This window comes from Mesoplodon bidens (genome assembly GCF_964165515.1).
Source record: "Mesoplodon bidens genome assembly, chromosome: 3".
Taxonomy (NCBI): Eukaryota; Metazoa; Chordata; class Mammalia; order Artiodactyla; family Ziphiidae; genus Mesoplodon; species Mesoplodon bidens.
Window position 1 is genome coordinate 77,520,446 of NC_138178.1, and position 144,179 is coordinate 77,664,624.

A 144,179-nucleotide genomic window follows, 5' to 3' on the forward strand; every position below is an offset into this window, starting at 1 on the left:
TGGACTTGACTTGGCAGGCTACACCACAAGTTGACACCTTTTCCACCTAATCCTATACAATCCAAGTCTGTGGTGGTAGGTAGACTACTTTCAAGTGTCCAGAAGAGGTAAAGCAGGCGAGGTGGGAAATTTAAGATTCTGTACAAGTGTACAGAAGACAAGCGTAGACCTCCTGGAGAATACGCTCAAGACCAACTTGCCATCCAGAGTTGCCTGAGGATTAAAACCAAGGATTAAGGACCAAGTTTTTTGTTCTGGTTTTTTCTTTTGAACGTTTCAAAAATAAACTTAGTTTCTATTTACGCTTCCTCCGCCCACTCCCAAAATTTTCCAGATATGCCTTTCTCCTAAAAACTTTTTAATCCTTCATGTGATTATCAACCCTTCTGTGAAAAGAGTCAGGTTTGCCCAGGAACTTTACTGAATAAAGATGAGTGTATATTTTAAAAAGGAAACAGCTGGATGGCAAAAGCCAGGGCGGGAGGCAGCTCTTGTTTCATTAGTGAAGGGAAGTTTGAGGGCTCAGAGGGAACTGGCCGGCAGCCATGGCGGGGAGAAGAAAAGGAAACACACGATCATAAAGAACTAATCATGAAAAATGGAAAGTGAGGACGGCCAAGAACAACAAGCAATGAATAGATTTGGAATGGGGAAAAAGACGAAGGCGAGTGCAAAGCCATCTCAGGAAAGAGGCAGTGAGAGCATGTGCGTTTCATTGGAAAAAAATTAATAATTCTGAAAATCATTAAAGTGTCCTATGGAAAATGTTTGAAGATAACTTTTCCGACTCAGGTTTTATTTCTTTTGTGCCATTTCAGAGTCTATTTCAGTGCATGGGAAAACAAAATAGCACTAGAGGGGGAAATAATGTATACTGTACCAGAGTGTTTGGTTTCTTTCTTTCTTTTTTTTGTTTTGTTTTGTTTAATTTTTAATTTCTGCCATATGGTAGGGAAAGAAAGCAATTAGTTTGGCTATATAAGGTCAAAGACTACATCCAAACAGATAAATCAAGGCTTTCTAAGAGTAACTCATACAAATTCTAGCTTTAATTAGAACTATCATAAATATCTTTATCTGTGCAGTAATCACCTAATGCCTATTTGTATGTAATAGGGGAGTGATGGTTTAGGACTCACAGGTATATCTCTAAATATTTTCAGATGCAATTAGCATGGATTGAAGGAGGACCTAAGAGGAAAACCAGATCCTACTCTGTCCTTCATCTTGAAATCTGTTCAACAAGATAAAATATACAAACTTGGCCAACAGTCCAGACAATTTTAGAGAGAAGACATTTTTTTAAAAAACTTTGTGAAGGCTTTACATCAGTTGCAGACAAGACCATACCAACGAACTGGTGCTGGTCTTTCACCGGGATGGGGTGGTGGTGGTGCATATCAGTTTTTTTTTTTTCTTTTTAAATTAGTTTTTAATAGCAGCATTTGTTTAAGGAGGAAAAAAAAAGAAAAACGCAGGGTGGTGAGTTCTGGAATGTACATTAATCTTGTTAATGACACCACACTGCATGGTTGGCAAAACAGGACTTTTGAATCAACCTGTTTTTTTGTGGTAGCAATACTTGAGAATTAAGGCCAGGGAACTAGAGACACATGAAAAGTGTATGAAGACAGGATACAGGATTTCCTATGATTTTATGTTGTTCTTAATTAGGAAGCATATTGGCAGCAAATGCTAACATGTGTTAGGATGTTAAGTTGGAGCCAAATAAATGTTTTCTATTACAACTCCGAATCCCATGCCTAGTCAGAATCCATTCAGTTCTGCTCATGACTTACAAAATTCCTTTACGAGTCACCTTGGGGGGCAATTTTCTGTTGGCTCACAGGGCAAAACCACTTTTCACCACATGTTTTCCTGAAGGGTCATCTTCAACTCAGGATGGAAGTCAAAGATTGAAGGGCGGTGACCCCTGTTCTTGGAACTGCTTTGCTTGGTGGTAACGGGTGGTCCTTAATACTCGCACTCAGTTTGACCCGAGGGTTGGAACTGGGTGTCAGGGAGCCCAAGCAACATCCTCGCAGTGGTGTTTATTTTTGTCTTGGTGGAGGAGGAGGGAAGGGATGAAGATGGAATGTCTACCAGAAAAAGATTATGAGTTAAGGTAGCTACATTAGAGAAAGATTTGCTTGTATACACAAGGAACCATGTATAAGGAACGTTCGTTAAACTCATTGTTTGCAGCAGTAAAAACTTAGAAACAATCTAAACGTCCATCAAAAGGGAATGGATAAATATACCATGGCATGGAGTACTCCAGAGCAGTTAAAGGAATGAGTCAAAACTTGTAGTGAGGCCAGCTCTCAACAACATGTTAGGGAATTATATAGGGGATATAATCTTAACATATACACACTACTATATATAAAATAGATAACCAACAAGGACCTATTGTTTAGCACAGGGAACTATACTCATTATTTTGTAATAACCTATAAGGGAAAAGAATCTGAACAAATATATATATGTATATCTGAATCACTGTGCTGTACACCAGAAACTAACACGCACTGTAAATCAACTATACTTCAATTCAAAAAAAAAGGATGTTAGGGGAAATAAGCATGTTTCAGAATATTCTATGCAGTATCATGGCACTTGCATTAAAAACCCAATACAACAATGGCATATTTTTCATGGGCTCATATAAATGTATGTAAGAATATCCCATAAATTCTGGAAGGATATGTATCCAGAGTAATTCTACCTCAGAGAAGATGGAGAAGGTACCAAGACTGCTAATAAAGTCAAAGGAAGTCTCGTCTCATTCCTAGTATATGCTTTTTAAAAATATTCATGTTCTATTTCTAAAGTTAAAAATTAATTGAAAAGGAAAAGAGTGAATGATTATGAAGCTGTTTCCCAAAATTGAATACCAAAGCATTTTCGCTGCATTTGGATCTTCCATTGCAAGCTGGCTGTACAAACTCTGTGAAGCCTTTAGGGGTAATTGGTACACAGATAATTCTATCTGGGTCTTAGAAATCTTAAAAAAAAAGATTTTCTCTAAGTGGCTTGTTCACTGCTGGGTTTGAGTAATTTTATACACTTTCATACACATAGCTGAAATGACACAGGAACTCCGTTGTACCTGCCTTTAGGTTGCAAATCTCCCTCATTTTTTAATGTCAATGAATTTTATGTCAATGAAATTCAGGTTCTAAGGAAATCCTAAGGTCTTCACCCTCTATGCTATCAATGTATTGCCTGGAACTCTTCAGCATTTTCTCACGTGGCTTTACACACACTAGTCCCTGTTTCAGAACATTCTTCCCCCAGTTTTTTTTTTTTTCTCTAGAAAATCAATTTTATTAACTAAAAAAGAAAAAAAGATTTCCTTGTATTTAATTAAAATAGAAATGCCCCTGGCTGCAACTGTGTTATTTTCTTCAAAAATGAAACAAACAAACAAAAAATTCTGATTATTCACAAACAGCGTTATTTGCCATTTTAACTATTCTTCCCCTAATTTTTGCACAGCCTATTTCCTCACCTCACCCAGTCTCTTCTTATTTGTCCCTACTCTGTCTTCTCTGATGTCTCTGTCATTCCTTCTCCCCTGTTTGTAATTATTTCGTTATCTTTGCTCATTCATTTGTCTTCTCTCTCCTCCTCTAGCATGTACATTTCAAGAGAGAAGGGAATTCATTTTGCTTTCACTGCTGTGCCTCAGTGCCTAGAACAGTGTCAGGAACATGTGTCAAGTGTGTCAACAAGTGTCAAGGTTCTCAATCAATATTTTTCCACTGAATGAACCGGCTTGTGGTGGGGTTTTTGTTACTTGTTATTCATCCATGTGTAACACTTTCAAAGCTTTGGAAATTATTAAATCACTTTTCTGCACTTTATATTTAAAACTCCTGTTATTCTTAATAAGATTCTGTTTAAGCTGCTTTTTCTTTTTCCTTATAAACAATCCCACACAAGATATTGGTTTAAAAAAAAGGAACCAAAAAAGTGAGGATGTACAAAATAACATTCATTTAGTGAAAAGAGATTTTTTCCTGTAGTCTTAAATGAAAATCTTTTAACCAATATATCAGATCTTACATAAACCATGAAATGAAATGACTATCAGAAATAATTTTGAGAAGAAAAACTGTCATCTCCAAAGCAGTAGAATCTCCATAAAATTGTGTAAACTAATTACTAGGTTAAGTAAAATTGCTGAAATATATCAGGACCTTCAAATGTCTCCAGGGCAGACATAATACAGTAATTCTCAAATAGTCAATCAGGGAAGATACTGTAATGGGCAGGATGAAGTCAGTGTAATAATCTTACTTAGTTTTGGTCCTAAGACTTATAAAGAGACTATTGGTGGCAGATTACACATACAGAAGAGATGTCTGTTAGTGCAGTATGATACGAGCTGGACTTTTGAGGCTCATGGGTCTTGAGCTCAGTGGAAGTGAAATGGAGATGATGTACCCATTTATTCTGCTCAGATGCTAAAGAATACATGCCTTTAAATCTATCCAAATGTTTCTTTTCAGCCACCCTCATCAAAAGAAGTAGAAAGATTTTTCTATGTGGTACTTTTTATTTTAGGTTATTAGATGCCTTTACGTATATTACATTTTTTAAAAAAGTTTATTTATTTATTTAGCTGCACTGGGTCTTTGTTGTGGGCTTCTCTCTAGCTGCAGCATGTGGGCTTCTCTAGTTGTGATGCAGGGGCTCTAGAGCGCGTGAGCTAAGTAGTTGTGATGGGGTTTAGTTGCCCCGTGGCTTGTGGGATCTTAGTTCCCCAACCAGGGATCAAACATGCATCCCCTGCATTGGAAGGCAGATTCTTAACCACTGGACCACCAGGGAAGTCCCTGTATATTACATTTTGGCATGTGGATAACAATTAAAATAAGAGCAAAATCCACCAGAAGCCTCAAAATAACAGATGCACAGTGGAAGACCTCATGTTCCTTTGTTTTAGTAAAAATTCTGTTTTAAGAAGGTATGTTGATAATCCAGAGTAAATCACTAGGATTTGATAAACCCATTGGAATATTGAATATTTATTTTATCAGGTAATTTTATATAAATTTGTATTTATATATGCTGTATAAATATATATTTAAATATGTAATATAAATCACATACAATACATTTATATTTAATTTATTAAATATTAAATTTAATTTATTATATATTAAATATATTATATTAATATAATTTGTATATATATATACTTTATATTAATTTAAATATATATATTTACATTGGTAATATTGTTTGGAAAAACCCAAAAACTAATCTTATATTCAGTCCAGAAGATAATCATTCTGGATCACAATTGACTGTTTACATATATGTCTTTCTCATACTCCTCGAAGATAAGGACTTCTACCTTTTTTGCTTTATTCCCCAGTGTTCAGTTTTTGGAATGAATGAATAACCTTCAACAGAAGCTTATCTCTGAAGCCCTTCACATAATCATTTCCTAGAGGTATGATTCAAAGATAGAAATTTGTCCAGAATATTGTTGGTCCTCAGAAATACAATTTCACTAGACACAAATGTTGATTTCCTCATACTCTGTCACAGTGATTTCTACCCTGGCTCAAGGCAGTGATTCGTGAAAGAAGAGTGGTAAGAAGCAGACCTCTTGAAAGTGGTAAGTATCAGACCACAAGTTCAGAGGATGGCAAATGAGGAATAAAACTGGAAACACACATTACCATGTACCCAAATGGCTTGCACATTAGAACGTCTACACCCTCCCCTGCCCCAATTAAAGTGGAGGGAAATCTCCATGCTGGTTGGGTTCTTTCCTTAGTGTCTGAACCTGCCATTGCCTGGCTGGCCTCTCTGTCTCTCTGGAATTGATAATGAGTTTCAAGAGAGAGGTATAGCCCTCACTAAGCATGTCACCTCTATTTAGCACCTTTTCCAGGATGGCAGCCACTATTGTTTATTATGTCCCTGATCAGCTGTCACTATTCATAAAGTAATCACTGCCATTAACACGTCACGCCTCAAGCCATCTGCTGCTGCATGGCATACACTAAGCTGTGGGCTGCAAGCTAAGCAGGTGTCACCTAAGAATGACAGTACCACAGCAAAGGTGGGAGGTCATCATGGTGAAAGAGGATATGTCACGTCAAATAATTCTACTTTTTGATATACTATAGTGCAATGGGCAAAGATATTTCTTGCTCACCTGGCATAAGTTTAGAAGAAAAAAATTCCTATTTGAGATGTTTAATTTTTTTAAACATCTTTATTGGTGTATAATTGCTTTACAATGTTGTGTTAATTTCTCCTGTATAACAAAGTGAATCAGCTATATGTATACATATATCACCATATCCCCTCCCTCTTGTGTGTCCCTCCCACCCTCCCTATCCCATCCCTCTAGGTGGTCACAAAGAACTGAGCGGATCCCTCTGTGCTATGCAGCTGCTTTCCACTAGCTATTTTACATTTGGTAGTGTATATATGTCAATGCTACTCTCTCACTTCGTCCCAGCTTCCTGTTCCCCCACCTGGTGTCCTTAAGTCCATTCTCTACGTCTGCATCTTTCTTGCTGTCCTGCCCTTAGGTTCATTAGAACCATTTTTAGATTCCATATATATGTGTTAGCATATGGTATTCATTTTACTCTTTCTGACTTACTTCAATCTGTATGACAGACTCTAGGTTGATCCACCTCACTACAAATAACTCAATTTTGTTTCTTTTTATGGCTGAGTAATATTCCATTGTATGTATGTGACACATCTTCTTTATCCATTCATCTGCTTATAGACACTTAGGTTGCTTCCATGTCCTGGCTATTGTAAATAGAGCTGCAGTGACTATTGTGGTACATGTCTCTTTTTGAATTATGGTTTTCTCAGGGTATATGCCCAGTAGTGGGATTGTTGGGTCATATGGTAGTTCTATTTTCAGTTTTTTAAGGAACCTCCATACTGTTCTCCATAGTGGCTGTATCAATTTACATTCCCACCAACAGTGCAAGAGGGTTCCCTTTTCTCCACACCCTCTCCAGCATTTATTGTTTGTAGATTTTTTGATGATGGCCATTCTGACTGGTGTGAGGTGATACCTCATTGTGGTTTTGATTTGCATTTCTCTAATGATTAGTGATGTTGAGCATCCTTTCATGTGTTTGTTGGCAATTTGTATATCTTCTTGAGAGAAATGTCTGTTTAGGTCTTCCATCCATTTTTTTATTGTGTTCTTTGTTTTTTTGATATTGAGCTGCATGAGCTCCTTGTATATTTTGGAGATTAATCCTTGGTCAGCTGCTTCATTTGCAAATATTTTCTCCCATTCTGAGGGTTGTCTTTTCGTCTTGTTTATGGTTTTCTTTGCTGTGCAAAAGCTTTTAAGTTTCGTTAGGTCCCATTTTTTTTTTTTTTACAACTTTATTGGAGTATAACTGCTTCACAATGGTGTATTAGTTTCTGCTTTATAACAAAGTGAATCAGTTATAAATATAAATCTGTTCCCATATCCCCTCCCTCTTGCATCTCCCTCCCTCCCACTCTCCCTATGCCACTCCCCCAGGTGGTCACAAAGCACCGAGCTGATCTCCCTGTGCTCTGCGGCTGCTTCCCCCTAGCCATCTACCTTACGTTTAGTAGTGTATATATGTCCATGCCTCTCTCTCGCTTTGTCACAACTTACCCTTCCCCTCCCCATATCCTCAAGTCCATTCTCAAGTAGGTCTGTGTCTTTATTCCTGTTTTACCCCTAGGTTCTTCATGACATTTTTTTTCTTAAATTCCATATATATGTGTTAGCATACGGTATTTGTCTTTCTCTTTCTGACTTACTTCACTCTGTTTGACAGACTCTAGGTCTATCCACCTCATTACAAATAGCTCATTTTCTTTTCTTTTTATGGCTGAGTAATATTCCATTGTATATATGTGCCACATCTTCTTTATCCATTCATCCGATGATGGACACTTAGGTTGTTTCCATCTCTGGGCTATTGTAAATAGAGCTGCAATGAATATTTTGGTACATGACTCTTTTTGAATTATGGTTTTCTCAGGGTATATGCCCAGTAGTGGTATTGCTGGGTCATATGGTAGTTCTGTTTTCAGTTTTTTAAGGAACCTCCATACTGTTCTCCATAGTGGCTGTACCAATTCACATTCCCACCAGCAGTGCAAGAATGTTCCCTTTTCTCCACACCCTCTCCAGCATTTATTGTTTGTAGATTTTTTGATGATGGCCATTCGGACTGGTGTGAGATGATATCTCATTTTAGTTTTGATTTGCATTTCTCTAATGATTAATGATGTTGAACATTCTTTCATGTATTTGTTGGCAGTCTGTATATCTTCTTTGGAGAAATGTCTAAGTCTTCTGCCCATTTTTGGATTGGGTTGTTTGTTTTTTTCCTATTGAGCTGCATGAGCTGCTTATAAATTTTGGGGATTAATCCTTTGTCAGTTGCTTCATTTGCAAATATTTTCTCCCATTCTGAGGGTTGTCTTTTGGTCTTGTTTATGGTTTCCTTTGCTGTGCAAAAGCTTTTAAGTTTCATTAGGTCCCATTTGTTTATTTTTGTTTTTATTTCCATTTCTCTAGGAAGTGGGTCCAAAAGGATCTTGCTGTGATTTATGTCATAGAGTGTTCTGCCTATGTTTTCCTCTAAGAGTTGAATAGTGTCTGGCCTTACATTAGGTCCTTAATCCATTTTGAGTTTATTTTTGTGTATGCTGTTAAGAAGTGTTCTAATTTCATTCTTTTACAAGTAGTTGTGTAGTTTTCCCAGCACCAATAATTGAAGAGACTGTCTTTTCTCCACTCTATATTCTTGCCTCCTTTAACAAAGATAAGGTGACCATATGTGCATGGATTTATCTCTGGGTTTTCTATCCTGTTCCATTGATCTATATTTCTGTTTTTATGCCAATACCATACTGTCTTGATTACTGTAGCTTTGTAGTACCGTCTGTAGTCCGGGAGCCTGATTCTGCCAGCTCCGTTTTTCTTTCTCAAGATTGCTTTGGCTATTTGGGGTCTTTTGTGTTTCCATATAAATTGTAAAAGTTTTTGTTGTAGTTTTGTGAAAAATGCCATTGGTAGTTTGGTAGGGATTGCATTGAATCTGTAGATTGCTTTTGGTAGTATAGTAATTTTCATAATGTTGGTGCTTCCAATCCAAGAACATGATATATCTCTCCATCTGTTTGTATTGTCTTTAATTTCTTTCATCAGTGTCTTATAGTTGTCTGCCTACAGATCTTTTGTCTCCTTAGGTAGGTTTATTCCTAGGTATTTTATTCTTTTTGTTGCAGTGGTAAATGGGAGGGTTTCCTTAATTTCTCTTTCAGATTTTTCATCGTTAGTGTATAAGAATGCAAGAGATTTCTGTGTATTAATTTTGTATCCTGCTACTTTGCCAAATTCATTGGTTAGTTCTAGTAGTTCTCTGGTAGCATCTTTAGTATCCTCTGTATATAGTATCACGTCAGCTGCAAACAGTGACAATTTTACATCATCTTTTCCTATTTGCTTTCCTTTTATTTGTTTTCCCTCTCTGATTTCCAGGGCTAAAACTTCCAAAACTCTGTTGAATAATAGTGGTGAGAGTGGGCAACCTTTTCTTTTTCCTGATCTTAGAGGAAATGTTTCAGTTTTTCACCATTGAACATGATGTTGGCTGTGGGTTTTTCACATATGGCCTTTATTATGTTGAGGTAACTTCCCTCTATACACACTTCCTGGAGAGTTATATCATAAATGGGTGTTGAATTATGTCAAAAGCTTTTTCTGCATCTATTGCGATTATCATATGGTTTTTATTATTCAATTTGTTAATATGTTGTATCTCATTGATGGATTTGTGTATATTGAAGAATCCTTGCATTCCTGGGTTAAACCCTACTTGATCATGGTGTATGATCCTTTTAATGTGCTGTTGGATTCTGTTTGCTAGTATTTTGTTCAGGATTTTTGTATCTATGTCCATCGGTGATAATGGCTGGTAGTTTTCTTTTTTTGTGACATCTTTGTCTGGTTTTCTTATCAGGGTGATGGTGGCCTCGTAGAATGAGTTTGGGAGTATTCCTCCTTCTGCTATATTTTGGAAGAGTTTGAGAAGGATAAGTATTAGCTCTTCTCTAAATGTTTGATAGTATTCGCCTGTGAAGCCATCTGGTCCTGGGCTTTTGTTTGTTGGAAGATTTTTGATCACAGTTTCAATTTCAGTGCTTGTGATTGGTCTGTTCATATTTTCTATTCCTTCCTGGTTCAGTCTTGGCAGGTTGTACCTTTCTAAGAATTTGTCCATTTCTTCCAGGTTGTCCATTTTATTGGCATATAGTTGCTTGTAGTAGTCTCTCATTATCCTTTGTATTTCTGCAGTGTCAGTTGGTACTTCTTTTTCATTTCTATTTCTGTTGATTTGAGTCTTCTCTCTTCTTTTCTTGATGAGTCTGGCTAATGGTTTATCAATTTTGTTTATCTTCTTAAAGAATCAGCTTTTAGTTTTATTGATCTTTGGTATTGTTTACTTCATTTCTTTTTCATTTATTTCTGATCTGACTTTAATGATTTCTTTCCTTCTGCTAACTGGGTTTTTTTTGTTGTTGTTCTTCTTCTTTCTCTAATTGCTTTAGGTGTAAGGTTGGGTTGTTTATTTGAGATTTTTCTTGTTTCTTAAGTAGGATTGTGTTGCCATAAACTTCCCTCTTAGAACTGTTTTTGCTGCATCCCATAGGTTTGGGTCATCATGTTTTCATTGTCATTTGTTTCTAGGTATTTTTTGATTTCCTCTTTGATTTCTTCAGTTATCCCCTGGTTATTTAGTAGCATATTGTGTAGCCTCCATGTGTTTGTATTTTTTACATTTTTTTTTTTGTAGTTGATATCTAGTCTCATAACGTTGTGGTCAGAAAAGGTACTTAATATAATTTCAATTTTCTTAAATTTACCAAGACTTGATTTTTGACCCAAGACATAACCTATCCTGGAGAATGTTCCATGTGCACTTGAGAAGAAAGTATATTCTGTTGTTTTTGGATAGAATGTCCTATAAATATCAGTTGAGTCCATTTAGTCTAATGTGTCATTTAAAGCTTGTGTTTCCTTATTTATTTTCATTTTGGATGATCTGTCCATTGGTGAAAGTGGGCTGTTAAAGTCCCCTACTGTTATTGTGTTACTGTTGATTTCCACTTTTATGGCTGTTAGCATTTGCTTTATATATTGAGGTGCTCCTATGTTGGGTGCATAAATATTTATAATTTTTATATCTTCTTCTTGGATTGATCCCTTGATCATTATGTAGTGTCCTTCTTTTTCTTTGGTAATAGTCTTTATTTTAAAGTCTATTTTGTCTGATATGAGTATTGCTATTCCAGCTTTCTTTTGATTTCTATTTGCATGGATTATATTTTGCCATCCCCCCACTTTCAGTCTGTATGTGTCCCTAGGTCTGAAGTGGGTCTCCTGTAGACAACATACATATGGGTCTTGCTTTTGTATCCATTCAGCCAGTCTGTTTCTTTTGGTTGGAGCATTTAATCCAAATACATTTAAGGTAATTGTCCATATGTATGTTCCTATTCCCATTTTCTTAATTGTTTTGGGTTGTTTTTGTAGGTCTTTTCCTTTGCTTGTGTTTCCTGCCTAGAGAAGTCCCTTTAGCATTTGTTGTAAAGCTGGTTTGCTGGTGCTGAATTCTCTTAACTTTTGCTTGTCTCTAAAAGTTTTCATTTCTCCCTGCATCTGAATGAGAACCTTGTGGGGTACAGTAATTTTGGTTGTAGGTTTTTCCCTTTCATCACTTTAAATGTGTCCTGTCACTCCCTTCTGGCTTGCAGAGTTTCTGGTGAAAGATCAGCTGTTAACCTTATGGGGATTCCCTTGTATGTTATTTGTTGCTTTTCCCTTACTGCTTTTAATACTTTTTCTTCGTATTTATTTTTTTGATAATTTGAATAATATGTGTCTTGGCGTTTTTCTCCTTGGGTTTATCCTATATGGGACTCTCTGTGCTTCCTGGACTTGATTGACTGTTTTCTTTCCCATGTTAGGGAAGTTTTTGACTATAATCTCTTCAAATATTTTCTCAGACCCTTTCTTTTTGTCTTCTTCTTCTGGGACCCCTATAATTTGAATGTTGGTGTGTTTAATGTTGTCCCAGAGGTCACTGAGACTGTCCTTAATTCTTTTCATTGTTTTTTCTTTATTCTGCTCTATGGCAGTTATTTCCACTATTCTATCTTCCAGGTCACTTACTTGTTCTTCTGCCTCAGGTATTCTGCTATTGATTCTTTCTAGAGTATTTTCAATTTCACTTATGTGTTGTTAATCATTTTTTGTTTGCTCTTTAGTTTTTCTACTTCCTTGTTAAATGTTTGTTGTGTTTTCTCCATTCTATTTCTGAGATTTTGGATCATCTTTACTATCATTACTCTGAATTCTTTTTCAGGTAGACTGCATATTTCCTCTTCATTTGTTTGGTCTGGTGGTTTTTACCTTGTTCCTTCATCTGCTGCATATTTCTCTGTCTTCTCATTTTGTTTAACTTACTGTGTTTGGGGTGTCCTTTTCACAGCCTGCAGGTTCGTAGTTCCCATTGCTTTTGGTGTCTGCCCCTGTGGGTGAGGTTGGTTCAGTGGCTTGAGTGGACTTCCTGGTGGGGGGGAACTAGTGCCTGTATTGTTGTGGGTGGGGCTGGATCTTGTCCTTCTGGTGGACAGGGCCATGTCCATTGGTGGGTTTTGGGGGTCTGTGAACTCAGTATGACTTTAGGCAGCCTCTCTGCTAATGGGTTGGATTATGTTCCTGCTTGCTAGTTGTTTGGCGTGGCTGTCTAGCACTGGAGCTTGATGATTGTTGGGTGGAGCTGGGTCTTATTGTTGAGATGGAGATCTCTGAGAGAGCTCTTGCCGATTAATAATATGTGGGGTGGGTAAGTCTCTGGTGGTCCAATGTGAGATACTTAACTTTTAATATTTGTAAGTTACCAATATTTTAATATTGGACAAAGTATCATGGAAATTCTTGACAATAGAAGCTCGATTGTGAATGGACTATTGCATCAGACTTGCAGTCAACTCAAAAATCTTCTTGAACAAATCTCTGATCCATCAAATCTTCATCTGACAAGCATTTATTGAGCACATACTATGTGATACTGATATATGGCTGGCACAAGCAAAGTGTAAAATCCCTAGTGAAAAAAACATCACCAAGTATTATACACCGTGGACATCCCTGACCTCCGCTAATTGCCTGACCCTTGGTCTGTGCTTAATGCTTATCTTGATTTTGGACAGTTTTCGGTTTCTTATTACTTTCCATATTGATTGCATTTCAAGTGTATGTATTTGAAAATGAGTTTACATTGGAAGAATATAATGATTTAATAAAGTCTATTAAGAAGGACAATATCTCTATAGAGTAATTAGTTATCTCCTCCACCAGCTTCATTACTAGTGGGATTTATATTCATACAGCTGAAAAATGATTTAGGAATTTAATTGAGGATTTAAGTGTCATAAGAAAGTGTGAGATAAGTGATTGTAATTGGGCCAAATATCCTTTCTGCTATTGGTGGTTTAAGAGATTTTCAAGGGTAAATTCGGTTTTACCTTTAGAATCTAACCTCTGTGTGGGTATGTTACTTGCATACAAACTAAATTAAGGAAGGCTACGTAATTATGAAGTCTACAGAAAACAAAGATGTCCATCGTCTATATCAAGATTTCTCCACTAGTTTTGAAACCAACTTCCTTTTGAGAAACATAAAGATCTCAAGCTCTCTCCTCTACATAATCAAAAGGATACAATCAAGATTTATTTTTGTAGTTTGTATTAGTAACAAATGTTTTCTATTTTGTAACATCTCTAATTATGATATATATGACATATACTTTTCAAGGATCCTCCTTTCTCATTGGAGATTATGATATGCCCTAATTTTCATCCCTTTCCAATACCTGGTCATGCATGCCCTGAGTATCATGGGTATAGGTTTCAAATGGAAAACAGAATAAGTTTCATTACAAATCAGTCACTTTACTGCTTAATTGAAAATAAGCAATGGGGCCATTTTAACTTTAGGGATAAAACCAGGAATCTGAGATGATTGTCTTTCACAATATTAGCAAAGTATCAGAATAAAAAAACAAATTTCTTCTAAAGATTGATGGACCTTTCTAAGGAGACTAAGTATAAATCTGTGATTACTGGTTATATTATTATTTGCCAGGAGCAGGCATCCTGATGGAGTTGAACTCCACTGAGTCACACTGAGTTAATCATTTTAATAAAAAGTTAAACAATTAATTGTTTGATTTTTAGGTTCCATCAAAATGTTGTAGCTCAATTGTTTTACCAGATTGGCTCCTCAAAATATCGCATGTCTCTGTACTGGGCTCATAAAGAAAACAGACTGTGATTCTTGAGTCCTGCCCCTAAGGCACTTACTGTCCACTTATGGTTTTTCCACACAGAATATGGCAAATGACTGGTAGATATTTTGCTGAATATTTTGCCACTTCTGTTAAAGTAATATTTTTGCTGAAAACTTGGTAATATACTGTAGACTCAGAATAAGATCAAAGAATATTTCATCATATCTTCCTTCCAAAAGGAAAAGGAACTTTGAGATTTCAAGACATCCCAGAAGAAGGGTAGGGCTGGCCACAAGTTTGGGAGTTATGGAAGTAAAATCAATCCCTGGGAAAATGTTCTTCTGAAGCAGGTGTCTATATTCATCTTTTCTACATCAGGATTGTCCTCCACTTACGGATAAGCAGGAGGGGAATGGAGTCAAAACACACCAATAGGTTGTGAACAGCTGAGGTCAAAGACCCTCCTTGATAAATGAATATATATATATATCTTCAAAAAGAAGATACATGTGTTTGCATATATTCATATATGTATATTTATATATTCATATGTGCATTTTCATATGTATTCATATACATGTATTTGTGTATATTCATATATATATGTATATATACACAAATATTCATATATATGAATATATGCACATACGTATATATGAACACATATGCAAATATATATAACTACTTTTTGAAGTCCTCAGAAAAACTGAAAAGTTTCTGGTCACTTTGCTGTTTGATAACTATCAAGATGAGTCATTATCTTTAAGGATAAACCTTAAGCTTGCCTGTTATAGTCCTTCTGTTTTCTTCCCCACCCCAACCAACACCATCATTGAGTAAGTCTACTTTTTTCTCCACTCATAGACCCTCAGAGTCTCTGCTGACTCCTTGAAGCTCCAAGCAATGCAGCAAATATTTATTTGAGCCCTGAGGTCCAATCTCTGGTCTATTAAATACAGACAACCAGAAAACCTACCCCAAATGATTCTGGGGGTGATAAAATAATATAATACTTATAATACTGTAAAATAATATAATACTTCTGATATTTACAAATACAATTTATAAAAACATAATATTTATACTTATAACAATTCTTGGAAGTACTATAAAATACATGTGTCTGGAACATGGTAAATAATAAATATAAGCAGTTACTATTATAGATTAGGATAAAAAGTTAATGAAAAATGCATAATATTTGCATGTACAAAGTACTATATATATAGGAGAAGTCAGAAGACTTGGCTAGCTGAATTCAAGACTATCTTAAGTGGAGTATTTTAAAAGTAGATAATATTTGAGCTGGCTGTTGAAAGAGAAAACAAGAACTTGTTAGAGGAATTAGTATGAGCAAAATTTTGGACCATGAAAGAGAACCAGATGCTTTCTTCCTGTATCCCACACAGTGTAGTGTTTCCCTCAGTTTGCCCTAAATCTTGTTTTATGGACTCTTCAAACAACTTGACCATTTTAATGTTTACCTTAATATAAGATTTGTCCCTTAGCTTCACTGTATGGAGACCAACACATTTCAAAAAATGTTCTAATAAACAATATTAATTGTCAATTAGTGTTAGTATGATTGGATACTTTATATCTTATATTTGTGGTATAATGATTTTAAAGTTTTGCTCATCCAAATCAACTTCTTTAGCCTCCATTGTAACTGACTCATTCTTTATATTTAATTTATTATTCAGTTCTCTATTACTTTTGACTGAGTAGACATGGGAAATGGGCAGAAGAATGGGAGAGGAAGCATACAATCAGAAAAACTTGTACAGACCTGCCTGCTATTTTATACAAAAAATAAAATATGGATCTAAAAGTTAACAGGCAAGAACTTCTTCACCTTATTAGAAGATAAAATCGGAGTGCCTCCGCTGTGCTGTCAGTGACTTGGTAGATACGTTTCCATTTTGTGTGTCATCTGTGTCTGCATTCAGGAGGAACACCTGAATTTTCCTTTGGGGAGCTACCCCTGCTTCTTCTCAGTCCATGGTGTAGGGACCTTTCTAAGTCTACTTCCAATCTCCCTTCCACTCCCAGGCATGGGGAACAGCCCCAGCTGGGCCACCTGGGCTATCTCTGCTGTGAGGCTGAATTTTGAGTGGCAAGACACAAAAATGGGAATCTGCTTAGAACAGATTCTTCCTGTGGACAGCACCTTGAATTAATTACTGCTACCCAGTGCCCTGCAGTAATCTGGGTCCCATCTTTTGTCCTTTTATGTCCTAAATGACCAACTTTTGGCTCCTATGAGCCCTTTAATCCTTCCAATATTTTTCCTCCTTTCTTCTGTTTAATTTATTTAGAGTCTAACTGATAGGCTGATAGAATAAATATGCAAACACAAGAGAAATAGCCACAGATGATGGAGCTCAGACTCCTAGAAAGCATTTTTTCATTGAACACACACACACACACACACACACACACACACACACACACATATATATATTTTTTGCAGTACACAGGCCTCTCACTATTGTGGCCTCTCCCACTGCAGAGCACAGGCTCCGGACACACAGGCTTAGCGGCCATAGCTCACGGGCCCAGCCGCTCCGTGGCATGTGGGATCTTCCTGGACTGGGGCACGAACCCGTGTCCCCTGCATCGGCAGGCGGACTCTCAACCACTGCGCCGCCAGGGAAGCCCCTGAACACATATTTTTAAAGCTCATGTGTGATACCAGCCCTGTTCTAGACACTAGATTCAGTGCCAAATGAAAGAAATTGTTGAGAAAAATATGTGTTCTAACAGATACTGATTGTTGGACTTTCAGAAACTAAATTAATGGACTAATGATATTCATTCAAACTTTAAGGTAATTTTATATATGCTCCTTTATGAGAGCTTCCAATGGATTTTTTAAATAAAAAGGATAAGAATATTAACAACAAACCAGGTATATTTTTTAGGAAAGAGTTGTTTCTTTAGAAAAAAAATCATGTTAAATTTAAATTCCTCAATGATCAAAGTGTTAAAAGTAATTTGTTTTGAATGGAGCCATCTGTAAAACATATCTATATAAACAACAAAACCTGTGAATGTGTAATGGACAAAAAAATAATAAAACTATTGAAATAATGTATTTTCTTTATACCAACACTATCCATTATCTTTTTACAGTTTTCTAACATATAATATTACCTTTCATAAAAAATGATATATTAAAATGAGATGGGGTTGGCAAAAGAAACAATGGGTAGTTAATGGAAGAAAGATTGCAAAGCTGTGTTCTGCTGGGTGAGGGAGAAAGGGAAACTGAATTCATCTGGGTCTTTCTCTGAGCCAGAAGTCATTGTCCATAGCCTTTAGAGGGTGAGCAATGCTCAGAGCCAAGGATTTTTATATCTTCATTTTGACTATTTGTTTCTTTTCTCTAAAGAAATCAAGCACAAGCTATTTGAAATAATGAAACTCCCTTCAATATAATACTCTATAAGCAGAATTGTGAATCTTACACATAGTAAATATTTTTAAATTTCACCATGGATTGTTGGATGGTTGTAGAATCTCTAAATTCAATATGATGATGTTCTTGCTTGAGGCAGCCTGATGCAGTGGGAGACGTGGCTTCACATTTAGATGGATCTGAGCTCTGCTACACACTTGCAGGTGTGCAAATTATTTGACCTCCACATGACTAGTTTTCTTCACCTGCAAAGCTGAGATTACTCTCCTAGCAAGTAGGATATGATGGTTGCTGTCCACCACCTCCATCCTTGATTCTGATCATCTTTCCAATTAGAAGAGGATGGCTTACTTATAACTAGAGGTCATAACAGTATTATGAAAAGAACCTCCCCCTTAAGATGTTTAATACCCTTTGGTATTATTTGTCAATTAAGTAAAAATTTATATGTTTGTAACTCCTAAGAAAATCGAAATTGAAAATTTGTATTCTTTTACTTATGTTAGGATGAGAATCCACACTGTAGTCCAATTTTTGGAAAGGGAATCATCTGGGGTAAAAATGCTTTATTTCTCCATTTATTCAACAAACACTGAACACCGGTTAGATGTCTGGTCCCAGTGCTAGGCATTTAGAAGATAAATATAAATGAGACATGATTCCTAATTTCAAAGAGCTAGAGTCCAGGGTGAAGATCACACACAGAGAATTGTATGTAGTAAATACAGGGGTGAAACAGTGCTTCTCTAGGAGCACTGACGGGGGGACCTAACTGGTGAATGTGGGTGGAAGGTGACAGGGTAGGACTATTAGGGAAGGTGGAGGTATGTCCCTGAAGCATCAGAGCATGATCTGGAGTTACCTAGGTGGACCAGGTGGGCGAGATTGTAGTGAGTGAAGGACATTCCAAGCAGAGGGTCAGGAAAATCAAAAGCATAGAGAGAATAATGCACATGAAATGAGGAGGATGTGGAAGGAAATAACCAGCTAAGGTACCCAAAGCTAGAAGCTGGAGGTAAGGAGAATGACGCTATCACAGAGACAAACAGAGATCAGACTGTGAAAGTTTTATTTTTCAGGTCATGTAGCTTCAGCTTTATGCAGTAGACCATACAAAGGCTTGGGCAGAACTGAAGTATGTCTGCCCAAACATGTGTGGAGGGTAGAAATTAGGGTGTGAAAGCCCATCAGGAAATGTGCTGGGGTCTGTGGTCCAGGGACAGGCTGAAAGGGCTTGAGCCAGGTCACGGCAGTGGGAGGTGCTGGGGTTTGGCCACGAGGATGGCATGAGGAGGAGGGCAGAGTCCAGGATGACTCCCAGCTCTGAAGCTTTGGTACCTGAGATGGTGCTATCATCCCAACACAGAGATATAGATGCCATTTAGTGTTCAGTCTTAGGCATTCAATGAAATAGGATACAAAAAATATGATTACTAGATTGTGGGTTCCTTAAGAAATGGGTCATGACTGTGGGTTTTTGAATACATCAGTAATATTTTATTGATGTGAGCTGCATGTACAGCTTCTTCTGGTGTGTGGAGGGGGCTTGTCATGGAGGAATCATGGAGATGGTTAAGACATGGATCAGCTTTAGCTCTCTTCCTTTGTAGCTTTGGGACTGTGGGCGTGTCATACTAGATGTCTGGACTCCTTGTTCCTCATTGATAGAATGAGTAGATTTGACAAATAATTTTTAAGTTAAAAAAAGTTATTCTAATTTGATTATTTAGAAACCACTTAAAGTGGTACCTCCAGTTTTTGGCAGCCCCACTTGTACAAAGTGTCCCCCCAATTTATAAGGCATTTAATATGCAATGCCATAAAGGGTTTTTTTCTTAACTCTCAATGGTATCCTTAGTGCCGTCTTGTCAAGAATTGCTTGCAGGGGCTTCCCTGGTGGCACAGTGGTTGAGAGTCTACCTGCCGATGCAGGGGACACGGGTTCATGCCCCAGTCCAGGAGGATCCCACATGCCGCGGAGTAACTGGGCCCGTGAACCACAACTACTGAGCCTGCGCATCTGGAGCCTGTGCTCCGCAACAAGAGAGGCCGCGTCAGTGAGAGGCCTGTGCACTGCGATGAAGAGTGGCCCCCACTTGCTTCAACTGGAGAAAGCCCTTGCACAGAAACGAAGACCCAACACAGCCAAAAATAAATAAATTAATTTAAAAAAATAGAATTGCTTGCAACTCTTATATGATATGAATAACTCCCAAAGCATTTATTTTCCCAATGTCCAAATGCTCTTAACCAGAACTTGTCTCAACATAGCATAAACTATCATTCACAAAGCTTCATTTCCCTTCCCTAGACAAACTGCTCAATCCAAATAACAGTAGGTTCTGATATGAAGAGTGCATTATAAATAAAACAATGTATTTTTGAAATTAGCACACATACCAAATAAAGGTATTTACTTAGCACAGCTTAATGGCTTTCAAAGAGCCATTAGGCTAAGCAGAGTGAATATTATGGATTACTAAAATATGCACAATGTATCCTAAAATAGGCATTTGACCTGTAAATACAATGGGACAAGGCAATTTCTCTTTGAATTCTCCCATTTTTTTTGCTCAGCAATTTTCTTAGCTCATTTTAGAGTAAAGGAATACATTTTCCCAAGGTTTGTGAGTGCTTGTTCTGTTCCAAAACTCAAGGAATAACTGAGAAGTGCATTGATCTGTTGAGTAGTCTAAGTGAGGGGGCATTCCACCTGGTTAAGACCTGCTACACTTTCCTTATTAACAGAGGCACAAACAAAGCATAAAGGGCCCAAGAAGATTAATGGAGAATGAAAAATGTCTACAGGATACAGCAACTACTTTAGAGAAAAAACAATATAAAAACACTCTTCCCAGCTCACATCAATTAGAGTTTGAGGCACTTTAATTTGACAAATTGGGTATTTAAATTGGGAATCTGTCCAATCGTTATCTGTCACCAGAAGAAGCAACATCAAACAGGTTAATAATTGCTGACAACTTTTTTTAACAAGTAGTTTTATTGCAGAAATGGGAGTTGAACCAGAACATTCACAATCAGAATGAAAGAGCAGGCAAGCAGATTTGGAAACCTCACTATTGTAGGTGAAAAGGGAGAGTTCTCATGGATTTTAGAGAGGCCAAAGAAAAAGGCTTATTTTATGTTTGAGAAGATAGTTTAATTTAGATTTTTAAGGACAAGCCACCAAACATTCAAAATCCATATACAATTCTCAAGATAAATGGGACAATACCTCCATTTGAAAATGGAAAGGCAAGCATTCATATTTGACAATACCTTATACAGTGTTTATAAGATATGTCTCTAGGTGGTTTCACAAGAAGTCAGTGTGTAGTTTAATGTATTGACTTCTAATTCTAAAGAATCATGTTGTTTACCTGGCTATCTTAGAGGTTACTGTTCTACCTTGAACCATGACGGGGAAAGGGCACCAATCAGCTAGTGTGTACCTTCTGACAATTTCCAGATTTTTACCTGGTGACACCCAGAAGCAGAGGATCATTCATGGGTGGCATGTTGTAGGAGAAAGAGCACTGGACTTGGGAGTCAGAAGATAGAATTCATGTGGCCATAGGGAAATGGCTGATTCCAGTGGTTCTCAACCATAGCTGTACAACAAAACTATTTGTCCAGCTTTACATACACACATCCATGGGGACCACACTGCTGAAATTCTGGTTCGACAGGTCATAGACTGGTCCCTGTACTGTTTGAAAGCAGTTATTATTTATCAATAATAACTGGTAAATCCATTGAACTATTGAACTTTACCATTCTGATTTGTAAAAAACAATAGGATTCCCTATCCATTGTATAGGGTTGTTGTGAAGATGAAATACAATGATATATTTAAGACCCCACCAACACCATGCTTAGAAGAGGTTCACTTTTTTGTTTTCCAGTGGGCCTTGGTGGTTCTGGTTCAGAGCTCCCCAAAATGGATTCTAAGGAACAGTAGTCCCATGGGAAGTGCTATGGAAAAACTGCACCTATCAGTTACATTTAGCAGTGTCCATTATGCTCCCTTCCAGACTCTTAGTGGGACCGTTAACAAATGAAAGATTCTGAGAGGACCCGAAGTAAATGATCTGGCTGAGTGTGTTGAATGCAGTGTTTCTCAAAGTTATTTAACCACCAAATTCCCTTTCAAGTGGTATTCATCGATGTTCAACCGAATATGATTTGGGGATCACTACTAAGATCTCTAACTTATGTTCTAAAGTTCTATAACCTCCCTCAGGGAATTTACTGAGTGCTTTGGTCTAAGACCCAGTCTTTCTGATTATCCTAAAGGGTATCTGCTCTTTTTCTGAACTACAAGTTTAAATAAACTTTTGTATTAGAAATGATTCTATTTAACTACTGTACTTTTTACTTGAACTACCTGAGTTTATGAGCTCAAATGATTTAGAAAGAATTAAGCCATCAATTTAGAAATAAAATTAATAACTAAACCAAAGTAAAAGTTAAACTAAGTAGAAATTCACAAGGCCATGATTGTTAAATAAAGGAAATACAGTTATATTTTCAGAGATTATATCTTACCCTTGAAACAAGTGGGATGAGATAAAATTAGAAGTTCAAGTTATGATTAGAGCTAAATTAATCTAATAGTCAAAAAATAAACTTGGTAGAAATTTTATATAGGTGCACTAAAAAATAAATAAAATTACTGTTGAAGGAGAGCACTTTTCCCCTTAAGCCAACAATTTAAGAGCATTTGGGAAACCTAATATAATTATGTAGGTTTTTTGGCAACATCATTTGCCTGGTACGTACTCTTAACCTAAGTGGAATATTTGGCTTCTAATATGTCCACTTGGGAATAGAAAGCAAAAGTGGCAAAGTGTATCTCTGGTTGAGGTGTATTTATGAAAGAATCAAGTACTCATTCAAGCATAATACTTCTACTTGAGTATACATTTACATGGATACATGTTCTTGGGATGGATGAGTGTGTCAAGTTCACAGTCAGGTTGGGCAGAGTTCGCATTAAGAGTTTGCTCCAGAAAACTACTTAAAAATTTTTTTTACAAGCATCTTGATTTTGCAGGTTTGGTACGAAAATCTCAGAAGAGCAGCTTTGCTTGTGAGCTTTCCGATATTTCTACACTGGCCCTGGCCAGAAATACTGTGAGAACACCCTTTCATTTGGTATTTGAGCCCTTATGCCTCTGTTCCTGGCTGCAGACCAAAGGGAACAAACACAACTGAACATTTCAGAACCTCGAAATAGTAAACTAAAAATGGTTTGCTCTGCTTTTGGTTCTAAAAATGATTGACCCCAGAGCCTTATTCCAAACGATCCAGTTGATCCATCTCTAATGGGGATTACTGGATTTTAGAAACCATAGAAGAACTTTCTTTTTTGATTGATTAACTAAAAGCAAAAAAAAAAAAAAAATCAAAATGGTTGTAAAACAGGTATTCTGTCACTATAGGAGAGACTACATTTTATGAACATGCTTTATGTTCCAGTGTAAAGTAATTCAAAGAACAAGGACATTGGAGTTTAGAGTAGGATATCTGGGTTTGAATGTTGATGTGATCTATTTTTACTAGCTGAGTAAGAAGAGTCCATTTCTGAGGCTCAGTTTCCTATCGGTAAAATTAATAAGAATAATTAAATATCATCAACCCATTTTAACTGGGTCATTATGAGGAGTAAAGTATTTTAAAAGTACTTCTTCAAATTGTAGTGTCCATGATATTAGGAAAGGTAGTGTATCACAGTTCCTGGAAGTTTGAACTTTATGATCAAACACGTCTGAGTTCAAATCCCTACCTTTCTGCTCTCTAGCTCTTGATCTGTGCAAGTCACTAAGAATCTTGATTTTTATCATCTGTGAAATGGGGATAGTGTTGGGGGGAGAAGTAAATTAAATAATGTACGTAAAATATTTGGCACATATTTTATGCTATGAAAATTGGTGACTATTAATAAATGTGTGAAGTGATGATGATGGTGATTTAAATGCTCATAATTCTAGGAGCCAGTCCAAATACAGGCATGTGAAAATCTGGATAGACCCTTGAGATCACTCTGAATGCTTCTCCTATACATTTACATAACCTATGGAATTTTTCTGGATGAGTGGGCACAGGAGGGGATGCCAGTTTGAGTCTGGGGCAGACCCAAAATATAGGTTGGGCTGAATGTAACCACCTAGGGAAGGAAGTGGAAAACTTGCTGGACTAATGCCAAGTAGGAGGCAATGCTGATCTTGGCAAATTTAGCATCTAATTTTCACCAGTAAAGAGAGGTAGGTGAAAAAGTGTAAATATATGCAAAGGTCAAAAAAACACAATCATTGTGGAATTAAAGCTTTAAACCCACAATCTCTAAATTCCAAAATAGTCCTTATTGTTTCTAAAGTTTTTTTTTTTTTTTTTTTTTTTTCTGTACGTGGGCCTCTCACTGTTGTGGCCTCTCCCGTTGCAGAGCACAGGCTCCGGATGCACAGGCTCAGCGGCCATGGCTCACGGGCCCAGCCACTTCGCGGAATGTGGGATCCTCCTGGACCGGGGCACGAACCCGTGTCCCCTGTATCAGCAGGCGGACTCTCAACCACTGTGCCACCAGGGAAGCCCTAAAGGTTATTTTTATATTAAGAATTCCATAGTATGATTGTTTTCTTAAAAACCAATATTCACAGCCAAAAGCACAATATATGACTGGTAGCTTCTTTACTTGCAATTCCTTATACATATTAAATGTAGGAAATTAGCAAATTTTAGACTTGATTAAATATTAACTTGTCATATTCTTTATCCAATGAAGAAATTGTGTTTTTAATCTACTCTGGAGAAATGGCTAGCCTATCACATTAAGGTATTGGTCACATAGTATTTTCTCTTTCTCCCTTCATAGTCAAAATTCTTGAAAAAGTATTCTCATGGACAACACTTCCCCTTCATGGATTTTGAATCCCTAGCTCTCTCCACCCCAAAGAACCTAAGATCCATTCTTCATAGACACTCTGCTTTCCAAGGGCCATGTCCAGTGACAATTTGTGAATGATCCTTTTTTGCCACTTTGCATCACTGACTATTTTCTTGGAAATCTCCTCACTTGCCTTCTGATTCACCATTCTTGTTTTCTTCCCAATTCCGATGACTCCTTTTCTGTAGCCTTAAAGCACCTGCTCAGGATCCTGTTCTTTATCATCCTCTCTTTACCCCAGGTACTATCTCTAGGTAAACCCATCCATTCTTGCTACTCCAGTTATCTCTTACCCGCTAAGGGCAGGACCACCATCATTTTTCTGTTATGCTTGCTATCTTCACTGGGGTTTCTTCAAACTCAGTTTATTAAATCAAAATGAATCAATTTTCTCTGTGAACCAGCTATCCTTTCCCTTCCTTATGGTTTCAGTAATTTTGTTTGCACATGAAAATAAACTTCTCCTGATGTTCAAAACTCAAAACTTCAGCATTATCTTTGTCTCTAGACTCTCATTTGACCTCCAGATCCTAGGAAATCCCCAAGTTTAGCTATAAGCTCTGTCAATTTTATCTCACAATGTCTGTCACACTTATAAGGCAGATAGACTGATGCAAGGGTCTTGTAGCATGCTATGATCCTTGCTCTTATGTTCCCAAGATAGGTGCTTGAACTTCAGCCATTATTTCTGCATTCTAGGCAGGAAGAAGGGGGAAGATCACAGAATCAAAGGGCATCTGCCAGCTGAGGGGAACTTTTCTGAAAGCAGCAGCCAACAGTCTTTGCTTATGTCTACTGACCAGAGCAGTGTTGCATGACCACTTGATCTACAAGGCAAGCAGAGAAAGGTAGCTTAAAACACCTGGACCCAGTGCTGCTTCAATAAATTTGAGCTCTGTGGGTAAGGAAGACAGTGCAAAATGATGATCAGCAGGTGATCAACAAAAAGGTATTTGGTAGTCCCTACAAATCTGTTCTCCTTGCTTCCCTCCATTTTCTTAAAATACACCTCCACTGACTTTGGTAAAATGAAAGAGCCTAACACTCCTTATTTCCCACCATTGTCACCTCAGTCCACATCCTCATCATGTTTTTTGCTTAGATCATTGCCAAGACGAATGGGCTCAGAGTGTCAGTACTCCACTGCTGCTGTCTTACCTGATCATCATTTGCTTATTATTCAACAAGAAAGTATTGATGACAGGCACTGTGCTACATGCTAGGGATGAATAAAACCATGAACTTTGGCTTCAGGGGCTCACAGTTCAGTTGGGGAGACCAACATGCCGCCAGTTGATTCCAGTGCAACACAATCAGTGACATAATAGAGGCAGATGCAAAGAATTGTAGAAGAAGAGGGAAATCCGCGAGTAATTTACCCTGGGAGTGGCTGAGAAGACTTCACAGAGAAAGTGCTGTTGGGAGCTGAGCTGTGGATTATTAGGTGTTTCTCAGGACAACCCAGAAAGAAATAATAATACGTTTTCTGTTTTTGTACACTACTAATTACCAATGAAAAACAAAGTGGTTATATATACTTGACCTCACTCTGAATTTAATTTTCAAAGAAAGTCACCATAAGCAAAAGCAATGTTAAGTATAGCATTATAGGGCACAGTATTGATAAATGAGAGGAAAACTGGTTCTTAAAGAGTGTACCACTCACTTACCATGTCCTGAAATTAACGGAGAACTCATTTGTCAAAAGTGCACCTAGCCCACAGAGAATTCTTCCAATTAACATCAAAAGCGATCATTCTTAACCTCTCATGCATTAAGAAAATCCTGTCTGCACCCAATGTTCTGTTCATAATCAATGGAGCCCTTTATGTATGTTATTTCAAATTTATCACCATGTATATTACTAAAATGAATGAATTAATAAATTAATCTGCTGTAGGTCCAGAAGCCAGATTTATTTGTTGTCTCCTGGTTCTCATGGGATATTCTTTTGGTTTCTGAGACACTTCACTCTGCAGTTTCTCATAATTTGGGAGTATTTATTGATAGCTACTGACAGGATGTGTTGGTACTCATAGATGGACAATGGCTGTATCAGAAAAGTGGTCTTTTTGGGGATTAGTTATATTCTGAAAATGTCACGCAAGTCACTATCAGGCCATGTTAAAAAGGCAGTGCAAGTTCTAACAGGATTATATTGTCCAAAAAAAAAGAGTAAAAAGTATTTTACTCTTCACTGAAGAGTAAAATAGTGCAACATTCCTGGAGGCCAATCTCAGGATAGGATCCCTAAAATAATTATATCATTTGACCCTTAGTTTCACTGGCAATAATCTACTGATGGAGATGACTAGGAATTTAGAATTGTGAACAGGACTTGGTATAGAATGATGGCTATCAGAGCACTAAGTAAACTGCAGACTATCCATTAGCTAGAATGTTATGTGGTCATTAAGATATGTATTTTCGAATAATTTTTATACCCATAAAAAAGTGCCCATTATATTCAGTGATATGAAAAAGAAGAAAGACAGTTGTACAGTAAGTCCCCTATATACAAACCTTCAAGTTGTGAACTTTCAAAGATTCGAAACTGTGTTCCATCAGTGTCAGGTGTGAGTGACATTGCAGCTTGCCCTCCATCTCCTATTGCTGATGACCCTTCAGCTCTACCATCTCCCACCTCCTCTCCCTCCTCCAGTCAGTAACTCTTCTTGCCTGCTCACTCGATGCCAGCCCCTGTATGCCAGCTGTTGTACTGTACTACTGTACTTTTCAAGGTATTGTACTGTAAGGTTAAAAATGTTTTCTTTATTTTTTGTGTTTTTTGATGTATTATTTGTGTGAAAAGTATTATAAACCCATTACAGTACAGTACTTATATAACGGATTGTGCTTGTTGGGTACGTAGGCTAACTTAGTTGGACTTAGGAACAAATTGGACTTAATGAATGCACTCTCAGAAACAGAACTCGTTCGTATGTAGGGGACTTAATGTATTTGGATTTTATCTATCATCTATCTATTTACCTATCTGTCTACCTATCTATCTATCATCTATTTATCATCTAGCTCTCTCTCATACATGCATACACATGGCACAAACACAACTTTCAAATGATTTGCCTCAATAACAATTTTCTAAGTTTAAGTAATTTCTATTGTCATCTTTAAATTTCTCTAAATTTTATAGATTTCGATGTTGAGAAGTATGAGTTTCAGATAATCATAAATAAATCACTCTTAAAGTAACATGTTATAGAGGAGGAAGGGATTATTCCTTGGCCTCTTTCATCCCTATGCCTTCTGTGCTGATAATTCTCAGACCTGCACATGGTATAAGGTGTCAATTCAGGCTCTGAGCAAGTCTCCCGGCCATCATCCCCTCTCTTCCCTCCGCATCCCACCCTCCACACTGCATTCAGATTTCTCTTTCCAAGCACAGCTATCGCCATGTTATTTCCTCTCTTGAAACATGGTTCAGACCTCCCTGATGGCCCACAGAATAGACTCCCAAGGCCTCTGCTTGGCTCCTGCCCATGTCTTCAGTCCGCTAACCCTCACATCTCCCAGTCTTCCTGTAACCCAGCAAAACAGAGTGCTAAGTATCTCCGTGACACTCTTGACTTTGCTCCCCATCCCAACTTGAACTTCATTTTGCTTGTTGAAGTCCTACCCAATCTTCAAAGCCCTTCTCAAATTCCTAGGGTGTTCATTCAGAATTCATCTCCTTCCAAACTATTTCCTCTTTGCACTTTGTTGATCTCTTTTATTATACTTATCAAGATTTTACTTGTATTATGGTCACTCGTGCCTTTCTGTTCTTATACTGAGACTTGATTTTTACACTTCCCAATTATGTCTTCTTCTATGGAGTGGTTCATAGAAGCACTATGCACTTTATGGAGTGGTTCTCCAACATTAGCCTGTATCACAATCATCTGACGGTTGTTAAGACAGGTTGCTGGACCTCATCTTGTGTTTCTGATTCAGTCTACCTGGGGTGGGACCTGAGAGTTGCCATTACTAACAAGTTCACAGGTGATGCTGCTGCCTCTGCTTCTATGGGGACCACACTTTGAGAACGACTGCTTTTCAAAAAAGGGGTAAAATGAAATAACATAAATGAACTTCCACCTTGCTGTTGTAGATAGAACAAAGACATTAAGAGCTCAAGGTCTAGGATCAGAGACTTGGGTTTGAATTCCAACTGGATCATTTAATACTTGAACAAGTTCTTAACCCCTCTGAATTTTCATTTTTTTAATATAATGTTATTTTTTATTGAAGTATAGTTGATTTACAATGTTATGTAAGTTCCAGGTGTACAGCAAAGTGATTCAGTTATATATAAATATATATGTATTCTTTTTCAGATTATTTTCCATGTAGGTTATTACAAGATGAATATTCATTTTCTTGCAAGAAAAATGAGGACATTATTACCTCTTACACAGGGTTGTTCTGCGAGTTATATGAGATTATGTCTATAAAGTGCTCAACAAATGGTGGCTATTATTATCCCTAACCCATTCAATCTATGCAATAACTTTATAAAATAGACTTTGCCACCATTTTGCAGATAAGGAGGACTGAGATTGTCTGGGTCAGTCTCAGCCACATAGAGGGTCAATACCTTACCTGAAATCATCTACCTTATAAATGGCAAGAATGGGATTCTAATTCAAATAATTTTGATACTTTTCACTCTCCCCTAACACAGCATATTATACATAATGCACACTCAAAATAGTTCCTAAAGTTGGACTTCACATGTCTTTGTGTGAAACCTTCCATTGGCAATACCACATCTCAAAACATCTTCCTGGACTTAAGAAGATTCCCACTGTGATGGACACAAGTGTAATTTCCATTTCATTTTATGCGGCTGTGAGAAATAACAAATCAGGTAGGTGAAAGTAACTATTAAAGAAAGAACTAGCTTAAAGAAAATTAAACCAAGTTGACTAAGCCAAGTCTTGACTTACAATGCTTTGTTACTTGGTGACATTAATAGTTTTAGGAACATTATAAAATATAGTTTAATTGTATTTATTGTTGATTTTCTTGAGGAGAGTGGAGGTATTTTTATTATAAATTTTATGGTAAATAACTTGATTTCAAAAGCACATTTGAATTTGTAAGACACTGAAACAATAGAGGGAGACCATTTTATAAACTGAAAATTCTCTTGTGTGAACATTGAATGCTAGGATTTGATTTCTTTGTTTCTATAGAAACAAAAAAAATTGAGATTAAAATAAGCCTAAATGGAATCAAGTTTTATGAAACAGATAAAAGAGCTTATTTTACTTGTTCCCAGTGTAATGTGGTAAAATGAAATTTTTATTTAAAACCCAAGCTGTCTCTGGACACTTCTGCTTTTTTTTTTTTTTTTTAATTCTTTCTTTTTAAAAAAAATATTTATTTATTTATTTTGGGCTGCGCCATGTGGCATGCAGGATCTTAGTTCCCCGACTGTGCCCCCTGCAGTGGAAGGATGGAGTCTTAACCACTGGGCTGCCAGGGAAGTCCCCACTTCTGCTTTTTGAGGAAGTTTCAGCTGGGATGGGGGAGAGGGCCAGATGGCATAGTGGTGAGTGGCAAGATTCATATCAATAGAAAATCCAATCTCTGCTGTTTCTTTCCAATTAGAGAAACTGCTGGTGAGGGTTTGGAGGGGATGGCAGGGGTGAAGAGTGAGGAGGGGTGGCAGGGGTGAAGAGTGAAGAGGGTCTTAAGTGTAAAACCAAAGCCAGTGATCTATGTACTGTTCAGGTAGTGAGAGACGGTTTAGCAGAGATTTTTTTTTCCAGTTTTATTGAGATATAATCAATATACACCACTGTATAAATTTCAAGCGTACAGCACAATGACTTGACTTACACATACTGTGAAATTATTACCACAATAAGTTTAGTTAATATCCATCATCTCATATAGATTTAAAAAAGTGTGTTCCCATGTGATGAGCGCTATTTACTCTCAACAATTTTCACACATACCAGAGAGCAGAGTTAACTTAGCAGAGATTTAATGAGTCTTTGGATAGTAAGATAAGCCAGCAGCAGAACAGGTCAAAGAACAAATATTCTCTGTGACAATGTGAAGAAAGACAAAATGTGAGATGGTCAGGAAGGAAAGAGAACACAGAGGCAAACTCTAGCCTGAGGAGAATGGCAGCAGTGTGAGATCCCAGTGGCAGTGTGTCCAAAGAGCTTTTAACAAAGCAGCTGCCTAACCCTCATCTTTAACTTGTTTGTGTTGCTGCAATGTAAGACTGAAATATTTAGTACTGTGACACTTGCCAGTACTTCTGTGATTGGGTTTAGGTAAATGGAGGTAAAGCAGCTGGGTTTAAATACTGGGTCAGCACAGTTCAAATAGAAAAATAATGTCTGTGGAATTTGGAACTAGCAGATGCAAACGATTATGTATAGAATGGATCAATGACAAGGTCCTACTGTATAGCACAGGGAACTATATAATCCTGTGGTAAACCATAATGGAAAAGAATATGAAAAAGAATGTATATATATATGTATAACTATATATGAATCACTTTGCTGTACAGCAGAAATTAACACAACATTGTAAATCAACTATACTTCAATAAAATAAATTAAAAAATATAATGTCCATGGTAGATGAGATATGGGAGGGTTGGGAGATTGTGGGTGTGGGGAGACAAACTCAGAGATAAAATGTCACCACGAGCACCTAAGTCTTTAGGAATTTACAGAAATATTGAGAAGGAAATTGGACAGGGTGACCACAGCCAACTTTTATGTTATACTTGTGACTAGTTAGGTAATATTAAGTATTATGTGGTTCTAATATGAGAGCCCTTTTCCATTTTTGTTCTTTGTGTTCTTTTAGCATCTAAAGCAATAATATTTTCATGTATTACAATACTTCTGATCTAGGCATAAAAGCATACTGCTCAGACTCTACCATGGATTTGCTATCAACATTCAATGAAATTGCACATCAGTTGAAGAAAACTTTGAGGAGGGCGTCAAGTTTAAAAATCATTACCCGAAACAAGAGGTAAGAAGACAGGTATCAGCAGTGATGTAGAGCAAAAACATCCCCTGACCTCAAGTTAAAAGACTTGGGTTTGGAAATGATGGATTTTTAGCATTTGCATATAGACTTGTTTCTCTGAACATGTTTTCTTGTATGTAAAATGGGATCACTCTCTCATAGTATCATGGGCAGTAGGCTCTTGGGAAATGTTTATTGTTTATTGACATGCAAGCTAACTTGATAAAATTTATCACTCAAGATTTTTTTGTTTTGACCTTTTAAAGGGAAGTGTAGAAGACAAGTGTGGTCAGTTTCTTGGGCATTTGACCTGTGCATTCACACAGGGCCCTATACTCAGAAGTGCATCAAACTATTTTTAATAGTTGCTTTCATCTTTAGAGTCTTAATAATTTTTGAACAAGGGGACCCACATTTTCACTGTGTACTGTGTCCTGAAAATTATGCAACCATCTGGATGGAGACAAGCATTGTTTTGTAAGCTTCATCCTTTCTGACCCTCTTTCTTAAGCACTGCCCTTCTTCATTCCCACTACACAGCTACCAAAGGTGGCCATTTTGCTCTGTGACCCTACACTTTGGTGATGGATGATTGGTTTAGAAGTGGACACCTGATTCCAGATGGGCTAATCAGAGCTCCTTCTCAGGGGAAAAACTGATTTGTCCAAAGATGGACACTTGAACCAAACTGAGCCAACCTCTAGGGATCTTGAAGACTGGATAACTGAGCTACTAGACTGTGGATGGCAATATTTTCCACTATTTGGATTAAGAAGGAAGAAAAACCTGGTTTCAAGAGAGAATACAAGAAGCATGTCTGAAGATAGTTGCAGAAGTGAGGATGGGAAAGAGGGTCTTCCTAGCATCCCTGGATCCATTTGTTCTGAGGCTCAATTTTCTTCCTGTAGTTGGATTCTCTTACTTATTTTCAAAAAGCCCCAACTATTACAGGAGCAAAGATAAATTCTTTCTTGTTTACTTCCATTTTGTCAATTCAATTCAAGGTAGGGTTCTTCTTATGTTGAGAGAATAATCCTTCACCACCATGCCACCTGTGATCTTTTTCCTGAAATAACTGTTTTCCTTAAGGTGTTACCGTCTTGATGCCTTGGTGACCCTACAGACAGATGTGTCGCCACTGGTAGTCTGTAAGAAGTGAGCCACATGTGTCCTAATGCTTGCATTTCTATGGGTTCTGCTGTTCTTGTTGTACATATGTGGCATAGCTAACTTGAATTTGATAGGAGAACAAGTGTTTTTGCAACAAAAGAACACTCATCTTTACTTACCAAGAACATATGGGAGCTGGCAGAAAAGAGATGGAAAAACCAAATCTACCTCAGAGCATTAACAGTGGTGTTATGTAAAAAAAAAAATAGTTCTTTCAGTAATAACATCTACACTGGCACATAAAACCACTCTGATGGTTTCTTTCTTTTAGACAATATGACCCAGTGGGAAAAGCTTGGGATATAAAGGATACTATTCTTTAGTTTTTTTTTTTTTTTTTTTTTTTTTTTTTTTTTTTTTTTTTTTTTTTTTTTTGCTGTACGCGGGCCTCTCACTGCTGTGGCCTCTCCCGTTGCGGAGCACAGGCTCCGGACACACAGGCTCCGCGGCCATGGCTCGCGGGCCCAGCCGCTCCGCGGCATGTGGGATCTTCCGGGATAGGGGCACGAACCCGTGTCCCCTGCATCGGCAGGCGGACTCTCAACCACTGCGCCACCAGGGAAGCCCTATTCTTTAGTTTTATGATGTGTTCCTTCCAACCTTTCTGGATCTCAATTGGAGCATTTGCATAATGGAAATCATAATGTCTTCCATCAAACCTATAAGAGAGTATCAGAATCTATAAACAGCATGTTGCAGAAAAAGGCAAGAATATGCATGAAAACGGAATTGGAGCCTAACCATCTCACCTATCTTATTCCCAGAGTTGTCCAATAGAGAACTTGGAATGATTTGTGTTTTGCTTCCTCCATCAGAGAGACATAGAGTTGGTGTACTGTCCTATTACTGTCTCATACTAAAGAATCTAATATATAACTTATAATTTTCCTAGAAATATATTATGAAAAATTCAGAGAAAAACACATTCACGGCATTTATGTAACAGTCACTGTACTGATGGGAGGTGAGACTCCCATAGGAAGATGCAATAAAATCAGGATGATAACCAAGCAGAAGTGAAAGTGCCTTTGACAGAAACACATGTCTAACTGTATGTGAGATGTTGATTGGGATGTACTTCGCTGCCAACAGAAATACTAATTCAAATTCCTTAGGATCAGGATGTTTATTATCTAATATAATGAAAAGTCTAGAGGTAAAGTGATAACTCTGGGTTTGACTTATCCAGCAGTTCAATGACATCCTCAAGAATTGAAGACTTTCGATTTCTCTGCTCACCATGTCCCCCCCATGTCACTACAGAACTGCTGCAGCTACAAGTGTTAGCCCTTCACTGCAGGACAAGGGACAGAGAGCAAAGACTTTTCCTGGAGGGCCTTGACTTTCTTTGCTTTCACGTCACTTTGGTTAGAATTTCATCACTGCCCATTCCACAACAAAGCCCTGCCAAAGAAGTAGAGTTCCCATGGTGGATCCACCCCCATAACTGTGGGATCCAGACTCCCCTGAAGGATATAGGTACCTCATATCTGAAGAAAATTGGGGTTTTGTAGGCAAGAAATAGGGGAGGATGGCTGTAGAGAGGAGACTGCAGGGAACTTGTGACAGCAAGATTTGATAAGAAGATATCTGCATTTTGGAAAATTTTAAAATGTTTTGACACTATTGAATTCATAGATGCCCTGATTTGAGAGCCCAGAATGATTGAAAATTGGCCTTTCTTAGAGTGATATTTTTCCTGTACCTATGCTCTATCAAAGAAATCAAATAAAGTTCTCAGATTTTAACAAAGAGAAAATAGAAATTTAAAATAGTAAAAGCCCTCTTTGAATTGACTTAACCTCCTTGCTGGTGGCAAAACCCAATTATCTTTCACATCTTCTAACCTGTAGCATAAGGCTTTGCACTCATAATATGAACTTAATAAATATTTGCTGAATGAATAAATGAAATTGTAAATGTTAATTATTTTATTATCATCATATCTAGGCATTGAGGTATATTCAATGACAAGTATTTTGAACACAGTTGAGGCTTACCCTACAGCAAAGTAGACTCAATATGGAGCATCAATGTGGTGCTTCCTTTCATTAAAAGGAAGCCTTGGGCTTCCCTGGTGGCGCAGTGGTTGAGAGTCCGCCTGCCGATGCAGGGGACACGGGTTCGTGCCCCTATCCCGGAAGATCCCACATGCCGCGCAGCGGTTGGGCCCGCGAGCCATGGCCGCGGAGCCTGTGTGTCCGGAGCCTGTGCTCCGCAACGGGAGAGGCCACAGCAGTGAGAGGCCCGCGTACAGCAAAAAAAAAAAAAAAAAAAAAAAAAAAGGAAGCCTTCTCAAGGGTATGTTTACAATGGTATTTATATTTGCATGTCCAAGAAGTGGCAAGTTGACAGCATCAAATGTTTTGTCCCTGACCATTTGGCTGAACTTACATGGAATGTCTATACAAAATTCAAGTTCTATTGTTTCACAGTAGAAAAAAACCAAAAAACCCCCCAAAACTCTTCAATATAGAAAAGCCATTTTTCATTATGTCCATTGCTAGGCCAACAACCTCACTTTTCCCCTCTTGCTGACTTTTGGATCATTTTACTGTTCTTGGCATCTTTATCCTGGTACAGGCAGCCCTAGGGCCAGACATCCATTCTGTTCCTTTTCGACAGCATCACTGGTACAATGATTTGTTAATTAAGATATTGGTGTATGGCAAACAAGGAAAATGTGGCTCAAGGAAACCATGTTCTTCAGGATCTGATTGGGCTGAATGTATCCTGGGCTCTGTTCTCAAACATCAGTGTCACATGCCATGAGACACGGAGGAGTGTGCTTGTTCTGTGCAGGGTCCTGGAATCTGCATTCTCTACAAGTGCCAAGGTGCTGCTCATGTGGGTGGTCCCTGGACTCCATAGAAATGCTGGTTGTGTTAGTTCAAAAAGATAATTAAGCAAATGAAGCACATCTATTTGGCTGTGCTGCAGCTGAGTGATTCTGCCTTATACATATATATGTTTGGTGAGATCGTGCAGCTATGTACATTGCAGAGCCGGAATGCTGGGTTTGAACTGTAGCTCCATTCCTTACTTGCATGTCCTCCCAGACACATTACCTAACCTCATTTTTGCCATTAAGTTGGGATAATAACAATTACTACCTCTTAGGATCTTGAGAGGATTTAATGTGTTACTACATGTAAAGTACTTGGAACAATGTTTAACACATGATACATATCATGTAAGCATTAGCTCTGACCCTGTTGATTTCAAGTCTTCAACATCAGCCTCCTTTCCCTCTGTCTCGAAGTCACACTACCTTTTGTCCTACTGTTTCCTACAGAACAAAATGCTCATATATGTTCAGGAGTGCCGGAGTGAGTATTTAAAGACACCAATGACTTCTGCTCTCTCAGGGAAATCCTCTCTATTAAAAGAGCCAGAAGACTGCATTATGAATTTATAAATTCACATAAAGTAAAGACAGAGAGGGAGATCGATCCCAAAGGACATATTATCAGAATCGGGCTCCAGATGGAGAATTTATGTGATTTGGTGTAAGTTTAAATTTAGAGTTGTTTTACTCCAAAGCTTAAAAGAAGAGGAAGGAAAAATGTTGGCCACGGTTTGTTAAATAAATGTAAGGAGTCTTCTCTATTTCCAAAACTTAAGTGTAGGTAACTATTAGATTATTCTCAGAATTTGTCATTCATCTCAAACAGGTTTCTGACTTTCCCCCATAACTTCTCTTTTCATATTTATTTTTAAAAGTCTTTATTATGAGACAACAGTTTTTCAGTAGGATGAGAAGGAAAAGAGTTGGAGTGGGTGGAGATAAAAACTGTCATGGGAACCAGAGCCCTTGCTAAGAAGACACAGGGTGTGTGTGTGGGGTCCACAGAGCACAGGTGTCAGGGGTCCTGTGCATCTCAGGGGTACTCCCTCCCCTTTCTCCCTACCCCGCCTCTCCTCCTCCTTCCTCTCCTTCCTCCTTCTCTTCCCACCCATCCCTTTTCCTTTATTGTTTCTGACCATCATTTTTTTAAAGTTTTTATTGGAGTCTAGTTGATTTACAATGTTATATTAGTTTCAGTTGTACAGCGAAGTGAATCAGTTACACATATACATATATGTACTCTTTTTTAGATTCTTTCCCCATATAGTCCATTACAGAGTATTGACTGAGTTCCTTGTGCTATACAGGAGGTCCTTACTAGTTATTTATTTTATATATAGTAGTGTGTATATGTCAATCCAAATCCCCCAATGTATTTTCCCCCTTTTCCCCCCTGGTAACCATAAATTTGTTTTCTACCTCTGTGAGTCTATTTCTGTTGTGTAAATAAGTTCATTTGTACCATTTTTTAAGATTCCACATATAAGTGATATCATATGATATTTGTCGGACCGTCATCTTAAAGTGGTGCAGCCATTCACTTTTTTTAATCAGATGAGAAAAAGGTGCATAGAAGTTCTGTAATCAATGTCAATGAGGCCAGAGTAGACAAGCGACTCTAATTTTAATGAGACACTTCTACATCGGAGGCTATATTTAATCTTATTTTGTCATTTAATCTTACTGTGGCTTAAGAGTCTCACCCAAGAAACACATGCAAGGTTTAAAAATAACATGCAAAATAAATATACATGATCTTTTCAAAGAAATAGAGGTAATACGATCAGGGCTTGGTGATCTTAAATTAACTCATTTAAAGACAGGATTCCTAATTTGGTTATGAATTTCCTTACTTCCAGTGGTGTGCTGGTAAATGTTTAACAACTGGTTCTTTGGAAATAAAGCCCTTTTTGTGGTGTTGAATGATTTCCATAATAAGCCAACTATAGCCAATTTTGAGCTCCCAATGGGACTCCACAGAATGCAGAGTTAAGAAGAGGGGTGCCAATGGGCTCTTGAAAACCTGTTCAAGCCAGCTCCTGCACAGGTCTGCTTACATCCTAGAAAAGATTAGAGAGAGGCCACTAACAGGACAGTCCAGAGAACTGGCATGTAGAAAAAAGCCCCATGGCTTGTCTATGCAAAGGTGAGGTACAGAATTCAAATAGGCAAGTTGGATCAACCATGCATGTCTGCTTAACGCTCAATACTCCCGCCCATATTCATTGTTACACTAGTTAAAAAAAAATGGATTAATCAAGTGTTTATACAATTCCATAATATCAACATGGATATGTCAGAGAAAACACTTAAAAACTGTGACTATCGGCCTTCCCTGGTGGCGCAGTGGTTGAGAGTCCTCCTGCCGATGCAGCGGACACGGGTTCGTGCCCTGGTCCGGGAAGATCCCACATGCCGCGGAGCGGCTGGGCCCGTGAGCCATGGCCGCTGAGCCTGTGTGTCCAGAGCCTGTGCTCCGCAACGGGAGAGGTCACAACAGTGAGAGGCCCGCGTACCGCAAAAAAAAAAAAAAAAAAAAAAACCAAACTGTGACTATCGAAGGTATATTCTTCTTTTCTCTTTCTTCTCTAAAATTTTAAGATCATTGTCTCACTTGATCTCATTGTATATTAGGAGATTTAGCCTAGAAGTTCAAATTCTTAGGTTTCCTCTACTTTGGAGGAGTTCATTCTATATTTATTTGCCCTGATGTCTTATTATTCCAACTGCAGTAAAAGGATGAGGTGACACAATGCGAGGGATGAAGTCTGGAACACGATATCATCAAGCCACTCTCAGAATCTGTGTACACACAGATGTAGCACACAAAAATATCAGAACATGATATGTGTGAAGCATTAAAGGGAAAAGGGGAGTAACCAAGAGGATAATGGGTGATCCTGCTAGGGGACAGGAGAGGCTGCCCTGAGCAAGTGATGTTTACACTGAGATCTGAAGGGTGACCAGGAGCCACTCACTTAAAGAGTTGGGGATGAGGTGGGGTACCAGGTGGGGCACAGGGTACAGCTCATACTGAGCCTCATAGTTGGAGGAAACATGGTGCATTTAAGCTGTTGAAGGAAGGCCAGGCTGGAGCCCAGGAGCTCAGTGTAGCCTCCTACTGGATGGGATGGGAGTGGGAGTACAAGAGGGCAGCACCCAGGGGATAAGATTGTGGACTTGAGTCCTTGGTTGAGGAATGGGGGTAGCAGTAGGATGAATGGTTGGATGAGGTCTCATCGCCATGGAGAAACAGACATTCACTGAGTATTTTCACAATGGAGTTTATGAAATTTGGGGTGTGAGCAGTACTGGGCTGATGCTTGAGTAACCTGGAGGCAAGCAAAGAAGACTGACCCCATTTGGGGCAGTCTACAGAGCGACTGAGGGTCACATAGTCATGACTAGAGGAGTGTCCCATCTCAAGCATTTGACAGGTTTGGGAACCCCAAGAGGGGGACCCCTGAGAGGGAGGAGCCCCACTTTCTAAAAGCAGGGTGTTGGCTGCAAGGTGGGGTGAGGAGTGACTTTTAGGCAGCAGACTGCCATGCACGGCTGTGAAGTTTGTGTACTTGACAAAGGAGCTCAACACAGGGACAGTGAGAGCTCAGTCCAGCCCCCTCTGTCAATACCCAAGGCTGCACCATGACAAGGGACTGCCCAGAGGTGGTGTCTCTTGGACACATTCTTTTTTGGCCAGCAAGGCCCTGCCCAGGAATAACTTGGGGAAAGGAGTATTTGCTGTGAGGGGCTTGGGGGGAGAAATTCCCGAGGCTCTATATCAACTAGGCAGGGCTTTGAACTTGAAGTTAATATTACTTCATTTGTGTCTACAGGTTGGTGGAGCAGAAATGACTTCATTATGTAAGATATATATTTATCTACACATGTGTATGAGTATGTGCGCATGTGATGATATTTCTTAAATTTACCCACGTCCTTCCTTTGCCCTCTTCCTTAGCGCATTATTTCCTAGTTACCGTCCCACAACCATCACCACCTATCTAGTCCAAAGTACTCAGTTGCCTCAAGGAGAATTAAGATTGTTCTAATGAGACTGAAAGAAGAAAGAGGGATGGACACAAGATTCAGCTTTTAACATCAGACATTGGATTTCGTTGCGTCTGCAACCAGCTGGCTTTTGTTGGAAAAAAACTGCTAAATTCTGGTTAATCTATTTGGAGTCAAGCTTGGAAGATGAGATCACATATTTCTTCCAGAGGAATACCTCCACTTCCATCAAAAAGGCTGAGCCATGAGGCTTAGCATTCCTTAAGAAGGGATGCCTTTGCAAGTCAGACAAGAAGAGGAAATTACCCCTTTAGCTCAGGTAGAGTGTGGGAGTGAGGAAGGAGGAGATGTGTAAGGATTAGGCTCGATTCTGAGTGATAGGAAATCTAAACAGTGGTTGAAATAAGATAGAAATGTATTTTTCTCCTGTATAGTTGCCTGGAGAAGGGCAGTTCAGGGATGGGATGGCACTCCACAATATATGGGGCTCAAGCTCCAGCTTTCTTTTTACTCTACCGTGATCCCCCTTCCAAGGCTGCCTCATTGTCCAAGAAGGATGCTCTAGCTCTATCCACCTCATCTACATCTCAGCCAGTAAAGACAAAAAGGGATAAAGAAGACCTCACTCTGTAACTTTAAGGATGCTTCCCCCTAGTTTGCCCATTTCATTAGCCAGAAGTTGGTCATTTGACAACCTGGATGCAAAGGAAAGTGGAAAATGTAATTTTTATTCAGGAAAGTCATGTGCAGAGCTGAAATTCTGCTCAACCAATAGTGGGGGAAAAGAGTGGCATGAACAGATCTGGAGCTGTGTCAGAAATGACCAGAGATGTTTAGGGGGGCCAAGGGCAGGGGGCCTTGTCCACTTCCCTGGCATGGTCTCACTCCTTTTAGAAAGGCCCTACTGGTGCTGGAGCCACAGTGTGGCATCTGAGTTTGAAAGATGTACCTGAGCCTGCACTACTTGCATGTTCAGCATGAGGTCTGTGAGTCTCAGAATTTCCCACAATCCTCCATGAGGAGATGTGGATGTGTTGGGTTGGGCTGTGAGCTAGCAGAGGTCCAGAGTTAGGATAAAGATGCAATTGTGCATGGACCCTTTGAGACCAGAGGCGTGACAGATGAATAGGTGAAAAAGGACTGCTTGTCTCAGCATGGGGCCAGAGCTACCAATCCTCATCGGACTCCAGATGTATCCAGAGTCCCTGTGTGAATCTGAGTCCCCGCCCCCATTTCCCACTGCCCTGAGGACCCAGAGAGCCTCCTCATACACAGACACCATCTCAGCAGGGAGCAGGCAGAAGGGGCAGAAACCCCAAAACACTGAGCATTTATCTGAGAGAAGCTTAGTTACCAGAAAGTGATGACTTCAGCTGGCAATGACACTCACTCTGAAACTTGGCAAGGTAACTTTTTTCCTCTTCCTATGCCACCAAGTTGTGGGTGTGTGTGGAAGGAGAGTGTGGGCGGGAAAGAAAAGCTCTTGAGGAGGATTAGAGGATTTTACGGCAAATAAAGAAGGCAATTTTTCATTAAGCATCCAAGAAATAGCCTTAGTGATTTTGCTATTGTGTGTATGGGCAAAAAACGAAACTTGTAATACCAAATCATTCACTTTTGTGTTCACTCTCATAAGGCTGCAAAATGAGTGAAAGTTCAAATTCAAGTTATTTGAGATTTTATATTTCAGTCTAAATGTGGAATTTAGCTGTTTATCAGTCTGAAGCCTTGACCTTAGGGAGAGACCATTCATACAAAAGATCTTGTTAGCAAGTGATAGCTCTTTTAAAATTGAAACTAGGGAAGATGAAGTTGAATGGTCAAGAGAATTAGCCTCCCACAGATTCAGGTGCTTTCCAGTTATTCAGGCATGTCAAATTCATGCAGGTGCTCTCAGAACCTCTTCTGAAATACCGAATAAAAACACAGGCACGGGACATTAGACATTTCAGTTACACAAGCACCCGATTTCATCAATCAGAGTATTCAAATGCAGTTCAGTTCTGCTGATTTCTGAAGTGACTAAAAGAACTTGTTTTCTCCTTTCAGTGTTAAACCCAGACTCACTGACTCTGGACAGAGTGCAATTATATGGGGGATATTGAATCGCTATTGCCTGCAAATTAGATTAAACCAGGGTGCACGTGGCATGCACGTATGCTCACACACGCACACGCAAAACCCAGGAAGTACTAACGCTATGTGCACTATACTAATTCATGCACAAATCTATTCAGACAACTTGCTTAGGTTTTTCACTGGAACAAGGTGACAGTCTTCTCACCTAGAACACGGTGGCTAAAAAAAATAGTTTGTTGATTTAGCAAAAAGTTGGGACCACGTTTTCCAGGTACTCGTGGAGTTCAGGCTGACTAGCTGACATCTCTGTAGTATTTAAATATTTGAAGCCATTTCCATCAAACTACCAATTATCATGTAAGGAAAGCTACAAAGAAGACTGCTTTCCTCTGCTTTGTTTGTTCCTTTTGATTAAAAAAAATATTAAAAAAAAGATATGATCTTTAATTAGATAAGGATTTCTGTCCAGTGCTTCTCTTCCTGTGCTTGGCTCCACTAACCCGGCTGGTTGCCCTGCATGGCCTGGTGTTGACACAGATTGGCAGCATGAACCTTAAACTGTTGTAAACACCTATAAAATGTGGCCTCCTCATACGGTTAGTGATGAGGCCTTGACAGCACGACACCCATCGTCTGATAAGCTAGGGTCAGGAGTCACTTGATGGCTTTGCTTTTTCTTTGGATGTCAAAGAGCCAGAAGCTTTTAATGTTTTTAATAAGTAAATTACCCAAACATGCACAGTCCCGCTGCACATATTAACTCATCAGAGGACAAAGTGAACGTGCAGGAAGGCCTTCGAAAGGTCAGGGGTTGTGCATCTGGTGTGTTGTAACAGTGAGACTAAATTTTGGTAGGAATAATCCAGGTATCTGAGATTGATTTGGGAGAGCTGGCATTGGGAATGGGACCTTTTTTTAGTAAGGAGTCACAGAGCACAGTTTTTAGTGAATGGTTATGTTTTTCCAATTCCATTTGACGATGTCTATACTCTAGGGTAGAAAGTTATCAGTAGGACTTCAATTAGGGAAGAACATATTTCCTACAGCAAAGTGAATTTTAGTGTTAGAATTTGCATTTCAGTTTATCCTCTTATTTGTATGTATGTATATATGTATGTCCATATATACATATATACACGTGTGTGTGTGTGTGTGTGTGTCTAATGTCTGCTTTATAATGTCTTGGAGATTGAAGTAACCAGATTTTCTTTGTGACACTATTTGGGATTCAATGAATGTGGGACCAGGTGGCTAGGCAAAAGGACATAAATTATAACAAGAGTTCCTGCCATAGTCACCATGTGGAAGATGGCTTATTCAGTGAGTCATAAACTCATGAACAGAAATGCCTGGGTAACGGAAAATTTTAATTAGTACTGATAAATCTTCATTCTCTTCCAGGTCTCTTTTATGCAACTGAAGATGAGATGGCATGTGAAACAAATATTTCAATACCTTGGATGAAAGAGTATGGGTAAACAAAGGGAGGGGTGCCTCTTGAATGTGGGAAATTTTCCTCTGCTCTCCTCCTCTGGTCTCTCGTTGTGTTTCAGTCAATGTTTGAGAGAAGATGGGGAAGTATCAGCCAGGGCATGTTTAGGCCTTTTGGAAATAGCTGTCTATTTACGACCAAAAATTCTGCATTTATGGAGGACACTTAAGGTGTGTAATCTTACGAGATTTCAGAGCAAATCATTGTACTTTCCATAGTATTTCTGAAATTAATCTAATCATACTATCAATTCCAAATTTAGTGTTGCAAGTTAGCATCCTGCCAGAAAGGACTCAGTCCACGCAACTCCAAAGCCAGGTAATTCTTGCCAATCACAGATTGAAATCCCACAATTTGTAATCCATGGATAATTCTAGGTTGAGCCTTGCAGAGATTTCTCAAGAAAAATGAGTGGTGAGGCAAAAGAAAACATTTACAACCCAAACAAGACCAGGCTCTCTCTATAGGAGGGAGGTAAGTAGTTCCAAATGAATATTTGGCATTTTTTCACCTACACTGTTTGATTTCATTCTGGGCCAAGACAATTTGCAACTAAGAACAGACAAAAACAAAGTTGACTTTTAATCTACCCAGCACTGAGAGGTTGTCTCATTACCTAGAGGAGATGTGAATTTTATCCCTAATCTAATCTTTAACATTCTGCCTTAACACTGGGGGATGGTGATGGCTCAATTTCTAGCACTGATTTCCTCTTGAAACTGTGGTTTCCTGTATTATTTATATAAGCCTCTCCCATCCCTCCCCAACTCCCGTCAATCCAGAGTTTTTCTGACTTCAAAGCCAGTCTCCATTTGACATACACATGAACTTGACAATAAAATCCCTTGGCTAGACCTTGTGGAAGACGGGAGTTTTCAAGTTTAACATCATATTCTTGTTTCTGTGTCACCAAATTATGATTTGACATGGTTCAGAGATTTGCTTATTTTTGCTTATCCTTTAGGAGTTGATTTTACAAGTTTTCCCTAGCTTTATTGAGATATTATTGACATATAACATATGTAAGTTAAAGGTGTACAACGTGATGATTTAATACCTGCGTATATTGCAAAATGATTACCACAATAAGGTTAGTTAAGACCTCCATCCTCTCACATAATTACCTTTTTTTTGTAGTAATAACTTTTAAGATTTACTCTCCTAACAACTTTCAAGTATATAATACAGTATTGTTAATTATAATCACCATGCTCTGCATTAGATCCCCAGAAATTATTTGTTTATAGCTGGAAATTTGTAACTTTTGACCAACATCTCCCCATTTTTCCTGCCCCCAAGTCTCTGGCAACCACCATTCTACAGATTCATTTTGACAAATAACATGGCCAACTAAAAGTATAGACTCAAGGAAATTTGTTATAATCATGAGATAGAGCAACAAATCTGAGGTCTGACCTGTAGTTTCCTATCTCATGTGACCTTCTATAATTGGCCTTGCATAAATCACACTGAAAAGATAAGTTTCTGAACATTTTTACCCCTAGACTTACTCATCAAATATATTTTCCCCACAGGAATATCCAGTATCATCTAAAGTGGATAATTAACATTCAAGGTGCTAAGACCATGTCCACATGATGAAAAGTGTTTTGGAAAGGAATAAATGAGTATATTACTAATGAAATCTTTTCTCCTTTACAAAAATTCATTGTATTATGCTATTCAATAAAGCTAGGGAAAACTTGTAAAATCAACTCCTAAAGGATAAGCAAAAACAACCCATTGTCCAATAATGCATTGAAAAATGGAGGAATAGACAATCACATTAAGAACATTAGAACATCATTTGCAGTTCTCAAAGTTGGTATTCAGAATCAACAAGATATGAAATTTCTCTCCAGATTAGAAGTATTAACCCACCCAACAGAGCGGCCACGATGTGCTCAGTTGGAGACAGAAAAACAAGACATAACTGTTCTCAAGAGCCTTTAGACCAGGGAAATGTTTTTCAAACTATTTTTGCTGAGAACCACAGTTATTTTACATTGCAAATCAAATGCAAAAGTTGCCAATGTAATGTTTACTTTGCTACCTGCAATGTGCACATGTTTTCTATTGTATTCCATTTCACTTTAAAAATAAATGCTAGTTGCAAACCACAATATTTATATCTCTAATAGGAGGCTGTGACCCACAATTTGCATATGAGTGATATAGTAGTTAGTCAGTCTATTTTTTTTTTTTTTTTTTTTTTTTTTTGTGGTACGCGGGCCTCTCACTGTTGTGGCCTCTCCCGTTGCGGAGCACAGGCTCCGGACGCGCAGGCTCAGCGGCCATGGCTCATGGGCCCAGCTGCTCCGTGGCATGTGGGATCTTCCCGGACTGGGGCACGAACCCGTGTCCCCTGCATCGGCAGGCGGACTCTCAACCACTGCGCCACCAGGGAAGCCCCAGTCTATATTTTTGATGAATATAGCAGCTGGATATGGAGTTTTCACGAAAATTTATATTCATAAATTAGGTGGACAAAAGACTACACTCAGGACAGTGTGTGGCATATGATAGGGGCTTGATAAAAATTTTATGAAATAATTAATAGAGCATAGTAGAAAAGAAGATGATGCTATGGATATGCCATAGCAGACTAGCCAAGCAATTAGAAGAGGGATGGCCTACTTTGAGCAAAGATTTTAGGCTGATTGTTAAGGAAAATGGCAACTGGTGTGCCCATAAGTGCTAAATGTTTTCTATAAAAAATATATTGAGGAGAGTTTAAAACCTTTTGTGATGAGCAGATCCGGATTTGAATCCCAGATTCTCCATTCATCAGTTTTGTAAATGTGGTCACATTCTCCAGCTCATCAGAGCCCTCATTTTCTGGTCCTTAATTTTGGGGTGATATATCTGACTAACCAGATTATGATGAGAATTTCTAATAATGAATAGAATGAACATTACAGGGCCTAATATGTAGCAAGTGCTCTATAAACATATCAATACATATTATTTTGGGTGTCAGATGTTGGTTAAGTCATTTGTTTTTAGCCACCATCTGTCTATAGCATTCTATCATGCTAATGGATCTGCCCTTCAAAACGTCTCACTGGGCACTGCTATACCTTCTCTGCCCAAACTGATAACTAACAGGTAATCAGGATGACTCCACCTTTGTAACTGTTGAGGACCCAAGGGAGACTCATGGAAATGATGACTAAGTGACTATGAAGATAGGAGACATTGTCCTGAGCTGTGCTGGCTATGACACAGGAAGCTGTTAAACTCCAGGGTCAGCCTAAAACCCAATGTTATCATGTCATTTTTATTTTTTATTTATTTGTTCTTTTGGGGGGGTAATTTTTTTTAATTGAAGTATAGTTAATTTACAATGTTGTGTTAGTTTCTGGTGTACAGCAAAGTGATTCAGTTTCATATATATATATATGTGTATATATATATATATATATATATATATATATATATATATATATATATATATATATATATACATACATACATATATGTATACAGTAAGTCCCCTACATACAAACCTTCAAGTTGCAGGCTTTCACAGATGCAAACGTGCATCTGGTTCCAGCAAGGAACCAGAACCTGTGCCATCAACGTCAGGCATGAGTGAAATTGCAGCTTGCCCTCCATCTCCTATTGCTGATGATTCTTCAGCTCTACCACCTCTCACCTCCTCTCCCTCCTCCAGTCAGTAACTCTTCTTGCCTGTTCACTCGATGCCAGCCCCTGTATGCCAGCTGTTGTACTGTACTACTGTACTTTTCAGGTACTGTACTGTAAGATTAAAACTGTTATCTTTATTTTTGTTTTTTATGTATTATTTGTGTGAAAAGTATTATAAACCTATTACATTATAGTACTATATAGCCGATTGTGTTAGTTGGGTACAGAGGCTAACTTTGATGGACTTGCGAACAAATTGGACTTAGGAACGTGCTCTTGGAACGGAACTCGTTCATATGTAGAGGACTTAATATATATACATATATATATAATATATATATATATATTATATATATATATATATATTCTTTTTCATATTCTTTTCCATTACAGCTTATTACAAGATACTGAATATAGTTCCCTGTGCCTTACATTAGGTCATGTTGTTTATCTATTTTATACATAATAGTTTGTCTCTGCTAATGTCAAACACCTAATTTATCCCTCCCACCCCTCCTTCCCCTTTCGTAACCATATGTTTGTTTGTTTTCTATGTCCATGAGTCTGTTTCTGTTTTGTAAATAAGTTCATTTGTATTATATTTTAGATTCCACATATAAATGATATCATTTGTTTTTCTCTGTCTGACTTTCTTCACTTCATATGATAGTCTCTAATTCGAAAAGATACATGCACCCCAATGTTCACTGTTTACGATAGCCAACACATGGAAGCAACCTAAGTGTCCATCAACAGATGAATGGATAAAGAAGACATGATATGTATCATAAATAGTCAATGGAATACTACTCGGCCATGAAAAAGAATAAAACAATGTCGTTTGTTTTGGGTGCATGTGTTCAGGAAAACAGGAGAAGACAGTTGGGATGGTATGAGGTGCCAAGTTTGCAAATGCATGGTGGTGACCAGTACCAGGTTTGCAGAGGCCCAACGGGAAATTCAAAGAAAGAAAACTGTGGGTAGTTTGTGCTTTTGGTGCTTTGATTACTACTTAGTCATCAAAAATTCCAAGCTGGACACCCTTCCACTATACTTTTACTTCTTTCTTCTCTTCTTCCCTTCCTTCCCAATTATCTCTTTTTCATTATCCATAAAGTTAGAAAATATATAATACTATCAACTATAAGTGAGTACACTTATACTCAGCTATATTTTCACCTATGTGTCTAACTGGGTGGTCTCTTAAGAAGGAAAGTTAAAATATTCAAAGTAGTCATTAGATAATTCTTAATAAGATGGTTCTGTATTCATGTTATATATTACATGTCATATACACACTTTACATTGACTCTTGTTAAATTTTAAGTCCCACTGCATATTATAGAGGGTGTCAATGCACACAAGGATTTTATTTTTTAATTTCACTTAGTGATGAAATATAATTTAATAGGTAGAAATTTACCTAGGTTGGTATAGAAATGTTTAATATATTCTTATCAATAGATTTCTACATGTTTGCAATGATTTAATATTAAAAATGTAAAGAATAAGGGAGTTATGTTATAGGTTTCCAAGGAACATGTCTTTCCACATTTCAAGAAGAAAAAAAAAAAGCACAGAAGTATCTATTGGAATGCCTGAAATAGTCAGCTAAAACTTCAAGATATAAACAAGAAAAATCTGTAAAATGAATAGTAGTGGGTTGGGTGTCTCTGCTATAAATTCTTGATAATGCTGGTCAGGATCGGTAATTTTCAAATTTTGGTGTACCTTAAATTTACTCAGGGTGTTTGTTAAGAATACAGATTTGGGAAAACACCCTCAGAGATTCTGACTCAGAAAGTTTGAGGTGGAGCCAAGGTATTATTTATAAGCATTGCAGGCAGTTTTTCTGATTATACCTTGTAAAAGTGGTCTGAGATAATTCAGATGAAGTTTGGGTTTTTGCCTTCACATATTTCAGATGTAACTGAAGTGGTACACATCTTTTTAACACTCTATGTTTACTCTAACAAGCACAAAGTAGTAGAAATTTGAGGCAATGCCAATCTCTATATATTTTTGACTTTGTTTTCCATCTTCATTGTACATCGTAAATATCCCAATTGTCTTTACTGGGCTTTCTGAAGGACTTCTGACTTCCACATGCATCCGAATACCAATGTGCACATAGATTTTTGGAGTTTCATTTCTTAAAGCAGATGTTTATCTTTAACTGCTGGGAGAATTATTGTAATAAGGAGTATCACTAAATGGCAAGAGCAAATTTGTGATTGCAGCCAGCATATATCCTACGTGATTAAAAAGAGAATATAACCAATATTTTATAATGCCTATAAATGGAGTATAACCTTTAAAAATTGTGAATCACAATATTGTACACTTGTAACTTACATAATATTGTACAGCAACTATACTTCAATAATAAAAATAATAATTAAATTAAAAAAATAAAAAGAGCCTAGCAACTTGAACACACAACAGAGCCTAGAGTCAGTCATTCAGCAGTGGCAGCATTCTATGAGTTGAGGAAATATTTCTGGCCAACTCCAAGGAGATGTTTGCAAAATGGAGTGCAGGCTGTCCTATAATGACTTAGCACCACAAAGACACTCCATTCTATACAAAAGTTCCATATTCTTTTATATACTAAAAGGCCACCTGGACAGGGTCCATCAGCCAGGTGGTCAAGTGACCTTCTCTTCTACCTTCCTTCTTCCTATGGTCTTTCCATTAGATCTTTGATTTGGGGAAGTGTGTCCCAAGGGGAAGGAGACGATTACTTCTAGGACTTCCCTCTGTCCTCCTTCTCCACCTTTCTTCTCACTTCCAGCCCCAGAGGCATCACTGAGGCCTCCTTGGTGTCTTTATATATATATATATATATATATATATATATATATATATATATATATATATATATATATATTTTTTTTGCGGTACACAGGCCTCTCAGTGTTGTGGCCTCTCCCATTATGGAGCACAGGCTCCAGACGCGCAGGCTTAGCAACCATGGCCCACGGGCCCAGCCACTCCACGGCATGTGGGATCCTCCTGGACCGGGGCACTAACCCGTGTCCCCGGCATCGGGGGGACACCACCAACTCAGTAACAAACATTTAGGACTTAACTCTTTCACGGACTTAACTCTTTCACAAATTTAGATTTACCTTTTACCTGTGTAGTGATGTAATTCCACAGGAGACATTCTGACATCCAACTAAAAATGAGCTAGAAGAAGGAGGAAAACATCCTGGGAACAACAGTAATCTTTTTAATGCTGAGAGAGAAGCGACAAACATTGAGAGGACAATACACAGTGAACTCTGCTTGGTGTATGGGGAGTTTCTCATGTATGAAACTGGCTTCCTGAGAAATATTAGAAACCATTCTTGATGATCTTTTCTTTGGCTTTGTCAAAACTTTAGGTTTTTCTACAATCATGTCCTAAGAAATGTACCTCATTAAAAATATAAAACTAATATGTACTGCTTTATTCGTCACAAAGTGATACATCATCAGTGAAGAAATATTACAAAAGTAAAGTAAATAAAAAGAAAATATGAACTAAAGAAATGTAATTCTAACATCCACAATGACCTCTCCTAACACTTTAGAGAACATATATAAATACACACACGTATTTTGAAGAAATATTGAGTCATATTGAAATATGGTAGTGTAATCTGCTTTTTAAATTTAGATATAGCATGAATATATTTCCATGTCATCTATGTTATAATAATTAAATTAAATATGTTCACTATTTTATTTTCTGGCAGACTATTTTTTTTAACTAATCCTCCATTTGGAATTTAGGTTACTGTTAAATTTTCACACCTTTACCTACTTATAATTCAGTTGCTGTACTAAGGTATATTTATTCCCTTTGGATGAGAAATTTATCAGATATTTAAATTGTTTTGAATACAATATCTAAGAGATATATGTATTCCCATGTTTGCTGCAGCGTTATTCACAACAGTCAAGATATAGAAACAACCTAGGTGTCCCTCAGTGTATGAATGGATAAAGAAATTGTGGTACACACACACACACACACACACACACACACGAATAGTATTCAGCAATGAGGAAGAAGGAAATTCCAACATTTGTGATGACATGGATAGACCTTGAGCATATTATGCTGAGATAAGCCAGACAAAGTCAAATACTGTATAATATCACATATGTGGAATCTAAAAATGTCAAACTCATTAAAAAAAAGAGAATAAAATGGTAGTTACCAAGGGATGGAGGGTGGGGGGTTGGGAACGATGATATTTAAGGGTAAAAACTTCCAATGAATAAGGCCTAGAGATCTAACGCACATTCTGGTGAATATAGACAACTATATAAATGTCAAACTTGCTAAGAGACTAGAAATTATTCTAACCACTAAAAAGAAGTGATAATTATATAATGTGAGGTATATATATAATTGTTATGTATAATTAGAGGTTCTAATTATTGCTACAATGGAAACCATATTACAATATACAAATATGTCAAATTAATGTATTGTGCACCTTAAATTTATCCAATGTTACATGTCAAATATATTTCAATTAAAAAAATCCACATGTATTAATGATGAATAGTAAATTATTTCAAGCAAGTGAGGTTAGTTTTCTAAGTCTTGGTTTGACCAAGTTGCCTGGACAATTCAGATGGTAAGATGCCGAACACCTGATTATTTCAGTCAATGGGAAGAAACAACTGGTCAAACCAGGACATGATGTTATCTTTTTCCCCCCTTAAGTGGGAAGACACATCAAATTCTTAGGATAGTTTACAATCTCATCCTGCCTTATGTGAGACAGAAGGTGCTAACTGCCAGAAGACATAGGTCAGCAGCAGGCTTTCATTTCTCAGATGCCATATGAGAAAAAATTCCTTGTATTAATTTTCTCAATTAAGTCTATAGTTCTCTGATAGTTTCTCAAGTAAGTCCTGTTAGGGACTAAACTTTTTGCCCTTCTAACATCCCTAGTGATGAACTGTTAGATGCAATGTTAGTAAAGACATAAAGCAATATAATATTTCCTATAGTACAAGAGCAATAAGAATTTGGTGGATGGAATTGAAGACAAAATTGTGTTTCATGGTCGTCATGGACTCATTTCTCAGCAAGAGCAAACTAATGGAACTGCAGAGCAGAACTACTGGTCACTGTTAATTCAGTGAAATTAACATCCAAACATACTGAAATTTTCACTCGTTAGCCATCTATGCAATCATTTTTCAAGATAGATTTATTTGATAAAAAATGGTGACTGGGAATTAGGAAAAGTGAAGTGAAAAAGTTTATAACCCAAGATTGTGAGTGAATGTTTACAGATGCTCCAAAGAACAGTTTTACATAGACCTCATCTGATTAGATGTGAATCTATACATAGCACAGATCTGTTTATAGGCACATTAAGAAAAAATAAAAACGTAGGCACAGCACCAGCTGTTTAATTTGTGGTCACCATTATTTTCACATTAGCACCTGTTGAATTAGAGGTATTAACACCAGTTGATTTTGCCTGGGCATCTATTTAGTGAAGTGTTCTTAGATGTGAACATGGTAGGGTAAAGAGCCATATTAATAGATCATGATATATTTTAAAAATCATGGAAAGTTGTCCTCATTAATGGTTTTTAATAAATAAATGAAACAAGCTGGGGGAAGGGGTTCCTCAGAGGACCTCAGGACAACTTTAGGATGGATGCTTTCAGAAGTTCTCATTTACCCAAGCAGCTGTTGCTGCCCACCTTCTGACTCTGTAACCACTGCGGCTGACCCCGAGCATTAGTCCTGGGTGTGACTTCACAGCTACATGGACCAATGTAAAGAGAAGGCATTTCATTCAAAAGGGCTGTTATCATGCTCTTGTTTTTAAAGTACAACAACTCCAGAGAAGTTAGCCTGCTCTTTTTGGCTTTTGATTGGAGTTTGTGTGAGGTTGTTAGTTATTGAAATTTGTATTCAAGAATTTAAGGAAAATTCTATTTATCACTTGTGTTTCCATAGCCAACAAGTTTATGACTTGAGATGATTATTTACAATGTTTACAAAACAATAAAAATGAGAATACTGTTAGATATAGGTAACTATTGAATAAAGAATGTGGAAATAATAAAGCTTATATCTTTGCTAAATCATTTCCCTCAATTTCTGTCTCCTTATTAATAATGTTAATATGACACTTTAGATCAGAATGTTTTGTACCATCTCTGAATTAGGTATTAAGGAGAGATACAGAAAAGAAACTACCTTTTCAGATAATTACTTTCCCCACCCTCATTCAGGCCCTATTAGAGTTTTTGGTACCACATTAAAGACATGTAAAATGTTATAGTTACAATAGTCTTTGATAATTAAAGTGACTTTCTTGAGATGGTGTGTAAAATTCTTCCAAATAATTATGAAAACTTTTCCTGTTACAGGATGAGGAATTAAGCCTTTTTCTTTCTTTCATCCATCCTTGGGTATTTCGCTTCCTACTACGTTTGAGTTTTGCACCCTGATTCAGCTTCTTTGTTTAAAACATCTTAGCAGCATCAGACAGCTTTACAGCAGGTATATCAGAACCACATGGAGGGCTTGTTAAAACACAGGTTGCTGAGCCCACCCCCAGAATTCCCAATTCACTAGCCTTGGGGTGGGCTGAGGATCTACATTTCTGATCATATCTCCAGTGATACTGAAGCTGCCAGTCCAGGGACCACACTTTAAGAACTATTGCTTTGAAAAGATTCAGTTTTGTATTTCCTCTTACATGCTTTATTTCATTCAAATACATATGCATCAACTTCCTAGTTTTAAGAGAAAGCTGATACAGCAGAAGGAAATGATTACTGCCCACTAAGGTACCCACTTTCTTACTGAAGTTACAAATTCCTGATGTGTATCATTCCTGATAAGTGATTTTACTGATAATCCAGGCACTGGCTTGAATTCCTCACTTGGGAGAACATTATATGTGATGAGAAATCATTATCAAACACCAGAGAGAGGTTCTGTTTAAATACTATGAGACAGGGAATTCCCTGGCAGTTCAGTGGTTAGGACTCCACACTTCCATTGCAGGGGGCATGTGTTCAATCCCTGGTTGGGGAACTAAGATCCTGCGTGTCATGCAGTGCAGTCAAAAAAGAAAAAAAGATATTATGGGACAGCCACTTTGGAGAACAGTATGGACCCACAGACATAGAAAACAAGCTTATGGTTACCGAAGGGGAAACTGGGGGGAGGTTTAAATTAGAAGTTTGGGATTACATATACACACTACTATATATAAAACAAATAACCAACAAGGACCTACTGTATAGCACAGAGAACTATACTCAATATTTTGTAATAATCTATAAGGGAAAAGAATCTGAAGAAATAGATGCATATGTATATATAACTGAATCGCTTTGCTGTACACCTGAAACTAACACAACATTGTAAATCAACTATACTTCAATTAAAAAAAGATAGTATAGGACAGGTACATAACAAGTACTTCATAATTTGCTGAATGAATACACAAATTAATTATATCCTTTTGAATTCATATATTTAGCTATTTACCACCATCACTCTCCTTTTCATCACCATCTCCACAGTGAGAAGAAAATTAGGAAGAAAACCATTTTCTTCATTTACTCTTCTCCTTGTGCCATTGTGTTACACTTCACTTTTCTCTAAGATCTATGGGTCTTTTTATCCTCAAGAAACTTAGGTGGCAAAGAAGAGCAGAAATTGTCTAGATGAAGGAATGAGGCTCAGAGAAGAGCTTTTTCTAAGGCCAGCGAACTAATAAATGATGGTATGACATTGAAGCAAGGCTTTGCAGTCTCAGGTCTTCACTGAATGCGGCCTTCACCCTTGTTGCCAAGGCGAACAAAGGGTTACATGCCAGGAGCAGCTGTCTGCTTGACACTGACCTGGGGAGTAATGAGAAGGAATCAGCTGTTAGGGCTATGAGATCTCCCCAAGGGCGCTGCTCTCTGTTGGCCCTGCAATCAAGAACTTTGAACACCTGTGGAGCCCCACCTCACCCGGGAGCCAGAACACCTGTTGGCCACTGTCTTTCCACACTCAGATCCAGGCAGAAAACCAGAGCATCTCAGGTAAAGCCGGTCCTGGGACCACCTACAGGTATGTCCCTTCTTTCCTCCTTCCTTGTCATGTTACTACTTTTCTTGCCTAGGATATAATTACTCCTTCCTCTGCATCTTTGCATTTTAGAATTGAGCTTACTAACTTAAAGCCTGGACCACTTGCTCTTTCTCTGCAGTGAGAGGTTGGAAACAGCCTGACCTGCTTCATTAGAATTCATGTGTCATTTAACCTCATCCCACTGAGGCTGGGTCTGGCATGCAGAGGGCAACTTCATATTTGTTGAATGAATGAATATTATCCAGAAGACAGAACCAGGTCACTGGTTGACATCTGATATTCAAAAATTATCTTGTGTGCCCACCCTTTGGTGGGTACTATACTATGTACTGAGGATGTGTTGATGAAGGGAACTGATCCATTCTCTGCCCTTAAAAGATTTTAGTAGGGAATACAGACAAGCATGTGATTGCTACGTATGTAATGGTATGAGATCCAATAGGAAAAGCTCTTATGACCTCTCCACTCTGTCTTATACAGAATCACAGAGCCCTCAGTTCTAGCTGACATTGCAATCTGAATTTTTCTCTTCAAAGCCCAGTGTTAGCTAAGAATTCACTGCCTTTCCTGCTTCTTGCTCTACCTAGTTCTCTCCCTGACCTTATTTGGCCTTGGGTGTGGGCCTTATTTGCCTCCTGGCATAATTTCAATCCTATGCAGTGACACCAGCATCAGTGGGTAACTATAGCAGCTGTCTAGACCTGTCTGTAAATTAAAGCTGTAACTCTAAACTTGGAAAGCCAAGGAAGCAGCAGCAAGCCTTCCCTTTCAGAAACCCACCAGTCATCCTGCTGAAGTAAATTGGATGGATTTGCAGCCTCCCTTGAATATTCTGGATCGGGAAGTGTGAGAGAGATCTAGGGTCCAATTAAACCTGTCCCTAAATGGAGGTCAGAATTTCAAAGGCCAATAAAAGTTGTTGAGCACAGAAGCACTGTAAGGTGTGGATTTTCATCATTGTTCTTTTCCTCAATTTTGGAAGGAAACTTGTCAGTCTAAAAAGAGCAGTGTAGAAGAAGATGCTAAATAATCTAGGTATGTTTGGCAAAGGGAAAATGTTATAGAGCCTTTTTTTCTAAGTAAAATCCCCCTCTTTGGAAATGGCCGAATTATAGAAACATCTGGGGGTGCCTTTTGGCATTAATAAGAAGTTTGGCCCTTAATGAAAGGTTAATTTACTTGGGATGAAACCATAGCTATTCAACTTCCTATCACTTTCTCCAGAAAACCCTGCAGCCTGGGATCCTCTAGGCAGAGCTCATTTACATTTTTTATCTCCCTGTAGTCAATTCTGAAATTCCAGTGGTCATGTTCAGACATAACTTACCAGAAGAGTTATTTCATTCAAAAATATCTTCATTTTCAGTGACATGTTGAATCTCCAAATCTGTGCTATGGAGAATTCTCTATTTTGACATGTTCATTCTGGTTGAGTAAACTTAATGTTTAAGAAACCAATTCAAAGTTAAAAACTATGTGTTTTTTTCATTGGGTTTTTCTGTCTGAGCAAGGAGGACTCTTTCTTTCATTACTCTTTCTGGCATACAAACTTTTAATTTCTATTTTTAGTGTTTGTAAACTATAATGGAAGAAATGTGTCTTCTGCTGAGTCTAAGCTGGAAATGGAATTTCTGAGAACTCTGGGGACATTGGCAAGGATCATCCCAAGGTACACACCAAAGGAGCCTGAGATCATTGCAAATACTCTGCTGGGGGGTGAGTTGAATTAGGAAGAGCCCCACTTGGAGAGCAGACGGATCTGTGTTTAGAGCCCTACTTGGCTACTTATTCATTGTGTGATTAATGCCTCCACTGAAAAGGGGGAATTATATGCTCTTCTTGCTTGTTGTGTGAAGATTAGAGTCTGTGAATGATCTAACACAGTGCCTGGCCCATTGTAAAAGGTGGATAAAAGGAGGTGATTATTGTTACTGCTCTCTACTGGCAAACTGGTCTAGGATACATTTGCCCTGATTCACCTTGTTTTATTCTAATCTCTATGTTGGGAAATGAGGTGCCCCATATAGATCCAACCTTTAAGTAAGTGCTTGCACAATGCTGACTGGTTCATAGTACTTGGTCACTGTGTGAACTGTACTTTCCACTTGGAAAGTCAAGTGCTACGTAGAATTCTCAACAGTGGAGGGGAAAACAAAACCTACCTAGAAAGTAAGATCTCACACGAAACAAAATAGAGAAAGAAAAGGCTGGATCTAGAAATCAAAGATGTACTTTTTTTGTTCAGTAAATATTTAGTTACATAACATGTGCTGGACCCTGTGGGAGATATATGGATAGTAGATTTAAAAGTTATAGTCACTACTAATACTTTTTATTTCCTTCTCTATAAATGAACTCAATTTAGAAGCCCTCATTTCTTCTCAGTAGCTAGAAGGTAGTATGATGGTTAAATTTTGGAACAAATTCAATGTCCTAAAACTAACTGTGTCACTTCTGCTCTGTTCAGTCACCTCTAATTCACTCAGTCTGTGTACAGAGAAACCCCAGGGGCCATTGTCTACATTCCTGGGAAGGAACTCTAGTTCTCACAGATACAACTGAAGTCTTGCTCCACCTCATCGTTGAGTGAAGACTTCTGCTCTTATCCCACATGTTGTAGATGTGTATCTGGTTGAGACAAAGAAACCTTTTCCAACACAGCTAATGCATAGTCATACTCTGTTCTCACTGGCCCCGAGGACTGAGTGTGTGTCTATTCAATCCCCGCTTGGAAGGTCCAAGCACCATTTTGAGTCTGGTATATAGGAGATGTTTGATGCCACTAATAAAAGTGGAGAGAGACATTAATGGATTTGAGATGTCCATTGGGTATTTAGGTGAAAATTCCTGCCAGCCTTTTGAGATGTGGGCCTGAAGCTCCAGGGAAAAGCTAAAGCTGAGTGATGAGCATTTGGTGGTACTCTGTTCAGTGGTGGTACCCAAAGCCAGGAGACCAGGAAAGATCATCAGTGGAGTGTCAGAATGTGGAGGGTTTGGGGTATGATCTGCCAGGCTCCACAATGGAGGGACTTGTCTCCCACCTGTAGGTTCACCACCACCCCGACCCCAAGTCTGGTATCCCATCCTCAACAAGGGCAGTGGGAGTGATGACCTATGCTAGTGTTTTCTGCATTGTCTTGTTCTTGGTGGGGTGGTATTCTGGGATTCTGGTAATTTATTTCCATTCTGGCCTACTCATGTATGATGTTCTTCCCTATGAGCTCTGTCGAGGTGGTCCTTTATATGCTTTCTCTGGCTGATTGCCTAGAGTCACTTGACTTGGAGATTCTTACTTAAGTCCTGGCCTAACTCTTAATCCAATCCCCTAGTTCCTTGACTCCTCAAGTGTGAGTTTCCTACAGGGAGGAAGACCATGAAACTCTGGTCCTGGTGGTGATTTTTTGACCCTTAATTTTCATGTCTTCCTGGCATTTACTACCCGTCAGTTTAGGCTTTGACCTTGACCTGTTCTACCTTTCCCCCGACCCCCACTGAACCCTGCTTGGTTTCATCTGTTGGATTCCCATTGTTAATGCCTTGCCTAGGTCTAATATCTGTTTCTGGGACTTTCTTTGGGATGTCTTTCCTAGCATTGTGAGTACATCTCGTCTTCTGGTGCTTGTTGTATGAATTTAGACTCAATCTTCTGCTCGATGTTTGGAGGTCCTATTGGTTCAGTGCACCAGTCTTTTCAGGAAACTACTGTGTGTGCCTGTTATCTCTCAAACAGCTTTCAATGTAGGCTTATAATTCTTATTTTGCAGGTCACAAAAATAGGCTCAGAGAGATTCAGATATTTGCCAAAGCTCGCACAACTAGAAAGTGCACAGGCAGGCACTAGGGTTAACTGTCAGATTAGTTTGGTTCCAAAGCTCATTCTCTTTCCATGACAGATGGCTTCCAAGGAGGCATGAGGAAGTTAGAGAGATGAATAAGAGAATGTTTAGGAAGTTGAGGAAGGCCAGGAGTCTCAGATCTTTCCAGGGGTACAGTGTATGAGTGATTAACCTCAAGAGGGGTGGACTTGCTCATGAATGGGGTGGAGAGAAAGGTCACAAGTGTGAAGGAAGTTGAGAGACGTTCCATTCCAGGTTTCAGAGGAGTTGTCAGCATGAAACTCATCAAAATGAACTAATTCTGTTCTTCCAGATTTAAAACCAAGGCAAAATGTCATGTTTCCTTTAGAAATGGGTGTTCTGAAAGAATCCGTATTAGAATGATGATTGCCGAATTCACCTGGACGCTAGGCAGGATCTTGTTATTTCCAGGACGTCAAGACTCACGTGCCGTGTATCTTTGTGGCATATTTGCCCACATGATTGGGCCAGTAATCTTGACCACAACCTCCAGGAAGTATGAACTGAACATTTGTGAGAAAAGCACAAATGTCGCCTCTCTGGTTAGCTATGAATAGAAATGACTTCACTTTGCTATATGTTCCTGATGTAAAGCATCTTTATCTAAACTATAGTTTTCCCTCCCGCCCCAAGTATATGCAGAATAGCTAACATTCTTCCTTTTCCTTTTAGAAGGAGGATTAGTACCACCTGTCTCAGCTAACATTCATGGGATTCAGCAGGAAAAACAGTATTAGGAGAGGAAAGCCCTTTGAATGCAGTATTTTAGGATTATTTCTTTGGTTGCTAAACTGCTACCTTTGCATTCAAAGGTGATGAGACATTTTCTGGCTGAGAGACAGACATCCCAGAAAGGTGTCAAGTTAAAAGAGGGCTGATGAAAAGATTTGAGCCAAAGCCTTTGCAGGAGGTGAGCGATTGATTGCAGGCGTTGCTTACATTTTCTTCTCACTGTTACAGTTGAGGGAAGGACTGTGGTCATCACCTTGCTGCCCCATCCCACCCCTTATTCTATGGAAGGTATTAACCTGGGCTCTCATTCCAGCTAGATCTTTGCCATTGAGGCTCCTCGATGGCTTTCTCTGTACAGGGAAATGGAGGATGTTACAATGCCTGGAGGTTCAAAGGGTTGTCTCCGAGCTGGGAGTCCTGAAATTTGGCATTCAACAGGATGGCATCATGGGCTAGGCATTTAACCTTTCCCCATCTGCAGTTTCCCCTTTTCTAAAATGGAGATAATGGAAATTTCTCACAGGAGCATTGGGAAGATTAATGAGTTAATGTTTTCTGAAGTGCTTTGAGATTCTCAGATGAAAGGTGCTACATAATAATTATAATAACACTTTGTTCTGACATAGTGCCTTTCTTCCAGGGAGCTCAAACTGCTTTACAAAAATTATTTCATTAATCCTCACAGTATCCCTCTATGGCAAGTAGCAATTAACATCCCCCTTTCTCATATCAGGAATCTGGGGCACAGAGAAATAAATGGGTCTGGCCAAGGTCACATAGCAGGTTATTGGTAAAATAATCAGCTGAGTTCAGGTCTGATTCATTAATTCATTCATTCACTCATTTGCTCATTCATCAAATATTTACCCAAAATTATATGCCAGTCATTGAACTATTTGATAGAGGATGGCATGATGCAAAGTTCCATAAAAATATATTCTTTGCCAATTGAAAAGATTGGGTTAGTCCACTTGGATGAGTAGCTAAATAATTATAATAACATATAGGAAACATATCATATGATGCAGTAATATAAACAAACATGCATCCAGAGTAAGCACCACAAAAGAAATAAGTGATTTTGGCTTTACCAAAGGGATGTCATATGAGTAAGTTTTAAGTGATGAGTATACCAGTAGGGAAAATGAAGTTGAGGAAATATGACTTAGATAAGTGAATGAAAGAGCATAATAAACCTGGGGATTGAGACCCACTTGGAAAGATGGGAGCAAAGGGTATTTTGGAAAGAGGAGTGGACTAAGAAAGTTGAACTTTATGCATGAGGCAATTGAGAAGATTTGGAGGTTGTTCAAGAAGAAGGAAAGAGGTCAGGTTTATATTTAGAACATTAACTCTGATGGCTGACTATTAGAAGGTTTGGATGGGAAAGGGGTCTAAGTCCAGAGACCAGGAAAATAGGTCTCTGACTCAAAGTCCAGACCAATTACTAGGTCATTCTCAACGGTTTTATAAGCTAGAGCTCCAAAGTTCTTTTGAAATTCTGCACATGGTAATTCAAGAAAAGAGCTATAACAATGCTCTTTCATGGCTAGGATGTATTCTTGTTTCAAGAAGCAGACAAATGTCTTAAAAAAACCCCCAAATCATCTAGAATGCAGCTTTTCGATGATGGTACTGTGAACAACCATCACTCTTCGGCTCTGAAATCCATCAGGCAAAATGGTTAAATCTACATCAATTACTTATTATAATAGGAAGAAAGGCTTTGTTATACTATTTGTTAAGTACCTCTCTAAATTAGATACAAGAGAATGATCTTCAATGCAAAAGAGTGTTCATTTTTGTTTCACATGATAAACTATTCTGTGATTAGACATATTTATTTTTATTTTTACCCATCATTATAACTACATAGTCAATTTTAAGAACAGTTTCCTGATCACTTGTATTTTTTTCTTGTCAAAATCTCTTTTAAGTGTCTAACAATAAAAATAGTAAAACCACTTTGCTTTTTTTAGAGGATCTTGAATGTTTTTCAGGTATGTATAGATGCAGACCAACAGGCCACCTGTGGGATGGAAGGGGAAGGCCCATTTGATAACACAGCTACTCTCTAACAGATTGTTTTATTTTCCCTACTCATGGATAGTAGCGAGCTGGGAAAAGTCAAAATTCAAATTATTCTATAAAATTAAAATACTGACACATTGCTGGTTAAACTATTCTGTACCTTGTGGACATGCAATGAATGCTTCTTGAGTAGCTTGCAAATAGCTCATTTAAAATTTATATATATATATATATATATATATATATTTTTTTTTTTTGCAGTACGCGGGCCTCTCACTGTTGTGGCCTCTCCCGCCATGGCTCACGGGCCCAGCTGCTCCTCAGCATGTGGGATCCCCCCGGACTGGGCACGAACCCGCGTCCCCTGCATCGGCAGGTGGACTCTCAACCACTGTGTCACCAGGGAAGCCCAAGAATTAATATATTTTTTGAGCAACACTTATTTCATAATGAAGACATCATCCCACTCCTTAAGTTTAATGTGTATATCGTTAGAATAGGCAAATATATGCTGCAATAATAAACACCCCTAAGTGTCAGTGACCTTAACAGCAAAGGTTTAATTCTGGCTCATGCAAAGTTCTTTGCAGATCTAAGTGACTCTCCAGATGCTCTTCCAGGAGATAACTCTGAATTCTACCTTCCTAGCAACATGACCTTCAGTGATTATCAGAGAAAAGCAAGAGAGAATTCCAGGACTGGCAATTAAACACTTCCACTGAGAAGTTCCACTCTTCACCTCGCCTCATATTTCACTGGGCAAAGCAAGTCACAGGGTCATGCCTGATTTCAAGGGGACAGGTAATTACAATCCTTCCATGCTCTCAGAAGAGGAGAACTAAATATCAATGAACAATACAACATTTGCCACAGGCTTTTTTGAGGATTTTTGAAAGTTATATTTTGTTCTTTGAAAAAAAATCCCATACTTCCATTTAATGAACTTGTATCTTAATACTTGAAAACCAAGTAATTTATTATTTGTGTTGTTCCTGGAACCTTACTGGTATTATTAATTCAATTGCTTCAACGTAGTCTCTAATATAAAACTGTTTGTTGGTTAACATCTCTCACCTGATGGTGAAATTTTTAAGTGTAGGGACTAAATCTGATTTTTTTCTGCATCCCCACAATCTAGACGATTAACTGGCACAGATCAGGAACTAAACATCTTCCCATACACCATGACATGAACAATTTGTATTTCATATACACCTGGAAGAAGGCAGAGACAGGTAAGTAGAAGTTATTTTTCTCTAAAGAGAAAAAAATTTCTATTTTATCATAGTAAGAAGTATTAAACAAATTCCTATAATTAAACTTCTGATGTGTTTTCTAATTATACATAAAAAAGCTAAAATATCCAAGAAAATGAAATTACTTTCTGAAAACATTTTTCCATTTCTGTTGAAGCAGAGTGGTGTTCATTGGTGCTTGATATAGTGAGGAGGTTACATGGATATTCTACTTTGTAAATGAACTCAGTTAGTGAATTAAAGGAAATCTTACACTTCTTGTAGAGAAGCTTATTCTAATTCATTATAATTTAGGAATCATTAATGAAACCGTCTCTCAATATATATTTTCCATATTTGTTAAGTTCACTTTTAAGTATCTTAAGTCCATGAAAAGGCTAAACTGTAATAAAATTCTTGAGGTTTAACCTACTTGTTTTCTTCTTGATTTTGTTCCCATTATGCTAGTAATTCATTCCAGTATATTTAAAATAATTCCTCTTCCTCATTGGCAAGAATAAGCTTGAAGGTTTTCAGCCTATCTACCCTACTAGCTGAAATCTTTATTTGGGTTTATTATCTTCCCTCACATGCCCATTACCCCATTCCCATGACTCTGGTCATCCACTGATATCTCTGAATTATTTTGATACAGAAGTAATAAACCCCACAGTAATGTGATGGGAGTTAGGTCTTTTTCAGCACAAATAAAATATTTTTTTTCCACTACACTAGAACCTCAGCATCTTCAATTCTTTGAATCCACCTACACTGGCATTTTAGATGATTTGCTATTGATTACTTGCTGTTTAGAAGGAGCCACTGTTGTGGGTTCAATGCTAGGTCAATTGGTTCCCTTTTGGTATATCTGGGGCACCAGAGAATTTTCCTACTTTACTTCCCTTCCTGGATCCTCAAGGCAGGTAAGGGGTCATGGCAGGAATTTGAAAACAAGTAGAAGCTACCTTTTATTGAACAGGCACCAAAGGTAGAATGGTGAAATCAAATATTCCCGGGACACCATGGTTATGTAAGATCTCCCTTTCCAGCTCCATGCTGTGCACATTCCATTGTGTGTAGTTCAACTCAGGGCTGTCCCACGAGGAATTCTAAGGGATGGGGGAAAGGGCAATAGCCCTAAAATGCAAACCATTGTTTCAGGGTGTTTGTTTAAAATTTCCTGTCAAAATAACTGGATATCGAAGAGTGACTAAAGTTGTTGTCATGGAAGAAGAAGTTGAGGTGGAAAAAGCAGAGAGAGTGATTTCAAGAAGTTATAGGCAGTCAGGAGATGCCTACCTAGAGACTGACAGCTTATCAGATGCTACCCCAAGGGCATCCTATTTTAGTAACAGCTTTGGCAGTGTCATATTTAAAGTGGTTTCAACTGTTTGTGGGAAATGGGAAAGCATAGAGACATAGGGGCTAAAAGGTCAGGGCTTCTAAATTGTTTCACCATTTAAAAAAAAGACACTTTTATCTGTTTTTCCAAATTAGTATGTATTGGAAACATAGTTTCTGGGCACAAGACTTCTGGAGCTTGTTTAATAAGCATACCATATTTTATGATGTGTTATGATATATTTTATCATCATGCATGTATCTTATGTTCTGCCTTTGTTTCTCTCCATGCTATTTCACGTGTTCTGATTGTCTATATTGTTCAGGCATACTAGTCATTTTTAATAGTCATCTATGTTGTAGTTGGTTAAGCTACAACATTTGAGTTGGTTTGTATCTAAATTTTAGAGTTGGTGATCTTTCTGATTTAAGACTGGATAAATTTACATAATGTAAAGTGTTTACATTGGTGTCTTAATTAGATACTGGCTAAAGGTTGCCCTCTTTTTCTTCCTTTTAATTCCCAGACTTTGAGATTTCTGACTCCCAGTGCTCATCTCCAAAACTATCAATCCCAAGAAGGTGATTTTCATGTAATAATTTTCTGCTCATACTTTTAACCTCTTTTGGTGCACTTCTATTATTTCTTTGTCCTTATTGGTGGTTACACCAGCTCCCAGTTTAATATCATTTGCACATTTCATTAATATGTGGCTTACTCCCTCTTCGAGATCCTTAATAAAGATGTTAAATTAGATTGTATCTGACATTGACCCCTGGGGCACTGCAATGCTTTAACGAAATCCCGTTTTCCTGTCTGCAGTCTATAGCGTTCTTGCAGAATGCATGAGGCATAGCTTCAACCTGGGATAAATCTACAATTTTAATTCTAAAGTAGAAGTCAAGTCATGTGGTTTGGGATAACTTGACATTGCCAGAACATACTTGTAGTTGCTAGGAAGTCATATTTTAGCAATTAAGTACAGGTTTGCCAGAATTATATGTCAGATTGCCAATCTGCTGACAATTACAAGAGATAGTCGCTCTATCCTGTTTAATGCATTTCAGTCAAACTGAGAAGGGACTTGTTTTTTAAAATGAAACTCGGCTTTTTTATTTCAAAGCTAGCAATCACCTTTCACCAGCTTTTAAACAGCATGCTTCTTCTGTGTTTAAAAGCAGATTTATGAAAGAAATTGTCATACAAATACACCAACATAGAGAGGCTTCAGGGAAATGTACCAGGTGCCCCACTGAGAATCCGGATGTGAAATCAACTTTCAAATTTCAAGAATTTATAGAGTTCTTCTAAATCGGAAACATTAATTTTTTTAATAGAGAAGGTATAATACCATATGATATTCTTGGCACAAAATTTAACTCTCTCATCGCATTTGATTTAATCAGAGAAATCTATATATTTATATTAGATGCAAAATTTCTTCAAACAAGTTGTGGAATATTATCTTAAAAAGTAGTTTACATTACCAAGTAAACCAAAATTTCTACAAAATGAAATTGACCACATTAAATGGAATATATTCTTTAATTGTATCACCATAAAGTCCTCTAAATCACTCCAAATGATCAAATATTTTAAAAGTCCCATGTTAGACATTCTCAACAACTTTTCTCATTATACCTTAAAGTAAACTTCCTTAGTTTTGCCAAGTTTTCTGATGTCCTCTTGGGCATATACATTGTATTATCCTGCTTGGGCTGCCATAAAAAAAAAATACCATAGACTGGGTGGTTTGAACAACAGAAATTCATTTATCACAGTTCTAGAGGCTGGAAATTCTAAGATCGAGGTGTCAGGCAATTTGGTTTCTTGGTAAGGACTCTCTTTCTGGCTTGCACACAGCTGCCTTCTCATTGTATTCTCACATGGAGGAGAAAGAATGCAAGTTCTCTGGTGTCTCTTCTTATAAGGGCACTAATCCCATCATGGGGGCCTCACCCTCATGACCTCATCTAAACTAATAACTTCCCAAATGTCCTGTTTTCCATATACCACACTTGGGGGTTAGAAATTGAACATATGAATTTTTAGGGGGTAGGAAAACAGTCCATAGCACAAATTAAGACAATTCTTTAGATTCAAACAAAGAGAATGATGGGAAGAACAAACGTAACCAGAACTTGAAACTGACCTTGTAAATACAATTTTTGTTTTTTTGTATACTGAAGCACAACCGAAAGTACCTTTCAGCATCAATCACAGAATACTGCATTGTTCTATGAGGTGTTGGAGAGAAGATACTCCAATCTTGTGGGAATTCACACTTCCAAAGGGTCTTTCAAACATATGATGATTAATGGTGTCTGAGAAAAGACAATGTTCACCCAATTAGCCCATTGCATTTGGGAACCTGAATTCTAGAATGTCCAAGAGAAACTCTCTTGTCACCTGGTATCCCTCCTTCACCTCACACTACCTCATGAGGAATCACTCACCTCACCTACTTTAAGAAGTGGACAATGATTCAGGCAGTTCAGCCAACAAAACAAAACAGAGTAATTGATTTGTGTAATGGAATATTTAAATCACTGCTGCTTTGTTGGTTGGGTTTTGGTGGTAGAATTCAGATAGTTCCCTCAATTCCTCATTTCTATTTTTGGTGAATAACTGGATATAAGAGCATTATGTTATACTCTCCTGACCTCAAGGATCTAACAGTTTAGCCATCAAGATAAGAGTTGTCCATAAGAGGAATTAGAAACATATGAGATGATGTATAGTTTGATGCTAAATTATGCAAAACAGAAGGGCTCAGGAATTAATGTTCCCCAGGGCCTTGCCTTTGGCTCTTGGCTCCTCTTCTATACTCTTTTCTGGCTTCCAAATCCCTTGACTTCTACATTTTTTTATACAGCTGCCTACCAAACAATGCCACCTGAAAACCCAAGATGACAAGAGGGACCAAAGCTGATGGAAGCTTTTTCTCTTTCACTCTGTGCTGTGAGATAGGGCTTACCATACTTCTTGGGGGTAATTGAGCTTTGGTGTAAGCAAATCAGTGTGTCATGGACTGAGTGTGTTCCCCTCAAATTCATATGCTGAAACCCTAATCCTTTTGATAGTTGGAGATAAGGCATTTAGGAGAAAATCAGGGTTAGGTTAGATCATGCAAGTAGAGCCCTCATAATGGGAATAATGCCTTTATAAAAAGAGAGACAGGAGATCTCTCTCTGCCATTTGAGGAAACTATAAGAAGGAAGCCTTCTGCAAGCCAGGAAGTAGGTCCTCAGCAGAACCCAACCATGCTGGCACCCTGATCTTGGATTTCCAAGCATCTAGAATTATGAGAAATTGTTTGTTGTTTAAACCACTTATTCTATAGTATCTTGTTATAACAGCCTAAACTGACCAAGACACCATCAGTCTGAAGATGTGGCTATAAATTCCAGCTTCTCTCTGCATTGGAATCATTAGCTAATTAATTTGCAGGCACTTTTGATTAAGTTTACAATACAAGGTGGAAGTTGCTGGTAGTTCCACAGCCATTGCAGAGGTTATGATACTCTGTAGCTCTTTTCAATAATTCAACCTTGAAAAAATGAGATATTCTTGCTGTGACATCTTCATTCTTCCTTTTTTGAAAGGAGAAGTACTAGGTCCAAATATTTTCTTCTGGTTCCTAGAAGTGGACAAACTCGATATACCAAGTATTGGGGAAAGATTGCCCAGAGCTAGTCTCTTACCTAGCATGTGGCCCGAGAACAGAGAGAGCTAAGAAAGAAAAAAGTGACAGGGAGAAGTGTTCCTCTACTTTAGTATAAACCATGACAGGCTTTCTACCTTCAAGTGGTGTTTGCCCACTTGTCAGAACTAAGTAGAATATAATATACCATATTTTGCTCAGATCTCATGTTTAGAATACTTAAATGCTGGAAAACCTACTTATAATTATTATTTAGTATGTAATAAAGGCATTATTTTATGTGGAGCTTATGATGTATTTATAATATTCTATTTAATCTGCTTTTTAGAATGAACACTGTTGCTACTACTCAAATGCCATTCTAGTCTTTAAGCTAAAATGTTTCTAAAATTATGCAAAAAATAATGTATCTGGTAAATTCCTTAGATGACCAATAAGCACACATTAAAGAAAAATCCATTATTAAAGATAACTTTCTCTTAGACATTTTTGATTCACAAACTACCTAACTTATATCTTCCCATTTGGCATTAAAAAGAAATATCACCAAAAAATAATGAGAAGCATGGCCTTGATTTTGAATGTGTGCAGTAGTAGACAGAATCCTCTGATGGAAATTAAAAGAAGAGAATTATACACACACAGATACACTCCATGTGTGAGCAAATGCACATACCAACCACTCACTGCACATCCCTCCTTTAGCAAGGAACTCAATCTTAAGGTCTTAGTTTCTACATTTGTTCAATGGGGTTTATCACACTTTGTCTACCTCATAGGGTGTCTATGTCAATCATCTATAAAAAATACGAGTCAGCTTGTGTCACTCTCCTTGCATTGAAGCTCTGTATCTCTTAATGGCTTTCCATAGGTCTGAACAAAAATCATATCCTTACGATGACCTCAGGGCTTTTCATGATCTGGCCCCGTTACCCTTGCCAACCTCATCCCTTGAGTATTACTTCCTTTTAGCCTCACTGGCTTTCTTTTAGAACCTTGAATTCACTTTAACATCCCCGAGCTAGATCCCTATATCCTCAGGCTAGGTTCAGTCCCCCTCACATCCTGCGTGAGGGAGGGGCCCCCTGACATCTTGCACTAGGTTGGGTTCCTCCTGACATTACACACTGGATCAGGGGCCCCTGACATGTGCTTGCAGAGCCCCACGCATCCTCCTTCACAGGACTCATCTCAGTTATAATTACCTTAATTCCTTATCTAATTGAGTGATATTAGATTAAGATTGATCTTTCTACCAGACCATCATCCCCATCAGGGCAGGGACACAGCAAAGCACCAGCAAAGTACCTGACACAGAATATTTCTAAGGTAAATGAAGGAAGAAAATGAGCTGATGTCGGTGATTACCAGTTTGAAACTGTAAAATGCCGATTACACATAAAACATGAACTTTCTGTGTGTGAACTGATTAATTACAGATACAAAAGTATAGATATTAATTTTTGAAAACATACTTGCAAGTAGAGATTGACCCATGGGCCACACAGAAGACTCTCCCAGGCAATATGTTAAGGAATTACAGGCATTTCTCCATGATTTTGGAATTTGGTTATCATGTTTAATGTAAGTGCCTTGGTGTTTTTTCTATTACCAAGGAAACTCATCAGCACAAGTGCCAGAAATAAAAGATATATTAATGAAAATGAAATTCATATAATATGTTTATTTGCTATGAAAGAAGTCACCTTTCTTATTTTGAAGCCTAAGTGCTTTTTCCAACTCTGTATGTAACATTTAAAAATAATATTCATTGCATTTTACATCTCACTAGCTGTTAACATCTGAAGGATTAGAGAGGAATTGTTCTAGCTGATAAGTACTGAATTAAACTTGGAGAAACATTATTTTTATCTGATGACCTTCATCATAGTGAGTCTGTCTAGGTTTTAGTGCAAATAAAATTTTCAAAGTACAGTAGAGAGAAGTAAGAAGATATGGCTTTTTATCTCTGTAATAATTTTTGGGTTTTCAAGACTTATTTAAAACTTATTTGGCATAAATCAGTTTAAAGCTCGGTCTTAAAATTTTCTTTAAAAATGAATTTTTAGCATGCCATATAATTCTAAAGAAGAATAAGATTTGTTTAAATTTATGGATTAAAGTTGATTTTATTAAACTGAAGGTTTTCATTGAAGGTTTTTATTATAAGTGTATCACATTGGGAAACTGAGTTAAAAATAACCTTTTCCATCAAATCTATACACACATATGAATTGTTTGTTAGCATAGCATGACAATGGAAAAATAAAATGAAGCATTCTGAGCTAGAAATTTAGAGATATCACTCTTTGAGAATTAACAGCTTAAGTTTAGGGCTATTGTAAAGGAAAGCCATGAGTTTTACAGACAAGACTATTTTTTTCTTAATAGGTGGTCAGTTGGTGCAACAAGTAAAACAGCATGATTTCAGAGGTAAACAGAGAAGATAAAAAGAGGGTGTCCATGTATTTTTTTCCTCTGTAAAGTTCAGATCATGTATCTTCTCTAATGAGCTTGATAAAGCATAGCAAGGCAAATGTGCCATAATTCATCATGTTTCCCATTTCAAAAGTGACAGGCAACCTAAGGGAAAAAAGTCTTTATTTTGTAACAGTAAAAAAAAAAGGAGGTGAGATAATCACATTTAAAATAATATCTACCAAGGAACCCTTACTATCCACATCAAATATAGAAAATTGTCTTGTTATATTGGGAATTTGTTTAATGCTGTACCAAAACTTCCCATTAGTGCCTGTAAGCAAAATATTTGATTTTTATATTTAATTCAAATGTGGGAGAAAAAATTTCTCTAGAAATCTTTTCAAATTCTGAAGAGCACTGTGCTTGTAATGTGAGAAATAGGAGCAATGTTTGCAGTTGTTAGAAAGGTACAATTAACTTTCATGCTATCCTGTTAAATGGGATGACACGAAATAATCTAAGAGTCTAAATGAAGTCCGTTCTGTAAAAAGCCAGTATTACTTATATTAAGTTTCTGTGGATGTTTCCTCATTTCTAGAAATGGTTCAACAAAACACCATTTCTAAATATGTATCTCTTTTTTCTTCAAACATTCCCTTTGGAAATAAATCATATTTTCTTGCAGTATGGTCCTGTGCATCTTAGATGTCACACAGAGAGAAGAAGAGTTAGGAACCAACTGAATATATGGGACGTAATCACATCTTTAATACCTCAAATCATTCTGCCTTATCTGGCAGTAGGTGAGGGAGGATGGGACATGGTTTGATTATTGTAAGAAAAATAAAGGTACTGTTGAAAAGAAAGGCTAATTTGTATAGAGTCTCAAAACTCTAAACCCACATCTGATTATGAAACATGCCACATTTTATAATGGCTAAAGAAGGCAATTTGTCTTTATTAAGAAGTTTAAGGATCATGTTTATTTAAAGTTATTATCTGAACAGTAATGAACAAATAACAGGAATGTTATTCAAGGGTAGTAGCTATTTTTGTCTGGAATATAAGAAGTATGTTTAGACAAAAATTTAAAATATAGAGGCACATTTTGTTCTAATTAATTACAAGTAATGAAGACCCTGAATATTCACATTGAGGTGATGAGGGTCAAGAGCTCCAGGTTAAGTTGGAGACTGTTCTCTATAGCTTTCTTAGCATGTTAGAACACATTATATTTGGTAGATTAAGGGGGAAAAAAGTCCTGCAGGAATTATAGTAATTGATTTTATATGGTGTGAATAGATGCCTACTTGCAGAGCAAATTCCATCATTATGTCCTTATCATTGGCCTTTTGTTTAATGGCATCCCGCCCAACCTACTTGCCATTGAATAATTAATATGCCAAGGTATATTTCAAGCAAATTTTGTTTTTCTTTTGGTACTTAAGAAGAGCTCAACTTCTCTCTGACTTTGAATTTTTAACAGGAGAGAAAATGATAAATACAATTATTAAAATATATCTGGCCAACTCAAACTTATGACATTTGTTTTCTTCCCTCTGCTCTCTCAAATAGAAGAAATTGAAACTCCTTAGCTGGATCGCTTTCCTGCCCGTCCTGTTACTCTAGGACCAGTGCAGGGGATGAAGATGGAAACGCTTCTCTAAAGCATGGACTCATTGTCGAGAATGACAGATTTTACCTAAGGGGACTGATCAGTAACATACCATCCTTATATCAGGGTCTGGGGACATTTTCCATTTTTGCAAAACCCCTGTCTGATCCCTAGGTTTCTTAGTACTCAATTCAAAGGAAGACATTTGGTGGACTGTAGTGCATATACTTAAATTCACTATACTTTTTCATGTTTCTTCTTTTACTTCTGATCCCATTTTTTTTTTTTGCCCAGAGACCATTACATTCTTTCTTTTAGGATAGGAAGCTTTTGCATTTCAACCCATGGTTCACATTTGGATTATTAAGTGTTTCTTCTAGTGTCCTAAATAATTAATATTTATTGATATAAGTGCTTATTTTGTTATGCCTTTCTACTTATTCTTCAGTGAACAGAGTCTGATGGTTTTATCTTTCACATTCTTAAAGAATCAATGATTTCAACCATTACTTTTTCTTAACTTTACATTTCTTCTCAAAGGCTTCTAAATCATGCGGAACTGCAAAATGGTTTTTGATGTGAACCTCTAGGTCCTCACAGAACTTGAACTACAATGTACAATTTAGGGTTTCAGAGAGAAGGGGAAAAACATTCTGAGTTTTTCACTCTATTAAATAATATTAAGATCAGAATTAATTTTAACAAACATGGTAGAGTTTAACATCCAATGACAAAAAAATCCATTGGGGTACATGGTGAAAACTCTCCTGGAGACTTTAGGCTGAAGGGGGCTAGTGCTTTATATACATCTTTGTTGATGGGGCTGGATTGACACGGCTCACAGGTTCTCCACAATTTTGATAAAGACAAGTCGGTACTCTTTTGGGGGTTGGGAGGGTTGAGAAGGTGCACTTGACAATGGTGCAATCCACTAAAGATGTTATTATCCGGACTTTCCCTATTTCATCATGGGCACTAGGCCTTCCTTCAGTGTTTCTGTCTTTTGTTTTTGGTTAATGCTTTCCCAGCCAGATATGCCAAAGGGTTATTGTCAACTAGCCAAAGAAAGCTTGTGTTCCAATAAGGATGTCACTGGTGGGGGTTTGGCCATGGCTCCTCTGCTGCCCTGTTAACTTCATCACTCTCTAGGTGTGCTGTGCATGGAGAACATATGGCCTAGCCATGGCCAAAGGGCATGTTTATTAAACTGAAAGTCTGAGGCCTTTGAGCTGAAACTAGCAAGCTCTGGAACATCAGTTGGGATTTAGCTGGAAAAGAGACTGTACTGTCTGTGTGATTTGTGTTTGCTAATCTATGAATTGTTCTTGAGTGGCACCTTCAAGTTTTCCTGCCTCCACTCCTGCAGTAAAAAGTCGAAAGCAAATCATCCTGGGTTTGGTCAATAAAGTCACATGCAAGAAGAAAAGGATACCTATGACCAAGCTCTAGTTCCAGCTAGAGGATTTGGGGAATTGCAAAGTATTTGAGCTTCTACTGATTCTACTAATGAAACTAATAATCTAGCAAAGTATCTCTGTTGTTTGTGAAGGCAAATGATCTGGCTGTGGTGCCCTGTCAAGAATGTGCCATTTCCTATGCCAGACAATACACATTTTTAAAATGATCTTGGGAAGGAATGGAGGCCGGTCAAGGAATTGTAAAATTAAAAAAATGTTTTTAAAAAATTTCCTTTTGTATTAAAAAATTATGTTAAAGCTGAATTTATTTAATGTTTCTAGATGAAGCACAGGAAAACCAAATGTCTTGACTTTCCTGGGTAGAACTGTGGGAGTGATGGTCAAGCAACTTTGTTTAGAGATGCTTACGAGAGGTATTTATTTCAATCAGGGCATAAAATTCTGTGAAAACCATTTTCTTCCTTGCTTCCGCCGCTGCCTGTTCTTCTACCCAGATGGGTATCAGAAAGTGGGATTCAGGTTTGGGCCTGCTGAGCGAGGGGAATACATGGTCTATCTATTTAAAACTGGATTTTTGCTATTTGAATGTAGGAAACCTAATTACACCCTGGTAAATTCTCTTCAGTCTACCAAACACAGAAAAAAACAGTGACAGAATCTGAAAGGCCAGAAAAGAGAAAAGAGTTCCTAAGACCTAATGAATCCAAACTAAACACCTCTCCACAGAAATGTCAAACATTTCTCTTAGCACAAAACAAGGCTTAAAGAATTCCCTGCTTTTGTCTCTGGCCTAATTCCTTAAGCAGAGAGGGGGATTTTCCTCTGGGAGTGTTATTTCACAAAGAACGAAACAGCAAATAAACAAAAGACTCTCAAAGAGAGAGAGAGTATAAATAAAATTCATGACTCTTTAAAGAGTTTACAGTGAAAGAATGTGGAGGATTATTTACAATTAAAGCATAGCCTCTAGAATACAGTTATTATATATCTAAAACAGAGAATAAGAGTTCATTTCATTTGGTTCACAAGAAAATGCACCTGGTGTTTGAAACGAATTATGAAACTTCATTTTCTCAAGATCTTTTTATGGTTGTTTTGGTGATATTTATGTTTAAAACTTTTACACAATCAATAAAGCATTTTCTAATTCTTTGATACCTTTTTTTAAAGTGAAGGTGATGTGGATTGCTATTTGATTAAAAAAAATAAATCAGCCTGAAAGACAAAGTTCCAAAAAAAGTTTTATTGTGGATGTGTCTAAGAGGAATTTTCTACATCTAACAAGCACCATTAAAATATGTGTTCGGTGGTAAAAATATTCTTTGGGTTGAACAAAAGAAAACTTGTAAGCTATTATGGAAAAGAAGTTTGAATTAATAGAAAAGTAAGAGAAAGAACAAGTTTAGAACTATCTAGCAAATCCTATGATAATACAATAGGATAGTTACTAACAGAAATGAGGTTAGAGAAGGGGTAAGATGAATATGAAACAAATGCATTATTTCGGTATTAATGTAATAGGCAGAGAGAAATAAGTGGTTATTAAGATAAAGATGCAAAGGCTAAAGAAACCACTTGATTATAAATTATAGAGCAATTATCCGTCTTTTCAAGTGTGTGTATGTGTGTTTACTAGGCATTTGAATTCTATTTTGAGAGTGACTTAAAAAAATGTCGATGATAATGTTAAAAGCTATGGTACGAAGGCCATGTAGACAAATGGAGTTTAAAGGTAGAGTCCAAGTAAAAGTAGGGTCTTCTGGAAGGCTTAAGTCATGGGCCTGTGGGATGGGGCAAGGATTTAAGCACTTGCAGAGTTTACAGCAAAGTTTAGATTGAGTCTTATCCTGACGTGCCTGTCTCAGTGATATATCTGAAGCATTTGGCCTCATGAGATTAAAAGAACAGTGCTTATATTTAGCATCTGCTGCCCCCAACTCCAACTTTGCTACTAATAAAATTCAGCTCTATGGAAAAGAATTTGAATTCCAGCTGGGCAGTTTTCAAAATAAGATGAAAAGTTAAGCAGGCAATTGGTGTGTATTTAGGGCTCAAAACACCTTGCCCCCTAGAAGACTTGAAGGAGTTAATCCCTTCTCAAGATAATCCACTAAAGAGCATCCTTCATTATGATGTTAAAAGCAAGGATCAGTGCTGGGGAGTCTAACAATAGGACAGGGGGCTTTTCAGGCCCAACCACATTCTTCCCAGGTTAGAAACAGAAACTGCTGTGATTCCAGCTGAAAAATAGAGCAGGACTTTTCTCTTATGTTAAATATTCAGATGGAAGGAAGCGGAAAAAATGTACCACATTAACGAAATTCCTCATTGGATAGATTTTTTGGGAGAATAATCTTTCTGAATTTTTTAAAAAATGATTGTACTGTCCGAGAGGGATAACTCTACAAGTCAACAGTTACACAGTTTGGAAGCACTTTTAATTTCATGTAAAAGTGAATTTTTGATTAAATTGTACTAAATTATCCCCCCCCGACCATAATATGTTCAATGAACACAAAACTCACTATCAACTTGTATTAAAACCTGCATGCTAAAGTTGTTATTTGGTCAAAATTTGATCCTGTGAGGTATTATGTTTTAAATTTATAGTCATATTTGATTTCTCAAAGGTTCTTAATCATTTTCCGTGAGTAAGAAGACAAAGTATTTAGTGTTTATAAGCAAACGAATCTAAAATCCTGATTTAAAATCTTGTTTTTACTAGACTTAATACATTTTATAGTATTGGTAATACAATTTACTGTTTGTTATTACTTTCAAAATATTGTATAAGAAGGTAGTTTTAAAAATTAATAAAAATTCCTATGAAATTCTTTAATACAAACACATATCTTAGGTAAATCAGAAGGGCAAAAGTTGGCCATTCCAAGATATAGGAAATGTTTTATTCTCTTTTTTTTCTTCTCGTTAAAAGTGTAAGTACATTTTTTTAAGGGCATATTTCTTTTTAAGGAACGTCATCTTACCAAAATTGAAACAAGACAGGGAAAGATATTTTTAAAAACATATTTCAAGTGGAATCAACAACATTCATGAATGTGTGTTTGTATGCTTTGCCTGACACAATCTCTTTTGTGCTCCCATGGGGTCCCAGGCATTTGGGCTCTGAAGACCCTGAGCTGTGATTGCAGTCCTCAAGGAACTGAAGGTGAACAAGCATAGTTCTGGGGGGTACGGCTGGGCATGTGATGGGGTAGTATTAAATCACTGGAACTAGAAGGGCTTTTTAGAAAAGAAAGAGGCAAAGGCTGCTGTGATTTGGATTTGGATGGGCGAAAGAGTCATCTGGAACATTGGTAAGACAAAGAATTTGAAGAGGAGAAGGCATATATGATACATAAATAGAAGCCCTGGAAACATGGTCAAAGACCTTATATTATATGGAGAAATATCAGAAGTTACCATTTTATTTTACTTTATTTTTATTGAAGTATAGTTGATTTACAATGTTGTGTTAGTTTCTGGTGTACAACAAAGTGATTCACTTTCATATATATGTCTTTTTCATATTCTTTTCCCTATACGTTCTTACAAAATATTGAGTACAGTTCCCTATGCTATACAGTAGGTCCTCAGGTCCTTGTTGGTTATCTATTTTATATATAGTAGTACCTATATGTTAATCCCAAACTCCTAATTTATCCCCTCCCCTCCTTTCCCCTTTGGTAACCATAAGTTTGTTTTCTATGTCTGTGGGTCTATTTCTGTTTTGTATATAAGTTCATCTGTATCTTTTTTTTACATTCCATATGTAAGTGATATCATATATTTGTCTTTGTCTGACTTACTTCACTTAGTATGATAATCTCTTGGTCCATCCTTGCTGCTGCAAATGGCATTATTTCATTCTTTATGGCTGAGTAATATTCCAGAGGGAGTATTTTAAATAGAATTTTATTAAAATTTCATTTCCCTGAGAAGCATCATGGAAAGAGAAGAACGTTTGAGGTCAGAATTTTAGCACTTATCAATGATATGACTTGCTTCTGGTTCCTTATTTATATTCTCTGACAATAACTACACCTGAAGTACAGGTTAATTATGAAGATTCTTAGAGATAGCACTTCAAAAGCTATGTTATCAAGATACACTGGTGGTAAAGAACAGAGACCTGAAATTTGGCAGATGCTGTCATGTATTTACTATTTGAGTTTGGGTAAGACCTCTCATCTTCCTAAACCAGAGTTTGTTTATCTGTGAAGTGAGAATGATACCAGTTCACAGGTTTGCCAGGAAAATAAAAATAATATGGTCCATAAATGACCCAGTGCCGGACCTGTAATAAACCCTCAGTTAAGTTTAGAAAAAAAAATACATATGTTGCAAAGTGTCAGACATATAGAAAATGCACAAGAAAACTTAGACTCTCTTCCTTGTAAATATCTGCTTCCTTCTTTTTTTAAAATTTTATTTTGTCACTTATGAAAATCTTTTGGTCTTTTTCATTTTCCTCTTATCACCAAGGCTTTTAATCTCTCTTTTTTTAATCAAATGAAAGTCTTTAAATTCTGTAATGCTTTACAATTTTCAAAAGTTTCACACACGTTATTTCATATAATCCCATAATAACCCTTTTTTCCCCCTACCCCTACGTTTCCACTCCCCCCTCCCGTCTTCCTACTGGTAACCACTAGTTTGTTCTCTATATCTGTGAGTCTGCTTCTTTTTTGTTTTAGTCACTAGTTTGTTGTATTTTTTAGATTCCACATATAAGTGATATCATATAGTATTTGTCTTTCTTTATCTGACTTATTTCACTTAGCATAATGTTCTCCAAGTCCATCCATGTTGCTAAAATGGCAAAATTTCATTCTTTTTTATGGTTGAGTAGTATTCCATTGTGTTTGTGTATATATACCACACCTTCTTTATCCATTCATCTGTTGATGGACACTTAGGTTTCTTCCAAAGGAACTTAAAGTATATAAGGTTGAGTCAAGGGATGCCATCATTACTGAAGATTTTGCTCTTATAGCCAAAGTATTTTTCCTAGCCCATATACCTGCAGTTGAATTTTCTTAAAAAGATTTAAAAAATAAATTAATTAATATGAACTTACTGTCTCCTCATCATATATTTACTGAGCTGCCATTTATCATGAACAATGGAGCAGGATTTAGGTCCAATTTGCTTTTTTATGTATTGTTATCTTTTTTAATGCTCTAAACATTTATATAACATACTAGTTCCAAGTTTTATTTTAATAGATGGAGAAACAGATTAAAAATGTGTCCTCTGTCCAAGGCCATAGAGCTGGTAAGTAAGTAGCAGAGCCAGAATTGAAACCTCAAGGCTCCTGTTGTGGATGTCTTCTCCATGAAGCATTGAGAAAGCATTGTGGTCTTCTTCCACATGGTTCTTCCAAGGCCTGACATCTAGGAGGTGCTAGGAGATGCTTCTGGTCTTGGACCCTCTGCTAACCTTAGCTGCTTTATGTATGGAGACTCCTGGCTTCCACTGCTGTTCTATTTGACTGACTCTACGCATACTGTACCCTTATTACTTCACTGTCCAGAGGAAAGTTATTCTCCTGGTGGAGCCAAGGAATTCTGCTAAGGGCCTAAACATCCTGCATGTGAACATGCCAGAGGACAAAATGTTCTATAAGTAAATGACCTAGACTTCTGCCTTAGGGAGATCATGTGGGTTGGTTGGAAGAGTGCCTTGACATTGGTTAGGAAAACTGTGTTCCCTGGCAAGCAGGCTAAAGATTGAATCTGAGTATTTTTTTCCTTTCTAAGGTACCATGTATTGGAAAAGTGTTCAATAACTACTAATTGAATTGAATTCGTTTGACAAAATAAAAGAAAGTATGAGTGAAGAAATGTTCTTAGGTTAAGAAGCGATCTTGAAATTCACAGCTTAATCAATAATGATTTGCAGATTCATCATACCCCAGCTCTAAGTCGGGCTACTGGCTGCTTAGTTATTTTTAAACATTTACTAGGTACATAAATACTTTTCTCTTTAATGAGAATGAAGCTGGGCAGTCTGTGCTTTGTCATTAAATTCCATTTTATTCACAAATATTTCAGTTTCTGGTTAGCCCTTTTAAAAAGTCATTAATTTGGGCTTCCCTGGTGGCGCAGTGGTTGGGAGTCCGCCTGCCGATGCAGGGGACACGGGTTCGTCCTCCGGTCTGGGGGGATCCCACATGCCGCGGAGCGGCTGGGTCCGTGCGCCATGGCCACTGAGCCTGCGCGTCCGGAGCCTGTGCTCTGCAACGGGAGAGGCCACAGCAATGAGAAGCCTGTGTACCGCAAAAAAAAAAAAAAAAAAAAAAAAGTCATTAATTTATGGCCATTTTTTCCTATCTTCTAAAAAAAAAGAAAGGGACAGTACGACGGAAAGAAGTTCTTATTTGTCAGAAAACAGAACACATTTGCATTGGTTGAACCAATAATTCAAGCTGCTGATTATTGCGATTATGGGCCAATTTCGGGGAAGGTGGTAACCCTGGACTCCATCTGTTATCCAATCACAGGTTATGGCCTTGTATAGATGGACTTTCAGCTTCAGGAACACAAAATAATTGGTGAAATAAGAAAAATATTGTATGATATTAGCAAAATGAGATATTGACAGTCATCAGAAAAATTACCACCTAATATATCTTTTGTCATCTGTTCCTCTTTCTTGTGATTTCATGTTTGTACACATGCATTTTAAATACATTCATGAAAGAGATTAATAGAAATATTTTTCAAAGTGCCATTTATACCAATAATAGAACATTTATATCCCATAATTACTATTGTTCACATATATGTTGTGAGGCAAGCAAAGTTGAAATGCAGTAAAAGCCATATTTTAATAGTTATATTTTTTCTAAAAGAAATAAATAATGTGGTTAAAGTATGTACACACCAGCTGTCTACCAATTAAGATGTTTTAAATTCAATTATATGTTAAATTATGAAAGCCACAAGGGGCAGTTCGAGGATTATTTTTGACATCTAAGAAATTTAAATGTTTTTTGATAATTATAAAATGTCCAAATCAGATTAATTTTTGTAACTAAGAAAATTAAATGATTAAAACTGAGGGTTATTAAAAAATAAACTGTTTTTTCTACAATTTTGCACAGCTGGAGAAAATATTTCCTATCATGTCCAGAAATAACTTTCCTATGTACATACACCCAACCAGCATATCTCAAGTTATTTTAACACCTCCAACCATAGACCCAGTATGTCAGGTGAACTGTAAGATGACCCTCCAGTGATTGTTGCTTCCTGTTATACACACTCTTAGATAATCTCCTTTCCTTGAGTTTGGGTCTGTGACTTACTTCCAAACAATAAGAATCCAACAAAAGTGACAGATATTACTTCCATGATTACATTACCTAAGATTGTAACCTTTGTCTTGCAAGGTAACTCTCTTCCTTGCTGGCGTTGGTGAAGCAAGGTGCCATATTGGAGAGACCTATGTGGCAAAGAGCTGAGGGCAGCCTTTGGCCAATAGCCAGATAGGAACTAAGTCTTTCAGTCCAAAAACCCAAAAGAAAATGAATGATGCCAACTGATAACCATGTAAGTGAGCCTGGAAGTAACTCCTTCCCCAGGTGAACCTTCAGAGGAGATCCCAACCCTAGCTAACATCTTGACTGCAGTTTTGAAAGAGATCCTGAGGCAAAGAACTCAGCTAAGTTGCATCCTGATAACTAACCCACAGACTGTGGGATAATAAATATGAGTTGTTTAAGCTGCTAAATTTGTTGTAATTTTTTTTATACAGCAATAGATAACTAATGCCAACACGCACACACAAATGCACACTATTCGGTTTTAACTCTGAGGAGAGGACCATGTGTAAGCCCATTCATACGGCTTTTGTTTTCTAACATCTTTATTGGAGTGTAACTGCTTTACAGTGTTGTGTTAGTTTCTGCTGTATAACAAAGTGAATCAGCTCTACTTATACATATATCCCCATATCCCCTCCCTCTTGCATCTCTCTCCCACCCTCCCTATCCCACCCCTCTAGGGGGTCACAAAGCACCGAGCTGATCTCCCTGTTTCTATGCGGCTGCTCCCCACTAGCTATCTATTTTACATTTGGTAGTGTATAAATGTCAATACCACTCTCTCACTTCGTCCCAGCTTACCTTTCCCCCTCCCCATGTCCTCAAGTCCATTCTCTATGTCTGTGTCTTTATTCCCTTCCTGCCCCTAGAGTAGCCCATTTTTCTTTCTTTGTCTGTGACCTCCTTTGTGTTCTTCAGGTTCTTTTCAGGTCTTTACTCTGAGTATGTAAGGAGGAGTCAGAATGTCATCATGCTATATGGACTAAATTACTGCATATTTATATCTCTTGATTTAAAAGTAATTCTAGAGTTTATCTTAAGGAAATAATCTAACAAAACAAGAGAATATCCTTTGCAATGTTGTTTATCATTGTAAAACTGGTAACAACCTGAATATCACCCCCTTAAAACAGTAATTTGATAATATTGGTATCCCTGTGCAAAAAATACAAAAAGCCACTAAACAAAATAAAATAAGTTTTTAGATATGGAAAGATGTTTCATGTCTATTATTAAATTTTTAAAAAAATTTAAAAAACTTGTTAAAAACTCCTCTTATCCCATACTATATATGTCTAGGGTTTTTACAAAACCATTTTCACCAGCTTTATTAAGGTATAGTTGACATATAATAATATGTAAGTTTAAGGTATAAATGTGTTGATTTGGTACACTTATATATTGCAAAACTGATTACCACCATGATGTTAACTAACACCAGCACTGCATCACATAATTAATACAGTCGTGTCTGGCAGTACCCACAGGGGATTTGTTCCAGGAACTCTCTCAGATACAAAAATCTGAGGATGCTCAAGTCCCTTATATAAAATGGTGTTTATTTGCATATAAACTAGCACATCCTCCCATACACTTTAAATTGTCTCTGGATTACTTATAATACCTAATCCAATGTAAATGTTATGTAAATATTTGTGGGTGTGCAGCAAATTCAAGTTTTGTTTTTAAGAAATTTCTGGAATTTTTTAAAAAGTATTTTTGATCTGCAAAATTTTTGGTTGAACCTGCAGATGTAGAACCTGCAGATATGGGGAGCCAACTATATTTCTTTTTTCGTGGTGAGAATATTTAAGATCTACTCTCTTAGCAACTTTCAAGTATGTAATGCAGTATCATTAACTATAATCACTATGCTGTACAGTAGATCCCCAGAACTCATTCATCTTATAGCTAGACATTTGTACTCTTTGACCAATATCTGCCTCTTCCCACACCTCCAACCCCTGGCAACCACCATCATTCTAGTCTCTGTTACTTTGAATTCAGCTTTTTTTAATTGCATACATAAGGGATATCATACAGTAGTTATCTTCCTCTGTCTGACTTATTTCATTTAGCATAATACCCTAAAGATTCATCCATATTGTCAAAATGGCAAGATTTCCTTCTTTCTCATGACTGAATAATATTCCATTTTGTGTGTGTGTGTGTGTGTGTGTGTGTGTGTGTATCACATCTTCTTTATCCATTCATCCATTGATGGACACTTAGGTTGTTTCCATATCTTGGCTATTGTGAATAATGCTGCAATGGACATGGAGGTTCATCCCTTTGAGATCTTGTTTTCATTTACTTTGTATATATACTCAAAAGTGGGATTGCTGGATCATATGGCAGTTCTATTTTTAATTTTTTGAGGAAACTCTATACTGATTTCCATGGTGGATGAATCAATTTACATTCCCACCAACACTACACAAGGGTTCCCTTTTCTCCACATCCTCACCAACACTTGTCATCCCTTGTCTTTTTGATGATTGCCATTCTAACAGGTGTGAGGTGATATCTCGTGGTTTTAATTTGCATTTCCCTGATGATTGGTGATCAGCACCTTTTCATGTACTTGTTGGCCATTTGAATGTCTTCTTTGGAAAAAATGTGTATTCAGTTGCTCTGTGCATTTTTTAAAAATAAATAAATTTATTTATTTATTTATTTAATTTTGGCTGCATTCGGTCTTTGTTGCTGTGCGCGGGCTTTCTCTAGTTGTGGCGAGTGGGGACTACTCTTTGTTGCGGTGCATGGTTTCCTATTGTGGTGGCTTCTCTTGTTGCAGAGCACAGGGTCTAGGCACACAGGCTCTGTAGTTGTGGCTCACATGCTCTAGAGCACCGGCACAGTAGTTGTGGCGCACGGGCTTAGTTGCTCCATGGCATGTGGGATCTTCCCAGACCAGGGCTCGAACCCGTATCCCCTGCATTGGCAGGCAGATTCTTAACCACTGTGCCACCAAGGAAGACCCTTTGTGCATTTTTAAAATAGATTGTTTGGAGTTTTTTTACTCTTGAGTTTTCTGAGTTCTTTGTATATTTTGCATATTAACCCTTCACCAGATATATGGTTTACAATTATTTTTTCCCATCCATAGGTTTTCTTTTTATTTTGTTGATTTTTTTTTGATGTGCAGAAGCTTTTTAATTTGATGTAGTCCCACTTTTTATCTTTGCTTTTGTTGCCTTTGCTTTGGGTTCTAATTTTTTTCAGTAGAAAAATTTCTGGAAGAATATTTATTAAAGTTGTTTTTTTCCTTGGATGGACTAAAATCAGATAAGCAAAAATAAACTCTCTGAATTTTCTATATTTTTTACAATGAATATGTCCCTGAATAAATGTTTCAAGGCTTTTATTATGGTCCTAGCTGGAGGTGAATTGAAATTGTTTCCTTAAAATATATTCCAATACCAACTTCCAGACCTGTGCTCATTGCCTTGCTTGAAGTATGGTTTTGTGAAATACTTCTCAGTATGGTGCCAATATTTTTTTTCATAGTGAATAATTCCAGTTGTATTTTTTTACCTCCCTTCATCCCATTTGAGAAGAGGAAAAGAAAGAAATATCATACCATACCCTCACACCTCAGACCTAGGTCTTACAAAACTTTTTAGGGATTCACTTTATCTAAAGCTAAATTAAAATAAAGTTTAAATTTACTGATGGCATCAAATGATTTTGACCATTAATGAGCATTATCTCCTGTGCCTTCTCTGTCCTATGTTTATGGTCAATTTTTCTGTCATCTGGAGCTCCTGGTATTTTTCTGGATAACAATTTAACAATTAAACAATGGAATACCCAAATATATATGATTCTTTTATATACGTTAAAATATGTATATGTATGGTTAATCTATTGATTCATTAAGACCCATTTTCAGTAATGCTCATGCCATCTTGATCATGATGTTTGTCTAGTAGTTGACCTATACTAGTTAAGCAAGTTGGCTGCTGACACCCAAGGGATACATATACCTTTAAAAGCATTTAAAACACATGTTATCCAACAAACCACATAAATAGTGCCCTTTGAGAAATCCCAGCTGGTAATTACTGCTTTTGGCTCTAAGATGCATTGTTCAGAAAAGTCTGGGAAATACACACACACACACACACACACACACACTCACACACGCTCACACACACACCTGAAATAACTTCATGACTTTTAAAACAAATCTTAATTTGTACTTTGTTTTCTAGGAGAATTATGTGTTACCTGTGCCAGCGTAAGGTTTATTCAGAGCCCTTGATTTTCTACTTGGCAGAAACAGCTCTATGTGTTGCCAACACAGTAATATGTTCATTCCTTTATGAAGTTGAAAGACTCACATGAAACCAACATGATTTGAAATTTCATCATAAGGTATCTATCCAAACAAGGTTCACCTTAGAGCCTAATATATTTCTGTGAAAGGGACTATCCCATTTATCCTGTGATCTGGCTAGATGGCCTGTGTTTTTTTACTCGATCACGCCGTCCTCTCACCCCCCAAATAGACCACACTTGCCCCAGCCTCTCATGTTCATTCCTTAGTATCATGAAAGGGGGTTTTCATATGAGGGCTCAAACACTTTAGCAGAGGAGGTGCCAGAGTACTTCGTAGAAGAACCACTTGTATCAGACCACCGGGCACCAGTGCAGGCTTGCCGCAGGGCCATCTCCCCGCTGACAATATCCATTACACATTCCTGGCTGTGCACTGAATATTTTACCAAAGACAAGCATCCAGAACACTACACCAGCACAATAAAGGCTTTCCCCTGCCAGCTTCAGAAATGAGTGATGAGAATTTTATTAGTCAAGGAAATGTCTATTGAAGCAACACAACAGTGATTTTATTGCTGCCTAAGTGGGAAGCTTTATTGTGTATGTATTTGTCTGCTTTTAATCATTCTGTGATACCCAAATGGATGGTATAGAAATGTAAAGATTTTTTTTAGAAAAGTTCAAATGATTGTCTAAAAGCATAAAGGAATATAACTTAATGAAAATAAGTTTTATTGGTTATGTAGCCTATCTTGAAAAGCTTGAGGATAATACAAGAGATTTTCTTATTAATTATTAATACTAATCATTAGTTATTATATCCTTTAATCTGGAAAGGAAAACAAGAAACTTGACATTCATCACAAACAATCACTTTTGTTCATTTGATTTTTTATAGAGATGGTGTGTCATGGATTTGAAGGCTGTCTTGTCCCATATGAATATGCCATATTACTGAATTTTTGGACATTAAGGAAGGTCATGGTTCCTTCCTGACTTCAGAATGTCACTGCACAGCTCAGTGAGTTTTTTCATTTCAAAAACTGTCTGAAATGACCAATTTCTTCCTGTCTCCAAAATCCACAATGCTTGTTAATCAACAACTTTTGAGGCTTCTCATTTTATACCAATTATCTCTAAGTCTTAACAGTGTCTCTTTGGTATCCAGCATACGTATCATTTCAAGTTTCAGTTCTCAAATCTGATAAAACTAATAAACCCACACTGCCAGAGGTGGCACATTAAGCTGGTAAAATGGTTTTCATCTTAATTGGATATGAGCACCGTTATCGCTAATAACCCCAGGATATTCTAATTGGACTCTCTCTCTCTCTCTCTTTTATTTTTAAAACATTAATCTCATTGACCAGCCTTAATTTCTCCATCCCCCTCTCCCTGAACCCAAATCTTGAAATGCAGTATAGAAATATTCTAACTTCAGGTGGTCATTTCAGCATTATTTTTTGGTATGAAGCCAAAAAAAGGTAAACAGTTTTGCAACAATAAAAGCTCCCTTTTTAAGTTTTCAGAAAAAAGAAATTGTAGTAAGACTACTTATTGACATTGCAATAATGTCTCTAATGCAGTTTAGTTAGCTGCCAGCTTCACCTAAGGACACTGAATTATCAATTTTCAGCAATTTTTAAATGACAATGATCTTCTCTGTCACATTATTTATGGTATTCTTAGTGCAAGTTATATAGCAGAAGGAAACACTATTTTAAAAGTTATCACACACACAAATACTAGATTGTTGTTTCATCTTAATTTTACAAATATTGGTGAATATATATATATATATAAATTATAGAACTCTGGATGTTGATATTATAGTTAAGAAATGAAAATATGTGACAAGACACTTCCACAGACAGATGCTATTTAGTTGCTGGTAGGCACACATTGACAAACATGAGGATATAAACACTTAATTCCATTATGCCACAATATCAAATTTAAACTAAGTTTTGACATACAAAATCAACTCTGATTTTCCTATTTACTAGTCTTTTTTGGTAGGCATATGCTTGGAACTAAAAAATAAAAAAAATACATAAAATCTTAGAGGATGGGGGGTTATAAAAAGAACAGAAAAAAACCTTTCTGATTACACAAACCAGCAATTTTTTCCCCAATAAGTGTAAAAACTGCAGGCTGCTTATGCTGTAATTGTTGAAAAATGTTATGTGAGCCATTCACTGGCAGAAAGAATTCACTTTTAAGAGACATAATACTTTTTTCTGGAGAAATGTATGTTTTATCAGTTGAGTGTGGGCCTTTATAATTGTTATCACTGTTCCCATATAATTAAAAGCCTTTATGCAGATATCATTAAATAATTATGGATGTTCAAAAGAAATGCTTACCATTTCTTCAATCCATAAAATGACAATTGAAAAAACTATTCATTAATTTATATTTACATTTCTGGCAATTAAGTTAGCAATACTTGGAGCACAGATGAATGTAGATCAAAGAATTTTCATAGAGTCTTTTCTAATGTCAAAGCTATAGCAACATCACATATGCCTTTTATGTTGACTTCTTAGAAAATTATGTATCATTGTGACTTTAAAAAGATAACCAAGTTTTCAGTCTTTTGTGTGTGTGTATAATATACACATATATCCTATATTGTATGTTGGAGATACCGTATATATATGTATGTATATATATGACATATGGGGTGTACATTGTGAAAAGGATATATATACATATGATGTCAAACATACATATACAATATATATGTACACACTTACATATACCTATGATGGTGATGAGGATGATGATTTTATGGAGTGCTAGGGGTCATACTTTAAGATGTTCTGATGGTCTCTATGGAGAATATGCCCATGTGTGAGACAAGGGCCCTACCTTTAATAAATGCATAATCTGATTGTAGAAACTTAATCTATATATACAGTTAAAAAAGATGATTGAAATATAAAGTGGAATATGGAGTTACATGTGTCATCAAAACCAGTCATATCTAAAACTGACCAAAGACTCTGATTAGGAAGGAAAAAAAAAAACCTACAGCTGCATGTAGTCTTGCTTTTGTATATGGATTTATATGCATTTTACATGTACTACTGTAATAAAATATTATGCACATTAAATATAGACAAAAATAGTAATAAGAAGAATGAGATAAATCAACATCAATGTTCATAGGTGTTCTGATATTCTTTCTCCACCCACCCAGTGGGGCCATTTGCCCACTTTCAAGAGAACTGATACAGATAGTACATGTTTTTGGTGCTTGTTTGTTAAGTTAGGTCAGTGTGTTCCACTTAATAAATGTGATGGGTAAGGGCATTCCATCCCAATAAAACAGGGAAGGACGCAGAAAATGTTTCCAAATATCAGAGGGTAAGTCCTTTCTCACACCATAACTTCAGGGTTCTGCCATTCCTTAAACAGTGGTGACTTTCATCTTCACAGGTCTTTCCCATCACCTACATACCAGACAGTTTTACTCCCAAGATATTGGACCCTACTCTTTCCCACCTTTCTCCTTGCCAAGATCCCAATCCCTTGTCTGCTATCTCTGCCATTTCTTCCATTTGAAGAGTTTGCTTTTCAACTTCATGAAAGGTGTTGGATTCAGCCTTCTTCCTTAATTCCTACTTCACAGTCTGGAAAAGTTAAGTAACTTGCCCAAGGTCAAGCAGGCTGTGATGAGCAGGGCAAGAACTTATGTTGCCTCTACCATTGGCATTGTCTTCATATTAGGACCAATGCAGTAGTGATGTGCAGGGTATTCATTTAACAAGTCACCTCTTCTGAGACAGGTATTGTGCTGGGCTATGGTGACACATTGTTAAATAAGATGGGCTAGACTCTCATAGAATAGAGAGTTCATATTCTAAAGGGAAATGATGTGAAATAAACGTGCCTACAAATGGAAGAGAAAGTAATCTCAGACAGTGGTAAGAGTTTGGCAACTAAAAAGAAAAACCTTGGATGATAGGCTAGAAAGTGATGTATTTGCAAGAAGGAGACAAAGCATTATTTAGGTGATCAGGAAAATATCTCTGAGTATATGGCCTTTGAATTGAAAACTGAAAAGAGCTGGTGTGAAAGTATTGGGACAGATAATTCCAAGCAGAGGTAGGACCCTCAGGGGCAACCTAAGATGGAAGTTAAAAACCCTAAGATGGAAACAAAATTTACTTCTTTATAAAACATAAAAGCAACTCTGGAAGCTGGCATGTAGTGAGCACAGGGGTGGGGGAATTGTTAGCACAAGGTAAAGCACCCTGTAGGACCTGGTAAGTCAAGTTAAAGAGTTTGGATTTCATGGTAAATGCCTTAGGAAGTCAAGGGAGATTTTGAAGCTGGGGAGTGATATGGTCTGATTTATTTTGTTTAGAGATCAATGACTGCCATGTGGGGAATGGATTCTAGAATAACAAAAGTAACAGCAGGGAGACCAGTGAAGAGGCTATTTCAGGACTGGAGGCAAGAAATGAGAGTGCTGTGGACTAGGATTGTAACCATAGAGTCAGAGCAGTGTGGTGATGGATATAGAAGGATTTTGGGATGGATTTAACGTAGGCAGTGTGGGAAGGAGAAGGATCAAGGACACGTGGGTTTTTGGCTAGAGCCATATAGTAAGTACACGGAGTACTAAGATGAGAATAGAAGTTTGGTGTGTGGGAAATTGTGAGATATGATTTGGCCTTGTTATGTTAAGATCTAAGCAAAGATGTCCTGTAGGCAGTTGGATACATGAGTCTGGAGCTCAGTAGAGAAGCAGAATGTAGAGATAGAACTTTGGGTGAATAAAAATATAGTCAGAGAAGAGAAGAGAGTCAGGGTTATTCCAACAATTGGAGATAAAATAGGGGAAGAGGATCCAGCAAAAGGAGCTGAGAAGGAATGGCATGAATGGTATGCCACTGTGCTTTCTAAAATAAGGCCCCAGAGGACCCCCAAGTTGTTGGCACAATCACTCAAACGTCTAATTGAGCAAATACTATGGGGTAGTATACTATGGACTTCGATTTGAGGATATAAAAATAATTAAGGCTCACCATCTTTTGGGAAAGAAAAATAGGAACATGAGTGCTGGGAGTGCAACTTAGTAACTTGCTTTCCTTTTCTTCTCTAGACCTGATTGCCTGATGTCTCAGCAGAGACAACTCAGATGGGTTGATTGATTTCCTGGTCTTGCTGATCCTCTTCCCTTAGGTTTCACAACGTTGAGTCTCCATTCAGCTAAAGACATGTGGGGCAAGTAACTTGGAAACCTTCAAGAGACCATGCAGAGTCCTAATGTGCTTAGGGCTAGAAGGAAAGATGTTACAGCCGATCTATCCTCTGGGGGTGGGAAGGTGATGGTGGGAAAGGAGTTCAAGTTGAGTCCAACTTGAGTTTTCTTCCCAGTTTCCTAAGAGAACTTGCAACTCCTTCCAACTTCCTTGCCATTTTGTCACCTCTACCAGCTCCAATTTCTCCCCTCCCCCTCACATTTTGCAGTCTTCGGGAGAATATGAGGAACATTCACATTACATTTGTTCCTCAATCAGGCAGCCCCACTACTGAATCTTCTTTTTGTAGGAACAGTCATTGAGGATTTACAGAATTATCATATAATCTGTGTTTTTACTTCCTGACACCTATACATTTAATAAATACTGAATATATTTATATGTATAGATATATTTATATAGAGAGAAACAATACTCATATCTGAGTACACACCTACATTAATTTATATGTTCATTTTACAGCTTGTCTTGGAAAGTTTTAAAAAAATTGCTACATGTGGAGATAATTTTACTAGTTATAAATTTAGACTTATTTTTTTGTTCTCTCTTTGCTTAAATCCAAAAAAGTATTTGAGTTGGCTGATCACATTCAAGCAGACTGATACACCCCTCTTTGCACTGTCTTACTACATTTTCTCCATAGCAGAGGCAACATTTTTGGTTACTGTTTGGATTATTGGATGGGTTGGAAATATCTTTGGCCTTAATCATTTGGCCATTGGTACTGCCAGAACTTTCCACTTGATTGCATACTTCTACTGTGGCCATACCTCTCATGGCTCCCTTGGCACCATTTTCAGGATTCAGGACAAGCCCTTAATGAATTCAGCATCTTGTTTAGCATCTCCATTCGACCCAGGCCTGGGCCAAGTACTTGAAAGTTCTGGCAGTTGGACAGTCCCTGGACTTACCTCTCTCAGGAGAACAAATTCTAAGAGAATGTAAGTGGCTTCCACACCATTTCTACCATCCATATTTTTCTTTCATAAAACCTCAGGAAGTGATTATTAAAAAAAAAACTCAATGCAGTCATTCATTCTCCTCTAAAAGTTCACATATGTTCTACTTTCCTGTATTGGAAATCGACTGAACTAAACAGGCCCCAGACAATATATGGTGTTTAAGATGTGGGAAATGTAAATTCACAAGTGGTTTCTAAAGGACTTTGGGTGAAAAACAGGGGTTAAAACTCAAAATACCTTGCCTGGCAAGGCAAATAAATAAATGATAATATTATAGTTACCATTTATTGCACACCTACTATGTGCCAGGGACATTTTAATGTCATTTATGTATATTATTTCATTTAATCCTCACAAAAGCAATGAGTGAAACTGCCTTGGGGAGGCAAACATGACAGTGTTTGCACATCTGCAGGAGAAGTTGTGCTTCAGTCTGCTGTTTTCATGTGAAAATGGCGGCCTTGACTTGGAACTTCATAATTTTAAAATATTAAATCTCTAGATTTAAAAAATCACATATATTATACATGCATATTATTTTATATATACATAGTATTTTATATATACACATATTATTTTATAAATACATTTTATCTTATATGTGCATTTTATTTCATATATCATATCATACACTGTAAAAACCAAACAAGGCACATCTGTGGGCTGGTGGCAACCTTTGGGCTTAGTGGGCAACCACTGGGGAATAATGTCTAGAGTCTGTTCAGGGTTGGTAAGAACAGCCTAGAGTTGGGGGAACTGTTATATGACAGGGCATGTGGCTTTTTATTTCCTTGTTCCATGAGGTCCGGTGTTGACCTAGAAGCTAGTGCTATACTGCTTGCTAAACAAGATTCTTCTGGGCTTCAGCTATACGTCCCTAGGATTTATTGCAATATTAGGGGCTCAATCAATGCTGTTAAAACTGAACAGTAAGCTGGGACTCCTCACAGAGTAACAGGGACCACACAGCCTCTTCCTACTTCCATCCATCATGGGAGCACCTGACCCAGAAGTAATTATTTATGCAATATCCGCAAGCTTCCCTAATTATGCCTTTATTCACATTAGGTATAAATGCTTGATAAAAATATAAATGGGTATCTTTGAAGGGGAGATTTTCTGTTTGACAGGGATCAGTGTCTTTCAGCAGCTTTTATTTTTATTTGTATTTATTTTTTATTGAAGTAGAGTTGATTTAAAATGTTGTGTTAGCACAGTGATTAAGTTTTACACATATATATTCTTTTTCAGATTCTTTTCCCTTATAGGTTATTACAAAATAATGAGCATAGTTAGTTCCCTGTGCTATACAGTAGGTCCTTGTTGGCTATCTATTTTATATATAGTACTGTATGTATGTTAATTCCAATTTTAGCAGCTTTTAAAGCCTGTTCTTCTGAGCCTCGGAAGGCTGGGAGAGGGAGGGTGAGGATGCACCATCCCTCCATGAGCCGCCCTGGCTCTTTGTTTTTGCCGTATACTGAGACTCTGACTAAGGTTTCCTTTGAAAAAGGGGTTCTTTGGTACTGAGAAAAGTTATCTGGAAAACTTAAATTCTAACACTAAAATTCTAAGCATTAATTCTTTTAAATCTCAATTTCCTGCAAAAATTGTGTTTTTTGCTATTCATGAATAAATCTTAGAAAAATAAAAAGATGCAAATAATTGGAGTAACCATGTTTTTGTTTTATTTATTTATTTATTTATTTTCCAGGCATAGAACTATAGGATCCAAGCTTCTTAACTGGAATTCTGGGATGCTAAGCCACCCCCTAAACTACTGACACAATGCACATACTGTTTTCCTGGCAGGATGGTTTGGGCTCATCTGCTCGGGAGCACCCTGCCAACCAAACGCAGGCCTCACAGGAGAGCCAGTGACACTGGGGTCCCTTCCGTGCAGCAGTCCCTGAAGCAGCACATGTTGAGTACAAGAGATCACATTTGTTGATACTGTAGATAAAGAATAATCAGCAAACATCCAGATCATGTGCCCCATTTCTCAATCAATCTCCCTTCTAGGTAGATAGCTAGTGGGAAGCAGCCGCATAGCACAGGGAGATCAGCTCGGTGCTTTGTGACCGCCTGGAGGGGTGGGATAGGGAGGGTGGGAGGGAGACGCAAAAGGGAGGGGATATGGGAACATATGTATATGTATAACTGATTAAATTTGTTATAAAGCAAAAAAAAAAATTAAAAAAATAAAAATCTCCCTTCTAGGCATCAGCAAACTGAATGCATAGGTCTGGCTGACTAGGAGATGCCCGAGTTTTCCTTGTTTGCATATATCCTTTTTGAAAAAGAACAACTGGTTTCTTTTCCTTCTCCATTTGCAAGGTAGGGAAACCATTTCCTCCAGCCCTATCCCAAATCTCCTTACTCTGCCACTGAATCTCCACATCTTAGGTTAGGTCAGGTCTTATCATAAAGCTAAAGAGAAGAAAGTATGTGCCTGAATAATTCTTAGACCTTCTTTTGTTTTTCTTTCTTTGCCTGTTCTTTTTCTCCCCATCCCTTTCCTTTTATTTCTGCTGAGGTCATTGTCACCTCAGTCAAACAAATGCATTCTCCTAAAGGGAGTAGCTGCCGGCATGTCAACCGCAGGTTGAATGGATATTGACACCCTGCAAAGTTGGCACATACACATGTGCATCCGCTCATGTGACCACGTAAAATATGTACATGCAAACACGAGTTCCCCCATAGCTCTTCAGAGCATGTTTTAGGCTGTAGTGCAAGTGTTCCTGACTTTTCTTTTTAATCAAGGACCTCTTTAATAATCTGCTTCTGACTCCTCATGAATATCATTAATTGAAAAATATCCCATTGCATTTATTAAGTACACTGTGTGGCTTAATTGAAGATAAACGTAGAGTTTCTTGGGCTTTACAAAATGTAGGAAATAATGGTAGGGCTTCCGTTGCTACCTTTGGGAATTCTTAAGAGCTATGAGGACCCCAATTTTGGGGCCACTGTTATAAATGAGTGTACTGGACAAGAAACCCAGAGATTTGGACTCTAGTGGAGCCACGGCCAGGGATCTATTCCCAGAGCCTTTATTTCCTCCTCTGTAAAGCGAAGTACAGAGCGGTTGCAGTCCGAGGTTCCTTCTGGACCCATGGTTTTGCCCCTCCTGGATCTGAGCCCTGGGAGACAGGTGGGCTGATATCTATCTGTCTTGTGGCCTTTTCTAGCTCCCTGCCCTCCCAGTGCTGCTTTTGACCTGAAGACCCTCCTATGTGTACAGACCAGTGGAAAAGCCCTGGGAAATCCTGAAGGAGATCCTGGAGATGTGTAGGAGGGAACCTAGGGCCAGAAATGAGATCTTCTCCTTGGGAAGCATTAATACAGCAACTCACATTTCTGCCTAGTAGAGCTCTTCATGATTTAATGGCTTTTAAAATGACTACATCAAAGACAAACAAATCAGGATGTGGGGCCGTGTTGTGGGTCTATGATACCTGTTATCATTACTTAAGTATTTCTTCCAACATGGTATTGAATCTAAGAGTCTACTTCATTATTATTAAACTCAAAACACGTTACATTCCAAAGATATTTTGGAAACAGTAGATTTTGAGATTTACTGGTGGTTTCTATCATTTCAACAGACTCGTACTGAGGGAGCAGCTGGGGTCTGCAAGCCTAAACTATAAAACTGGTGTTTAGAGATGAAGCTGATAATTCTCCCACCTGTTTACAAGATTGCACTTAGGGAAGAGATTTCACCTGAGTCTGTCTCAGGCCAGAAGCCAGAGAAATGCACAGACTTGGAAAACTTTATGACACGTGTACCATAGACCTAACGCGCAGTGCCATTTTTATCTGGGGTAGAAATAAACAACTACTGAGTGGATATGTATATGGAGAAAATCTGATCGCAGATGGTAAGTCTGTGTATACTTTAAGAATAACCTTGGTTATATAGATCATGATAAAAATAACACAACTTATAGCTAGTGATAAAACATCTCCTAAAGGGACTAGTAAATTCTTAACCATTTGGATCACTTTTACTGGAATCAACAGAATGAATCTAAGAGCTCTTTTTCAAAACTCCAAATTCTGTGATCCTATGTAGACCAAATTAAGAAAATGTTAAACTAGAAATAGATGAGTGGTGTAATCCTTGTTACTAGCAAATCAGTTATGGCCTGAAGATACAATGTTTCATGTTCAATTCATGTCTGGAGAAAGAAGTTCTAATTCTAACTACCTAAAATGAAATAACGAGGACAGTTTTATTGCAATTACAGGTGTATCTAGTATTTGAAGCAAGATTAACATGAATAGCAGTGCATGTCTAATCCTATCCTGAATGGACAGGAGCCAGATGGGTGAGAACAGTCTGGTGACCTTTGATAGTGTGAGGTTGGGTGGAGAGGGAGACTGGAGCTTCGCTCTAGACTGCACTCCCCACAGCTGCCCTGATCATAAGCCCTCTTGGCATAATCACCACAGTACAGCGTTTAAGGTTAGAGACACACAACCCAGGTTCAAATCCTGACCATCTCCATGCAGTTTTAACCAATTCCTCCATCACTCTATGTTTCAGTTCCTTTATTTGTAAGAACGTGATTAAAGTTGCCTTTCAGTGGGGATTCAATGAAATGGTATGGGTCAGATGTCTGAGACATAGTGAGTATTTGAGAAACATGCTAATATATTATTGTCATCTGTTTATTTTTACTTAAGTATCTTGAGACTAAATGAAAAGTCATTTGAGCACTGTATAAAAAAGTCCCTTCATGAACCTAAAATATCACTGGCGATAGAATTATTTTTCTTTCTCAAATTAAAACTTTTTCAAAACATCAAGTAGAGAGACAATCTGTAAAGACTTGAAACCTTAAGTTTTTATTTTTGGCATGTCTTAGACCTGCTTATTTTTTCTGTTTTTTTATACATTCCCTGACCATCGGGGAATTGGAAAAAGGATTAGACAGCCTAACAATAACATAGACTTTAGAAATCCACTTAGCTCTAGAATGACTTTCTGAGGCAACTGGCCTTTCCAAAATAAATTTGCAAACACTATCCTTATAAAAAATGAGAATTTGGCGAGGTAAAAGAATTCGGACCATATCAGCTTGTCATTCCAAACTCTAAAATATTTAGTCTTACTTCAAGATAAATAGCAACAATTGAACTTAAGCAGTTAAGAAAAATAAACATACAACTTCTTGAAAATGTACAAATAACTGGATGGTTTAAAAAATGTTATCAGAAATGTCTTTACTGCTAACAAGGTCTAAATTAAACAGTGACCATAGATGATGTTTGTTTCTGGTGTATGGCTGTCCTGACAGGGGGCTGTCCAGTCTTGGGGTAGATGAGGCTTAGCATTCACGACACTTGGGAACCACGGATGGTGAGATCCCAGCTGTCTGCCAACCAGAGCGTGGCAGGTCTTTGGCAATGTGGTCAACAGCATGCACTCCCCAATCCAAGCCTTGGGTAGAAGGTTAAGATTTGACCTGAGTCTTAAAGAATGGCTGGATGGGATTATACTCTCTGCTCCAGCTGCAAAAATTTTCCTTCCTTCCTTCTCTCCACCTTCCCCATGGCACCAGTTTCCACATGCTTCAAGGCATGAAGTTAGGAAACCGTGGAAAATCATGGGAGACAGGTGAGCATAGGAGAAGTCAGTTTGATGGCTGAAAGCACTGACATGAGAGTGAATAGTATAAAACCAGTACTGAGGGAGAGTCTGAGACTGATGATAATTCCATGAGGTGACCTTGTCTTTCTCAGGTTACTTGATTAAGGCATACACTCTGGAGTGAAACTTGAATTTAGATTTCTCCATTGTCACCTGTTACCTATGGCCCTGGGTCATGTGTATGGTGCTCTTTGACAGGCATCTTACATTTATAAAGAAAAGCATGTCAAAATTTCATTGTTGTGATGCTAGATGATTTATAATAATTATTGTTATTATTTTTTTAAGTTTGCAGTATGCCAAGTACATTGCCCTGAGGGATAGTTTTGTTTATGTTGTAATTTACTTTGCATCTAGTTTATCAGTGAATTCAGCTAAAATCATAGGTGTCACAGACCTATGTCCTATGATTCCCTATTGAATCTAAGATATTTTTTCCAAGTCAGGAATAAAAAGAAATCTCAGGGGCGTCTATTTCCAGAGTTTAATTGGGTAATCACTTCAAGGAATATCTGGGGTTGTTTTGTTTACAGGAAATGGGTTTAATAGAATGCTTTTAAGGACTTTTTTTTTTCAGTTTGCTACAACTTGCCAATATCCAGCTTTTTCCATATTAAGATTTATTCTCTATAAAAGCAGGAATAAGTACAGAATTAAATCATAGTGTAATAATTTAAGTAATTGCTATGAAAGGATATTTTTGATAACATTTTTTTAAATCCAAATTTCTAATAATTTCCTGTTTTCTTAAAACTCATAATAGTTTTGGTTTGTAATAATAAAACTGGAGTTTTGGTTCTAAGCAGAAGTAATGACATATCCAATAGGAATCATAGCATGCAAAATAAAAACTTTGAAAACAGTCTGAGTTTTAGTCAGAGTGGCAAAATAAAAAAAATATTAAAATCTCACTCAGCTGTTTTGACTTATATTTTTCCCACTGATAATATAAATATGAAGGAATTGACTGGATATTTCTGGTATCATACAATTAGTTAACATAAGAGAAGACCTCCTTGCCTTAGATCAATGGACCCCTGGATTCAGCAAACAGAACTTAATCCAAAACAAGAAGAACAAGATAATACATTACTGCCTTTTTTTTCCTTTCCTTTTTAATGTCTAGGTTTGTTGTTGTAATAATTGTTGTGGTTATTTTCCTTGACAAACATGGAATTTTTCTGGTAAATGGTCCAGTTCTCTGACTTCAAAGCTGAACACATGGCAAAAATTGGGCTGGTCATATTCCTCATTTTATAAACAATGGTGTTCCAAGCTGGGCTTATCAGAATTCTTCCTTATTTTTTTCTTTTTTCTTTATTGCAGCTAACAGGGAATAAATTTTTCTTTCCTGGTTTGTTAAAGCTCTTCTCCATGACTCAGGATGTACAGTAAAGGACTAACCTTGGCCAAAGAAAAGTTTGGCTGTTTGCCCCCAGCTCCAGGGAGGTAGTCTCTAAACCCTTGCAATGTCCTGCCTGGTACGAGCATCTTTCTTTACCTAGGAGTCTTCAGCCAGGCCAGATAGTCTATGCTAACAGTATAATTTTTGGTGGATGGTCTTGGGTCATGTGGTGCCACCTCAAGTTCTAGAGGGGCTGGAGACTAAGATTATTCATGTGGATGATCACCCTGTCTACAGATAGCCAACTCCTAATGAAAACTCTGGACAACAAAGCTTGGGTGAGCTTCCCAGGTTGGGAGTATTCTGTGCATGTTGCTGCACATGGTCAGTCACTGGGGTAATATGTGCTATACACATGATTCCATGCCTGGCATGTGTTGAACCCTGCCCTATGTGCCTCTTCCTTTTGCTGTTTCTATTCCGTATCCTTTCACTGTGGTAAACCATAACTCTGAGTATAATGGCTTTTCTCAGAATTATGAGCCTTACTAGTAAATTATTGAACTCGAGGGTGCTCTTATGGATCTCTCAGATATTATACAGGGCATCCATGTTCTCCACTGCTGGAGGAAGACTCAGAGAGAGAAGTGGAGATGAGAGATATGATGGATGAATGGAAGACATGAGAGAGAGAGAGATAAAATAGCAACCTGTGTCTGGTTCTAATCCTTGAGACCCTTGAAGTTACGTTATTTCCTTAGTTATTTCTTTGGATAACTAAGAATCTGTGAATTATCCTGGTATATTCCAATAAGTCAACCCACCCTCTCTGACCCCTTCAAATAGTTTGTACTGCATTTCTGAAAGGTTTTAAATTATTATATCATTTTTCAATTTCAGTTATATATAGTTAAAGGCATATTTCTCACCATTAAAAAGTAAGTGTGATTAATATTAAAACGGGAAATAAAATAAAGCCTTGAGAGTATTTTTGGACCTATCAAGAAAGTTCTCGAAAAATACACTCATTTCAAATAAATTAATCTAGAAATGTACATATCACTTTGACAGGCCATTTGAAACCCCAAGTTATTTATGAAATGCTGGTAAGAATAAAAGATTTGAAAACTGAGCTTAGTATGGTCTACTAGTTTCACACTTTTTGTAAGAATTTTCTGGTAATTTTCTGTAGATAATTTTCTACATTTTGAGCTCTCAACATTACTTTTGTGAGACAAGAGACAGAGTTCCATCACTCTAGGAATCTAAAGCTAAATACTAGTGATGCTGCTCAGAAGAGATTATTTTAAACCCAAAGAGACTTTTTATAGAAAATGCTGGGCTTCCCTGGTGGCACAGTGGTTGAGAGTCCGCCTGCCGATGCAGGGGACACGGGTTCGTGCCCCGATCCCGGAAGATCCCACATGCCGCGGAGCGGCTGGGCCCGCGAGCCATGGCCACAGAGCCTGTGTGTCCGGAGCCTGTGCTCCGCAACGGGAGAGGCCACAGCAGTGAGAGGCCCGTGTACAGCAAAAAAAAAAAAAAAAAAAAAAAAAAGAAAATGCTACATTCTTCCACTGCTAAACCTCAAATATTAGCCCACAGAAGAGCAATTAGCAAGTATATCCTCTATAAATAGTATGAACATGTAGACATTTATATTGTTAGTATTTATCATTGTATTGGTGGAGAAAGGACCACATTCATTACCTGAGTGATTCCAGTCCAGGAATGGCAATTAAATTTCCACAAGTGTATCAGAATTCCTTGAGTTTTTTGGGAACAAAAGGAAATTTCTTATTTTGATAAAGAAACCTACACACATTTAAAGGAAAAATCATGTTTGATGTAAAATATGAGGAATATTCCCTTCAAGATGAGGAAGAAGACAATGAGCTCCCTGTTACCCTCTCTAGGTCCTAGGCAACACATGACTTGCCTAGACCCCCCCAGGAAAGGAAATATGAACTTTAATTATTGTAATGAAAAAATTATCAGGATCGTAGACAATTGACAGATACAAGGTCAATATTTAAATGTCAACATATGTAATTGTGTCCCTAACTATTAGCAATGATCAATCAGAAAATGGAATCTTTAAAGCGTTCCATGCCCAATACCCACCAGGTGTCTAAGAATAAATTCAAGAAAATAAATGGATGACCAGTAATGGAGACTATTATACGATAATATTGAAAGGACCCACACAAAGACTTAAATAATGGATATATATTTCATAGATGGGAAAATTTATTTTCCTAAAGATATAAATTTTCCCAAAACTAATCAAAAATTTTTATGAAAACCTCAGAAGTTTTTTTCTTTTCCCACAGAGCTAGTCAATGCATATGGAACTAGCTCATGCATCTTGAAAAATCAGGGCCCAAAGTAGCTCAGGTGATCTTGAAGAGTAAGAGTAAAGAAACAGCAAATATCCATTAGATATGGAGTTATTTTAAAGCTATCACATTGAAAATCGTGTTCTGGTGATACACAGGTAGTAGAATAAAAAATCCTAGAAACAAACCCACATAGACATGGGCAGTGGATAAGAGGTGGTCTTACACACTAATGGGAAAGAATAGGCTTTCCATATGGAAGAAAATAGATACAGATATCTTATACATATACATATATAAAAAACTTCAGATACTAAAATCAGGAAGCAGAGCTTTAAAATTCTTAGGCAAAAATGGAAGAGAATATATTTATGACATTATGAGAGGCAATATTTTTTTTCAATACAAAAAGTGCAAATTTAAAAAAGGTTAATGAATCTGATTAAATTAAATTAAAACCCTTCTATGATAACTCTTCTTTTTGTTTACAGATACCCCAAATATTTTTGAAATCCTACATTCAAAGATAACATTTTTAATAAATATTAAATAATTTTAAATAATAATAATAATAAAATAATTTAAATAATTCATATCAACAGGTACATGTAAAAGTATGAGATTAGAACACTCCCTAACACCATACACAAAAATAAGCTCAAAATGGATTAAAGAGCTAAATATAAGACCAGAAACTATCAAACTCTTAGAGGAAAACATAGGCAGAACACTCTATGACATAAATCACAGCAAGATCTTTTTTGACCCACCTCCTAGAGAAATGGAAATAAAGACAAAAATAAACAAATGGGACCTAATGAAACTTAAAAGCTTTTGCACAGCAAAGGAAACCATAAACAAGACCAAAAGACAACCCTCAGAATGGGAGAAAATATTTGCAAATGAAGCAACTGACAAAGGATTAATCTCCAAAATTTACAAGCAGCTCATGCAGCTCAATAACAAAAAACAAACAACCCAATCCAAAAATGGGCAGAAGACCTAAATAGACATTTCTCCACAGAAGATATACAGACTGCCAACAAACACATGAAAGAATGCTCAACATCATGAATCATTAGAGAAATGCAAATCAAAACTACAATGAGATATCATCTCACACCAGTCAGAATGACCATCATCAAAAAATCTAGAAACAATAAATGCTGGAGAGGGTGTGGAGAAAAGAGAACACTCTTGCACTGCTGGTGGGAATGTGAATTGGTACAGCCACTATGGAGAACAGTATGGAGGTTCCTTAAAAAACTTCAAATAGAACTACCATATGACCCAGTAATCCCACTACTGGGCATATACCCTGAGAAAACCATAATTCTAAAAGAGTCATGTACCAAAATATTCATTGCAGCTCTATTTACAATAGCCCAGAGATGGAAACAACCTAAGTGTCCATCATCGGATGAATGGATAAAGAAGATGTGGCACATATACACAATGGAATATTACTCAGCCATAAAAAGAAACAAATTGAGTTATTTGTAGTGAGGTGGATGGACCTAGAGTCTGTCATACAGAGTGAAGTAAGTCAGAAAGAGAAAGACAAATACCATATACTAACACATATATATGGAATCTAAGAAGAAAAAATGTCATGAAGAACCTAGGGGTAAGACGGGAATAAAGACACAGACCTACTAGAGAATGGACTTGAGGATATGGGGAGGGAGGGAGAAGGGTAAGCTGTGACAAAGTGAGAGAGTGGCATGGACATATATACACTACCAAATGTAAAATAGATAGCTAGTGGGAAGCAGCTGCATAGCACAGGGAGATCAGCTCGGTGCTTTGTAACCAACTAGAGGGGTGGGATAGGGAGGGTGGGAGGGAGGGAGATGCAAAAGGGAAGAGATATGGGAACATATGTATATGTATAACTGATTCATTTTGTTATAAAGCAGAAACTAACACACCATTGTAAAGCAATTATACTCCAATAAAGATGTACAAACAAATAAGTAAATAAAATAAAGATGAAAAAAAAGAATATAGTAAAAACTTCTACAAGTTAATCAAAGAGAAATAGTCCATAGCAAAATGAACAAAGGATATGAAAAGTCAATCATGACAGAGGAAACCTGAATCAACAAGAAACATTTGAAAAAAAAATATTACTCCTCGCCTTTGCTTGGTAATCAGGGAAGCACAAATTAAAATGACAAAGACAGATTGTTTCAAACTCATTGGATTGGCAAAAATGAAAAAAAAGAAGAAGAATCTGGTATCACCAAATATTAGAGAAAATATGAGGAAAAGGGAGTTTTCATATACCATTGTAGGGGCTGTAAATTAGAACAATCCCGGTGGAGAATAATTTGACAACATGTAACAAAGCTGAAGGTGTGCGTTCATTGTGATCTGCAATTCCACTTCCTTATATATACATAAGAGAAACCTTAGTGTGGGCATCATAGCTTGTGATTGTGAATAACTGGAAATGACCTGAATGTATGCCAACAGAGGAATTAATAAATATGGTTTATTTCTACAAGGAATACTGTATAGAAATAAAATTGATGATGTAGATTTCCCAGTAGTTCAACTGCCTGTTATACCCTCCTTTCTCTCCTCCACACTGGCTTCCTTTGGGGGATTTATATTAGTGGTTCCATCTTTCTGGAACATTCTTTCCCCCAGATATCCTTGTGGCTCATTCCTGTGCTTTATTTGGTTTTCTGCTCTCAAGTCTCCTCCTTGGAAAGGTCTTGTGTGAAGACACTATAAACCATTGCACCTCCCCGACCCATATCATCCTCTGACCTCCTATATTTGCTCCTGGATCTTCTCTTTGACCTGCAGGAATATAAGCTGCATGGGGGCACTTTGCTTCGTTCACAACTGCGACCCCAGTTCCTAGAAGGGCATCTGTCACTCAGGTGATGGCAGATAAGTATTTGTTGAAGTGATTTGGAAGTTTATGAGCTTCTTCATGTGTTCCCCATCCTCCCTCACTCTCATATTTTTCTGTAGCAACAGACCCAGTGGGTTTTCCTTCCTACTGCAAATCCTCTCCCAGAGCACTGAACGAACAGAGGAATGAGGGGCAAGAGGGCAGCCCGTGAAACCCTCCACCTTCTTTGCTCCCTCATAGCTTACGCTACTGGGTCCTTCTACATGGCTGCAGAACATGTGGACAGGTGACCCATCCAGGAAAAAGACTGTGTCCAGCCCGAGGGTCCTGGCTGATGACACACAGGGGAACATGAGCAAGAGAAAAAGCCTGTGCTCAGATCCCAGGGAACTCGTCTGCTTCTCATTGAACATTCTGCAATATCATGTATGCTGGAAATGATCATTGAAAGCCACAGTCTAGCATGGTGTTGACATCCTGAGGGTAGAGAGTCAAGAAGTCTTTGAGACAAGAAGGTAAGGCTCAAGGACTACTTTTCTCAGAGGGTGTGGCATTTAGGCGCACGGCAGGGTGCTGTCTGGAGCCGCAGCCTGGGAACCTGAAAATCTCAGTACCACTCCTTTGACCCAAGGTTCACCTTGTCTTCTCTGGGGTAGGCTGGAAATGCGATCTCCTCATTTTCTTAAGTTAATAGTTACATTTTCCTTGAATTACTTGTCTTAGTGGAAAGAACAGAGGCTCTGGGGTCAGGTAGACCTGGGTCTGAACTGTGGCCACGTTATTTCCCAACCACGTGACCTCAAGCAAGTTGTTTAATTTCTCTTGATCTTCCCCTTTTCCAACTCTGTATTGGGGTTATAAAACATCTATCTCTGGGTTTCGGGGGTGGATACAATGAGATAGCTATTGTAAGACATCATGCTTGTTCAACTCGGACAGACAAAAAGCATACTTTCTGACCCATCTGACACCCTACTTCAATCTGTGGGGGGTATTAATAATTCTCCTTTGTCCAAATCACATGTGACTACATTTAAATGAAAGTTCTTTTTGCAAGACTGGAGCTGTGAGGACTTTGTCTTTCCTCAACCAGACGACTTCCTCCCAGCTGCAAGTGCAAGCTAAATTTACTAAGTGAGAACTAAGAATGAAATGAGCTGGGAAGAGAGCCTGCCTCTGGATATTGAATATCCTTACCTGGGAGAGTCTTAAACAAAAATTTAAAGCTTAAGTCTTCATTTTGAGGGATTTCACCACAACCAGGATTCAGAATCATATTGTTATACTTCTATTAAACATCAGCCAGTCTAGAAGCTCCTAATCCAAAATGATTGCCTAACAACTCAGTGAAATAAACCAGAGGATGGTCACTTCATTTTGATGAATTAGGACACTTGCGATCATTAAAGGTTAATGTGAAGTAAAGAAGAGCAAGCCTTACTACCCTCTCACATTTTTTAGAGCTTCTGTATAAAGAATGATCATTTTGTTCTAGTCTTTAAGCTGGCTGAGTGCCTCTCAACTGGGAGTTCCTCTGCTTCCTGTCTTGCCAGCCTGTGCTGTGCGACAAGGTCAACACACACGGGCTTGGTGTCGTTGGATCTGGATTCAAGTCATGGCCCGGACACTTTATGTGTGATGCCACCCACCTTCACTCTGCAGTTTAGGAAACTGAGCCCCAGGGAAGTGAACACTGCCTTTGCCAAGGTCTTGAGGGGATTAAATCAGATATCAGATAATGTCTGAAAAAGGTCTGGGATACAGAAGGCACAAATAAACAGCAGCTGCTAGTATTATTGTTTTCATGCTCTCAATTGTTCTTCTCTCAGGAAGAAATTGGGGGAGGGGAAGGTTATCACCCTCTGCTCCTCTATTTATATTAAAGAAGCTAAGAAATGCAACCAGACTAATTCTGGTGCACTATGTCAAGGACTGTGGACCCCAAGAATAAAGAGATTTTAGCAACTTATTATTTTTTAAACGTTGTCGAGGGGTACATAGATATAGGTGTAGCTTGGTAAACAGGTTGGTTAACCTGTTTAGTGTCCCAGTCTTTGCCTTCTCTTATACTTCTGACTCTCAACCTACTCTTTTCCATTTTCCTCCTTTTATATGCAGAATGTCCCCCTTCTTCAGCCAGTGCAGTTTCCTTATCTACGGTTGTTGAAATCTAACCTTCTTGAGATAGTTTTTCCTGGCTTAATCCTCATTCCTGTACCATACCCTCTCCTCACCTTTATGTAATCTTGGGTTAGAACAGTGGTTCTTTTGTCCCCAGGGGCATTTAGCAATGTCTGGAGACATTTTTAGCTATCAAACTGGGTGAGGGCATTGCAATTGGCATCTAGTGAGTAGAGGCCAGAGATATTGCCATGTCTGCAATGTATAGGACAGCCCTCAGGACAAAGAATTATTCAGCTTAGAATGTTAATAGTGCCCAGGTTGAGAAAACTTGAGTTAGGGCGACTGCAGCCTTCTTCATTAAAATATGGACATTTTGATGAGTGAAAGATAGCCCTCTTCATGTATCCAGAGAAAACTATAATTCAAAAAGATACATGCTCCTCTATGTTCATAGCAGCACTATTCACAATAGCTAAGACATGGAAACAATCTAAGTGTCCATTGACAGATGAATGGGTAAAGAAGATGTGGTACATATATACAATGGAATACTACTCAGCCATAAAAAAGAATGAAATAATGCCATTTGTAGCAATACGGATGGACCTAGAGATTATCATACTAAGCAAAGTAAGTCAGACAAAGACAAATACCATATACTATCACTTATATGTGGAATCTAAAATATGACACAAATGATCTTTTCTACAAAACAGAAACAGACTCACAGACATAGAGAACAGATTTGTGCTTGCCAAGGTGGGGGGATGAATTGGGAGTTTGGGATTAGCAGATGCAGACTATTATATATAGAAGGGATAAACAACAAGGTCCTATGGTATAGCACAGGGAACTATATTCAATATCCTGTGATAAACCATAATGGAAAAAAATATGAATAAGAATATATATATATGTATAACTGAATCACTTTGCTATACAGCAGAAATTAATGCAGCATTGTATATCAACTATACTTAAATAAAATAAATTTTTAAAAATAAAAAAAGAAAGCCCTTTTAACAATTAAGCTTAGACAGCAGGTATAAAGTGGGACTAGTGGTGCAGGCATACAAGATCTATGGTTCCTTTTCCTGAGTTTGTTTTCTTTTAGAATGATGAGCTATTATTTGTAAGTATAATTTTAATTTACTTTCTTGACTTGCCTTTGGCCTTTTTCACCAATTAGACTCTTAGTTACCCAAAGATAGGAGGTGGATCCTCTACATTTTCCTCTCCTCCTTCTAGGACTTTATACAGAGCACTTACTTGATAAACCTGCTTGACTTACTGTGGTTACTTATAATCTCTGTTCACAACAGGGTCCTTGACAAAACCTACTATAAACTTTTCAACAATCAATTACGTTGCACATCAAAAATGTGGGTGAAATGAGGGAGAAGAATTCAACAAGTACCATTGCTCATAATATAGAGATGATTCCACCTCCTGTGATACATAATTTAATGAAATATGCTAAGCAAGGTATAATCCCCTTAATTGGTACTCAGTTAAATTACTCATGTTTACTGTAAATGTTCTTACTGCACAAAATGTGCTTCTATTGAATTAGATAAAATTTTATTTTGAAAGCATGGCTATACATGTAAAATGAACAAAAATATATACAAAGTTCTGCAAATCCTATCCTGGACATAGTAGATGTATAATAAGTATTAGTTCTGTTTGTATTCCCATTACATAGAACAGTTTAAAAATAATTTTAAGCCATTTAAATTTGTTTTGTAGTTTTTGAAGTATTGATTCTAGGGGATATTTAAAGTTACTGACATGGTTAAAATTAGTTGGTATATTAGTTTTCTAGGGCTCTGTAACAAAGTATCAAAGGCTAAGTGGCTTAAACAGAAGAGATTTATTGTCTCAGGGTTCTGGAGACTGGAAGTTCAAAATCAAGGTGTTGGCAGCTTTGGTTCTGTTCCAGGCCTCTCTCCTTGGTCATAGGGATGCATCTTCTCCCTATGTCTCTTCACATCTTCTTCCCTCTCTATGGATCTCTGTGTCCTAATTTCCTCTTTGTATAAGGACAGCAGTCATATTGGATTAGGCCCCATCCTGATGACCTCATTACCTTGATTACCTCTGTAAATAATGACCCTGTCCCCAAATAAGTTCCCGTTCTGAGGTACTGGGCATTAGGACTTTAACACATGCCTTTAGGGGGGCACAACTGATAATTAAGAAAATACCATAAAGAGATTATAATCTGAATTTAAATTTTGTAGAAAGAACAATTTTATAATACCTTGCTATCAAGGGAAAATTGGAATCAATACAGTTTGGAAATATGTGATAAACCTCATGTTATTGTAGGCCACTGTATTGCAGGACAGTAGTTTATCCTTAAAAATATTGTAAGGAAATTTCCTGAGGAAATCACAGAGATCAAACAGAGATGTTAACATCTCTCTTCTGAACGTCTCAAAATACTTTGCCTGCCTTGTATTTATGTTTTCCCCCCCCTCTCAAAAATCTCGAGTTGGATACCAGATGACCCTATAGGTGACAAAACAGACGAATGGAAGTAAGATCATTTGTTTCACACTTTCACTTTCTAAGAGCAGAAATAAATTTGTTCTCTGCATTTGCTTTATTGGAGGTATGTCTGCTTGATCTGTTAGAGCGTGAAAGAGATTATGAGATTCCAGGTTTGTTGATCTTTAAATTGATTTTATTCATGAAATAAGCAGGGTGGAGGTGTGTCTTGAGGGAAGCCCAAGAATCTACCAGACTGGGACCTGAGCCAGGGGAGGGCTTTGGCTCCGTCTCAGGGTGGAACACACTTCAGAGCTGCAGTCTGCCCACTGCATCAGACAGAACGAGGCAATTTTATTATATATATATATATATTTATATTTATATAAAGAATATGCATGTATCTTTAAATTTCCTCTTCTTAGCCTGATGTATATACATTATATTATAAAACTATATTATGTAGATATAAAGTAAGTATAATATTTTATATATCGGTCTGTCTGAAAAGAATGGTGGATTGGAAGCTGCCTTCCAGCCCCCATTAAACTTCTCAGTGACTTTAGGCAAACCCCTTAGCCTCCTCGGCATCTGCTTTCTCAGCTGTAAGACCAGAATGTTAGCTAGGGTGCCCATGTCCCCTGCAACGTTACAATCTTATAAGGGAGATTGTTCCAAGTATTAAAAGTGATTTTTCCGTGGTTAACCCCTAATGCTGAATCGGCCCTCAACGAAGAGTAATTCCGCAACCTTGTCCCTGACTCGCTAGTTTACCACGACTTTGGGGCTTGGGGAAGTGTCCTGTTTTTCAAACAAAGGGAAGAGTTCTTCAGGACACCTAGCGCTGACCTTCTCACCTGGCCAACCAGCTGCATCTCCCCCCCCCAACCCCGCCAACCTCCCCAGCTCTCCCCTCCCCCACCTCCACTCCTGGAATACTCATCAGCTCTGTAGAGGGCTGGCCGGGACAGCCGCGGTTTTTAGGTTGTGAGCCCCCAAAGTGGGAGAATAAAAATCTCTGCACCCGGGGTTTGCCTCTTCTAAACAGTTTCACCGATTGTTAGATGAAGGGAAGTTACAAGGAGCGGGGTCGAGGACTGGACTATTTAAACAGAGGCCCCTTTATCTGCTTCACCCCCTCCCGCAGGGCAGCCTTCGCAAGTTATCAGAGTGTCATTAACGGGGATAGCTGCTGTTGTCAACAAGGAGGATGTCGACACCAGCGCCTAGTCAACAGGCATTTCACTTGAATCTGTTCCTTGCTTAAAGAAACATCCCTCTCTTTCTCTCTCTCCACCGTGCATCATTTATTTATCTCCGTCAACGTGCAGATGGAAGGCTGGCATTGACTCCGGAAAGCCCGCTGGGCTAGAAAATTAATAAGGTGCTAGGGACATTCACCTTAGGTCAATTCGAGGGGACGCGGAGAGCAAAGAGAACTTGCCCGGGAGTTCTCTGTTTAACTGGAAACCGATCCTACATATTTGTAAAGGTGAAACTGGAGGGCTGCCAAGCGCCTGCATTTAAGTGATTAACAAATGTTTCTCTTTAAGTGGTCACCTCTTGCTCTAAATATATTTGACAAGAATGCAAAGAGTCATCTGGAGGACGGCAAGGGCACAGCTCCGGCCTTCTCTTGCGAGGCGGGCGCATCGCAGGCCTGGCCCCGGCCCGCGCGCTCCCCGCTCTGTGCCAGCGGAGTTCACGTCGCTGGTGGGCAGGCTGCCAGCGCCAGCGGCTCCCTGCTGTTTAACGACAATGGATTTACTGCTTCTCTGCATATTGGTGTTATTTTGTATAAACAAGGTTAACACTCCTTTTAAATTAAATGCATCACCTGGTGACTGAATGGGTGACCTTGCCCGCTCTTTTCACCTGGAGAAACCCAGGCTCTCGCTCTGATTTCAACCCGGAGCTCTCTTTGGAATCTCCATCCCTCCTTTTTTAAATTGGGTTCTTGCCCGTTGCGCAGGTTGGATCCAGGACCGGCCGGGGGGCTGCGCGGCCGCCGCCAGCACAACTCAAGGGACCGCCCTGGTCGGCTGGGCAGTCGGTGTTACAGGAGAGTGACAGACGGCTTTGCGGGCCCTGCCAAAGCTGCCTCCAAAATAGAGATCTCCAGAGGGGGCAACACCGTGAAAAAGGTTCTTTGTGTTTTCACTCTAGCGTGGTATTGATCTAATATAGGGCCTGGCACTCTCCCCACCCTCTAGGAATTTGAACACCTGGAAAAATTCTCCCGGCTTTACATTTGAGGAAATTTAATGGTGTAAACAAACTCAGCAGGAAGCCTTCTTTGATATGAGAAGGCAGAGTCCGTGGTGCGGAGCTGAACGGGTTTGAAACGACTTTGCCTGGAACGGCCATTCTGCCAACAGTTTAAGGATGGCTTGGGGTTGTTTAGGGAAATTTAGACAGCCAGCACTGTTTTGGAAGCATCTAGAAAATCCATCTAGAAATTTCAAACAAAATAAACTTGAGTTACTCATTGAATTAAAGGCATCTCCTCACCTCCTCCTTGCTATTTGCCACCTTCTGAATTCTGCAGAATTATTCAGTCTTTGCTGTTTTACCTTACCTTGAATTCTTGATCCCTTTGTCAGCCCTATTGCTGTGCAAAGAAGAAAATCAGACCTGGGGAGGTGCTGTGACTTCCTCAGGGTCCCCTGATCCAGAATCCAAGGTTCTAGACCTGGAAGTCCCATAATGTCATTGCTGTGTTCCCACAGAATTCTGCTCCATGTACCTGGAATTTATGGCACGAGCTATAGATGTTGGAAATTGGTTTATATTCTTAGCAGCATAGAAATAACTTCAAATAGCTTCCACTTAAGGTTTCTCAGTGGCTCAGATTGCAATAATGGAAATGTTTCTATAATTAGTAAGTGATAGCATTTTAATTGCTAAAATTCTAACAATTTTATAAATATTTTTATTAAAATTAAGTCTAAATTCAGGTTTATTCATACCTTTCAATGTATGAAGTGAAAACGTGTCCTTTCTAACAAATCTCCCTAAAGTGTACACTTTCTGTGTAGGGGGAGGGTGATAAAACAACCCAACATTAATAAAATCCATTGTCCATAATCATTAAGTGTTATAGCCTGTTTTTAATGATATTAAATATTGAGTGTGGGGCTTCCCTGGTGGCGCAGTGGTTGAGAGTCTGCCTGCTAATGCAGGGGACGCGGGTTCGAGCCCTGGTCTGGGAGGATCCCACATGCCGCGGAGTGGCTGGGCCCGTGAGCCACAGCTGCTGAGCCTCTGCAACAGGAGAGGTCGCGATAGTGAGAGGCCCGCGCACCGCGATGAAGAGTGGCCCCCACTTGCCGCAACTGGAGAAAGCCCTCGCACAGAAACGAAGAACCAACACAGCAAAAATAAATTAATTAATTAAAAAAAATATTGAGTGTGACGTACAGGGTGCTAGGTTTGGGGGACACAAAAATGAATAAGGCACAGCTGGGAACTTGATTAATTAAGAACGGAGGAAACAAATATACATGTAAAGAACCACTGTGGGTGAAGGGAACACATTGCAGAGGGCACATAGCTCTGGGCATCCAGAGAACTGCACAGAGCAGGCAGTGCTGCATTCTAGGCAATTTCTTTGTGTTGTTGTGAAACAAGCCAGAACAGAAATATATAATGATTACTGTTTGCCAGGCATTCTCCAAACTGCTTGGCATAATCCTCATAACAACCCTATGAAGCAGGAACTGTACGTGTAGAGAAAACTGAGGTATGAAGAAATTAATTTGATCGTTTCACAAGGAAGGAATTCAAGCCCAAGCAATCTGTCTTGAGCCTGCACTCTTATGCTGCCCCGCTATGATTCCATGACATTGTATTGACATTACTATATATTTTCTTCCTTTCAAGCAGTCTATCTTCTAGGAACTAGCTATCTCAATGGGACATAAACTTTTAAAAAATATTCATTGCCAGACATTGTTATGGGCTTTATATACAATCATCTTATTACCTTCTTTCCCAAAACCCTGTGAAATAGACATTTCCTCATTTTAAAGATAATGAAACTGGACCATTCTTCATCAATATGATCAGGAGAATCACCAACTTTATCTTCCTCATATTAAATAAACTTATTGAAACTAAATCCAGAGAGTACTTAGAGGTATAAGATCTTCTAAGACACTAAAAATTTCAAATACTCTTTTCCATGGTAAGACCAAATTCTCAGACTTTTGGTTTGGACACATAAGGCACAGAGACTGTCATAGTAAACACACAGCAAACAAGATAGGCCCATAGACGAATGAACATCTTTACAAAACAAGGGGCGGGGGGGGGGCGTTTGCAAAGAGATTAGAGCAGAAATTGCAAAAATAATGGCAGAGACCTGGGCTGTCAGGAATACAAGAGGTAATTTCTAGCTCATCCTTAGGGAAAATAGATTTCTGTTACCTTCTGGAAGCTAATCTCAGAATATGAAGCAAATAACTTCACAATAAAAGATTTTTTTTCTTGGACTATTCACCACTATGACCCCCATCCTCCACTTTGTCCTACTGTAACAAGTACCACCCTCTCACTACTCCAGTAAATACACCTTGGGTCAGAGGATCCAAACACATCTCTGAACTTCACACCAGGTTAGGAAATGAAGAGGTGTTGCCTGATCAGTGTTTGGTTTTGTTTCAGTGATTATAAGTTGTATATACTGATTTTTCCAATTATATAAAAATAATATTACATAATAATAAAGAAAATTAGGAAAACTATGAAGAGAAAACAAAACCTCATTGAAAAGTTCATTGGTGAAAATAATTTGGCATTATTTCTTTCAGTCTTTTTTAACTAACACATATGAATTCAGTTAAGCAAAAAAAACACACACATGATTAGGATCACTGTCATGCAGTTTGGTATGTCACTTTTTCACTTCATAAACATTTTTCCACTTTCAAATATTCTTTAAAATTTTATTTTTAATGATTACATAATATTCATTGTAAGTATTTATTATAGTTTTACATAATACAGATTAATAACTTCCTTATTCCTGGATAGGTAGGTTATTTCTAATTGTTGCTATTATAAATAATCTTGCATATATATTTTGCCTGCCTATATGATTTTTCCTCCCTCAGATGGATTTCTTAGACGTGAAGTTATCGGATCAAAAAAATTCCTTTTTGCTGTTTCATGAACATGAGTGAGTTTGGAGGGGATAGGATAAGATTGGAAAGTGGAAGTGTTTGCAGATTTTGTTGCTATGCTTGTTAACTTCTCTAAAAATTATATTGAAATATAAAACATAAAAAATACTTTTTTCCAAAAAATGAAAATTAGTCTGGATTGTCATCTGTATTTCATTCTGAGACTTTTATTGTATCATATGTCTTTAGGGTTGGATTTTTGCCTTTTAGATATTAACAAAAATAAAAAAGATCATAGTGGGAGTGTTGGAGCTTAACATAGACACTGTGATTTGGAATTACCCTAAGGGCGCTTAGATATTCTAGTTTGTCAAGTATCCAGTCTCATTTGTATTTTCCAAGAACACAGGATAGGAAGAACAGAAGATTGTTATATAAAACTTTCATCAGAATTTGTAAACTTTGGAGTAATCCACTATTAAGTAATAAGCTCTGATGGCCAAGAAGAGACATTATGGATTTCTAAGACATTTAACTTTCTCTTGCTTTATGCCCAAATAAATTTGCATTGCTACTTTGAAATTATGTTTGACAGTGTTCAATATAACTTCTTTATGGTAGGGAGAAAAAGGACCTATCACCTGTTGTTAGAGTTCCTGGATTGCCCCCTCCTACCTGCTTACCTGTATTGGACTCAAGCCCTTCCTGATTCCCCACCCATCTGCCTGGACCACAGTCTGCTGGATGTTCCCATTGAGCCTGATAGCCCATGCTATCTGCTTGTATCTCTTCTCATCAGCTGTGCTTGAGTTCTCTTGGCTTTCTGCTTGGGCTTGGTCAAGGCCACCATACACTTCACCTCCTCAGCTCTGGCCCTAATCTGCTTCTCTTAGACAAGAGTAACATTTGAGTGGAAAGTTTTTCTGTTCAGCTAAGGACAACACTGAACAGGTTTTGCTTTAATGAAATGAAATGGAGCCTGAATTTATCTGGAAGTGTGGAACCAGCAGAGAGAAATAAACACAACTCTAGGGAAGTGGAAAACCATTATGTATAATTTTGCCATTTTTCACTTCCAGGGATTTAGGCATTATTGTAAAGAACCACATTTTCAACTCTACTGATAACAGAACAGATCCATATTAATCATGGATGGGGCTTCCACTGGGAAAATTGAGGCTCTCTTTCTGTTTTTGCCCAAATAGTGAAGCTCATCACAGCTCCAAGCTTTTGCTTTCTGACTTCATGCTATGTCGGGTGATGTTAGATGTACTTCCCACAGGAGAGAATCAGTCCCCTCTGCAGGGAGTAAGGCAGTTCCTATGGGGGTGGGGGTGGGAGTGGTCTTGGCATAAAATGACAGCTCATCAGAGAAACAGCTGCAAGTACAGGGAAGTATATGGATTCCCTCTGTCTTTCCTCTCTCTGTGTTGTTCAGGGTGATAAGTTGCAAACAACAGAATCCACTCTAGCTAGTTTAAGCAGACAATGGATTTAATAAAGGAAATTAGTAGCTTGCAGAATCATTGGGGGGACTGGAGAAACAGATTTGAGGCTAAGTTTCCAGAAACATATCCCACATCCGGCCACAAAGCTGCAGCATGAGGAGACAGTTGTCATTGCTGCTTCATGAGTAGAAGACTCTCAGAACTCTTCTGCAACCACAGCTGCTGCCCATGCTGATGGATGCCAAGTCTGCACTGGGAACTCAGCTTTGCAACCCAGAGCTGGAGGCTTATGTTGCCACCCATTCCAAGAAAACTGGAAGCTCCACCAGGAGCCTGAACCAAATTCTCATCCCAGTGTGTCTCATGCAGGTGCCATCTTGGGAGATGCAAGGGAGCCTGGGAATTTGAATCCTGGTTTCTACATTGGGTTTGGGGGTTATGTTCAGATTCCCCAGCTCTGCTGTCTAGCATACACATTTATTCAGCAGGAATATGTCTTCCCAATTCTAGACATGAACTTGCAACCTCAAACAGTGGTAGAATACATGGGCTTCAGAAAGAGTCAGCCATGGATTCACACCCCTGCCCTGTCTGTTACACTCTGAGTGACAAGCAAGCCCTGTTCCCTCTCTTTCTTTCTCATCTCAGCTTCTTTATCTGCAAAATACACATAAATACCATGTCAAAATACACATAATACCATGTACCTTTGATGTATGTGACAAGAATTTAAACAGGTATATATATATATATATATATATATATATATATATATATATATATATTATACCCTTGGTATAATTCTTTGTAATGGAGTGAGCCATTCAATATATGGTGGTTCTCACTGCAATCATTAGTAGTAAGGCTGAAAGTATATAGTTTGAAAAAGAAAAAAAGCCAACATATCAAGTCATATCTTCTTCTTCTTAATAATAATAATAATCCTATTAATCACAAACCAGCCAAATTCAACTAACATTTCCACCCAAGTTCAACTTAACATTTATTATAAGATATTTCTGTTTGTACAAAGGATGCTATGGTAATAGTTGAACAATGGGAAAGTTTGAGGTCAGATGCTTCCTCAAGTGTTTCCAAAATAAACAGTTACAGGAAGCTCACTCCCCTCTGCATTAAAGCTTGGAGTGAGGGTGGGGGTGACAGATGAGGAGTGGGTCTGTTACTCCAAGTTCCCTACAGGAGATGGGGGAGCAGATCAATGCGTGGTTAAGTGTTTTTGCTGCGCTTTTATTATGTTTGACAGTGATGACAACATAGTATGCACTGCATAAAATGACAAATGCACACATTTCTCCCTCTAATACACACTGCTTCTATTTTTCTCTCCATCCTCCTGAGTGAAAGCCAGTCATACAAAAAGCATGCATAGTGGGAGTTCAGATTGGCCAGGGCCAAAATTATCCATGAATTCCAGATTTCCAGAGTTTCAGAGGGAGATCTAACTACTCAAGGTGGAAAGAACGAAAAAGGCTACATGTTCAATAGTTAATAGATCAACTGGGAAAGGCCTGCTTGTTCACACAGCTACATTTCTTTATCATGAAGCCAGGTCTCTTTCCCATGATGTGGGCAGTGCTCATGGGTGAAGGTGTCAGAAAAAATAAACGTGCACCTCTAAATAGACTGTAGATTTATGTAATAGAAGGCTAAACCTTTTTTTAAAATGCTTTTACTGAAGCAACTTTGCAAAATCATATTTAGATGCCGCACAGTTCTCCCTCTTGGCTGGTACCCAGATGTTTCCACTTGGATTTGAGGCCCACCAGGCAGCATCCAGATGTTTTGAGGGGGCAGAGGAAGTTCTTTCATTTGTGGCAAATTTGAGAGGTGAAGATTCATTGACTCATGTAATATTAATCTTCCTACACAAGGATTTTGGAACCAAACTGTTTGCCCACTTTCCCAGTCCTGTGTGGGGTCATTGAACTGGAGTGGGGCAGTGGAAAACCCATTTGGCTGGGATTTTGTACAGATGGCACTGAATTCCCAAATATCTACCACAGTTTCTGATTAATTCTATGCAAATCCTTCTGTTCTTGTAAAGACTATTTCGTGGAGAAGGAGGAAACTTCAGGCTTTTCTGGAGGTGTTTCCTTGTAATTCTGGTTCAAATCCCCATCACCACCACCATCGCATGTATGGTCTCCCACAATACTCTCCTAAGATTTGCTCTGGAATCCTGTCTCTCTTCTGAAAACCCACCTATGACTGCTCATCTCATTAGAACAACAGATCTTTACAAAACAAATCTTTTCAATAACTTCATAATCTTTTACCTGTTCATCTCTGACTCAGTTTTATTTCAATTGCTGCCCACTTCCCCCCTGCCTCCATATCCCCTGTCCCCAACCCTACGGCCTTGCTCACTCTGCTTCATTCATACTACTTTTCTGTTATTCATATATTCTTTGAACACTCCTGCTGGGATGAGTGGTGGATGGGTGGGAATTTTTTACCTCTATTGTTCCCTTGGTCCAAAATGTTCTTCCCTGGGTGTTTCCATGGCCCAGACACATTTCACTCAGGTCTCTACCCAAGAGTTAAGCTTTTGGAAAAACGTTCCATTTTCAATCTCTGCAAAATATCAGTGCCCCCCACCTGACTAGTCCCTGATTTAACTTTCTCCTACTCACCATTTCATATCGCTGCCTGACACAACAAAGCATTATTTGCTTAATTGATCTGGTCTGTCCTTCTCTACCAGAATCTAAACTCTGGGAAGACAAGGTTTGTGTCTTTTATTTCTTGCTGTATGTCCAGGGCCAAGAACTGTACCTCACACAAACTGGGCACTCACTCAACAAACACTTGGGTGAATAATCACAATTATTGTGATGCTTATGTTTCCATGTGGTTTGTGAAAGATTTGCTCATACTTTATGGCCATTGATGGGTCTCTTGTATTCTTCCACTCACAATGCCTATTTTCCTGAAGAACTAGGTGAGGAATTGAGTAAACCAGCTATTTCTCAAGGTTTATCAGAGCAAACATTCAATGATCGGAATGGGATCAAGGACTTTGCTTTTTTGCTGCTTCTTTGGAATAAATCAATATAGGTCCTTATTAAAAACAAATTGAATATTAAGTCCTGGGAATATAATGTACAGCATGGTGACTATAGTTAATAATACTGTATTGTATTTTTGCAAGTTGCTAAGAAAGTAGATCTTAAAAGGTTTCAGCACAAGAAAAAATATATTTGGAACTATGCGTGGTGATGGATGCTAATGTGATCATTTTACAATATATGCAAATATTGAATCATTATGTCATATGCCTAAAACTAATGTAATGTTCTGTGTCAATTATATCTCAATAAAAATGTAAATAATAGAGACATCACATCTCTATTACTTTACTGCACTTTGTTCAGGAGCTGAGCTTACAAGGATCATGAGAACATTACAGTCCCTGCCCCAACTTCATTTATTTGCCTTTCTGGACCTGGGATGACATCAGATGCATGGTCTCTACCCTGGAAATTTCCCATGAAATGTTTTATATATATATACACACACACACACATATATATACACATATATACATATATATGTATGTACATGTTATATACATACATATATGTGTATATATGTGTATATATATATATATAAAGATCAGATTATATATTATATATATGTATATATATATAAAACCTGATCTTTTTTGGATGTTTAATTTAAAAATATGTGATGAACTGAAATCTCTTTATTTTTTTCCCTCTTTGTATATTGGTCCAGATCTGTTGGAATCCTCTGTACTCTGTACATCATAATTGTACTCTCAGGTTTCTTGTTGGCTGATTCCTCATCACTCTGCTTTGCCATGAGGTCACCAAGCCCTCAAAGCAAGTTCTCAGTCAATATTTGTAAACCAAGTGAATGATTATTGGAGTCCCAATTTCACAGCATAGTAGTGTGAACTGGCTAACTTCCAGACTTCAAGCTAAAGAATGGTAATGCATTGCTTTATTATGATCCAGAATTTCTTAAAAGTTGCTGGGATGTGTTTTTGATGAGTGTGATTGTTTTACTGTGGGATGAAATCACAAAGATGATAGAGTAAATGTATTGCCTAAAATGAACCATATATTTCCGAATTTGAAATTCTCTTTGTCAAAATGGTTTCCCTCTCAACAAGATGTATTTTTCTGTGTAAAAAAAAAAGAGCAGAGTTCTTCAAAAATGACATGTCATGCCCTTAAGAAACTCAAGGAAGCCAAGTATTAGCTGTGGATAAACTTATTCATCATGACACAAGTGTTGACCTGAATTCCCTCTGATTATATTAAGGCCCAAGGAGGGCATTTTAGACCCATGATAGGCCCTGAAATTTTTGACCCCAAAACACACTGACTCAACACCTTCTTAGGCTGAAGATTCACATTTGAAACTTGCCCTTCAAGAATGGGTAAAATCTTAACAAGTCACTGTCCTTGGTTGAATGATGCCCAGAGAAAGAAAAAAAGAAAATCTAACCTCCTTTTCCTTTGAGCAGTTTTAATTCCTCAAGTTAAACGGAAAAAAATAAAGATGTGTAATTGGGAGTCCAAGGCCGTCCAGAGCTTTTCTGCTGAGCATTGCTTCGTTGTGTATCTGCTCAGATTTCTTGAGTTCTAGCATTTCAGTGGTACAATGTTCACCTGTTTTTCTACTTGAGCCTTCATGAAATAAATGGAGATATTATGTAGTCTATTAAAATTGGACAGATAATGAACACTTCACTTACAATTTTTAAATATATATTTTTTGCTGCTAATAATTATATTAGGACTTAAAATATGCTACCTCTTCCACCAAATAGTCTTGAATGATGTTCTCATCTGCTTAATTGTGCTTTTTGTAAATCAGGTGCAAAACAATCTTCTGATGGAATTTTAAAGATCTCTTTTGTAGAAACACTAGGGTCTTGTAATTGGTTGAGTACAACTAGCCAGTCTGAGAGGATGACCTTTCACCCCGACCCAAAAAGAGCACTCTGGAGAAAGAGGTGCGATAATCTGGGTTTAAGGCTTCTTACCAACATGTTGAGAGCCTGTTCGCTGCTCCACACACAGACAGTGGCAAGAAATCCCAGCCTCAACATTAGTTTAGCTCTTGAGAAAATCTACTCAGAATGAAGAAAGGACTTATCCCACACTCCCTCTCCAGGTGGAGACGGAAAGCACGTGGATCCTCATAATTAGTTGTAGGAAATTGTCATGAGAAAGAAAGGAAAGAAGAGATTAGGACTGAAAGAGGCCAGCATGTTCAAGTCTGGATTTTAGAGTGATGGTCTTGCCACCTTGAATTCGTTTGTTCTTCTCTCTGTGCAACACTTTAATGTTATACCTCTTCCATCACACACTTGACCTGTAATTTTGTTCCTTATACTAATCCCAGCGTAGATGTTAACTCCCAGCTCCAGAGTCCAGCTAGAATCTCATCAACTCCATTTACAACCTGGGGGTCCTGTGCCTCACTTTTCTTGACTTTTGAGTGGGTATGTCCATAGTACTTGCCTTATAGATTTTCTGTGTTAAAAAGGGTATTGTAAATAAATGAGTAAGCCTAATGTTTAAAGGCTCAGTAAGAAGTACTTTACGAATATCACATCTCTCTCTCTGCACTCTGGTTTCCTTGAACTGACAACCTGGTGATCCTACCTGGGTGCCTTGTTGAGGCCTGGATAATAGGTCTCTAACATCTTTAAGATACTGTTGTTAGAATCATCTTTAGAGACATTGGGACTCAATATACAATTACTAAAAATCATGTGACTTAGCCGATTAATTTTTAATTTGTTATGCTGCAATTCATTTCTGGGAATATAATACCATATTTATTTCTGAGCAGGAAATTTAATAACATCACCTGCTTTTTACTGAGTGCCTAACCTGTGCTGGGTACTGTACTAGGTGCTGCGGTATGTTATTTCTCATCCTAATAATGCCCCTGAAAATTGATATAATTATCTCTTTTTTACAGCTGAGGCTAAACTGAAGTTCAGAGAGGTTAAGTAACTGACCCAAGGTCTCAAGGCAGGTTCATGTGTAACAAGGATAGATTTTAACACCAGGTCCACCTGATCCCAGATATTTTTGCTCCTTCCTTGTTACCATCCTCTCAATATTAGAGTGAGTTTCTGTAGGTGCTGCCTGGAATGTTTGATATTTAAACAGAAAATTCTGAAGGTGCTGGGACCAATGACTACTGTTCATATAGTGTCTTGTACTCTCTTGACAAACTTCATTCCTCTTTTCATCCTTTCCATTCTCTTTTTCAGTCACTCTTGCTCCCTCTGCTTTCTAACAAATGACTAAACAAAATAATCAAATGAGAAGCAAGTTCTACTTTCCATATGGAGGTAGAAATTGGGTGTGTGTTGTCTGAGGAGGGATTTGGAGAAAGTTCTCCAAGAATTAAGATCAATACCTGACTGAACAGAACTTGCAGAACTATGATTTTATGTACATTTACACCTGGTTCCTGAAAAACTATAATATAAAACAAATATCTTGAAAATTCGTTAATGACAAGAAGAACGTTGCACAGAATAAGAAATTCACATTTGCAATTCACAATTACATTTCAATGTTTAATGTAAAGCCAATTATAATATGAAATTAAAATAAATTCAGCCTAAAGTCATTCAGATAATTAGATAAATATAATCTATATTTAAGCAGGTCTAATTAGCATGTTTTTATATAACAATTTTTAAAGAAGAAAGAAATGTGCTGCCCACTTTCTTTCCATATGGGTCTGGGATGGCAAAATAAATTGTCAACTCAGGTATCTGCTACAACTTCCCGAAGAATTGTTTCTTTAATCTTTGTTCAAAGGCAGAGACAATGTCACCCTCAGACATTTGTGGGTAGCAATTGAGAAAATTTTGTAGTCACTTGGACTTGGACTTCAGGTTCAAGTGCATTTGCCTCACTAACTTCCCTCTTGACTTCTTCACTTGCTCTCTTTGCCTGTTTACTGTACCTGTTATGCTGTCTCATTTTGTAACTATAGTTCATGTTAACTCCTTTTGAGACTAAAACAGAGTAAAACAAAATATACTGTAATAGGAACTGTGTAATAGACACTGTAATAGACAGGTTCTGAACAGGGTACTTGAGCTCTGGATGTTCCTGCAGTGTCAGGTTTCCCATGGTAATTAAAAAGCTGGATGAGATTTTAATCCCACTCAGAAAGGATGCTTGCATTGAATCACCACATTTCTTAAATTTATGATGCAGTGGTATAGTCATGCAAATAAGTAAATATTGGAGAGTGTATATATGTTCTCGAAGCATCTACTGGTAGCTACTCCTATTTAAAATGGCTAACTGGGCCCAAGTTCAGAGGAACATTTGAGCTTATTCCAAAATTTATGCAACTTTAATTTACTGTGAAAGATAGGTAATAGTAATATATTTCAAATGTAATGTTCTTTGAACTAAGCAAAAGAGACAATTTAATCATGTTTGCCAGGATCTGGGAAGAAAATTCCCCTGTGTAACCATCTGATGTGTCTTTGTCTTGCCTTTTCAAGCAATGTCAGAAGTTTAGGTAAGAACAGCATCATTAGAACTTTTCTTTCAGAGCTTGTTGTGAGTTTATTCAATCTTGGAGGGTCCAGCTGGACATACACAAGAGAAGTTTGTCCGTTTGCAAAGGAGTATATTTTTGGGTGTGGGCTGCTGCAAAAAGGGCTATCATGGGCACAGGCAGTGAGTGGAGCAAGCTTTGGCCAAGGTGCACAGTAAGCAGGCACTAGGCAGCAGGGCGTAGTTAAAACATTGCTTGATTTGTATTGTTTCTTTTCAGAATCTGCATTTCAGTAATATCCTATGATATTTCTCTTTCTCTGTCTGACTTAATTCATTCAGTATGACAATCTCTAGGCCCAGCCATGTTGCTGCAAATGGCATTATTTCATTCTTCTTAACGGCTGAGTAATATTCCATTGTATATGTGTACCACATCTTCTTAATCCATTCCCTATGGACATTTAGGTTATTTCCATGTCTTGGCTATTGTAAACAGTACTGCAATGACTATTGGGGTGCATGTATCCTGTCAGACCATGCTTTTCTCAGGATATATGCTCAGGAGTGGGATAGCAGGATCATATGGTAGAACTCATTTAAAAAACAGAAAAAGACTCACAGACTTAGAGAATGAACTTATGGTTACCAGGGGGAAGGATGGGGGAAGAGATTGACATATGTACACTGCTTTATTTATTTATTTAATAGATCTTTATTGGAGTATAATTTCTTCACAATACTGTGTTAGTTTCTGTTGTATATCAAAGAGAATCAGCCATATGCCTACATATGTCCCCATATCCCCTCCCTCTTGAGCCTCCCTCCCACCCTCCCCATCCCACCCCTCTAGGTCATCACAAAGCACTGAGCTGATCTCCCTGTGCTATGCGGCTTCAACCTAACTAACTATTTTACTTCGGTATTGTATACATGTCGATGCTACTCTCACTTCTCCCCAGCTTCCCCTTCCCACCCCATGTACTCAAGTCCATTCTCTAGGTCTACGTCTTTATTCCTACTCTGAAACTAGGTTTGTCAGCACTATTTTTTTTTTTAGGTTCCATATATATGCATTAGCATACGGTACTCGTTTTTCTCTTTCTGACTTCACTCTGTACGCTGCTATAATTAAAATGGGTAACCAACAAGGGACTACTGTATTGCACAGGGAACTCTGCTCAGTATTACATAACAACTCAAATGGGAAAATAATTTGGAAAAGAATAGGTACATGTATATGTATAATACATGTATATACATGTACATGTATATACATGTATATGTATATGCATATACCTGTACATGTATATGTATATGTGTCATGTATACGTGTAACTGAACCACTTTGCTGTACTCCTGAAACAAACACAACATTGTTAATCAACTATACTCCAATATAAAAAAAAAGTTTAAAAAAAAGAACACGAAGAAAAGAAACTGCTGAAAAAAACACATTACTTGAAAAGTTACAGTGAAGTCTAACCGTTTATGCTAAGACTTCAGAGGATTCTTCCTCTGTAAGAATTCACTATAGGCCCCTTCTAGGAGACGTCAAGAACAACTATTTACATGTACTTGTGACACAAAACAAATTTATACTCACAGAGTAGTGGTTACTCTAAAGTACTAAGCAGACTGTCATTTACGCAGCTAGATACTTTGAATGGAAAACAGAAATTTAAACAGAATGTTGATAAGGAAATTTCAAATATTGTTCTGGGTTGCTTCTAAACGTTTTCAGCTCTCAAGTCCATGCATGTATCTGTCTACATCATGTACATCACTTGTCCACTTTGGAACCAGAAAGTAGTGTGGGTGGATCTGGGAGGGGCTAGCGAAAATTCTTGGAGAAGAAATCAATGGAAAAATGAATCATTCTTCTTTGTGTATTTCTAATTTTTTTTAGTGGCTTAAGTTTTAAGTTGTTACGAGTAACAGCTCTTGAATTCATTTGCTAAGGGTAGCTGTGGGGTTTGGGAAAAAAACAGGTATTAACAACAGTTGACCCCTCGAGGGAAAAATGATGACCAGCTCCCCAGTGCTTGCCATTTTGTCAAAGTGTGAAGCTGTGTTTGATTTCACATCACTAAATCTTTTTCTGAAAACATGTGCAAGGTTAGAAAATTTTGCTTGTAGAAAAGAAGGAGGGTAATATACTTTTGAAAAATTCAACACACAGTTATGCCTAATGGTGTTGTTGTGTTCATTACCCACTGGGAATGTGTTTCTGTTCCCAAACTATACATGGCTTGGCGTGTTGCTGACTTTACAAGGTTGGAGTCCACAGACCAGGTACTTGATTTTCTTTGAGTTTTATCTGTATCCCTGTACACCACACTGTCAGCTACAGTGGTGGGCATGTTGGTTGGCAGGAAATGCACATGAAATGAAACAAACTGACCAAACTTAGTGGGGAGGTGACAAATGAAATATTCACATTTTAAAAAATCAATAAGAATTAAACTTCTAGCAAGTATACAAATAGACTAAAAGAGAGACTAGCCACCAAGCAATTTAAAATAGAATACACCCTATTTTTTTTCCCTTCAGGGAAATGGACTTGGGGTGCTACATACATTCTTTATTCTGAAACGAACGTATTCCTCCAACCAAATTAAGTTAAACTCTAAAGAAATTACATGTGGCACAGTAGGATTCAGTGTTTTCCTCATGTGTTTTTTTTTCAAATGATTAATATTTTCCCTGCCAACCTTTGAATTCAGAGTGTTCTCATGGCTTTGGAGCTTTCGTTTGCATCATTAGTCAGAAATCCCTTTTAAAATCGGTGAATTAATTTGGTGGAATTAGGTAAACAGTCATATCTGAAGTGTGCTGGTTTACATTGTGGTTTGTGGTGAGTTTATGGAGGTTTTGAGAGAAAACTCCAAGTGCTGAAAGCAAACCTTTCTCAGACCGTGGAGCCTTTATGTACTAAGCACAGAATTTCCTTTTGTGGTCTGGGGTGACATGGTTTTGGATAATAAATATCTGTAAAAAGATTTCCTGAGGTTGACTGGAAGGCATCACAGACACTTGAAGTGGTTGATTTCGCAGCTTTCCACAGTGGAATTGGAAGTTTTTTTTTTTTTTTTTTACATAAAAGGAACATCCCTTTGTGATCCTGTCCTGATAGACAGTAATTATCTAATCCCCTATTAGCTCTAAATACTCACACTCCTTTTTGGTGTGTGGACCAAGCTGGTAAGCATCATCATTTTGTATTTCTTTCTTGAAGTATATTTCACTATCTAGTGTGTCCAACTTCTGGATGAGGAAAATACAACCTTTTGACTCCTCGGTTATCAGAGTCCTCTTAGGAGTCTGCAAGAAATACATACACACACACACACACACACACACAGGGAAACCCACAGCATGCTCACATTAACTATGGAAAGTGTTTTCTATTAATGTGTAATCAAGAAGCAGGCAGACCGTTCACTTTGAAAAATAAAAGAAGAAACTCATCTCCCCCCGCCCATGCCCGTGACCTTCCTGACTGCTTCCAGGACCAAGCTGTTTGTCCAACTTAGCTTCTCAAAGAATCCATTCCCTTTGGGTCCCAGAACCAGGACCAAATCAGGAGAGGGGGATTTTTTGGGGTCATGAGTTAAAATATTCCAAAAGCTTCAGGCTTCCATGGCAGTTGACCTTTCGGGCATGTTTCAGCAAAAAAATTAATTCACTTCACACATGTCGTGGAGCAACAGGTGGTGGACAACCACAGGGGCTGCTTGCATTCCTCTGTGTGCAAAGTCCTGGCCCCTGGTATTCTGGGATTTACACTACCTCCCCCGGGCCCTGATGGACAAGCTAATGGGTGTGCTGGAAAGCACTGGGCTATTGATTCCACTGTAACAGAACACCACCCTGTCAATGACACTGCAATGAAATGCTTCAGCAACCCAGAAAGGGAGGCATTCGGCTGTTGAACAACTGGAAGAAATTTGCTCGCAGGTAGTGCGGCCGAAATGAAAAGCCTCTCAGGAGCTGGGCCTTGGAAAGCCAGGTTATTAAAAAAGCCACAAAGCTGGAGTCTGGCTGAGTGGAGAAAAATAGTTATGGCTCAGTTAGGCGTAGCTAAAAGGAGAAGGGTGCAGCTTTCAAAATTGCCTTAATCCCTGGAGTACTTAATTTCTTTTCTTTTATAGCAGCTTGTAGTATAGCAACAAGTATTCAAGCAGTTAATAATTTTAAACAGTTTAGCTTTCCTTAGGCGATATATCTTTCGCCTTAATTAAAATTTTACTTTAGTCGGAAAAATATTAAAATGACATTATGATCCATCCTCTATGATGGGAAATATATGATGATATGAATATTTTATTATACAAACTATTATTAAACAGCTGCTGACGTATTTTCTCTCTAGTTTCACTTCAGTTGTTGGAAACACAGTCGCTATTTTTTAATAATGTCCTGACAGCTTTCTTCTGAAATATTTGGAAGTGCCATATTAATTAGAAACAGAGGCCACATGCTTATGATCTTCCTAATACATGCAGGGGAGATCCATAAGGCAGGTCTAGGTGTTGGAGCATTGGATAATTCATTGAGAGGGACAGAAATTGTATTTGTGTAACTCCAAGTATTCATTGCAAGCCACCATTCACCACAAGTCACCCAAATGGATCTTGGTCATTCTGGTGACATATTTTACACTGAATAAAAGATCCCACCTTACAGAGTCACCAAAACTGAAGTAGAAATAAAGAAGCTAGTACCAATTTGTTTGCAACCTTTGTAACCTTTTATCTACCTGTTATGGAGCTGTGCGTGTGTGTGTGTGTGTGTGTGTGTGTGTGTGTGTGTGTCTGGAAGTATTTAAGGAGTAAAACAGTTGGGTCTCATCAGTGTATGGAATTTTAATGATAAAACAAATCTCAGAAAATCACCTCCAACCTAAAACTAGACTGAAAATAACCGTCATCGTTCATCCGTCTTTCCATCTTTCATCTCTGCATCTAGTGCATATCACGATGGCACTGAAGTGCTCCTTCAAACTAATTTGATTTATTTCAATTTCCACTGTGTGCTAGAAGGACACACTTATCATCTCCCTCCCTGTTGAAGCCAATAATTGATTGGATAGTGACAGGTTGGTAAAATCCTCCTCCTGACAAGATGAAGAAAGGCCTGGATAGAGGGAGTTATTGAGGATTCATTTTTGAAGCTGGAGTTGTTTATTGTAACTGTGACTTTGAGGACAGAGCCCTTTGGTCTTCGCCATCTTTGTCCTGCGAAAAAATGACTGTGCTGTGCCTTCTAAATACAGCTAGTGTACACATGTGTCATCAGGTGATGGGGCACAAGAAGAGAAAGAAGGGTAGAGCAGAAGTGTGTGTGTTGACGTGGGGAATGGGGCACAAAGGGGGCAGGACACTGAAACTGGAGTGGGGACATGGTGTGTTTCAGTTCCAGTTCTGCCACTAACCAGCTGTGTGCCTTGAGAGATTTACTAACCCTCAAAGGGACCCAATTTTATGATCTATAAAATGGAGAGGGAGGATTTATTCAATTAATATTTATTGAACACCTACCATATAGCTTGAACTCTGGTAGATTCTGAGGATTCAAAAGTGAACAAAGAGAGGTGACACATGTCATTCACAGGGCTTTGAGTCAATTGAGAAAGAAGAGCATTCATCAAGTGACTCTGATACAGTAAAATTGCAATAGCCAGAAATAAATGGCAGTCTGAGTGCGTGGAAGGGATTTGAGCCATTCAGGGAGGAAGCAAGTCCTGAAGTGAGATGTGATGAACTAATGTAGAGCAAACGGAATGTGCAGGGGATGAAGCAAGGCAAGTGCATGGGATTGGAGGATGAACAGCAAGGGATCAAGGGAGCAAGGGCAGTGAGATAAGTTTGCAGAGGTAGGTGTATGGTGAGAGGATGGGGCACGGTCAGATTTGAGTTGGAAAAAGATTGGTGGAGAACTTGGAGTAGAAGACCAAGAGTGGAAACAGGTCAAGCTATTGTAGTAGGCCAGTCAAGAGATGATGGTTGCCTGTACTAGATAGACGGAAGGAAGAGATATTTAAGAGACACTTTTGACAGCACTTGGTGATGAGTTGGTTTTAAAATTGAAAGAGATCATTTCCTCAAGAATGGGCCCTTGGTTTCTGGATGGAATGACCCAATGGATGGTGATGTTATTTATAGACTGGGAACCCTAGAAGAAGACCAGATTTGTGGAAGATGATCATGAATTTGTTTCAGGGCACAAGAATTTGAGGGGCATTTGATTCATCAAAGAGGATCATGAGATAATCCCTAAAATCTTTATCACCTCTAAAATCCTATGATTCTCAGAGATGGATGCATTCCACATCTTGTTTGGAAAGTGGCATGAGGTAGTGGAAATACCATCAGCTTTTCTCACAGATAGAGCCCCAATCCCAATTTGGCTATTTGCTGGCTGAGTGACATTAGTTTAGTTAATTTATCTCAACCTCAATTTCCTGTCATCAGTTAGGGCAATGCCACCCTCTTTCAAGGTTGAAATGAGTGGTTGATAAAAAGTAGGCACCATTTTTAGCTTGGAGCCAGATACAAGGAAGAGCTAGACTTTTAAAATTTAACTTGATCCAAGGCTTGTTGTGATTAGCTATTCATCCATATTGTCCTGTGTCAAAAAAAAAAACAAAAACAAAAACCCATTTATTATTCCAGACTGAAAGCCCTGTATGTAAAGTTCACTTAATAAATACTTGTTTGTAGATAACGGTGACTATTGTTCTAGGACCCAGCTGCACCCCATCCAAAGATAGTCTGGTCTTTGCATGGGGCTCAATGGAGTCAAGTTACAGTACAAGGTTCCCCAGAGGAAAATTCTAGGGTTGAATTCTGTCTGACGAAGCTTCATTTTAGCAGTAGCACACAAGTGAATTACATTTTTCCATGAATTCTTAGGAAAGGTAGTTTCTGGCAGCTGGCTATGGTGCTACACTTATACCCCACCCAAGAAAACATGTCCCTGTGCAAATTGGACAGAATGAAGATTCTATAGGAAGAAACTTGCCTCTGTCCTTGTGTTTGTGTGCATGTGCATGCAAAAGAGAGAGAGAGAAAGTTCAAAATCTTGGCATCTTTATTATTACTAAAACGTTACCTGGAGTCCACTTTCAAACAGATCAAAATCCATCATTTTGGTTATCTAATTAAGCTTCCTGCGGCCATTCTTGTCCTGGCCTGGAGGCCGAGAAGTGAACCTACCATAGAAGAGTAAGGAAGCTAAGATCATGAACTCACTCTTGAACTTTCCTTTGGAAAAAAAAAATGCAAGGGCATTTTTAAAGGTTTGAGGATGCCTGGAAATGTATTTCCCTACCACTACTCAAAGCTGAGATGATTATTTCAGCACTTTAAAAATCTTTTCAACTTCTGATTTTCCAATATGGAGAGAAAAGAAGTCCTGTACTCTGTCAACTCACTTATTCCCCTAAGCATTCTCAATTACCTGCATTTCAATTCTAAGTTGTTATTACTTGCAACTGCCATACATGCTTCATTCATTTAAAAAAGAAACTCTATTTAAAAAGAAACTATTTTATTCTAGGCACTTAAGAACTTATTACCTATCTCTCCTCTTCCTTCTTCCTAAGTTTGCTTACTTGTTAGCAAATTGGATTATTTTCATCAATTAAAAGAGCTGTGGTCATGGATCCAAAGCTAACCATTGTTATATATACTTGCTTAACACTGTCAAATTTGCAAGGTTTCCTGCAAAAGTTTTCAAACATAGGGAGGAATTAATTTGGATGATACTTGTTGACTTTTGCTTATAAGGCTTTCAATCTAACCTTGAGTCAGCTGCCTTTGGCAACGTTAGCAGTTTAAAATACTTGAAATTTTGTGAGAATATCGAGTCGCAGTCGTTTTGTGAAGTGAGGAATGTAATTACTTCCCTTTCAATTTAGCAACGACTTATTGAGCACTCAAATGATCAATATGGTGGATCTATTAAGATAACCCAATCCTGCCTTCGGAGAGTTTTGCAGTTTTTTTCTGCTTTCCAGTGATGTAAAAATGTGTTTACATGAACAGCTGATGGTTGAAAATATGCCAACTTCATTCAATGTGGAAAAATTAAATTTGACATTGAATTTAAGTTATTTAATGCATACAAATATAGTTTTCTATATAATTAAAATGGTGTTGTCATGCTTCTTAAAGTCAATTCATGATTTTCTGTATTAATGGAAAGCAGGCATAAGAGTGAATAAATAACTTTTTTAGCCAATCATTTCAACATATTTTCTTGCCAAAAGTTTTGAAGGGTCTGACCGATTGATTTCCAGTTTCAACCTTTATCTGCCTGAAGAGTTGCTAGTAAAGTTGTAACTGTGACCAGCAGTTTGGAAGGCAATGGGGGACCTAGGGAAATAAGGACCTACCAGAAACTATTCCCTGAATAATTATTGGACATAAAGACACTGGCTGAGGGCTTCCCTGGTGGCGCAGTGGTTGAGAGTCCGCCTGCCGATGCAGGGGACACGGGTTCGTGCCCCGGTCTGGGAAGATCCCACATGCCGCGGAGCGGCTAGGCCCGTGAGCCATGGCCGCTGAGCCTGCGCGTCCGGAGCCTGTGCTCCGCAACGGGAGAGGCCACAACAGTGAGAGGCCCGCGTACCGCAAAAAAAAAAAAAAAGACACTGGCTGAGAACAACATGGAATCTGGCTGCTAAGCCGGCAAAGTCTTTTTAGAATTCTGTTCTGATAGAGAAGAAGGGCTTGCATCAGCATTTAGAATTCTGCACTACTTGGGTAGTATATCTACCCTTCAAGTCCTATATATGTGTTCCATCGGCACCAAAAAGAGAAAAGAAATACTTGATAACACTCAAGTTTATCGTAAATGCAAAATTTTCCCATTGGAATCTGTCCTAGCCTCTTTGCTATAATTGCCACTTTCTTGGCTTCCTAAAACACAGCGTCTGCTGGGTCTCTTTCTTCTTGGTTTATGTCATTTTCTCTATCGCCTTTACTAACCTGGGATATTTATTTGTTCTCATGTGTGTTCACCTCCTTACCAATGATGCATAAGCTGGTGAATTCTCAAGCCAGGGCTAATCTACAGCCTTGTGCCAGTCAAGATTCCCTTCTTGTCATGAATAGGAACAAACTGAAGCTGTCTCAACAGAAAAGAAGAGAAAAGAAGGGGAGAAAGGAGGAGAGGGATGGTAGATCTTGGGAAACAGGATGGACCCAAGGGCTAGGAAGGAGGACAGGACCCAAGGTGGCCTTTTTCTCAGTTTCTCTCTCTCTGGCACATGTAATTGCTCACCACTGAGGATCTACAGTTGGTCCTCTGCATCCCTGCGTTCGGCATCTGTGGATTCATCCAAACTTAGATTGAAATACTTCGAATACAGAGGGCCGACTGTACTATGCCATTTATATAAGGGACTTGAACATCTGTGGATTTTGGTATACCTAGGGGCCCTCAAATCAGTTCCCTAAGGATACCTAAGGATGACAGTATTTCATTTTCATATCTCTGGGTATCCTTTTATTCTGCTGACAAGCTTTCGCTGTTTCTAAGTGTCTTTTCAAACTTCTGTGTTTACCCATCCTCAGTTCAAGGCACTCAACAGAGATTAACTTGAATTTCTGGATCCCAAATCTGAACCCTTAGATGACTCACTTGACTGTGGCCAGTGGAATGGTATCATGTATATCACAAATACATCTGTGGAGGAAGAGACCTTCCTTGTAGTAGAAGGAATTCCTGAGTCACCATGCATCCTAATGTGTGTGTTACAAAGTTGACCCTCTCATCTATGTTCTTGGCTAAAAATATTCTATCAAGAGTGGAATTTCCCATTCGTGTACCCTCAACTAGGCAATCCTGTCTTTCCCATTGCTACAAAAAGAAAAACAAAACCAGTAAGAAAACTGCACAATTGCCTCAGTTCTCAGGTTTGTCTCAGTTATGTGTAACCCATCTCAATCTGTAATTCCTTGTTTTTGATCACTACATCCCATAATTATTTTAAAATATCACATATATTTATGTTTTTTTTTACCCATTTCCATACCCTGACTCTAACCCATGCTTTTTTCACTTCTCCTCATTATTACATTTACTTCCCAGCTATATTTTCCTATTTCCCTCTTCTCTTCCATTTAAGTCATTGGTTATGGACTGACTGTTTTGTGTACCTCCAAAACTCATATGTTGGAGCCCTAACCCCCAATGTGACAGTATTAGGAAGTGGGGCCTTTGGGAGCTAATTAGGTTTAGATTAGGTCATGAGAATGGAGCCCCATGAAGGGATTAGTGCCCTTATAAGAAGAGGAAGAGACACCAGAGTTTCCTCTCCCCACCATGTGAGAAGGCAGCCACCCACAAGGCAGGAAGAGAGTTCTCACCAGAAACTGAATGGGCTGGCACCTTGATCTTGGACTTGCCAGCCTCCAGAACTGTGAGAAATAAATATTTTTGTTGTTAAAGCCACCCAATCCATCATATTTTGTTATAATAACCCAACCTAAGACATTATTCTTTCAAATAATTAGCTAAAAATTGTTACCACCATGATACAATAGGTATTTAGGAGTTTGCCTTTGGGGTACATTGCATAAAAATCCACCTTCCTTACTCTGAAATCCAAGCAAGTTCGTCTCTCATTATCTGGTTTTCTGATCCCACAACTGCGGGCAGGATTTCTTCTCCTGGAGACTTGGCCACCTCACAGTGTTCATCTCAGTACAGAAGTCTAGGTTTTACTAAGGTGAATCCTTTGCATGGAACTATTTTCTTTAATGAAAATGTTTCCAACCATGGACTATTTATATTAATATTTATAATATTAATAAAAAATGTTTTTGCTTTTGGTAAAATACTATCTTTGTCTCTGTTTTACTGTTTTCGGTGAAAGTAATCAGGTAAGCTCATTTTTTGTCTGATTGATATCTTGTTTAAAAATGGTAGCATTCCAGCTTTTCTGTCTGGAAGCTCACCATGACATTGTCTTTCTGAAATCAACCACATCACCAGTATCCCCTTTGGAGGCAATGAGTCTTTCACGATTATGTGTGAGAAGCTAAAGGAGGGTGGAACTTAAAGAGACCAGAACACTTGAAATATCCCAAAAAGATGTCAGAGGCCCTGAACGAAATCAGGTTGTCTGCAAACAATGGAGAAAAGTGAGGACATTCAGTTGGGGATGAAAATCAATTTAATTTATTTAAAACCACATTCAACAACAATTATTTGCCATTAATTATGAAATGTTCACTCAACTACTTTTTACTTTACTACAAACTATTTGAGCCTATAGGTACATAGGTTTTTATGTGCTTTTGAGCACATAGAGCCTATAGGTCCTTGGTTTACTGTAAGCCTTAGATTAGCTGTGATATCGGAGCTGGCATGGCCCATGGTAGCTGCTAATGCAACACATGCCTATCATTTGCTGTTGACAGGCATTAATAAAAACCTAATTTGAGGAAATTATGAAAAACCTACTCATTATGCAATCTGGTTTATGTTTTGGCATGTGGCAATCATTGGCTTGATAGCCGAGAAACCTCATTTCCAGAACTTTATGGCCTATGTTTCAATTGCAGTCCCAGCCAAAGTACCTCACCTCTCCCATGTGTTTGATCTTCTAATTGCCTCAAGACATAACCGTGGGTTTGCTGTATGATGCTGCAGGCCTCAGCCTGAGCTGAGGTGTGATGGACACAGGAATTTAGCCTTGCAGTCAGAAGTAGTACTTAGTTATTACAAGAAACTTAATTCTGAACTGTCTATCAAGAGCATTCACCTCAAATCCCGCCCCCCCTTTAACTTGTTCCTTATGGCCTCTTTGGGCTTTCTAGTGGCATTAGTAGAAAGTTTCTCAAGTCTAGGAAAAGAGTTCCCAGTAGTCACAAAGAGCAAGTGCAGAGACCAGGCATGACTGGTAGGTACCATTGGCCTTGACTCTGGCTAATAAATAATATATAAAACATTTATTATTTTTTTTATTAAAAGAGATCTTCCTATAAATGGTGTCCTATCAAATTGTGTGAAGATATAAAAATGTCAGTGGGAAAGGGTTGAGAAAACTTTGAAATAATCTGGCTTCAGTCTTTGGGCTTCCTCTTCTCTAATGTTGTCTTTTTAAATATTAAATTTTAAAGAAAATTGTTGGCAATTTTGCATCTCCAAAGAAGAATTGGTTTTTCTCACTGGTCTCTGACTGACATCATCCAAAAAGTTCCCAGATAAACAATGATAACAAAGGGTAGCCTTAAGCTAGTCAAACAGAATTTTTCTAGACAAAGGCTCTCCTGTTTCATCTGCCTTATCTTTTTCTGACATCAAATGATGCTCTTGTCCATCCTATCGGTTTTTCCTCCATCCTCTCTTCCTTCTTCCTCCCTCCCTCCCTTCCTTCCTTCCTCCCTCTCTTCTTTCTTCCTCCTTCTCTCCCTCCCAACTCCCCTCCCTCCCTCCCTCCCTCCCTTTCCTCCTTTCTCCTTTCTTTCTCTTGGTATCTGATTCTGATTGTTCTTTATCTGTCATATACACTGACTTTTATTTCAGTTAGAAGTTTTTAAGTATTAATTTAAACCTGAAAGCAGCTAAGTTGGACACAGAAAGCAGAATGTGTTTCTCTGCTAACACTACAAGTGAGAATGGTTCGCTTGTCCCTTTAATTCAACAATAGGAACTTCTGTCTGGAAATCACAGAGTAAACTGAAGAGCAGGAGTTGTTCTTTGCCTTCCCTGGGGCAGTGAGTGCTTCCCTGTGTGATAGGATGTTATCATTCTGCTTTCCTTTTCTCAAATGTTCCATGATTGGAGATGTGTTCGTTTGACTCAAGACTTTGTTCCTTCTAAAACTGGAGGCATTAGAGGGATCCTTCTGGGACAGGTAACATTTTTAAAACTTAGTTTATCATAAATTATTGAACCCGTGTAATAGAATATTAGGGTCAAGAAAGCTGAGATCATCTCAGTAGATGATTTCATTAAAAAAAACTTTAAATAGGTATAACTTCCATGTAAAAATGCATTTATTTTGTGTCCTATCGATGTATTGCTATCAATGTAAATGATCAAGATACATAACATTTCAATCTTCCCCCCAAATTTCCCTTATGTACCTTCCTGGAAGTTTCTGTTAGTGGTATCCTAAAGTAGGTGTTCATTTGTGTCTACCATCTTTGACTCAGCGGAACATTGTTGCATTTGTCAGTAGTTCATTCCTTCTTATTGCTGGGTGGTATTTGCTCATATGGTTATAGCACAATCTGTTTATCTGGATATTCACCTGTTGATGGACATTTGGGTTATTTTTAGCTATCATGCATAGAGTTGCCATGAACATTCCTGTACAAGTCTTTGTGTGCAATATGTTGTCATTCCTCATGGGTAAATATCTAAGAGTGAAATTGCAGAGTCATATGGTAAGTATATGTTTAACTTTACAAGAAATTGCTATCTTTTTTCCAAAGTGCTTTCATCATTTTATATACCACTTGTTGTTCTGCATCCTTGCAAACGCTTGCTATTGTCCATCTTTTAAAGTTTTAACTATCCTAGTATGTGAATAGTGGTATATCATTGTGGTTTTATTTTGCATTTACCAAATGACTACTGCAATTGAACATTTTTTCATGTTTATTGTCCATGTGCTTTTGTGAGGTATTTGTTCAAATCACTGTCCATTTTTCAATTGAGTTGCCTCTTCATTATTAAGTCATAAGAGGTATTTTCTAATATAAATTTTGGTTACATGTTCTTTATTATATATTTATATGCACAGTAAATATTTTCTCCAAGTATTTGATAGCACAAATCCTCATCATTACTTTCAAAAGTTTCTCAACTATTTTTAGCTGTTTATTCTTTCAGGTGTAGTCTGCAATGATTTTGCTACGTTTAGAAAAAAGCATCACTTTGAAATTTTAATTTAACTTGTTAAATTTACCAATGAACTTGAGAGAAGTTAGACAGGTTGATAATATGGTTTTCTCTTCCTGTCATATGGTATGATTTTCCATTTATTAAACTCTTATATTTTTAAATAAAGTTTTATGCTTTTTAATAGAGTCACGAATATTTTTGTTAATGCTTAAATATTTATTGTAATATTTATTATAATGTAACAGCTTTTTCCCCCACTGTATTGTCTAAATGTATTTACAATGTATTGTCTAACTATTATGTAAGAAAGTTGTTATTTTTAAATATTTATTGCTTTATCTGGTACAGACTATCTTTCAGTAACCACCCCCAAATCTTAGTTCAACACAATAAACATCTATTTCTTCATCATGCAAAGCCCTCTGAGGGTCTGGGCAATTCTCCAGGGAAGTTACCCTTCATATGCTGACTTGATGACCATATTGAATTTACCTTGGGGCACCCTTATGTCAAAAAATACTTTGACAGTTGCACTTGCCTTAGCCAGGGAAAGGGGAGTACAAGAATTAAGCATCGATGAGCAAATGCTTTAGCCTAAAATGGACATGGGTCACTTCTGCTCACATTGCATTGGTCAATAACTAGTCATATGACCATGACTACCCTTAAGGGAGATGGGAGGTACTCAGAAGTAAAGGAAAATGGGATATTTGTGAACATTGGTATGCCCTCTTTATTTATTTTGTTGACGTAAATCTCTTATTAGGTATAAGAATCATTTGCTTTTTTGCGGGTTCTTGGTAGTTTTTCACATTATCTTTAAATAATTCTATTGTCTCCTTTTAAAATCATGTAATACTGGTGAAAACCTTTTAAGTGATATAGATTAATACTAGTGATATGGGGACATTCTAATCTCTTACTTGAACTTAAAAGGCACACCTCAAATGTTGTGTAAATAAACGTGAACTCTGTTATCTTTGACATAGAAAACTGAAAATGGAAAGAAGCTTCAAGACATGAGAAAAATAACTTGTATTAAAAAAAAGTGTCGAATTTTTCAAGTAACTTTTCCAAGTCTATTGCAATAATCACATACTTTTTCTTCCTTGATCTATTGGTGTTATGAATACCAGCATATTGTTTTATGTTAAACCATCCTTATATCATCGACTAAATCATTCTTGATTATCTTTTCTTTTACTGTAATAATATATTTGATTTAATGGGATTTTATATAATAATATTTTTAATAATATTAATTATTGAGATGCATTTGGAATTTTCCTTTTAGTGTTATCTTTGTTAGTTTTTAAGGTACAGGGATTTATTGCCTTTAAAAATGAATTGAGGGGCTTCCTTGGTGGTGCAATGGTTGAGGGTCTGCCTGCCGATGCAGGGGACAGGGGTTCGTGCCCCGGTCCGGGAGGATCCCACATGCTGCGGAGAGGCTGGGCCCGTGAGCCATGGTCACTGGGCCTGCATGTCTAGAGCCTGTGCTCCACAATGGAAGAGGCCACAACAGTGAGAGGCCCGCGTACTGGAAAAAAATAAAAAAAAAAAAAAGAATTGAGAAGTTTTCTATCTTTTTACAGCTTATAGTATGGGAAAAATAAAATAGAAATACACCTATAAAATCATGTAGGCATGTAACTTGGAGGTTAATCATCAAAATTTTGTCATTTTTCCTTTATCTTTTGTCTTTTTTGCATGCACACATATACAAACCCTTTTAGAATTGATTTTGATGATTTATACATCCTAATAAAAGTTTCTAAAATTTTTGTTTTCAAAATATCAAAAAGTTTTCTGTATTATTTTGTTTTCATTAAAAAATTTTGTATTTATTTTATTTGTGAATAGATTTGACAGTTTTTAGCATATTTTCCTCAAATATCAATTCTTATATTTATTTTTCAGTTCCACTTTCTTTCCTTACCCAATTTTATTTATATTGCTTTAGTTTTATTTTCTTTTTCTCCTACTTTCTTTGATTTCTGTTTTGTTATTCTCTTTCTAACTTCTTTATTTGACTTTATTATTTTTTTTTTCTGTTTAATAACTTAAGTGTTTGCATCTGCAAATTTCCTTCTTAACACATCTTTGGCTACATTCATTGCCTGATGCTATGTAATGATGTAATATATATTATTGCCTAACAAGTTTGTAATTTTATTTTCCTTTCCTCTTTAAGATAATTTAGTGGGTAGGATACATAGCTTCTTAATTACATTTTTTTTATGATGTAGTGCTTTGTTATTAATAACTAGCTTAATTGTGTGGGTTAATAAATGGAACACACACAGTTTCTATTTACTGAGATTTTCTTTGAAGTCTAACACTTACATAATTATTATAAATCAGTGATTCCCATATTTCAGGGAGCATAAGAATCCCTGAGGTGCTTCCTGAAATGCATATGTCTAGGCCCTTTCTAAAGATTGTGATTTATTAAGGGTGAAGGTTTTCATTTTCCACCAATATTTAATTAATCCTGGTATAACAATTTTCAGAGAAATACAACTATAAATGATGGAGTGACATTTGGATAAAATCTATATTCCCCATTTTGGGGGGATAAAGATCTGTATTCCAGGATCATTTTTCATTATATTTTTCAAATTCTTAGAAATGACTCTAGATATTTTAAAGAAACCAGGATTTAATACAAGAAATTAGGTGTCTACAAAATCATTGGAAACATTGAAGGAGTGGGACCTAGGTTGACAAACCAGGGAAGCTCCCAGAATACTAAAGAATGGACCTGGCAACAAATCTACTATTTCTGAGGCCAGTGCTTCAACTTCAACTGCCTCTCAAAACTCAGGAATTTGTAGAGAATGGAAACTACAACCCTGCCTCTACCAAACCTCAGTTTCCACAGTCTAGTTTTCAGAGAGAAACAGCCAAAAAGGAGTCAGGGATCTGACAAATGTCGTCCCTTCTGCCTTCTAAATCCTATATAAGTGCATCTAAGTGACAGAACTAATCCACATCCATAACTGAAAAGAAGTCTGGAGGTTAGAGCTTTTAGCTTTCCATCCTCTCCCACTAGGAGGATGATGGCATGGAATTCACAAGCATTGTGTATAGGTAGAAACAACTTGTATTAAGGGTGTGGCCATGGACTTGAATAGAAAGAAAGATAACCTGAGACATCTTGAAGGATAAATCCATGGTATGTTAATGGTTTATGATGGAGAGGAATAAGTAGATGGCTTCAAGATTTTGGTTATGGGTTGGGGATATCCCTGAACAAGACAGAAGTCAAGAAACAGTGTTGTGTGTATGTAAAGGAAAATAAGTTGAAGTAGGGAATAAACATTTTACAAATTTTGAATTCAAGTTAACATAGAACTATTCAGAGAACATCTAGAATCTAATAAAATATCTGAACTCACCAAAGAGAAAAAAAAATGCAAAAATTTGAGAGAGAAGCAGTTTATACATTTAATATAAAAGAAAAGTTATATCCTATATTAAAGCTATCAGAAGAAATATAAAGGGAAATTTAAATTAGATACAGTATCTTAAGTTAAAAAAAGGAATGTATGAAAACTATTTTAGAAAGATATGTATCAGGAAAAAAAATCACTCACTGTGTTGGGACATGGAAGACATTGGATTGAATTTCTGATTCTGTCTTTATATGGTATGTTACATGAGCAAGTAATTTAATCTTTAGTGAAGTTTATTTTGTTCTCTATAAAATGAGATGTAGCAGTTAGCTATTGCTGTGTGACAAAATTCCTCAACAACTCATTGGCTTGAAACAATTAACATTTAGTATTTCTCATGAGTCTGAAGGTCAGCTAGGTAGTTATTCTGGATAAGACTGGAATTATTCATGTACCTATAGTTGTTTGTGGTCTGGGAAGACAGTTCTGCTTATTTAGGCTGGACTCTCTCATGTGTGTGAGTTGACAAGCTGCATGCTAGTAGGACAACTTTGTTTAGGCCAACTAGCATTCCTCTTCATGGTAACAAGCCTTGAGCTTGCCTACTTGGCAAAGACAAGTTTTAAGAGAAAGAGTGGAAGTGTCTAAGGCTTCTTGAAGACTAGGTTTGGAATTGCAACCCTGTCATTTTCAGTGCATTTAAGTCACAAGGCAGCCACAATTTAAGGATTTGGGCAAAAGGCCTAGAAAAGTAACTAACAAACTACGAATGGTAGTTGTATTTAGAGGAAGGGATTATGGGTATTTTTCACTTTCTCCTATTTGCTAATATTAGTTTTATAAGTTTTTTTCCTTGAACTTGATTACTATAACTAGAAAAATTATACTTTAAATATATTCATTATTTAGAAATTATACTTCTTAGTATAAAATAAAGCACTAATTCATTTGCAGCCTGAATATCAACTAAGGTAATCCTCTGGTTGGAAAGTTTAGGAAAACTGATTTGAGCACCCTTTCATAGAATTATGCATACAAATTGCATAAATTGGCCCTTTTGAGATTTCTGTCAATTCCCAGGGGAGTAGTTTCTTTTGATCCTATTTTCTATGCCTATAGAACTCCAGATCTCAGCCACAGTGGCTATTGCTTCATTTCTGTACACATTGGCCTCAGTTTCTTTTCCTTGCTCTTTTCACAAGCAGCATTAGCAGTAGGCTTTTAGGACTGCATGGACTTTATTGAGGGTTTGAGGTGATCAGGGTGATGTGAGAAATAACTTCACACTACGGCAGAGAAAACAACTTAAAATATAAAATGTGTTTGTCATTAAAGTCCCCTCTCCTACACTGCTCTGCCCCAGCCCTGGCCTGTAAACCCTACAAACTCTTACCCTGCAGTCCTTTTGCTTGAATGTTTCTTCCTTTACAGGCTCTTTCACATCTTGTGTGTTGTATCCAATCCTAAATATTCTTGATTTTTCTCTCATGAAAATCAGTTTTGCCAATTGTCTGCCCTCTGCCTCTTTCCTAATATGCCTTTTGAAAGATTCAATCTTTTAGCTCAAAGCATTTCAACAAAATACTTTGCTTTAAATATGAAGAAATGGGGGTGGTGGCAGGAGGTTCATGCCAGGAAGAAGTATGTGATATTATTCTGCAAACATAAGAAACAGTAGTACGTATTGTTATTTGAAATCATATAAAAATCCTCTCCACATGCATTTATTCAGTAAATATTTTTTAAGCCTCTACTATCTTTCAGACACTATGGTCAGCCTTAAGAATTCAAAAGCGAGTGTATCCCTGTCCTTATGGAGCTCATCTTCTAATACCATCTCATTTCCTAAAGTTGCTGGGAGAATGAAGTATTGCTCTAAATGCCTGTCTTATAGACACTCTTTCCTCAAAGTTTTTATATGTTATTAAAAAAATAAAGTGTATACACCAGCCTCCATGGGACATAATAATAGTGGGACCTGACATCAAGGCAATAAATAAATAAATAAATAACAGTGACAAATGTTTGCAAAAGCTCTCAGGGAAGAAAATGATTCATTAATTTACCAACTAGCAATTTCCAACCACTTCCTTACGCCTAAGCAACAAACTCCTAGAGGCCAGGATCGTCCAGAATGAGCTTATCACATATTTCTCTGAACTCAAACAGCTCTCTGCCAACTGGCTAAGGCAGAATGATGTGTAAGAAGCAATTAGAGAGCATTAAATACTAAATACTCAATCACGGCTATAATTTCCATGTCCATAATGAAAGGGAGATGTCCATGGGGGTCGATATATCCTAAGAAAACTGCAGAAGAAACAGGTCTTGATACACTTGAGCAATGTCAAAACATCTTGGTCTACCCCAAACTGGACTCACAATTAGGTCAATTTATGGATGAATAAGCTGGATCATATTTATGTCTCAAAATTAGACTGGCCATCCAAAAATTATACCAAAATCGTTTATTTCATTCTTTCTTCCAGCATGGACCAGTCGCTTGTGTCTTTAGCTCTATTCAATGCTGTATCACTAGATGCATAAGATAAAATGCCTAATCATAGTCCATTACAAAGATTTTAACAAGTTAATAAAAAAAAACCCTACAAGTTCCTTTGTGGGAGACAGTCAACCTTCAAGAAGGAAAGAGGTTGGTTGGGGGTGGTAGTGGAATTCAATAGCCCTTTCAGTGTTGAAATGTGAACACTAAGGCCACTCTTTGGATAAATTCAAGCCAGATTTGGCCTGCAGCTTTTGCTGGGCAGTTCCCAGATGAGAGCAGGCCTTCAGCCTGTGGAGAAGAAGCGAGGAATAATGCCTCTTTGAATTAGTTTCAAAATAGTGCTGCAATGCAGACTGACAACTTCTGATGCCAGATTGCAAGAAGCATACATAATAGCAGTCTGTTAAAGAAGCTTCTTACCACTAAAGGATATGATTATTAATATAAATTAAAACCCCCAAAAAAGAAACCAGAATAAACTGGTGTCAGATGGCTAACCTAATAGTGAGATACCAGAGTTTTTAACAAGCCAAGTATATATTAAACTAAAAATCATAAAAATAATAAATAGGTACTTTATAACTTGCAATCAAAATAGTTTTTCTATACAAAATTTAAATAAATAATAGCATTTTGCAATCAAATAAAATAGAGCACTAATGTACCCACTCTACCATAAAAGTAGAGACTGGTGTAATTGGATGTGACTTTTAAGATTACAATCATTTCTGAGCAAATCAGAACGATGTTGACATGCACCCATTAGAATTTTTACTGAGATACAAGTTTTAATCCAGTATTAATAGGAAAATCTATGGGAACAAGTCGTTTCTGTAGTTGAGTTGTCTAGTTGATAAACAAGCGTCTACCTCTCAACTTGACTCCTTTATGAAAAATGGCCATCCAGGGATAAAGAAATTGTAGGAATAATTGAAAAGGAGGTCAGCCTGTCGTTTAAGGCTATGTACATAAGAAACTTGTGCTGGTCCTTTGGTCTGCTGTGCACAAGACCCCAATTTATGCATGCTTCACTCCTGCACTGAATGTCAGTACACAAATGCTCCTGTGAGAGACCACCTCCTACCAACTTTAAGACCCTTTGTATTAGTTGCTGGAGCTGCCATAACATAATACCCAGAATGAGTGACTTAAACAATGGCAATGCATGTTCTCATCTTTCTGGAAGCTAGAAATCCAAGATCAAGGAGTCTGCCATACTGATTTCTTCCAAGGTCTCTCACATTGTCTTGCAGATTGTTGTTTTCTCCTTGTGTTTTCACAGGTCTTTCTTCTGTGTGTCTCCATCCTGGTCTCCTCTTTCATAAGGTCACAAGTCAGATTGGACGAGGACCCACCCTAAGGAACTCATTTTTAACTTAATCACATCTTTAATGACCCTATTTCCAAATATAGTCATGTTCTGAGCTATGGGGGGTTAGGACTTTAACATATGAATTTGAGGGGGACACAGTTCAGTCCATAACACTCTCTCTCCACCTTTGCTTTGTTCTTCCTCACACAGGTACCACCACCTTAAAGTGTACAATGTGTTGGCTTAATTGTCCATTTCTTTCACTAGAACATAAGCTCCCTGGGGGCAGGGCTGCCTTGGCTACCAGGGCCATGGTAGCATTTCGACATGGAGAACATTTTGTGACTCACAGTAGGCGTTCAAATATTTGTTGAATGAAGGGCTTTGAAGGGCCTTGTGTTTCAGTGGGGAGACAGAAACTCAAACAACCAAGGAATGCTAGTCAGCAAACATAAGTATTTGTGAAAGTCTTGAGACATATTCTCTTTAATTGTCAAGGTCCTCTTTTCAAGCAAAGACCCTGCACTAACTAAAGTTTTATAATCTGTGGTCAAAATGTTCATGTAAATTTGTCAACAATATTACCTTGGGAAGAGCCATTCTGTTTTACTGAAAATATATACTTTTTTTGGTACTAAAATATTTTAGAAAAAAATGATGATACTATTGAATAGACTATAAAAAAATGGAATGTCCTTACTCGGAAACAAACAAACAAAAAACAAAAATGAAAGCAAAGCAAAAAAAGAAAAAGAAAATACTTAACAACAACAAAAAATTTTGTCCTAGTGGGGTGGAATAGGAAGGGTGGGAGGGAGGCGCAAGAGGGACAAGATATGGGGATATATGTATATGTATAGCTGACCCACTTTGTTATAAAGCAGAA